The 127,089-nt window shown below is 42.3% G+C and overlaps 1 protein-coding gene across 2 annotated transcripts; it reads left to right on the forward strand.

Moving 5' to 3' along the window:
* The first annotated feature begins 41,540 nt into the window (after window positions 1-41,540).
* LOC134602514 (core histone macro-H2A.1) lies at window positions 41,541-121,680 on the forward strand. Of its 2 annotated transcripts, none has more exons than XM_063447459.1 (9): window positions 41,541-41,650; window positions 57,018-57,219; window positions 73,444-73,550; window positions 85,994-86,191; window positions 90,973-91,083; window positions 97,420-97,519; window positions 106,687-106,776; window positions 114,380-114,554; window positions 121,125-121,680. In XM_063447459.1, the coding sequence occupies exons 2-9, from the start codon at window positions 57,048-57,050 to the stop codon at window positions 121,288-121,290; spliced, it is 1,119 nt and encodes a 372-aa protein (XP_063303529.1). In that variant the 5' UTR covers window positions 41,541-41,650; window positions 57,018-57,047; the 3' UTR covers window positions 121,291-121,680. The 2 variants fall into 2 exon arrangements, with proteins under 2 accessions (XP_063303529.1, XP_063303530.1); XM_063447460.1 differs by lacking the exon at window positions 97,420-97,519 and adding an exon at window positions 101,269-101,359 and having other exon boundaries at window positions 41,567-41,650.
* The last annotated feature ends 5,409 nt before the right edge of the window (window positions 121,681-127,089 follow it).

Consider the following 127,089-nt stretch of genomic DNA (forward strand, 5'->3'; position numbering starts at 1 on the left):
CGTAATGACCACTCCTAGTATTGAATGCAGTTTTCCATTCATGGTCCTTTTTTATACGTATGAGATTGTATACACCTCTAAGATCCAGTTTAGTAAACACAGTAGCTTGTTTAAGCCTGTCAAATAATTCCGTGATTAAAGATATAGGGTAAGCATTTTTTGTGGTGATTTTATTTAAGCCCCTATAATCGATACAAGGTCTTATATCGCCCTCCTTTTTCGACACAAAGAAGAACCCAGCCCCTGCCGGAGAGGAGGATCTTCTTATAAACCCCTTTTGTAAAGATTCTCTAATATATTCTTCCATGACAATGGTTTTCTTGAAGAGACAAATGATACACCCTCCCTTTGGGAGGTATAGCGCCAGGTAACAAATCAATAGCACAATCGTAGGGTCAGTGAGGCGGTAATTTTTCAGCCTCCCTTTTATCGAAGACAGACTTAAGAGACATGTACTGAGGAGGTATAACAGTAGACAAAGGAGGAGTAGTAGGAACATTAATAGAATTTAAAGGGGTGATTTTAACGATACAAGACTCTTGACAGGCATCACTCCAAGATACTATTTGTCCTGACTCCCAGTCAAAAATGGGATTGTGAGAACCCTAACACGATGTGAGAGGAAGGAGAGGTGATGATCTGAAAACCCGAATGGTTTCTGAGTGTAACAACCCTGTATACATATGCAACGATTCAGTTTCATGTGTGATAACTGGGGAGCATAATGGTCTACCATCTATGGCCTCAACGGCCAAGGGTGTCTTCTTCTCTCTAATGGGTATGTTGTATTTTTTCACAAAGCCAGATCTATGAAGTTCTCGGCTGCACCAGAATCAACCAGGGCTAGTATGTTCCCTGCTGCTATTATTTTCAAGATGCAGAGAAACAGGGAGAAGTAATCGATTAAGAGGCAATTGTGGGGACTCAGATGTCACAAGGCCAGTCCCCTATGCGGTCTTAGGTGCGATAGTTTTCCGGAAGCACGGGACATTCTTGTCGCATATGGCCCTTCCTACCACAGTACAGGCAAAGTCCCTCCCTTCTCCTATACAATTTTTCAGCATCAGAGAGTTTAGCAACCCCTAATTGCATGGGTTCCTCCTCTGATACCTTGGAACTCTCAGGATTAGCAACTCTAGGAGTATTAAATGTATCAAGACATCTATGCTATTCTTGGTGTAGAGTCTGTTACGAATCTACACCAAGATTCGTGACAGACTCTATGTCAATGAGATAGTCAATGAGATCTTCTAATGGTATAGGAAGATCCCTGGCCGCTACCTCATCCAATATAGTTTCAGATAGACTCTCCATGAATGCAGTAGTCATTATTGGTCCAATCTACCTGTGAAGCAAGGGTACGAAACTGAATAGCATAATCGGCAACAGACCTAGATCCCTGTTTAATTCTCATTAATACCCTGGTGGCATTCTTCAACCTTTTAGTGGTGTCAAAGGTTCTACGAAAAGCCGTAAGAAAGCTATTGAAATCATGCACCATAGGTCCATTAGCTTCCCAAATAGGATTTGCCCACTCAAGTGCTTTATCTGTAATTGGTGCATAAGGAAACCAACTTTAGACCTATCAGTGGGAAATGAACGTGGATACATTTCAAAGTGGAATTCCACTTGATTAATGAATCCCCTGCATGCCTTAGCATCCCTTCCATACCTGGGTGGAGGGGTTAAATGTGCAGAAGCATAGGCATGGTAGATGTATCTGGAACAAGGGGTGCCTGAGCCATCTGATCTATACGATGATACTGCTCTACAAATCTAGCCTCATGAGAAGCCATTTGCTGACCTAAATCTGAAAAAGGGTAGCTGGATTTAAACATTGCACCTGAGAATGGTTATGTTAGACGGTAGCAGCAAGGAAATTTCATATTTCATTAGCCTGGCCGCAGAGAGGTGCTTGGTTGTCAGGCTGTGGTGGACTGCTTGTACACCACGAGCAACCATAAGAAAAAGCTGATTCCCAAGGACAATGTCAGTTGTTTTTTTCAACTAGCATTGCTGCTGCAGCTAACGATTTCACATGCAGCTTCAGCTGATATCACAGGATCCAGTTTGGCACTAAAGTACCACACTGGCTTCTGTTTCCCTCCATACTTCTGGGTGAGTACTACTGAATAGTGATGTCGCGAACATAAAATTTTCGCGAACGGGCGAACCCGGCGAACCGCAATAGACTTCAATAGGCAGGTAAATTTTAAAACCCACAGGGACTCTTTCTGGCCACAATAGTGATGGAAAAGTTGTTTCAAGGGGACTAACACCTGGACTGTGGCATGCCGGAGGGGGATCCATGGCAAAACTCCCATGGAAAATTACATAGTTGATGCAGAGTCTGGTTTTAATCCATAAAGGGCATAAATCACCTAACATTCCTAAATTGTTTGGAAAAACGTGCTTTAAAACATCAGGTATGATGTTGTATCGATCAGGTAGTGTAAGGGTTACACCCGCTTCACAGTGACAGACCAAACTCCCCGTTTAACACACCGCAAACAGTCCATTTGCACAACCGCAAACTCCCCATTTGCACAAGGTTGGATACCAAGCTAGCCATGTCCCGTTCTTTGTCCTCACTGATGTCATTGAAGGTCTCTTCCTCCACCCAGCCACGTACAACACCAAGGGTCCCCGAAAGGTAACAACAAGCCCCCTGTATTTTTTATTTTTTTTAAATGTACACTACTGTTACACCAGATATGAGTTGCACTGGTGTGACACTGTGCCCTGGCAGGCCCTGAAACGCACACGTGTGAAGGAAACTGACTGCTATTATTTCACAGTCAAATTTCCAGTTTTTTTTTTAATGTACACTACTGTTACACCAGATATGAGTTGCACTGGTGTGACACTGTGCCCTGGCAGGCCTTGAAACGCACACGTGTGAAGGAAACTGACTGCTATTATATTACAGTCAAAAAAGTTTTTTTTTGTTTTTTTTAAATGCAAGCTATTGTGACACCAGATATGAGTGGTGGCACTGGGCAAGTGGGCACATTATACGCTGTGAGCCTGACACACACGCTGGCAGGCAGGCAACTGCAATTATATTACACAAAAAAAAAAGCAGACTGATGTTCTAGCCCTAAAAAGGGCTTTTTGGGGTGCTGTCCTTACAGCAGAGATCAGATGAGTCCTTCAGGACTGTAGTGGACACTGAATACACTAGCCTAGCTATCGATTTCCCTATTAATTCAGCAGCAGCTACACTGTCCCTCCTCTCACTAAGAATGCAGCTTCCGGGTGGCGGGGCCTAGCTGTCATGGAGGAAAGACGCACTTCGTGTGAGCTCCCTCAATATCTCACTTTAAGCAGCTATCAACAAGCGAATTTCACCCCAAAAGGGGATGACCCAGCAATGTTGCTCCTACCTGACCGACCCGACATGCTTAATAGCGGTCAGCAACTCGACAGAGTCTTACATACCTCCGCGTGGCAAGTGTGGCCTGGTGCTCACCGGGCGGGAGAGGCGGACGATCTCCCAATCCTGGGATGCCCAGGAGCAGCTAATTCCCGGCAGGAGCTCCGTTACCCCCCCTCGGACTGGTGGGGGTTACCCGGTCCACCCCTGAGAGGCTGTCTGGAGCTAATGGACGCACAGAGCACAGCCGCCCAGGCTGACATACTCATCTGCGACTCTCCCAATATGGCGGCAGCCGCGTGTCCTCCTGGTACCAGCAAAGCATGGCAGGATATTGAGTCTAAGCTGGACAGACTCTTTAATCAATTTTGGAAGCAAATAACAAGCAGGAAGCCCCAACAAGCTCCACCACAGCCCCAACAAGCTCCACCACAGCTAAGCAAAGCAGTCCCCATTAAAATCCACCAACGCAAAAGGCGTCGAAGACGGGACCGGAGGCACAAACAGAAATGCAGAGCCTGCCCAACGTCAAGCACTCGCCTCCACCTTAAGCCACCACAATCCCGCACCGGACATGAAGCACCACCGGGACAGATCCGACCACCCGACAAAACAAGCTTCCACCACCTCAAGCCGCAAACCCGGCACTCAGCCAGAGACTTGCCTTTGTTGTTCCAGGTATCAGGGACTCCCAGGTTCTGCACCTGGCGCCCAGAAGGGATCGGATGAGCATGCTATTACCTGGACTTAGAATGGCCAGACTAAACGTCAGACAGAGATAAAGCGTAATCAGAAACGAGACAAGGTCATGGTAACAGAGAGACTACAAAAACGAGAACAAGCCAGAGTCAGGTAGATGGTAATCACACGGGCAAACAAGACAGGAAAGGGTTAAAGATAAATTCAGAGTCAAGAACAAAGCCATGGTCAATACCAAAATAAGCAAAATAGATCAAGGAACGCACTAAAGGGTACTGACACAGAAACCACGATAGGACAAAGTGGATAGGGCTAGGGAAGTTTAAATATCCTTTAACATTTGATTGGCCCACGTCATGCCTACGCCCCCAAAACGTTTGTGTGTGGGGGTGCTGGAATGACGTGGGCCAATGGGAGCCTGAATCGACTTTTGGCTCCCACTGCCCCTTTAAGAGCTAGCTCGTGACTCGAGCCGTGCTCCTAGTGCCAGGCGGGCCACGTGACCGATCACTGCGGTCAGTGCACGCGGCTATGTCAGAAGAGGAGATCAAGCCGCATGCGGCTCGTGTGGAGGCAGGAGTGATCCAGCCACGTGCGACTCAAGCTTAGGAGCGAGGTCGGTCCCAGGATAAGGTAAATACAGCCACAACCACTCAACCCAATCACCTTTCCTAACGTCCTATCCCATTAAAAGCATATTACCGCGTATTTAATAAAACAGATAAACCCCATACTTCATCCAGGTTACCGATCGATGGTTCGATATTCTGAGCCCTCTCTGATTTAGTGTACACGACTATTCGATATTCCCACAAATTTTGTATATCATTTTATGTTTGTTTGAGACCACCTTAAAAATATTGGATATCGCTAAAAATCATGATCACTATATACTTTCTCTACAAACCTCTAAAACGAACCAAACTACTCATCCATCTGCTATACCACTTTATCCCACCTAGAACTAGTGCCCAGTTAAAATACTTGACTCTTACTTACCCACACTCAGTCATGCCACACACATTTCACCACTACTCTCACTGCTTTCCTCTGACTACGGCTAAATTCATTTTCTACATCAGAACACTACTCCTAAGATTGGGTTGTATCTTTCATTTAGAATAGGGGCAGCTTCGGGCTCCTTCTACACTGACACTCCAGTGCATATTATTAAAAGATTGGGCAGTTGGAAATCCTCAGTCTACAACCGATATATTCCTCATCACGAGAAAGAAATGAGGAAAGCTTTTAAAAGTTTGGCTTTGTAAATTTTATGCAATAAGTGTGTTTTTCTTTAATACCTTTTCACCCTCTTTGCATGAACCCGATTTACATATATTACTAATATGTTTCTGAACATATATATTATATTATTCACTCACTCACTCACTCTCTGGGCCGGCCTACAACATCATGCTGCCTAGGTCCAACGATAAAGGACTATGGGGGATAATGTATAATAAACACAGGTTACTGGCTATGGGGGGGATAATGTATAATAAACACAGGTTACTGGCTATGGGGGGGATAATGTATAATAAACACAGGTTACTGGCTATGGGAGGATAATGTATAATAAACACAGGTTACTGGCTATGGGGAGGATAATGTATAATAAACACATGTTACTGGCTATGGGAGGATAATGTATAATAAACACAGGTTACTGGCTATGGGAGGATAATGTATAATAAACACAGGTTACTGGCTATGGGGGGATAATGTATAATAAACACAGGTTACTGGCTATGGGAGATAATGTATAATAAACACAGGTTACTGGCTATGGGGAGGATAATGTATAATAAACACAGGTTACTGGCTATGGGAGGATAATGTATAATAAACACAGGTTACTGGCTATGTGGGATAATGTATAATAAACACAGGTTACTGGCTAAGGGGGAATAATGTATAATAAACACAGGTTACTGGCTATGGGGGATAATGTATAATAAACACAGGTTACTGGCTATAGGAGGATACTGTATAATAAACACAGGTTACTGGCTATGGGAGGATAATGTATAATAAACACAGGTTACTGGCTATGGGGAGGATAATGTATAATAAACACAGGTTACTGGCTATGGGAGGATAATGTATAATAAACACAGGTTACTGGCTATGGGGGATAATGTATAATAAACACAGGTTACTGGCTATGGGGGGTAATGTATAATAAACACAGATTACTGGCTATGGAGGATAATGTATAATAAACACAAACACAAAAAAAAAATAATACAAAAAAAAAAGAATGCAGCTTCAGAATTAATCTAAATTGTATACTTTCTAGGAGGTGGTAGGGTCTGCTGCTGATTCGCTGGAATGTGTTTGCTGACTGTGAGGTACAGGGTCAAAGTTTACTCAATGAATAGGGGGCGGACCGAACATCGCATATGTTCGCCATCCATGGGAGTGCCAGTGATGGGGCGCTGAGTATAGCAGCCTTTAACTGGTCCACAGCCTGTTTTTCTTCCTCAGTCAGTTCTATGCATCTAGCCTGAGTGGTCAGAGCGTATAAGGGAGCAGCGAGTTGAGACATGTTTGGTATCCATTGTCTGCAGTACCCGACCAATCCCAAAAAGGCTCTGATCTGTTTGGCATTTTGTAGGTTTGGTGCCTTTTGTATCACAGAGACCCTATCCGCAGTGATGTGCTCAGAGTCCATACAGATGTTCAAACAGCTAGTAGATGCATACTTGCAAAAACAGAATATTCAAGGATATAATCTTTCAATGTAGGGTAATAACTGCTTGATCCAAGGATAAAACTGACTGCCATTTTGGGGTCAAGAAGGAATTTTTTCCCTAGCTTGTTGCAAACTTCAAACTGGGTTTTTTTGCCTTCTTTTGGATTAACAGCAAATAACAAATGTGAGGAAGGCTGAACTTGATGGACGCAAGTCTCTTTTCAGCTATGTAACTATGTAACTATGTGTTTAGAGCCCTATGATATTCAGTGGCCTAGGAAAATTACTTTTTCCTGGCAGAACTGTAGCTTACTGGGGGAAACCTTGAACCTCAGTGCTCAAGTGGGAAAGTAGTGAAACAGTTGCACGGGTGCACAGCTTCCTTGAGGTGGCTGCCAGCAGGATATCATCAACATACTGCACGACAGTCACCCCAATGGATGCATGCCACCTGTCTAGGACTTGCTTCATGATTTGACCAAATTCAGATGGTGAAGAAGTCCAGCATTTGAGCGGACGAAACGCGTTGGATTTACCCCTTGTGAACACTTTTTATTTATATGTGTTTATTTTACATTCTGCTGTTACTTATTGCTGCTCCCAACTCCTACTGTGGTTACTTTGAAGGAAACATCTACATTAACTTTACATTAGTTTACATTAACTTGGAGATACGCTGTTTTTATACTTCTTAAGTGTAAGTGCGACCAATAAATTTGTTATATATTATTTTGTACATACTTCACTATATTTGATTTTCTTATTTTGCATATCTGGTTGGAAGATATTACATCTCATATTCATCAAAATACCCCTGAGTGGGTGAAAGGCCTGATTACCTCATCTGTTTGTGAGTGCATTCATATCACATCTATTTCACATCTTTATATTATACTATTTTACGCTATGTTAGCTATTTGATTTATTTACACAGAGCATATGCCTGAAGAGTCTACTTAAATACAGGTCATTCTATTATATATTATATCTATACGTATTCTGGGTGATTTCCACTTCTTTGCATATATGTATATTTTCTTAGGTGGCTGTGAAGTACACCTGGGATCACTTTCAGCTATACGTTTTCTTCACTTCTAGTGTATATACTTCCTTTTTTGGTGAAGAGACCATTGCCTGCGGCAACCTTGTCCAAGCATACTGCTGTCCCTCAAAAGTAAAGGCAAACAGGTACTGAGAGTCAGGATGTACAGGCACACAAAATAAAGCGTCTACCAAATCTATCACACTGAACCAGGAGGCATTCAAAGGAATTTCTCCTAGAATAGTGTGGGGATTTGAAACAAGTGGGGAATCCTCTTGAATGATTTTATTTACTGCCCGCAAATCATGAACCAGGTGGAACTGTCCTAGTTTGCCAGGCTTAGCCACAGCATACAAGGGTGTATTTACAGGTGATTTTGTAGGAATCAGGATCTCCTGATTCACAATATTTTTTATTTGGTCTCTTACACCATTTAATTGTTTCATGCTGAGGGGATACTGAGGAATCCAGGGCAATTTAGCTCCAGGTCTGAGCTTAATGACCACTGGGTCTGCTGGTTCTATCAGGCCCACTGGACCACCTTTTATAGCCCAAACATCTGGGAGGACATCCTTCAGGTCAGGCAGAATATCCTGCTCTGGAAGGATGTGCACTGCCATTAGGGGGATCAGACTCTCTAATGTGTTGTGGTCTTCTGATCCCACTGATGTAGTGACAACTGGTCCATCCTCTGTATATTAGATGTTCGCTTTTAGTTTCATCAGTGCATCTCTTCCAAGCAAATTGCAGGGGACAGTGTCACTGAGGACAAAAGAGAGGGAGGTCTCAACTGGACCTATAGTCACAGGAGTCTCCTCAGTCTCCTTCAGCATGATGGTTTTACCTGCTTGTCCTATAGCATCAATTTGTCCAGAAATTTTTACATTTGGGGCTTCTGATATTTTGAGAACACTGCAGGCCGCTCCAGTGTCCACCAGGCACTCCACAGAATGGTATGGCACGTCAGAGAGGGTCAGACGAACAAAGGCATCACCTCCTCTGCTCTCAGAGATGACTGGTAGCACTGGAAACACTGCCCGTCAATCGCTCTCCTGTCTCCCCCGCTTTGGGGCTGTACAGTCCATAGCATTTGACCTTTCTGGGTTCCCCTCTGTTTGTTCCTCTGAACTGCTTCCATTGAGGTTTCCCAGGGGCACTGACTAGCATTACCCTCTGGGCTTTCTTTTCCTGCACTTCCTCAATGTTTCTTTGTATTGAGCTTGCTAGGCTCATTAGTGCTGGGACTGACTTGTCTTTCCAATCAGAATTGGCAGAAACCAATTTGTCATGGATATCTTTATTCAGTCCAGACACCAATGTGGCCGTGAGCATCTTGCCCATACCTTGGTCTTCAAGGTTACCTCCTGCCTCTTCCACAGTCTGCCTAAATCTATCAAAGTAGTCTCCCACTGGTTCTTTTGCCTTTTGTTGGATATTTGTCACTCTGACCCAAGACTGTGGAGGGAATACCTCCGTAATCTTATTCTTGAGTTGGTTGACATATTCCAATGCCCCACGTGGGGTATTCTCTACCTCTGATGGATTAAGTGGCAAGGTAAATTTAGTACAGATGGCAGCTGTGTCTATTTAACCAGCCACAACTCTTATTATCTGCAGCAGATGCCTCCACGTGGGGTTGTAGCTGACCGTGATATTGTTCAGCTCATTTACAAACCCATATGGATTGCTTCGCGGCTTAGGGACTGATGAGAGAAATCCCTTCATTTCTCCAGGTGTCCATGGGACATGCTGCGTAATGTGCCAGTCTGAGCGTAGAAGCCCTGAATGTAGGTGCTGCACACTATGCAGCACTGACACAGAAAGCACCTCTAGTGACCGTCTGAGTGACTGTCACTAGGAAGCAATGTAAACACTGCCATTTCTCTGAACAGTGTGTGTTTACATTGAAAAGCCTGCAGGGACAGGCTATAGACACTAGAACCACTACATTAAGCTGTGTGTGTGTGTGTGCGCCTGCTAGTGAGTGAGCTTGCTTGCATGTGTATGTGTGTGTGCCTGCTAGTGAGTGAGCTTGTGTTTTTATGTAAATGAGCTTATGTGTGTCAGTGAGATTGTCTGTGTCTGCATGTGAGTATGCTTACTGTATAATTAAAAGTTTTACTCTGAAAGGACCAATATTTTATATTAGAAGAATATGGCGCAATGACTTATGGGGCTGGCATAGATTTTTTACCAGGGCTGCTTTGTAGCCCCAGTCCGGCCCTGTTAGCTGATTGATATTGTAGATTGTTGCATAGTCTGTTGTCTATAAAAATTCCCAAGTCCTTTTCGTGTGTGGTTATCCCTAATTCGCTTCCATTAAGGGTAAACGTTGCTTGTGCATTCTTTACGTCAAAGTGTATAACTTTGCATTTTCAACATTACATTTCATCTGCCATTTGAGTGCCCAGTCCCCAGTCTAAATCTAAATCCATCTGCAGCAAAGTAATATCTTGCTCACATTGTATTACTTTGCAGAGTTTTGTGTCATCTGCAAACACTGAAACATGACTTTCAATGCTTTTTTCAACATCCTAGCAAAACCTCTGACCTGCTCACTGAGAACATTTGTTCCCTCTTGAGAAAGATGCAAACCATCATTTTTGTACAGTTCATTCCCACTCCAAATAGAGCTACCATAAGAAATGAAGCCATATCCTTGCTACCGACACCATTCACCAAGTCACTAATTAAAGTCCCTAATACGCATCTGCCTATCATTCAGTGTTATGCACAGGCAGAACTTCAGAGAATGACAGTGTGGAAGCAACTTGCCGTATATCATTGGCAAAAACACAAAACATTTCCTTTACCTCTGAAACCTCATTGTAAGCCAAGTCATTAGGCCCCAGGGAGAGTGCGCAGCTTAGAGGACAGGGGCACATGTATGAGTGTGGGATGAATGATGCATGATTGGCTATGTGCTACGTGTGGGAGTGTGAGATGTGAGGAAGTGGGTGGTGACAGATCAGACTGACCTCAGTGCCACTTAGGAGCCGGGCCAGCAACAAGTTTCTCTGCCTCCTCCTTTTGCTGGGCTTGTTGGGTTATCGGCCTGTGGGTGTCCAGGATCCTGGATGTCTGCCCTCAGGGCTGGTAATAGTGCTGCAGCAGACGGTGGCCTCCTCCTTCCGCAGCAGCCTGGCGGTGAGGTTCCCCTCCCCAGCGGTCTAGCTCCCCATGGGCACCCTCCCTGGGTCTCCCTCCCTGGGCAACCTCCCTGGACACCCTCCCTCGGGCTCTGTGCGCCCCAACTCTCCTCCTTGGGCCCGGTACAGGATCTGCAGCCCGGGCCCGAGTCTTCAACAGGGCCGTGCACCTGGACCACGTGGCGCGCGGCCTGCTCCGTGCCCGGTCCTCCCGCCGCCCCTGGTGTCTGGGTGGCGCCAGCTGATGTGGACCGTGCCCCCCCTAGAGGTAGTGGGGGGCGGAAGCTCGGCAATCGACCCGGGTGGCGTGTGGGATGCCACCTGGGGTCCTCCCCTCTCGGCCGGCAGCGGTAAGTGGGCCCCCTGCGGGGCACGCGGGGTGGCTCTCGGCCACTGCTGGTGAGTGGGGAGGGGTTCTGGATCCCCCTCAGGGGCTCCGGGGGGGGCCTACTTGTCCTGGCCCTCCCCTCCCTCTTTTGCCCTGGAGGGGTCCGCAGGTGGTGTGTGCTCTCTGCCCCTCGCTACCCCTCCCCTCTTGTACCCCCTTTTTTCATTGTTGTTCCCCCCCACCCCCCTTTTCAGTGTGGTGTCTCCCTCTTCTATTTTGCTTACTCCTCTTTTATTATGGTCCCCCCCTCTTTCTTTGTTGTGTTCTCGCCCCTTTTCTTTTGTTTCCCCCTCTTTCTTTATTGTCCCCCCTTCCTCCTTGCTGACCTTCTTTGCCGTTCCACCCCCCCCCCTCTCCTTCCCCCCACCCGCCCCTCTCTCCTTACCTATCTCGGCAGCCTCCTGTCCTGGACGGTTGGCTCTTCATCTCTCCACTGCTGCTTCAGGCTTTGGGTGCAGTTGCCGGATCCGTCCAGCAGGTGGCATCTGAAGCTCCAGTTGCCATGGGAACACCGCTGCAGGTGATGGACTCCCCTTTTCAGGCTGCTGTCTCTTCTATGGTACCGCCAGCAGTTCCTGGGGTGCCATCAGGTGAGTAATGTTTCCCTGCGCTGGCTGGGGCGCCTGCACTAGGCGGGTTCATGTTGGGTTTATTTAAAAAAAATGAATAATACATTTTCTAAAACCTAAACACAAAAAAAAAATCCCCCAAAGTAACGGTCAGCCGCGCTCAGTGTAGTACCCTCCTGGCGCGAAGGTGCGTCCACCAGTGGGTGGGGGGCAGTGCGCTCGGTCCTCAGCGCGGCAATTGGAGGGGAGTTGGGCCTCTTCCTCATTGGGGGCTGCGCCCCCCTCTCCCCTGCGCAGTCGCACAAGATATTCCCCTTTTGCCCTTGAGGGGGATGCTCTTCCTTTGGGGCACAAGGGAGGGTAGGACTCGGGCGGCGATGATGTAAGGTTCCGTTATGGGAAATTCCTAAGACGCTGGCGAATAGGGTTTGGGGATCGCTATATTCCAGCACAATCTTGTTACATGAGGTGGTTAGTCGATGGGAGGGGGAGCTTCTAGTAGCCATTTTGAATAAACATTGAATAATACTGATTATAGTTATGCAGAGTAAATAGGCATTTTACTAATTCTAATATTATGTCCATAACCATATACATCTGTATGTGTGTCAGTGTGTCTGTGCAACTGTATGTGTGTCAGTGTTTACATATGTGTCTGTGTATCTGCATGTGTATCTGTGTGTCTGTACATCTGTATGTGTCAGTATGTGTATCTGTAGCTGCATGCGTGACAGTGTGTGCATCAGTGTGCCTTTGCAACTGCATGTGTGTCTGTATATCTACATGTTTCATCATGTGATTCTATCTGCATGTGTGTCAGTGTGTGCATCTGAATGTGTGTCAGTATCTGTATGTGTGTATACATGTGAGTGTGGCATTGTTTGGATCTGTTTGTCTGTACATCTGTATATGTGTCAGTGTGTGTATCAGTGTCTGTGCAACTGTATGTGTGTCTGTGCTTTTGCATGTGTATCAGTGTTTGTATATGTGTGTCTGTGTACCTACATGTATGTCTGTATCTGCATGTGTGTCAGTGTGTGTGTATCTGTATCTGTGTGAGTCGTTTGTATCTGTGTGGCTGTGTATTGCATGTGTGGCAGTGTTTGTATCTGTGTGTCTATACATCTGTATATGTGGCAGTTGATGCATCTGTATGTGAGTCTGTGTGTGTATCTGCATTTGTGTTAACGTTTGTATCTGTATGTGTGGCAGTATTTGTATGTGTGTCTGTATATGTGGCAGTGTTTGTATTTGTATGTGTGGCAGGATATGTATCAGTGTGTCTGTGCAACTGTATGTGTGTCAGTGTTTGAATCTGTGTATCTGTACATGGCCGGCGCGTCCGTAAGGCGGCACAGGCAGGCGCCAGAGCAGGGGGGCGCAAAAATCTGAATCCCCTGCCTCTCTTTACAGCCAGCAGCTCGGCAGTGAAGTCGTCTGGCTCCTTCTGATGATGTCAGAGGGTGGGCGTGACGTCACTGCTCTTTTCCCCAGCGGAAGCTCCAGATCTTACACCATCGTGCAAGCTCCAGCTCTAGGCTGTTCCATCACCAGAGATAAGGCTCCTCCCCTGCCCAAGGGAAGCCTCATGGAGGTGGGAATACTTTGTAGTTTTTTTTTTGTTTTGTTTTTTATCAAAAAGTTTTTTTTTATCAGCTCCTGTGCACCCTTCCACTGCCCCTGTGCCCCCCTCTAGTTCCCCTGCTCCCCCTCTATAGCCCCTGACCCCCTCTATAGCCCCTGTGCCCCTTCTACTTCACCTGTACCCCCTTACTGCCTACTGCTCCTGTGCACCCCCTACTGCCCCTGTGCACCCCCTACTTGACCTGTACCCATTTAAAGCCCCTACTGCCCCTGTTCCCCCCTATAGCCCCTGTACATCTCTATAGCCCCTGTACCCCTCAATAGCCCCTTTTCCGCTCCTTTATAGCCCCTGGTCCTGCTCAAAGCCCCTGCCCCCTACAGCCTATGCCCCCACCCTACAGTCCATGTCACCCCCTCAATAGCCCCTGCCTCTCTATATAGCTCTTGTGCCCCACGCCACTGCCCCGGTGCCCCCCTCTAGTGTTCATGTGCTTCCCTCTAGTGTTCCTGTGCCCACTCTATTGTTCCTGTGCCCCACTCTATTGTCCTTGTGCCCCCCACTACTGCCCCTGTGCCCCCCACCACAGCCCCATTGCCTTCCACCACAGCCCCTTTGCTTACCAACACAGCCCCATTGCCCCCACCACAACCCGTGTGAACCCACCACAGCCCCTGTGTACCCCTCTACATTCCCTGATTTCCCTACTACACATACCTTCCACTACAGCCTCTATTCCCTCCCTACTACAGCACCTATCTCACTACTACAGCCCCTAACTCAATTACAACCCCTATCATCCTACCACAACCCATTATGCCCCTCCCGAGGTTAGGTTCTGGATCTACCCCTACTCTGTATGCCTGTGTCTGTATGTCTCTGAATGACTCTATGTTTGTCTATGACTGCATATGTATGTCTTTGCCTGTGTCTGTGTGTCTCTGTATGACTTTGTCTGTATGCCTTGTTCTGTATGTCACTGTATGCCTACGTCTTTCTGTCTCTATATGCCAGTGACTGCATGTCTCTGTGTGTGCCTGTATGACTTTGTCTGTTTGTATGACAGTGTACCTGTATGTGTAGATTGTATGACTGTGTGCTTGTATGTCTGTGCCTGTATGACTGTGTTTGTTTGAGTATGTGGCTACATATCTCTGTGACTGTGTGCCTGAATAAATATCTCTTTGTGCCTGTATGGTTGTGTGTGTTGCTATATATCTATGTCTATATGGCTTGGAAGGAAAAATACACACAAAGGTCCCTGGTGGACACACACACAAAACAGGCTGAAGGGATAAAGACACAGAAAAGGACTGTGGGAAAGAAAATCACACAAAGGGGCTAAGCGAAGTAAGAGTCACACAAAGAGACTGGGGGAAGTAAGAGACACACAAAGAGACTGGGGAAAGTAAGAGACACACAGAGGTGTGTAAGACACACTAAAATGGGGATAAAATACACTGAAGGGATAAGAAATTCAAAAGGGGGCTTTACGAGACACAGGTTAAGGCACATTTTTTGGGGGGAGGGAGCAGTGGGGAGGACGGCAAAATGCACTTTTGTCTGTGTAGCCAAAAATCCTTGCACCGGCCCTGTATCTGTATGTGTGTGTGTGTTTGCATCTGTATCTGCACGTATGTCAGTGTGAGTGTCATTGCTTGGATCTGCATGTCTGTACATCTGTATGAGTGTCAGTGTGTGTCTGTGTGATATAAAGAAATAGTGGAAGTGCACTCAACCCTTCATCCAGGAATCTAGGGTGCTCCAATGGACAAGTCTCAGTACCAAAATGGACCAAATGTAAAATTATTAATTGTAGAAAATAGTCCAGGCACTCCAACGAATTCCAAAATATAGGCAATTTTATTAGAACCAGGAACTACACAGCGTGTATCTGTGTGTCTGTGCAACTGTATGTGTGTCAGTGTTTCTATGTATCTGTCAATCAGTATCTTTGCTTTTTATCTGTGTCTTTGTGCAATTTTCTGTATATGTATTTGCATGTGTGTCAGTGTGTATCTGTATCTCTGTTAGTGGGTCATGTCTTGGATTTGTGTGTCTGTACATCTGTATGTGTGTCAGTGTGTGTATCAATGTCTTTGCGTGATTTTGTGTGACTGTATCTGTATCAGTGTTTGTATCTGTGTATCTGAATGTGTCTGTTAGTGATGTACCGAACTGTCCGCCGGCGAACAGTTCCCGGCGAACTTAGCGTGTTTGCATTCGCCGCCACGGGCGAACACATGGGCGGTTCGATCCGCCCCCTATTCGTCATCATTGGGCAAACTTTGACCCTGTGCCTCTCGGTCAGCAGACACATTCCAGCCAATCAGCAGCACTCCCTTCCACACCCTCCAACCTTCCTCCCAGCATCCATTTTCGATTCATTCTGAAGCTGCATGCTTAGTGAGAGGAGGGAAAGTTTAGCTGCTGCTGATTAGATAGGGAAATTGATAGCTAGGCTAGGGTATTCAGTGTCCACTACAATCCTGAAGGACTCATCTGATCTCTGCTGTAAGGACAGCATCCCCAAAAAGCCCTTTTTAGGGCTAGAACATCAGGCTGCTTTTTTTTTTTTTTCTGTGTAATGTAATTGCAGGTGCCTGCCTGCCAGCTTCTGTGTGAGGTTCACAGTGGATACTGTGCCCACTTGCCCAGTGCCACCACTCATATCTGTTTTTACAATAGCTTAAAGGGACACTCCAGGCACCCAGACCACTTCTGCTCATTGGAGTGGTCTGGGTGCCAACTCCCACTACCCTTAACCCTGCAAGTGTAATTATTGCAGTTTTTCATAAACTGCAATATTTACATTGCAGGGTTAACTCCACCTCTAGTGGCTGTCTATTAGACAGCCACTAGAGGTCACTTCCTGGGTTCTAGCACAGGTTTCCTGTGCTAGAGCGTCGCTGGACGTCCTCACGCTGTGTGAGGACCTCCAGCGTCGCTCAAAACCCCATAGGAAAGCATTGAATTGATTTTCAATGCTTTCCTATGGGGAGACGTAATGCGCATGCGCGGAATTTCCGCGCATGCGCATTAGGTCTCCTCGGCCGGTGAGCGAGATTAGTCTCGCCCACCGGCCGACGTAATCACTGGGAGGAGCGTCGCGGAGGCGGAGACAGCGGCGAGGGACATCGCCGCTGTCCCAGGTAAGTGACTGAAGGGGTTTTCACCCCTTCAGTAACCGGGGATTGGTGGGTGGGAGGGAGAGGGACCCTCCAGTGCCAGAAAAACGGATCGTTTTTCTGGCACTGGAGTTTCCCTTTAAGCTTTAGATTTAAAAAAAAAAAATTTTTTTTCACTGTAATAGAAGAGCAGTTGCCTGCCTGCCAGCTTCTGTGTGAGGTTCACAGTGGATACTGTGCCCACTTGCCCAGTGCCACCACTCATATCTGTTTTTACAATAGCTTAAGCTTTAGATTTAAAAAAAAATATTTTTTTTCACTGTAATAGAAGAGCAGTTGCCTGCCTGCCAGCTTCTGTGTGAGGTTTACAGTGGATACTGTGCCCACTTGCCCAGTGCCACCACTCATATCTGTTTTTACAATAGCTCAAGCTTTAGATTTAAAAAAAAAAATTCACTGTAATAGAAGAGCAGTTGCCTGCCTGCCAGCTTCTGTGTGAGGTTCACAGTGGATACTGTGCCCACTTGCACAGTGCCACCACTCATATCTGTTTTTACAATAGCTTAAGCTTTAGGTTTAAAAAAAATAATTTTTTTTCACTGTAATAGAAGAGCAGTTAGTTGTCTGCAAGCGTCTGGGTGTCAGGCCTCCTTCAGCGTGTGCTCTGCAGACCTGTGCCAGCGTACTTTGACAGTTGCCACTCATATCTGGTGTCTCTGTAGCGTGCTTTTACAAAGAAAAAAGGTTTCCATTGTAAGCTAATAGCAGCCAGTCAGTGTCCTTCAAGCGGCTCTGTCAGTCCTTCCTTCAGCGTGTGCTCTCCAGAACTGTTACAGTGCACATTGCCACTCATATCTGGTTTCACAGTAGCTTGCACGCATAGTACCACTAATCCCCCAAAAAATGACAGGCAGAGGCAGGCCACCCCGCAGGGGCCGTCGTGGTCGTGGTGCTGTGATTCCCTTTTGCCCTAAAATAATGCCCAGTTTTCAGAAGCCACGTACCCTGAACTTGAAAAGTTCTGAGGACATAGTTGACTGGCTAACACAGGACACCCAATCTTCTACAGCCTCCGCTCGGAACCTTGACGCACCATCCTCCTCCAGCTTAGCTTCAGGCACCTCTCAAGATACCACTCACCCGCCTGCTGCCACCACCAAAACTAGCACCACAGCCGCTTTACTTGGTATGTCAGAGGAGTTATTCACACATCCGTTTGAAGAAATGAGTGATGTGCAACCATTATTGCCAGAGGATGTAGATAACAGGGATATGTCTCAGGCAGGCAGCATTAAACACATGGAGGTACGGTGTGATGATGATGATGATGTTGTACCCGCTGCTGCTTCCTTTTCTGAGTTGTCAGATACAAGCGAAGCGGTTGATGATGACGATGCGTCCATGGATGTCACGTGGGTGCCCGCTCGGCAAGAAGAAGAACAGGGCGAAAGTTCAGATGGGGAGACAGAGAGGAGGAGGAGACGAGTTGGAAGCAGGGGGGGGGGGTCGTCGCAAGGAGCTAGTGGCACAGTCAGACAGCATGCACCGGCACCCGGGGTCAGCCCGAAAGCACGCCAATCAACGCATGCTGTGTCCACCACCAGAATGCCGTCATTGCAGAGCTCAGCAGTGTGGAATTTTTTTTGTGTGTCTGCCTCTGACAACAGCGATGCCATTTGCAACCTGTGCCAAAGGAAACTGAGTCGTGGGAGGTCCAACACCAACCTAGGTACAACTGCTTTGCGTCGGCACATGATCTCACATCAAAAACGCCTATGGGATCAACACATGAGTACAAGCAGCACGCCTACTCTAAGCCGCCATCCTCCTCCTGGTCCAGCATCTTCAGCCACGTCAACCACTGCTGTCCTCCTTGCCCCCTCTCAACCATCCGCCACTCCGTGTCCTGCCTTGAGCAGTTTCCGCTCATCTGCCCACAGTCATGTGTCTGTCAAGGACATGTTTGAGCGTAAGAAGCCAATGTCACCAAGTCACCCCCTTGCCCAGCGTCTGACAGCTGGCTTGTCCGAACTATTAGCCCGCCAGCTTTTACCATACAATCTGGTTGAGTCTGAGGCGTTCAAAAAATTTTTTGCTTTTGGGACACCGCAGTGGAAGGTACCCGGCCGGAATTTCTTTTCACAAAAGGCAATCCCCAACCTGTACTCGATTGTGTAAAAAGAAAGTCATGGCATGTCTGGCACACAGTGTTGGGGCAAGGGTCCATCTGACCACTGATACCTGGTCTGCAAAGCATGGTCAGGGCAGGTATATCACCTACACTGCGCATTGGGTAAACCTGCTGACGGCTGACAAGCATGGAATGCGTGGCATTGCAGAGGAGTTGGTGACACCGCCATGACTTGCAGGCAGTCCTGCTGCCACCTCCTCTACTCCTCCTACTCCATCCTCTTCCATAACCTCCTCGGCTGAGTCCTCTTGTGCTGCTGCGTCTTGCTCCACATCAACGGCACCCCCCCAGCTCCCCATGTACTATTCCACATCCCGGATACGGCAGTGTCACGCAGTCTTGGGTTTGACTTGCTTGAAAGCAGAGAGTCACACCGGACAAGCACTCCTGTCCGCCCTGAACGCACAGGTGGAAAAGTGGCTGACTCCGCAGCAACTGGATATCGGCAAAGTGGTGTGTGACAACGGAAAAAATTTGATAGCGGCATTGAAGTTGGGCAAGTTGACACGTGCCGTGCATGGCACATGTGTGTAATCTGATCGTACAACGCTTTGTGCATAAGTACACAGGCTTACAGGACGTCCTGAAGCAGGCCAGGAAGGTGTGTGGCCATTTCAGGCGTTCCTACACGGCCATGGCTCACTTTGCCGATATCCAGCGGCGAAACAACATGCCAGTGAGGCGCTTGATTTGCGACAGCCCTACACGTTGGAATTCAACACTCCTAATGTTCGTCCGCCTGCTCCAACAAGAAAAAGCTGTTAATGAATATTTGTATGACTGGGGTGCTAGGACAGCCTCTGGGGAGCTGGGCATTTTTTTGCCACGTTACTTTTGAGGAGTCCTTTTGAGGAGGTGACAAACCTAGTCAGTCGCACCGAAGGCACCATCAGCGACATCATACCATTTGTTTTCTTCCTGGAGCGTGCCCTGCAAAGAGTGCTGGATCAGGCCGTAGATGAGCGTGAAGAGGAAGAGGAAGAGTTGTGGTCACCATCACCACCAGAAACAGCCTTATCAGCATCGCTTGCTGGACCTGCGGCAATGCTGGAAGAGGATTGTGAGGAAGAGGAGTCAGAGGAGGAATGTGGCTTTGAGGAGGAGGAGCAAGACCAAACACAACAGGCATCCCAGGGTGCTCGTTGTCACCTATCTGGTACCCGTGGTGTTGTACGTGGCTGGGGGGAAGAACATACCTTCAATGACATCAGTGAGGAGGAGGAACGGGAAATGAGTAGCTCGGCATCCAACCTTGTGCAAATGGGGTCTTTCATGCTGTCCTGCCTGTTGAGGGACCCTCGTATAAAAAGGCTGAAGGAGAACAACCTGTGCTGGGTGTCCACGCTACTAGACCCCCGGTCTCTATTCTGCTCTGTGTCAGTGTGTATCATGGTCTCTGAGGACGGGGAACAGTCTCTATTCTGCTCTGTGTCAGTGTGTATCAGGGGTTTTGAGGACAGGTGTCAATCCATATCTGCCATGTGACCCTATGTAGGGGGAACAGTCTCTATTCTGCTCTGTGTCAGTGTGTATCATGGGCTTTGAGGTCAATCCATACCTGCCAAGTGACCCTATGTAGGGACCCTATCAGGGGTTTTGAGGACAGGTGTCAATCCATATCTGCCATGTGACACTATGTAGGGGGAACAGTCTCTATTCTGCTCTGTGTCAGTGTGTATCATGGGCTTTGAGGTCAATCCATACCTGCCAAGTGACCCTATGTAGGGGTGACAGTCTCTATTCTGCTCTGTGTCAGTGTGTATCATGGTCTCTGTGGACGGGGAACAGTCTCTATTCTGCTCTGTGTCAGTGTGTATCATGGGCTTTGAGGACAGGTGTCAATCCATACCTGCCAAGTGACCCTATGTAGGGGGAACAGTCTCTATTCTGCTCTGTGTGAGGAGGAGGAACGGGAAATGAGTAGCTCGGCATCCAACCTTGTGCAAATGGGGTCTTTCATGCTGTCGTGCCTGTTGAGGGACCCTCGTATAAAAAGGCTGAAGGAGAACAACCTGTGCTGGGTGTCCACGCTACTAGACCCCCGGTCTCTATTCTGCTCTGTGTCAGTGTGTATCAGGGGTTTTGAGGACAGGTGTCAATCCATATCTGCCAAGTGACCCTATGTAGGGGGAACAGTCTCTATTCTGCTCTGTGTCAGTGTGTATCATGGGCTTTGAGGACAGGTGTCAATCCATACGTGCCAAGTGACCCTATGTAGGGGGAACAGTCTCTATTCTGCTCTGTGTCAGTGTGTATCATGGGCTTTGAGGACAGGTGTCAAACCATACGTGCCAAGTGACCCTATGTAGGGGTAACAGTCTCTATTCTGCTCTGTGTCAGTGTGTATCATGGTCTCTGTGGACGGGGAACAGTCTCTATTCTGCTCTGTGTCAGTGTGTATCAGGGGTTTTGAGGACAGGTGTCAATCCATATCTGCCATGTGACCCTATGTAGGGGGAACAGTCTCTATTCTGCTCTGTGTCAGTGTGTATCATGGGCTTTGAGGTCAATCCATACCTGCCAAGTGACCCTATGTAGGGACCCTATCAGGGGTTTTGAGGACAGGTGTCAATCCATATCTGCCATGTGACACTATGTAGGGGGAACAGTTTCTATTCTGCTCTGTGTCAGTGTGTATCAGGGGCTTTGAGGTCAATCCATACCTGCCAAGTGACCCTATGTAGGGGTAACAGTCTCTATTCTGCTCTGTGTCAGTGTGTATCATGGTCTCTGTGGACGGGGAACAGTCTCTATTCTGCTCTGTGTCAGTGTGTATCATGGGCTTTGAGGACAGGTGTCAATCCATACCTGCCAAGTGACCCTATGTAGGGGGAACAGTCTCTATTCTGCTCTGTGTGAGGAGGAGGAACGGGAAATGAGTAGCTCGGCATCCAACCTTGTGCAAATGGGGTCTTTCATGCTGTCGTGCCTGTTGAGGGACCCTCGTATAAAAAGGCTGAAGGAGAACAACCTGTGCTGGGTGTCCACGCTACTAGACCCCCGGTCTCTATTCTGCTCTGTGTCAGTGTGTATCAGGGGTTTTGAGGACAGGTGTCAATCCATATCTGCCAAGTGACCCTATGTAGGGGGAACAGTCTCTATTCTGCTCTGTGTCAGTGTGTATCATGGGCTTTGAGGACAGGTGTCAATCCATACGTGCCAAGTGACCCTATGTAGGGGTAACAGTCTCTATTCTGCTCTGTGTCAGTGTGTATCATGGTCTCTGTGGACGGGGAACAGTCTCTATTCTGCTCTGTGTCAGTGTGTATCATGGGCTTTGAGGACAGGTGTCAATCCATACCTGCCAAGTGACCCTATGTAGGGGGAACAGTCTCTATTCTGCTCTTTGTCAGTGTGTATCATGGGCTTTGAGGACAGGTGTCAATCCATACCTGCCAAGTGACCCTATGTAGGGGTAACAGTCTCTATTCTGCTCTGTGTCAGTGTGTATCATGGTCTCTGTGGACAGGGAACAGTCTCTATTCTGCTCTGTGTCAGTGTGTATCATGGGCTTTGAGGACAGGTGTCAATCCATACCTGCCAAGTGACCCTATGTAGGGGTAACAGTCTCTATCCTGCTCTGTTTCAGTGTGTATCATGGTCTCTGTGGACGGGGAACAGTCTCTATTCTGCTCTGTGTCAGTGTGTATCAGGGATCATTAGGATAGGTGTCAATCCATATCTGCCAAGTGACCCTATGTAGGGGGAACAGTCCCTGTGCTGCTCTGTGTCAGTGTGTATCAGGGGTTTTGAGGACAGGTGTCAATCCATATCTGCCAAGTGACCCTATGTAGGAGGAACAGTCCCTATTCTGCTCTGTGTCAGTGTGTATCAGGGGTTTTGAGGACAGGTGTCAATCCATATCTGCCAAGTGACCCTATGTAGGAGGAACAGTCCCTATTCTGCTCTGTGTCAGTGTGTATCAGGGGTTTTGAGGACAGGTGTCAATCCATATCTGCCAAGTGACCCTATGTAGGAGGAACAGTCCCTATTCTGCTCTGTGTCAGTGTGTATCAGGGGTTTTGAGGACAGGTGTCAATCCATATCTGCCAAGTGACCCTATGTAGGGGGAACAGTCTCTATTCTGCTCTGTGTGAGGAGGAGGAACGGGAAATGAGTAGCTCGGCATCCAACCTTGTGCAAATGGGGTCTTTCATGCTGTTGTGCCTGTTGAGGGACCCTCGTATAAAAAGGCTGAAGGAGAATGACCTGTTCTGGGTGTCCACGCTACTTGACCCCCGGTATAAGCAGACAGTGGCGGAAATGTTACCGAATTACAAGTCGGAAAGGATGCAGCATTTGCAAAATACATTAAAAAGTATGGTTTACACAGCTTATAAGGGTGATGTCACAGCACAACGGGAATCTAACAGGGGAAGAGGTGAAAGTGATCCTCCTCCTCCTCCCACGACCACGCCATATCTGCCAAGTGACCCTATGTAGGGGGAACAGTCCCTATTCTGCTGTGTCCGTGTGCATCAGGGTCTCTGAGGACAGGTGTCAATCCATATGTCAAGGTGTCAATATGTCATATGTCAGGTGTCAATCCATATCCATTGGGATTTAGGAATGTTAGGTGATTTCTGCCCTTTATGGATTAAAACCAGACTCTGCATCAACTGTGTAATTTTCCATGGGAGTTTTGCCATGGATCCCCTTCCGGCATGCCACAGTCCAGGTGTTAGTCCCCTTGAAACAACTTTTCCATCACTTTTGTGGCCAGAAAGAGTCCCTGTTGGTTTTAAACTTCGCCTGCCCATTGAAGTCAATGGCGGTTCGCGCGGTTCGCCGGTTCGCAAACATTTGTCGGGTTCGCGACAGCACTAGTGTCTGTTTATCTGCATTTGTGTCAGTGTGTATCTGCACAGTGAGAAGCAGGGGGAGCCTGGAGAAGCAGGGAGAGCCTGTGGTGTATGCAGATCAGGGAGAGCCTGGGGCAGGGGAGAAGCAGAGGGAGCCTGGGACAGAAAAACAGGGAAGTCTAGGGCAGAGGAGAAGCAGGGAGAGTCTGGGGCAGAGAAGAAGCAGGGCGAGCCTGGGGCAGAGGGAAGCAGAGGGAGCATGGGGCAGAGGAGAAGCAGGGAAATGGGCTGCCAAGGTGTACTGAAGTGAAAAGAAGGTTGAGAACCACTGCTATAGATGACTCTTACCTGTAACAGTAAAAAGAGAAGTCTTAGAATAAAAAAGTCTTAATTGAAGAATCAGTAAAACTCTCCAGAATATCTCAAAGCACACACTTTGAAGCAGCACTTAGAAGCAGCAACCAGGCTATATGACCAGATGGTGTCATTGGAAGGTCCTCTGGTCCACAATGGTTACACATATTTTTTTTTTTAAAGTAATCATAATCATGACCAAGCAGTTTTAGGAGATTTTTACTGATAGTATAATATGTGGAATAACTGTACAATTGCAGCTAAATAATGAAAGCTACAAATTAGAAGGGGCATAAGTAAATACACAGGGATATTCATTTATACATTTTAGGAAACAAACAAAAAACATAAACATTCAAATGACTAAGGATATGTGCTGATGCTTGCAGTCACCCATACCAATGCTACCATTTTGTCTATTTTTTTGTTTTTTTGTTATGACTTTCTCTCTCTATATGTATTTGCCATTTGGTTTTAATTAAAACTACAGTTACATTTTTATTCACCCTATTGATGTGATCTTGGTGCTTTATTTTGAGAATGAAAAAAAAAACTACATCCATAATGCTTATTCCCCAGTATGTCAGCTGATGTATTTAGCTCTTATCACTGTCATCCAAGTGTGGGCAAAAATATCTTGTTAAATGTTAATGCAAAAGTGGAACTTTCTGGACCATCTGCATTACTAATAGCCTTGGCCACTAGGGCCTCATAGACTGCATGAAAAAGACAGTGCCTATATAGACTAATAGCATATTAGCCTATATAGACTAATAGCACTATAACTACAACCAAACAAGTCCTGTGTTCAAACTCCCATTACTCCTGGGTGGCAGCAACGACCATAGCACACATCAGCCCATATACATATAGTAAAAACCAAAGAAAAAAAGTCACCTGCGCTCTTTCCACATCCCTATGTATCTTTTAAACAAATGGAGGTTTTTAGTCACCTCCAATGGCCATGAGAGGGTATGCCCACCTGCCACATCAAGGCAGACCTCTTAGGTGGGTCCTAACTATAACCATTCACCTTTCTTACTTGAGCTTCTAGCTAATGAGACAGAAAGGGGTACTTTTTATATACATCCATACATGCTTATTAACTCTTAATAGGGAACACATGGGATGGGCAGCAAAATTGTAACCTAGCTGTGTAATACAAAAGTGAATACAAATACAAAGAAACAAGTCCTGCGTTCAAACTCCCATTACTCCTGGGCGGCAGCAACAACCCACCTAAGAGGTCTGCCTTGACGTGGCAGGTGGGCATACCCTCTCATGGTCATTGGAAGTAACTAAAAACCTCTATTTGTTTAAAAATACATAGGGATGTGGAAAGAGCGCAGGTAACTTTTTTCCTTTGGTTTTTACTGTAAATATATTTCTCAAGTATGGTACCACTAATTTGTTTATTTGTTTTATGTTTTGCGTTTTTTAGCTCACACTTCAAAATATGTAATATACTTTGTCACTTGACATCACTTGTGTTTTTTTTTTTTACTGTAGTGATTATGGTGCTTGGAGTATTCATATAAGTATTTTTGAAACCTGCATTTATGGAAACTGATGTTGAACCTTTTAATTTAATTTCAAATATTCATGACATTATCAAACCAAAAATCGATTCTTGGACTTTACCCATTTTGGATTAAAATGTGAACTAATGTAGTCCAACATTGCATTAACGTATTACCATTTGGCTCTGTAATCACTAACAATGAACTTGGGTTGGAATTTCTCCTGGAAACATTTTATGAACGTTACCAGACGCTTTGGTTTGGTTTCAATCCATCGTCAGGTTTAATGCCCCTGATAGTTTCCTAGTGAGTCATGCGCAGACTAATAATCAATGTTAACTAATTCAGTGTTAAAAAAAAAGACATTACTAAAAGACATTTATTACTTATCTTTGTTTCCAAGGTTCATGGTGCCGTAAAACAGCATAGTCTAGTTTCAATGTTGTCTGTAGTTCTGCACCTGCTTTTAAAGTTTTGATATAATGACGTATATTAGAGTACATATATTGCTTGAGGTATTCATGTTTGTCCAATTAAAAAAAATTAGAAATATTGAGTTTCGCTGTACATAGGAGCTTTTTGTTAGACTAATATTACAAATACAATACTTCATATATACAGGGGAATTTAAAGGGTTGTCTCAACTCTTAAATGGACACTCCCCTGCCCAAATATAATAAAACCACTATTTAGTAGTTATACCCCAATAAACTGCATTAATTATGCATTTGTCTTTTTTTTTTTAATTGGGGGTATATCAAAAACAACTTGCAAATGTTGCAGATCTCTTGTCTGAAGCTGTTGCAAGTTCTCCTCTTCTTCCCCAGCCCAGTCCAATGCAGTTTAATGAGAGATCTTTGCAAAGCAGCTGCTCTGGGTAAATGCTGCCTGTAAGGATTGACCCTTGATAACAGGCATATAATAAATATCAGTTATTGAATGGTATGTTTTAAGAATATGTAGCAGCAATGTAAATCTACATTTAAAGAGATACACATAGCAGTAATTCAAATCTATATTTGGAGGGATACTCCTACAGTGCCTTGCAAAAGTATTCACCCCCTTGACTTTTTACCTATTTTGTTACATTACAGCCTTAAGTTCAATGTTTTATTAATCTGAATTTTATGTGATGGATCAGAACACCAAGTAAGGGACAACGTTGTTGAGAAGTACAAGTCAGGGTCCGGTTATAAAAAAATATCCAAATCTTTGATGATCTCCAGGAGCACCATCAAATCTATCATAACCAAATGGAAAGAACATGGCACAACAGCAAACCTGCCAAGAGACGGCCGCCCCCAAAACTCACGGCAAGGAGGACATTAATCAGACATGCAGCACAGAGACCTAAGGTAACCCTGGAGGAGCTGCAGAGGTCCACAGCAGAGAGTCGAGTATCTGTACATAGGACGACAATAAGCTGTATGCTCCATAGAGTTGGTGTCAGAATGTAACTATCAGCCTTGCCGATATCCAACACTTCCGGGTTCACGGACCAATGACACACTCCCTTCTCTGACGCGGCTTCCTCACACTACTTAGAGGAACCGCGCCAGATTCAAAGTGCTTGATTATTTTGAAGCTTCCTGTCTTCTGCCTGGCTACAAACTATCACACTAATCTACTAACTATGTGTACCGAACCTGGACTGTTAAACCGCTGACCTTCATTCTCCTTACCTTGACTCGGATTTCCTTTGGAATACTCTTCTTGTTTAAACCGCCAACTTACGGCAAGTAAATATTGGACTATTCCTTTCTACTGGCACCTCAATGTCTTTCCGTACCGTCTGAGTACTATTAATGGAAAAGCTATCTCTGTTAGTCATACATGAACTTATCATCGCAGATTACTCCTCTGTATCCTCACTGTATTATAATACACTACAATAAGACACTAATTCCACTGGGTTCCTTAAAGCTACAGGAACTCGTCTCAACGAACTACCATCTTATTGCATTCCTTAAAGCTACAGGAACTTGTCTCAATTAACTACTTTCTTATTGCATTCCTTAAAGCTACAGGAACTCGTCTCAACGAACTACCTTCTTATTGTATTCCTAAAGCTACAGGAACTCTTCTCAACAAACTATATTCTTATTGCATTCCTAATGCTACAGGAACTCGTCTCAATGAACTACCTTCTTATTGAATTCCTTAAAGCTACAGGAACTCGTCTCAACAAACTACCTTCTTATTGCATTCCTTAAAGCTACAGGAACCCATCTCAACGAACTACCTTCTTTTTGTATTCCTAAAGCTACCGGAACTCATCTCAACGAACTACCTTCTTTTTGCATTCCTTAAAGCTGCAGGAACTCGTCTCAACTAACTACCTTATTATTGCATTCCTTAAAGCTACATGAACTCGTCTCAATGAACTACCTTCTTATTGCATTCCTTAAAGCTACAGGAACTTGTCTCAATGAACTACCTTCTTATTGTATTTCTTAAAGCTACACAAACTCGTCTCATCAAGCTATCTTCATATTGAAATCCTTAAAGCTACAGGAACTCTCCTCATCACCCTTTTCTGCATGTTGTGTTCCTTAAAGCTACATGAACTCTTCTCATCAAACTTTCTACTTCTCGTGTTCCTTACGTCTACAGGAACCTCCTCAGCTACCTATACATCACTTCCTCAAACACAATTCTGCAGTTGAGTTCCACTCCAAATCCATAGGAAGCATAACAGTTGGGCTTTATGGCAGAGGGGCCAGAAGAAAGCCATTACTTTCAGCAAAAAACAAAATGGTATGTTTTGAGTTTGCAAAAAGGCATGTGGGAGACTCCCAAAATGTATGGAGGAAGGTGCTCTGGTCTGATGAGACTAAAATTGAACTTTTCGGCCATCAAAGAAAACGCAAAGAAAAAATGTCTGGCTCAAACCCAACTCATCACAGCTTGGCAGCTGTTTCTAAGTGCTGCTACAAAGTGTGTGATTGGAGATATTCTGGAGAGGCTTACAGAATCTTTAACTGTCTAATATTTTGCTAAGAGTTTTCTTTTTTACTGTTACAGGTAAGATTAATCTGTAGGAAAAGGTTACTGATTGCACAAGTTTGATTTCCTGCTGGTAATTGGTAAGGCATTTAATTTGATTAGCTAGGTTCTTGCTATTGATTGTTGGTTAATTAGCTATTATTTGCAAATAAGCAAAGGCCTACCCAGGTGTTAAACATTCCTAGTGGGTGGTGCCTTTAGGAGTGTATATAAGGGTTGTAGATATTAGCTTGGCTAATAGAGTTTGACAGCTGCTTCTAAGTGCTGCTACAAAGTGTGTGATTGGAGATATTCTGGAGATATTCTGGAGATAAACTAGAGGTAATCTGAGGTATTCAAGAGGATAAATAAAAAAAACTGTAAGTTTTGTTTGCTTTAAATTATTCACCTCATTAAAATGGCAGACTTAGTTCAGTGTAATAGTTGTTATGCATTTGTTTCACGTTCCACTTTTTGGGGATTTGGATGCTATCTAATCTGTAGACAGTTCTCTATATTGCGGCAGGAGATTGTATTTTTGAAGTCTGAGATTTGTAAATTATCTGGTAAACAAACTCGACGTACTAGGAATGGCAGATGGATTACTGTAGGGTCTGGTAGACTTAGAGTTGTGGATAAAATGCATATTGCACAGTCTGTTGCTCTACATAATTCATAAATCTGTAATGAGAAGGGGTGTGGTCTAATGACATCAACACCCTATATCAGGTGTGCATAATTATTAGGCAACTTCCTTTCCTTTGGCAAAATGGGTCAAAAGAAGGGCTTGACAGGCTCAGAAAAGTCAAAAATAGTGAGATATCTTGCAGAGGGATGCAGCACTCTTAAAATTGCAAAGCTTCTGAAGCGTGATCATCGAACAATCAAGCGTTTCATTCAAAATAGTCAACAGGGTCGCAAGAAGCGTGTGGAGAAACCAAGGCGCAAAATAACTGCCCATGAACTGAGAAAAGTCAAGCGTGCAGCTGCCAAGATGCCACTTGCCACCAGTTTGGCCATATTTCAGAGCTGCAACATCACTGGAGTCCAAGGTAAGAAAGGCTGAAAGACGACCACCACTGAACAAGACACACAAGCTGAAACGTCAAGACTGGGCCAAGAAATATCTCAAGACTGATTTTTCTAAGGTTTTATGGACTGATGAAATGAGAGTGAGTCTTGATGGGTCAGATGGATGGGCCCGTGGCTGGATTGGTAAAGGGCAGAGAGCTCCAGTCCGACTCAGACGCCCGCAAGGTGGAGGTGGAGTACTGGTTTGGGCTGGTATCATCAAAGATGAGCTTGTGGTTCCTTTTCGGGTTGAGGATGGAGTCAAGCTCAACTTCCAGTCCTACTGCCAGTTTCTTCAAGCAGTGGACACCTTCTTCAAGCAGTGGTACAGGAAGAAGTCTGCATCCTTCAAGAAAAACATGATTTTCATGCAGGACAATGCTCCATCACACGCGTCCAAGTACTCCACAGCGTGGCTGGCAAGAAAGGGTATAAAAGAAGAAAATCTAATGACATGGCCTCCTTGTTCACCTGATCTGAACCCCATTGAGAACCTGTGGTCCATCATCAAATGTGAGATTTACAAGGAGGGAAAACAGTACACCTCTCTGAACAGTGTCTGGGAGGCTGTGGTTGCTGCTGCACGCAATGTTGATGGTGAACAGATCAAAACACTGACAGAATCCATGGATGGCAGGCTTTTGAGTGTCCTTGCAAAGAAAGGTGGCTATATTGGTCACTGATTTGTTTTTGTTATGTTTTTGAATGTCAGAAATGTATATTTGTGAATGTTGAGATGTTATATTGGTTTCACTGGTAAAAATAAATAATTGAAATGGGTATATATTTTTTTTGTTGTTAAGTTGCCTAATAATTATGCACAGTAATAGTCACCTGCACACACAGATATCCCCCTAAAAACAAACTAAAAACTACTTCCAAAAATATTCAGCTTTGATATTAATGAGTTTTTTGGGTTCATTGAGAACATGGTTGTTGTTCAATAATAAAATTAATCCTCAAAAATACAACTTGCCTAATAATTCTGCACTCCCTGTATCGTGGAGGTTTCTCACCCAACATTATTACACCATTTTAGTTTCATCTCCCTAGGTTCCTATCTATGTTGTAACCCTTGGAGTCCTGGAGGATTTAGAAGGGGCCACTTTATTTCAGTGTGCACTGTAAGATCTTAGAATTATTAAAAGAATACTGGTATACACACCGGGACAATATTTTAACTTGCATGAACTTTCTGCTGAATTACATTTCTTACAAATAAGTTCTATTTATATTTTGCTCTCCAAATGTTAGAGTTAAATTTCCAATTTTGTGCGCTAACTCACTGTTGTAAATAAAGAAAAACACTGCTTTATGTATGTTACCCTTGGTCTAAGATTCATGTATGTACTCCTTCATGATTTTACTTTCCAAGTGAGACAGGGTATATACTCTTCCTTTAGGAGGTATAGTACCCAGCAATAGATCTGTAGAACAATTGTAGATTATGCTAGCGCAGTGTACCTATAATCTTAATTTTATTAAGGACAGGAGGCGAGTATTTTGCATAATCTTTCTTTACTAAAACTCCAGCAGCACAGGTTTAACAATAAAGTTTAGTGAAAAAAAACATTGCCATAGGGTATAAAAGGCCCTTCCTCTTGCATCATTTCCTCTTTCTTTGGTGCGAGATAATCATAAACATATCCTGCTATTACAATAAATAATGATAACGACGAAGAATCAGACTGTAAATTATCCAAATCCCGACTGGAAGATTGTCGTAGAGTGCGAAGACGATCCCATGTATTGATCCATGAAGAAGAATCAAACTGAAAAGAAACAAAAGACGTGAAAGGGATTTGGAAATGAACTGTTTGTCCTCATTATTATTATTATTATTATTAGCATAATCAATATTACTGTTTATAAAACGCCAGTTTATTCCATAGTACTTTACGTAAAAGGAATTTATCAGATGAGACAAGAATATTTTAACCGAAATAGGTAGCTATGATAGAGACATTAATATAGTCAAATTGTATGTATTAGGAAATCATAACAGATAGCAGTCGTAATTTCAAGATGTGATATGAAATAAATCACGTAATAAAGAGATAACCACACCCCCTGAATTAAAATCTTTTATTGAAGTACAACCCAAGGAATGATAATTAGGGAGGGAAAAAGCAGGGTGGGAAAATACTCGCCTCCTGTCCTTAATAAAATTAAGATTATAGGTACACTGCGCTAGCATAATCTACAATTTTATAACAGGACAGGAGGCTTCATATTTTGCATTTTTACCGCTATGGAACAACACAGGATGTGTGAAGAGTCCGAGGAAGTAGAACACCCTGAAATTCTCTTCTCGTGACCCGGCCAATGAACATCGGCTAAGGAAGATGCGTCGTGGATGTCTAAGACGCATCCATGACCCGAATGACTGATAACCAATCGATCACCGCAACCATATGAGCAATGGTCAACGTGCCCACTCGGTAAGGTGGTGGCCATAACTGGTGTGAAAGGTATAGTATACAAAGGGAGAGAGAGAGGCTGTCTCGATTGTGAGATTCCTCGAGGGTTAGTTGGAGTGAGTATCCAAATCCATAGGACAAACCCGTAGGAATAGAGAGAACCACGACTAAGACCCATAACCGAGTGTATTCCGATACTGGTTCTGGAGCGTATGACGCCTCGCAGCATACGAAAAGTCCTGTCGTGGAACATGAGCCGCCAAAGTCTCCGATGGTATCTTGTGGGTTGTCCGTAAAATGGGAGACAGTGGAAGGGCAGTGGATAGCCCAGAATGGAGTCAATAGGATCGGGCATCCCTTCGATTCTGCTGTAGTGGCGAGGTGCGTGTCACCCAGATCTCCGTCATGCGATGGTGACCAAGGAGTCCCGTTGTCAGGAAACAGGTAATCTTCTGAGGGAACCCTAGTCGTAGGGTAACCTTGCGTGTAATTTAGAAATGGTAAATGTCCTCCGATATTATTAGAGTCCGATACCAGACTCCGTCCAGGTGTTTTGTGTAGTCGGTTGCCGCGATATTGTCCAAATGGAGAATACAACTATCGGATCTGCCCCAGGCTAGCTGTAGGTTGTCGGTAATCTCGACGCCGGCCGTCTCTTCTCCAGATCATGGTTCTCTGGTAGGGGTATGTGCAGCGAGCCTTCCAGCCCTAGAGACTGATTGTCGATTATGTGTGTAGTAAGTAACGTCTTGTAGTCTAGATAGGCGAGGTAGTGGATTCCCTTGTGGCAAAGGGCGCCATGACTGGTTATAAAGGTTTCTTGGCTACCATGGGTCGTACCTTAATGATAGACATGTGAATTGATTTGTTTGGTCCCGTCGATGAAAAAACAAAATGGACAAATGGGTCCCTGGTGTGACTATCCTGGACGGGTATGTGTCCGTCCAATCCTAATGATTGAACCCACCTAGGTGTGGGGAAGCTGTAGGATGGTGCCAGAATGGTAGTCTCCCGACTACTGTGAGCATAAAATTATCCCCGAGTTAATCAGTGACGTCTGGAGCGAATGCCCAGCGCTTCTTGGAAATAAGTAAGTTTCCTCATATGTGAGATTTGTGGTCCTCCAGTACCCGTAGAGGGGTGGTACTGGAAGATGTGGACTTCGACCCCCAATGGTCGACCAGGTATCCAGATTAAGCATTAGTTCATTGAGCTAAGTTACCCTACTGGGTCGTTCAGCCCAGGAGTATAGAGGAATCCTATGTCCTATCCGTCAGCCATCCGGAGTATTCTAGCCTCCCTACTCGAGTAGAGGTAGCTTCCTTATTTCATAATAAGGTAGACCGCTGCCCATGGTTACACCATGAGAGCGTTGAAACCAGAGAAATGTAAGAGTATAGCTGTTTCTCAGTAATGTTCTGTTGTTGGGGTGAAGTGAGTGAGGGCGTGCGACCCGGAGTCGAACACACAGTCTCCTTGTCCTAGGTTTTGTGGCTACAATTGTATGGATCGTGGATGAAGGCCTGGCAACCCCCATTTCGTCGATCTCTGTGTGTTGTCTGACCGTGCAGCGGTCAAATCCGTGGAGTCTCCGGAGATTTCCTTAATATGTTGTTTGGATAACTTTCCGGCACATCGAGGTTCTGTTCCCAGGCTTGATGTAATTATTTGGAGAGTCCGTGATGGAATACTTGCACTTGTCCTTTGTATATGGGTGCTTGGCCCCGGGCCTAGTAGCTCATGAATTCATAGGCAGATAGGGTACCATGGTTCACAGTCTCTGCAAGACCTTGACCCAGCCTATTGGGGATTGTGGTCTGCATTGAGGTTGCCACTGCAATTAACCTAGGCTGAAAGTCTTGAGTGAGAGGTCGTCTGTCGACCTTTCCGTCTGTTGAGTATATATATCTATATATATATATATATGGACTAGGTACATGTGTAAATGTGTTAGGACACCTAGAGCACCTACGGCCATAGTTCCATGTGGAATGCGCATCTGCGAGTGGGGGAATAACCCCAGTAGTAAAGGGGTTCATCCCAATAATAAAGTGCACAGAAGTCCGCAGACGAGTGTTGGAGACTGATTACTGCAAAATGTTTCCCCTTCCTCAGTGAGGAGTATGTGGATCACCCTAGTAGTATTGTGGGTACCATGCATAGAGTCATATATACATATGATATAGCAGGGGATGAGCCTGCTTGCACTGTGACTCTTAATGATATAGCAGGGAATGAGCCTGATTGCACTGTGACTCTTAATGATATAGCAGGGGGTGAGCCTGCTTGTACTGTGACTCTTAATTGTATAGCAGGGGATGAGCCTGCTTGCACTGTGACTCTTAATTGTATAGCAGGGGATGAGCCTGCTTGCACTGTGACTCTTAATGATGTAGCAGGGGATGAGCCTGCTTGCACTGTGACTCTTAATGATATAGCAGGGGATGAGCCTGCTTGTACTGTGACTCTTAATTGTATAGCAGGGGATGAGCCTGCTTGCATTGTGACACTTGAGCCTGTGGGGGTTGCCTCCTATAAAGGGGTCACCCCAATAAAAAAGTGCACAGTAATCCATTGGTGAATGCACATCTTTGAGTGTGGGGGTCACCCCAGTAGTAAGGGGGGTCGCCCCAATAATAAAGTGCACAGAAAATAATGTTTGGATAGTTTTATTCTGGGGACTTCTCTAAGGAAGTCAGTGTCTTCCGTTTCAGTGGCCGTTGCGGTGTCGGTGTCTGTTTTCGGGATCTGCACCAGTGGCAATAGCCTTCTCCACTGAGGCAGCCACCGCCGAATTTATCATTGACTGGAAGTCAGATGGTGGTGATTGTGGTGAGTCACTCAACATGAAGTAGTGGAGTATTCCTCTCTGTGAAAGACAGGAGAATGTCAGGTACTGAAGTACATGAGTAGTAGTACAGTCGGCTTCCACTAATGACTGGGGGTCACCCAGTGTTATCTGACCCGAGACCCTCAGGTCGCATGGGGTCGAGTGGCCTGAAGAGGGGGTCACCCTCTGTGCGACCGGGATGAGCGGTCGTATAAGTGGGCCGCACCCGTCATGGGTGGAGGGCCTGTTTGGTTTGGGGTTCACCCAACAATATATGAATTGTGGAGCCTGTACATTTGCAATTTCCTCACTCCTTGGTAAGGAGGTGCGTGGATCACCCCAGTCGTAGTGTGGGTGTCCGATATTCACTGCATAGAGTCATCTTGTTAGTGTATGGCAGGATGTTGAACCTGCGTGCACTGTGTCTCTTTGAGCCTGTGGGGGGGGTCACCCCATCTGAAAGGGGGGTCACCCCTGAATAAATCCTGCACCGAGTGCTGTATGGCTCCGCTTAGGGGTCACCCAGCATAGGGGATCACTCCAGTTATGGTATTGGCAGGAGCGTGAGTGGGGTTCACCCCCAACTGAGAGGGGTCACCTCTGTATAGACACTCTGCAGCAGTGTAATGGCTAATGTACAGTGCAGTTTGTTAGCAATGTTCCACAGTAAATTATTGTTTAATGGAAATACTTAACTATACATATCCAACGTGTGAGTCATAACCGCTAGGGGCGCAAATGGCAGTCATGGGTCTCGCAGGTGCGAGATCTAAGATGGCCGCCGTTCGCGCCAAAACGACAGCGCGGCTAGCAGTTGCGGCCCGCCAGCGTGGGTACGAAAAATAAACAGAAATTAATAGATCACAAGATATAAAATCGTGAACACATTCTCTGGTTACCCAAATAGGTGATTCCTATTTTATCTACTTCAGTGGGGATAGAACCTGTGAACCATAAGATATGGACAGTGTACTGCTAGTGTATTAGCCCATTGAGCTAACCTAATGCATGGAAAACATTGTGAAACGTCTATATATACACATACATACACAAATATATATATATATACACACACACACACACATATATATATATATATATATATACACATATATACATACATATATATATATATATATATATATATACACACACACACACACACACATATACACATGGTGCTATGTATATCACAGCTCCTGACAGGCATTGAAAAACCCTGTAGGAGAAATGAGAGCATTCCAGACCGTGTGAATCACGGTCTGGGAAGGTGGCTGGCCGCCCTGGATCTCGTGGTCTGCGATACCCAAAATGGCCGTTTGTGTACAAATCTTAATGCCGGTAACGCGGATTCCCACACTCCCCCTCCCGCTGACCCTAACCAATGCCCCAGTCCCTGGTTTGATAAGCGCGATCGTGGTAACTTGCTGCGATCGCGAAATGAATGACAGGGAGATAGTGAGAGGGAAGCAAAGGTAGTATAGGTGGGGATATAGTGGAGAAAGGGAAAAATTTAAGAAAATAAATAGTGATAATCAAATATAGAGACAATCCATCAAACACAGTGTGAATGTAAAACCATAGTAAGAATGGGCAGAGAATACAAGATTCTGACAGAGTAAATGTAAATTCCATAGTAAGAATGAGCAGAGAAAGGAAACTCTGACAGAGTAAATGTAAATTCAACAGTAAGTATGAGCAGAGTAAGGAAGCTCTGACAGTGTAAATGTAAATTCAGTAGTAAGTATGAGCAGAGAGAGGCAGCTCTGACAGAGTAAATGTAGATTCCATAGTAAGAATGAGCAGAGAAAGGAAACTCTGACAGAGTAAATGTAAATTCAACAGTAAGTATGAGCAGAGTAAGGAAGCTCTGACAGTGTAAATGTAAATTCAGTAGTAAGTATGAGCAGAGAAAGGCAGCTCTGACAGAGTAAATGTAGATTCCATAGTAAGAATGAGCAGAGAAAGGACACTCTGACAGTGTAAATGTAAATTCAGTAGTAAGAATGAGCAGAGAAAGGAAACTCTGACAGTGTAAAGGTAAATTCAATAGCAGAGAATAAAATACTCTGACCTGTCTGACTGGAGCAGCAAAGAAAGAGGAAATGATGCAAGAGGAAGGGCCTTTTATACCCTATGGCAATGTTTTTTTCACTAAACTTTATTGTTAAACCTGTGCTGCTGGAGTTTTAGTAAAGAAAGATTATGCAAAATATGAAGCCTCCTGTCCTGTTATAAAATTATATGATCTATGCAGAGGTACAGCATTCTGGGGTCAAAGGACAATTTCGGCCAATCAGATTTGTAAAGCGCTTATTTAAACTCATTTTTACTTCTCCTCTTTGCCCTGTCGTGGCTTCCCTAGTGGTTGTCCGAGAGTGTTTCTTAGTATTTATTTTCTGGTTATTGACTTTGGCTTAGTTTGACTTCCCTGCATTCTGATATCCCTGACTTTTGGCTTACCCATTGTTGTGTCTCATTCTGTGTCCCCGACCTCGGCAAGTATTCTGACTATTCTCTGGTACGTTTAGTCCAGCCATTCTAAGGCCCGGTAAGACGTTACCTTTTAGGCCAGAGCCCAGCTGGCCTCTACCCAACCTGTCCTTTTGTTCTGGGGCCTGATAACCAACCCCGCTGAACCGCTGGCTATGGAGCAGAGCGCCGCTAACCTCTGCCCACCAAACGCAGATGGCTTCATAAGTGAGGTCCAGGGAGAGGGGGGATATGTGACAAACTCCCTTTCCCACGTGAGTTTGCCACGAGCTCCTGAAGGAGCCTGCTTGCCAGCCTCTTGCCCACAGACTATCGGCCCTGCAGGGAAACCTGTAAAAGACTTTTAACTGGCTTGGTAGAACTATGGATTCCGTTCGGTAGTTGTTCGTTTTTAAACTAATGAACTTGACTGACCATGTGCACAGTCAGTCAAAATTATGACTTCCATGAAAATCCTGAACCCCTGAACTGATCTGGGTGATTTTTGGATATGTTGGTCACCCAGATCTGGTTTTGTGGGGTTGTTATGTATTTTGGGTTTTTTGTTATATTGCCTGTTTCTGTACTGAGAGATAATTCAATTATATGTTTGTGTGCTCAGGTAATTATCTCTTAGGCACAGAGGAGGAGTATTTTAGATGTTTGCTTATAACTAGTCTCCTCTCAGGTCCAGGTGGAGGGATTATCCTGTTTTGTGTGGGGGTGACTTAGTGTCATCCAGTGCCTGGGGGTGGATAGAGTGAGTTCCCCATTTGGTTCCAGGACCCCACTCAAGCCACGGTGACTGTGGGCAGAAGTGTTGCGGTTTGTCCCCTGTTCCAGCTAGGAATTGGTCCTTGGCGGAAGCTCTGTTACATTGTCATTCTGTTTGTCTGTGTATTAGAATGTGTGTCCATGCATGTATCTGTATGTGTTATACAAATTGAGGGCGGTAGGGGGGAGATGCATGGTGGGGCCCCAAGGCACTTTTCGCACCAGGGCACTGTGGTTTCTAGTTGCGCCTCTGATAAGCTGTGTTTTCTAATTATGAAGCAATAAAGGTACAGATTTTTTTTTAAATAAAATTTTGCCTTCTTTGGTTTTTTTTCTCCCACTAATTTTTGGCAGAATTACATGTGTTTTCTCTTTCTACTTGTTCAGAACTTGTCAGAGCCCTTGTGCAATCATTTCCATCTGAGATATGCAGATAACTTCAATAACTTTTATACCTTTGCTCTCACCTCTCTGTTGTAGGGGTTGTGGATGATTCGGAACATACCTCCATATGTGGTGGACTTGTGAAGAAGTTGTGCTGTTCTAGAACAAACTGTTCGAACTATTAAGCCAACTCTTTGCTTAACTATGAAACCAGACCCAAGGGTGGTCCTACCGAGTGGCTCCCCACTGACCAACATGCACTCTTGACTAGACCACAACTTAAATTATACTATAAAATTTGTACTGCTTCCCAAGAAGGCTTGGGGAAGGGTTATAAAAATAGTATACTTGATTTTGACATGGCGACAAGAAAAAAAAATACCGTATATACTCGAGTATAAGCCGACCCGAATATAAGCCGAGGCCCCTAATTTTACCCCAAAAAACTGGGAAAACTTATTGACTCGAGTATAAGACTAGGGTGGGAAATGCAGCAGCTGCTGGTAAATTTCTAAATAAAATTAGATCCTTAAAAAATTACCGTATATACTCGAGTATAAGCCGACCCGAATATAAGCCGAGGCCCCTAATTTTATCCCAAAAAACTGGGAAAACTTATTGACTCGAGTATAAGACTAGGGTGGGAAATGCAGCAGCTACTGGTAAATTTCTAAATAAAATTAGATCCTAAAAAAAGTATATTAATTGAATATTTATTTACAGTGTGTGTATAATGAATGCAGTGTGTGCGTATGTGTGTGTGTATGAGTGCAGCGTGTGTGTATGAGTGCAGCGTGTGTGTATGAGTGCAGTGTGTGTGTGCATGAATGCAGTGTGTGTGTATGAATGCAGTGCCGGTGCAAGGATATTTTCCGCCGTAGGATTTGACCCTCAAATCGCAGCCTCAACTCGTTTTGTGGGAACCAGGGTATCCTAGCTATACTAGAGCTAGTGGGATTGTTAGATATTCATGGGATTCTTATGGTATGCTGAACGGAACAGCGCTTCCCTCTCTCCACACTCGGGAACCAGGACATCCAAGCGGTCCAGCCTTCAACTAGCTTGGAGGTAACCGTAACAGGCTGCTAAAAAATAGTATTGAATAATTCATTTTGAACAACAATATAATTAGCAAGAATTAAAATGTTTCTATGAAAGGCAGGTCATACCAAACTTCCTATGGTAAAGCATTGTGATTGGCTCAGATCAACACTTCTGATAATGTCGGCCAAGCAGACAGATCGGGGCAGAACCAGCAGCAGCAGACTGGAATAAAGGTAAGATTTTACTATATGTAAGGTGGGGCTAGGGTGCATGGTGATGGTGGATTTAACACTATAGGGTCAGGAATACGTGTTTGTGTACCCTATTGTGTTCCTTTAAGCACTAGGTAACTTTTATTAACCCTTTGTTATACCTCCTTACGGCCCGCGCTGCTCCGGTCCCACCATCCATCCTGTTCTGCCAGGCTGTGCTGACCTCTGGCCGACGTGGCGCACGAGCCCTGGTGCGCTGGCATGCATGCGCTATTGCTGACTCTTAAAGCAATAGTACCCTTTTTTCTTCCTGTGAACTGGTACTCTTTTTATATGCTGCCTTATTCTATTCCCTAGCCTATCAGCTCTCACCTAGCCCTATTTACACATCACTTCCTTGCCATGTCGTGGTTTCTTGTAGCCCGAGAGTGCGTTCTGTTAGCTTGTCTTTCTTTGGTATCTGACTTCAGCTTGTTTTCTGGTTATCCGTACGTCTGGCATCCTTGACCCTTGGCTCGTCTGACATTTCTATTCTTATTCCTTTATCTTTTCATGTTAAGTCCGGCCAATTTAAAGGATCGGTAATACGTCTAGCTGTTTGCCTTTCTTGTCCCTTAGTTTGCGTGTTGGGGAGCTTCACCTGGCCACCCCCCCAAATGTCAATGGATGTCTGGCATCAACATGCCGTTCATGCGCGCATCAGATGCAAGTTTAGCTCTGAAATATCATTACCTCGTCCAGAACTCCAGAATTCAAATTATGGTGCTTGTAGTAATCATTTAAACCACACAGCAATAAAGTCAGTATTTTGAATCAATAATTAGTATGCTTGAAACAGAAGTCGGTAATTAGTATGCTCGAAACAGAAGTAAAACAATATGTGGTGCAACGCTTTAGTGGTCATGGTGCAATAAATGAACCTTGAACTCAAATTCATATTCACCAAAAAAATGTTTCATTAGCCTTTGCTGTTAGCAGTTCTGTATTAAATCCCTTTTCATGAGGTATTATTATTTCGCACATCTATGTACAACCACATTTTTTTTAGGTAAAGTTGTCATCTTAACATACATTTTACTTGCAAATATTAGTAAGGTGTAATAAGTAAGTGCTGAAGCTCTACCCAGGCATTTATTATTTTTGGAAATTATATTTTAGTACTAACAGTGCATGATATTAAACTTTTAAAATACCAACACATTAAGGGATCAAAAAAAGATTATTTAACACTAAATAGAAAAATAAAATCATCACACCTAAATCTAGCTATCACAGCTAATGTTGTACCATAAAAAAAAAGAAAAAAATCAGCTTAGAAACATTATCTTTATCTAGCTATCAATCACACTAAAAATCTGAAACATTCTTTTACTTAGTAATTGCTAATGCATAATGACTGCATTCCCCACAGACAATATTGAAACATGCCCAGGCAAGTTTAACAAGTCTGAGAAAAAAAAATCAATGTGAATATCAGACACTAAAAAATGGCAGTGGTTTACAAATGTGCTAAAATTACTCAGCCTTCTAAAACTAAAGGTAGGTGTGGCTGTTTATATAGAATTCCCCTCTTTCTGGAGATTGCTTTATTCTGTTTGTACTGTAAAACAATCAAGCCCACATTCTGCCAGGCAATAAAGGTAAGCAAGATAGCAACCTATCTCTATCCAATAGAAATAGAATGTTGAGAGTCTGCCACTGTAAAAAAAAAAAAAAAATAGACGAACGTCCAATAGGCGTGTGCCTTACATTTACTATAGCGCAGCACCAAGGTACAGCCGAACTCCTGTAATGAAACATTTCTATTGCTCTATCTCAGCTGACATTCTAAGTGTACAGTATGAGATGGGACGTGACGCTTCTCCCCGCGTTGGATTGTGGGATTTCACTGACACAGCCTAGTCTTTCCAGTTCACACAGGGATTGAGGAAGAGACAGTAGACATATTGCTGCGAGCTGTAATGTAAGTAACTAGCAAGCATTCTCTATTCCTGGAATCATTGTTAGGAAGTTGCTTTTGCACTGAACCTTTTAAAAATAAAACCAAATATATAGGGCAGCATATTACAATATATTCCACTTCTGTTTGTCTAAGATATATATATATATATATATATATATATATATATATATATATATATATATATATATATATATACACACACACACACACACACACACACACACACAAAATAAACAGATATAATGTACAGTATTGTTCTTCATATGTTGTGAGTGTATTCAAATTTGTGTCTATATATATATATATATATATATATATATATATATATATATATATATATATATATATATATATATTCATAAGGGGGTCCCGTATGCCATATTGAAAACCTATGTACATTTCACAAAATTTACTTTTTTTGTGTAATTATGTTATATATTTTCTTTTACTGCAGCATTTTACCTTTTACATTTTATTTATGTATATACATATATTGTATTTGATATATATATATATGTATATATATATATATATATATACGTATATATATATATATATATATATATATATATATATATATATATATATATATATATATATATATATATAAAAAAATTTTAGTATTGAATAACAAGTTTGTCATCACATTTCCAGACTGACATAATAAGCTGTTTTGAAGCACTCAATGGTTTTAAGGCTGCAATGCACACTTTTAGGTTTGTATTTGTGTGGCTTAGCAACTGGGGTTTGTGCTTGCCTCTCATTTTATAGCAACAGGTGCACAAAGCGTAACCTAGTTTTTATCTTGAACACTTGAGATCTATCTAGGATTTGACTAGAATTACTAAATTCGAATTTTACTTTATATAGTATATTTCACATTTTACAAGTGAGGATTTAAAGAGTCAGTCAAACTACTATTAGTGTTGCAGGATTGCAAAGGTTACAGTGCTGAGAGTTCTCTGCACCTGTCTTACTTTCTACGATGACTTCTACAACTGCACTGTGTGTGCGTACACATGCCATATCAAATTCTGTACAGTTTTTGGGAGGAATTTCCGACCTTTCTTTTGTCACAGAGTGGAGATTAAAGGGACATGTATCACTTTGAGACAACTGTCTCATTCAGCTTTGAATAAGACAATTGACCGACTCTGCAGGCAACATCGGCTCCAGTGGGCATACTGATATAACTAATTCAGTCTCCAGTCCCTAGGAATGCTAGGAAAGTGCGTTGGGCATGCCTGACAGATTTACATATGTACAGTTAGAAAATCGCTTCACTTTGCAACATACTGACATGGGGGAAGAGAGGGAATCTGATTAGTGTGATAATGCAGAGCAGGCTCAGTTGCAGGTATTTCAATGTAAAAATGCATTGTTTACATTGCTGCCTAAGGACACCTCCAGTAGCATTCACTCAGACCTACACTAGAGGTGCTTTCTGGGTTGTGCAGCACTGACATTCAGCGACTTTATGCTCTGCATTAGGGCGATGAACTTTCCCCATAGAAATGCATTTATTCAGTGCATCTCTATGAGGAGATGCTGATTGTCCATTGCAGCGTTTTGCTCTGCCTCCTTAGCTGAGATCATCAGAATTGTCAAGCTCAGCCTATCTTGACTGAGATTGACAATTCTTATTATGCCAGCAAGGAGGCAGATCCGGGGCTGGGCCTTGCACTACGCTGGCTTAAAGGTGAGTTGTATTAGCTTTTAAGGGGGGCAAGGGGAAAGCCATGTAAATGGTGATTTTAACATTATCAAGGATACACATTTGTATTCTTGACCTTATAGTGTTTTTTAAGTAAGGGGGTGGGGGTTGAAGAACCACCCTTACCTGAGAGGCATGCTCCATAACACAGGCTGACTAGGTTTATAGTATGTTTATAAAGGTTTATTACATTCTTTCATTCTTTCAGTTTGTATACTTGTTTAAAAGTGTTTGTTTCCCGGTTTAAAATAATTATTGACAAGTGATGCATGTCCCTTTAAGTATAGTGCAAAAGGGGGAGGCATGGCCAACTACCGAGGTGGACGGCCGCATGGAGTAGGAGCTCAGGCGCAAAAGACCCTAAAAAGCCTGAAATATCGAAGCGAAACACCGTCTAAACGCTTCCGAGCACAGTACCTGCCTTACTGCGCAAGATGGCACCGGCGAAACAGACAAAACTCACGGACCCGGTCCGCACTGCTAAAAAGGATAAACCGCGGCCTACCCAAGAGGGCGAGGACGGACCTCAGACCTCGCAAGGTACCGAGCAGCAGGAGGAAAAAGAATGTGACACAGGCCACTACACTGATGCACAAATACAAATTCAGACCACCCAGGTGCAGTGAAAAGATTAATAAATAAAAAGGATAGTTACTTCCTTTTCTAGTCAGGTAAGACAAGAGGATTCCTCTTAATCCTCACAATTATAGAAACAGGGTAGAATATACCTAGACATATAAAAATAAAAGAAAAAATACGCTCATAGGGGAATAACGTAAAAACACAGGTACCCCTTATGTTTATACACACTCACAAGATATATGTGGTTTTCAGGCACATCAATTAGATGAATTTTCTTGAATCCCTCAGGGTCCGAATAGTAGTTTGGACATGTAAAAAATAAAAATTGACATAGTATAGCGTTGTTATGAAATAAAATAACAGCTTTAATGGTTGCACTTACAGTGTAACAATTGTAAAAAGGCCCATCAGAACAGATCTGTTTCTCCCATCGAAATGGAGCCAAACGTCCTTGTTGAAATTTCAGGCAGGCATAACAAATACACAATGATAAAATAATAAAAATAGCAAATAGCAATCACTGTCAGTCTCTACGCGTTTCGTCCGGATCACCAGACTTCCTCAGGAGTAGTGGAGTGCTTCAATCCTTCTGGGGATTCCCTTTTAAATCTTCCCGCCGGCATCAAATTTCTCGATTTCAAACAGCTGATTCTTAATGCGTTCATACACTCCATATATGGAGTTCCGGCTCACGTTCGTGGAACGCACGTGCGTTCCACGGACCCGGAAATACCCGCGTCGCCTTGGGCTGAGCGGATGTGTGTCACTGGAACGCACATGCGTTCCACTTCGTCCCCTCGTAACCCTCATCCATTTTTCTTTTTGGCAAGTGAGTGTCATATCTTATAGGTTTGGCTTGCTTGCTTTTATTATAATTAAAGTGAAAATTTTGAACACTGCGTCTGTCTTTTTTGTTTTTTATGGAAAAAAGTTGGATTTCTTTATCTTTTTTGTCCCTTCTATATTTATTGTTTTTAGTCTCCGCAATTTTCTCATCCATTTTTTGGACTCTATCAAATAATTTTTTTTATTTTTCTATGAATTCTGGACTTTTTTTATCAAAGGGATTGTTTTTTTCCAAATTACCCAATTCCTCTATAACATTATTTAAATTTTCCTTTTCATAATCCACTATGATTTCCATCAAAACTACTGCAATCTGATAGTGGACATCACCCTATATGGCTCTCAGGGGTCCCTAAAAGCCAATTCACGAGGCTGAGGAGGAACTGTACTGATGAGAAGTTATACACAGAACAAGCAGATCTTTTGATTAAGAAATTCGTAGAGAAAGGTTACAAAAAAGACCAACTACAGATGGAGGCAAAGAAAATTAGGAACACTAACAGGGGGGACCTTTTGGTAAATAGAGCTAAACCATCAACTAATATGAGAAATCCTTTCGAGTTTTCATTCAATACACAGTTTAACTCAAAAGCTTTTCATATCAACAAGATCTTTAAAAAGCATTGGTCAATTCTCCAACTCGATGAATTTCTGGGACGTAAATTGCCAGACATTCCTAAAGTTATATACAGAAAAGGGAGAAACCTCTCAACACACCTTACACCGAGTTTCTTTAAACCTATAAATACAATTGGAGGTAAAAGCTGTAGAACAGGCTTTTATACATGTGGGCAATGTAAAGCCTGCAAATATAGACCAGGCCTTACCCATACCTTTAAAAGCACAATTACGGGAGAAGAATTTAAAGTTAAGGGAAATGTAACATGCCTATCCACTAATGTAGTGTATGTGTGGCTGTGGGGCACAGTATGTGGGAAGAACAGGGCGGAAAGCGAAAGTACGCTTTCTAGAGCATTTGAACAACATAAGGAAGGGGGTCCAGAACCACTCAGTTCCCACACACTGTAATAAGTGCCCAAGCTTCAGAATTTCTAACTTGTCTTGGATTGTTATTGAACAGGTGAATTTGGATGCAAGGGGAGGGGATATCATCACCAAACTCAGACAGAGGGAGGGATTCTGGATCCATAGGCTTAAAACTTTACATCCACTAGGACTCAATGTGGATTTTGATTTAATTTGTTTCTTATAAATGTATTTATAATTTGTATTTTTTATTTTATTTTATTTTTTACCATTTTTATTTTTATTTTATTTTTGGCCGGATGGCTCCAGAATCCTCCCCTTTATTATCCACACATCCCTCCTTTCCGGCTCACCCTCTGTCTTCTATGAAATTTCATTCATATACATATAGATAAAGCTGTACTGTATAATATTAGTAATGTGGTATTACTTCTGGTACACAGATAAACATGTTTGTACTTGTGTCTTTATAATACATAGTAGTGTGTTGCTAGAAAGATAGGAAGGTCCTGTTAGACCTATAAGTTCGATGGTGATTAATAACTCTGACTCTATCTTTATTTTATTTTTGCTTTCATACTTTATATCTTATTGCATATTAGATATTTTATATGTTTGTATAAATGAATTTAATACGATCTTATTTTATTTCATTTTATTTTATCCTGCTCCTTCGTATGGGTTTTTTCCAATGCTGCCGACGACTGGACGAAGTGGAACGCATGTGCGTTCCAGTGACACACATCCGCTCAGCCCAAGGCGACGCGGGTATTTCCGGGTCCGTGGAACGCACGTGCGTTCCACGAACGTGAGCCGGAACTCCATATATGGAGTGTATGAACGCATTAAGAATCAGCTGTTTGAAATCGAGAAATTTGATGCCGGCGGGAAGATTTAAAAGGGAATCCCCAGAAGGATTGAAGCACTCCACTACTCCTGAGGAAGTCTGGTGATCCGGACGAAACGCGTAGAGACTGACAGTGATTGCTATTTGCTATTTTTATTATTTTATCATTGTGTATTTGTTATGCCTGCCTGAAATTTCAACAAGGACGTTTGGCTCCATTTCGATGGGAGAAACAGATCTGTTCTGATGGGCCTTTTTACAATTGTTACACTGTAAGTGCAACCATTAAAGCTGTTATTTTATTTCATAACAACGCTATACTATGTCAATTTTTATTTTTTACATGTCCAAACTACTATTCGGACCCTGAGGGATTCAAGAAAATTCATCTAATTGATGTGCCTGAAAACCACATATATCTTGTGAGTGTGACATAAACATAAGGGGTACCTGTGTTTTTACGTTAATCCCCTATGAGCGTATTTTTTCTTTTATTTTTATATGTCTAGGTATATTCTACCCTGTTTCACTACACTGATGCACCTGTGACTGAAAGGAGGCTGTATGCTATGCTTCAGGAATTTAGAGTATCGCTCCAATATGACTTCAAAAAGGTCACCAGCGAGTTGAGAAAATATATAAATGACATCGGTGAGCGCGCTAACCGTCTTGAGGCACGCACTGATGAAATATGCTCAGAGCAAAACGGCTTGGCAGAGACTGTACACCAACTAACGATGGAACACCAGCAGCTTAAGCGGAAGATGGCTGACATAGAGGACAGATCCAGGAGGAACAATGTCCGCTTCAGGGGGATCCCAGAGTCGGTCTCGAGGGACGCACTAGTGACATACCTGTTTGACATCTGCAAAACACTCTCACCAAACGTTGCAGACTCGGAATGGATCATGGACAGAGCACACCGACTTCCGCGACCACCGAGACTCGCCCAAGACACCCCGAGAGACACGATGGTGCAGTTCCACTACTTTAGCACGAAAAAAACGCAGCTGTCCGCGGCTCGAAAACTGTCGAAATTGCCGGTCCCTTATGAAGCAATCCAACTATATGCGGACTTATCTGCTACCACCATGGCCCGCCAGAGGGATACCCCACAAAGATTATCGTGTGGAAAGATGGTAAAAACTACACAGTGGAAGAACCTGAGGTGGGCATGCGACTCCTTGCAGAATGGGGCCTCTTCCCGTACAAGGAACCTGCAGAGCGGGCCGACAAGCAACCGAGAAGGCTGCAAGAGGACTGGCAGATGGTGGGCTCACCAAATAAAACCAGGAAGAACTGATGGTCCGAGCCTCGGACTGATGGGCTTCGTGTACCACATATATCCTTTACAAAATTGAAATGCTATAGTGAACAGGCGAGGGCCCTGCTGGGTTCTTTCCTGAATCCAAAATATCAGTGTGACAATGATATGTTTAATTGGAAGTTTCAAGTTCCCAATCACTATAATTGTTGATGTGTTTATGATGTTTGTACAGCGCTAGATGTTATATGGTGATAGCATAGGTCTACCAAGTTAACCCCCCCCCCCCCCCCCGAGTTTGGGGATGGTACGCACGCGAGTTAAGACTGACGTGCAATCACTACTGGTTGAAATGATAAATGTCTGGGGAACTGACACTGTCCTTGATGTAATGTCCCTTGATTGCCCCTGCTCGCCGATAGCAAGCTTACGCACAAATTGACCAGTCACTAATACCCTTTATACAACTATGGGCACATTTGAGCGCCTCCCCCTCCCCCTTGATTAGCCAATACGGCACCGCCGCCATTCCTTAATGGTCGAGCAAGGTATCCTATCCCCTACAGAGCAGACGAATGCCCTCAATGAAGGGACAGTTGCAGAGAGGGACTGGGGAGGAGGGCGGGTAGGCAAAGCTTGAGGCTGGGTTGGTAAGCAGGGGACAGGGGCACAGACGGAACAGGCATGGTGGCTACCTTGACAGGACTAAGGTGACGAGAAATGTCCCCAGGGTTAGGGAATGGAGCATGAGCGAGGTAAATGTCGACGCTAGGCAGGTAAGATTCTGCCGACAAGGAGGCAACCCCATGACAAGTGGCAACGTAGGTGCTGACCACAAAGATGGTGCACATGAGAGAGGAGAGGGTCTTTCCACCGCTCCGATGCCGGCCTAATCTCTCCCAAGACGGATGGCGAAGGGCGACCGGGATAGCCGACCCTCGCATCAGTCGCGTAGAATGCCTAGTGAGGCGTTAAATTTTTATTTATTTTTTTAAATTCTTTATTTTCGTTGTGCATAGCTTAGCAACATACAAGCTTGTCATGTTACGACAACTGTGACAAACATTATTGAGTATACATCTAGATACGGTGTCATAGCATGTGAGAATATTGTACATTTTTGTGTGATTAATACACAGGTGAAAACTAAGCACTTTTTGTTTTTAAAATTTAGACAGGTTAGGTAACACGCCCAGGGTTGTGCTATTTCTGACAGGTGTGGTGGGTTATGTGTTGGTTCCCTGGGATACTCCAGGTTTGGGTGTCTGTGAATGCTCGTTGGTGCAAAGTGTAGCGTTAGTTGGTAGACTAAGAGCAAATATATGTTTGTTACAGGTTTGGGTTAGGCTTGTGGCGACAGATGTCAGTGGGTACCTGTCCATGGGCCCCCGTTTTGGTTTGTGTTTCCTCAGGTGTGGGTGAGGCTCCATGTTGCAGGGTACTACCTGCGGCATCTTATCTGTTTCCCCTTACCGTGGGGATGGCGGGGGGACGGAGGGATGTGTCTAAGGTGGGCGCCATCAATTTGTCTATTGCGTAGGTCTGTTTGTTATCGTTGGGTGCATGGGTGCCTCATGTGTTTAGTGGTAGAGTTTACGAGCAGGATTAGACATGTAGCAACAGGGAAATAAAAAGTATCAATATGAGCATGCACATCACATGTGGAGGAAGGGGTGCCTGCGGGATGATATGCCCGTAAGGCATGTAAGGGGATCACAGCTGAGTATCGTTACTAAATGCATGAAATAACAACAACAAAGTAGTTAAATAATAAAATAAGTAACATAAGGCTATAGGCCTTCTATGGTTGTGTAAGAGTTCAGGTTGCCAGCCTGGCTGTTATGAGCAGGAGTGTCGTGGTTGCGACAAGGCCGGTTCATCAGGCTCAGGTGTTCCGAGGTCGTTGGTTTTTCGTCGCTTGGTCGGTTGAGGTGCTGGCTGGTGTTTCCCATGTGGTGATTTGGGCATCTTCTGCAGTGTGTGGTTGTTCCAGGTGAAGTCCCAGTGCTGACAAGAATGCCGGTGCCCCCATCGGAGAGGTGAGATTGTGGGTGGTCGCTGCGTGATGGACAAGTAAGGAGCCGGTGTTACCCCATCTGTACGGTATGTTGGCTTTGCGCAGGGCGGCAGTCACTGGACCAAAAGATGTGCGTCTGATTAGAGTGGCCCTAGTTAAGTCTTGGAAAAACAAGAGTTGGGTGTTCTCAAATTCTAGTGGCGTTTTGCCTTTCACGGCAGTCATTATTAGGATTTTATCATGTGTAGTGGCGCATCTCAAGATAACGTCTCTGGAGGTGTTAGGTGAGATGCGGGCTGAGCTGGTTACACGGTATATACCATCAAGTGTAATTCTTTTTGCCACTGTGTGCGTCAGGATCGCTGACAGGAGGCGCCGCATGTAGTTCGGCAATTCTTCAGTGGTGATGGTGTTAGGTATGCCGCGGATTTTAATGTGCGTGCGCCGCTGTTTGTCTTCCAGGGACATTAATTGTGCTGCTAGGACATGTTGTTCTGTTTGCAGCTGCTGGACTGAGTCTTGCAATGTGGTTATGGTGCTGTGGACTTGTGTCACGTCCAATTCAGTATTAGTGACTCTGTCTGTGATCTGTTGCATGTCCCTTTTAATCAGGGCAACGTCAGCGGCCAAAAGTTTTTGGATGTCCGCCAAAAGCACCTTTAAGTCCCCTTTAGTGGTGGGGGAGTGGTGGGGAGTCCTCTAGTGAGGTAGGGGCTATGGCTGGATCTTCCTGAGGGTTCTGTGTGTTAGGGGTCCCCCTTCCCTCTGTTTCTGGGGCGGGGGCCATATTAGGAGGGGGGTCTGGTTGTTGTACTGGGGCCAGCCCCGGTTTGGTCAGCATTTCCCCAATATCCCTACCTTGGGTGGTTGTAGGCTTTGGTGTGCGGCGGCCCATGCTTAGTGGATCCGGCGGAGGGTATGCCTGGTGGTCACGGCTATCCCCTTGTCTGCCGAATAGGGCCTCTAGATTGAGGATTGGTGCCGCGTGGTAGGCCGCGGTTTTGCGCCGCTGCCGAGGATGCTTCGGGGCATGAAAGAAGGGCATCGGCCTGTTCGTCCCTTCACTGTGGGTCCGGGTGTGCGGTTTGTTGGGGCAGATGGTCCCCCTGTCGGGAGATATTCGCCAGATTGCGGGCGGCGGACCGGGAGCTGAGGAAGATGGCGTCCGTGCAGGTTAGTTGGAAAGCTCCGCCCCTAGTGAGGCGTTAAATTTATGTATATACTTTCTTTCCCCTTTATGTCCTCGTACTAACCCCCAAACCCCATGGTTCACAAATGACGACACACATACTGTAATTATGAGTCACCGTGCCCCCCTATTCCGCGTTTACCCAATAACAGATAATGGCTGATTCTCTCACGATTCTCTCGATGAACGTCAAAGGTCTTAATAGTCCCCACAAACGCATGATGACAGCGAGCGACATTTTAAAGTCAAAAGCTGCGATAGTATGCTTACAGGAGACTCACTTTTGCAACCGTAGCCCACCCAAATTCCTAATAAAACACTACACCCAAGATTATCATGGAATGGCCAATACAAAATCTAAAGGGGTATCCATATACTTTCACAGGGACTGGGGCTTCTCCCTTACCAAACAACACACGGGCAAGGATGGGAGGTTATTAATATTAGTGGGATCGCTCAATGGACTCCAAATAACGGTGGCATCTCTGTATGCCCCCAACGACACCCACAAATCCTTTTTAACCACGGCCCTCCGGAAAATTGACCGGCATAAACAGGGACACACAATAATATGTGATGATTTTAACTGCACGCCAGACCCATACATGGACATATGCAGAACGAACTACAAACAGCCAGAAAGCAGGTCGGTTTCCCTGGGGAACCACCTATCACAATTACTACACTCTCATGACTATTATGACGTATGGCTCAACCTGAATCCACGGTCTAGCGAGTCCACCTGACATACTCCAGGATAGACCTATGCCTATTTGACAAACGCACTATATCGCATGCACTCACAGGGCGCGTCGGCTCCATCACCTGGTCGGACCACGCACCTATCATGATCACAATGCAAACACTTCAACCTGCTAGAGGAAGAGGCACGCGGAGATTGAATGAGATGCCCCGCAACACCTCAAGGCCGTAGAATCCCATTTAAAACACTATTTCTCAGACCACGCACACTGCTCGATTCCACTGACGACTCAATGGGAAGCGCACAAGGCGGTAATGCGAGGTCACCTAGTACAAATTGGCTCCATGGCAATAAGAACCCATAATCAGGAACAGATGGACCTAGAGCGGGATATCTCCACGCTCGAAGCCCAACATAAAACGAACCCTACAATACCGGTCCACAAACGTCTAGTAACTTTAAAAGCAAAACTAGACGCAGTACAACTGCATACGACTGAGAGGCACATGCGCTATCTCAAACAAGCCTACTACATAACAGGGAACAGAGCGGGCAAAAGATTAGCTAATAAACTAAAACAGAAACACATACAATCCAAAATACCCTTCCCCACTACCACGGTAGGGGCCAAACTTTATCATCCCCAAGACATTGTCAACAAGCTCGCAACATACTATGAAACACTTTACCAACTAGGCAACGATCAGCAGACCCATCAACCTACTATGGAGGAAATAGAGCAGTTCTTGATGCAAACGAATCTACCCCGACTGTCGCCAGACCAAGCGGACTCGCTCACACAACCATTTACTGAAGAGGTCGCATCAGCGATCCGATCGCTCCCTAAACATAAAGCACCCGGCCCGGATGGCCTGTCCAACTACTACTATTTAAAGTTAGCAACACAACTCACCCCCCACCTCACTACACTCTTTAACTATATTAAAAACTCAGGTGACATCCCACGGGACATGCTAGGTGCATATATTGTCACTCTGCCCAAACCCAACAAACCCCCCACACTATGCGCCAACCTCCGTCCCATCTCCCTCCTCAATGCGGACGTAAAGCTATATGCCAAATTAGTGGCGACGAGGCTCAAGCCTCTCCTAACCACGCTGATATCCGCGGAGCAAGCAGGTTTTGTGCCTGGTAAGCAGGTGGGGGACAACACCAGACATTTCCTGAACCTCATTGATTGGGCCAACCGTTCCTCCCAAAAGGGGCTGATTTGGACGCCGAAAAGGCGTTTGATCGCCTACACTGGGGTTATATGGAAAGGACCCTAGTGGCAATGAATTCCCCCCCCGAATTAATTCGTAGTATCTTAGCACTCTATAAACAGCCCTCGGCCAAAGTCTTCAGCACCGGCTTTCTTTCAAATTCATTCGACATCCTCAACGGCACACGGCAAGGGTGCCAGTTATCCCCGATCATCTTCATTATATGTCTAGAACCGCTTAGAAGACAAATCAATCAACATACGCAAATCATGGGATTACACACACCAGGGGGCATCAAGAAACTAGCACTCTTTGCGGACGACATCCTGCTTTTCGTCACAAAACCAGTCGCTTCTATCCCAGAGTTGCTGAAACTTCTGGAGCAATATGGCCAAATCTCGTACTATAAAAACAACACAGCCAAAACCCAAGCATTACCTATTAACCTCCCACGAACCAAGGTGGCCGAGTTGAAGGGGCGTTTTAGCTTTGATTGGCGACGTGACTCGTTGGCCTACTTAGGGATAAACTTGACAAAGTCCCTTCAGACCATTCAGAAAGAGAACCACCACCCGACACTGCATAAAATAAAAAAGACGCTAGAGAAATGGACGGACCTGGAAGTGTCCTGGCTGGGGCGCATAAACACCTTGAAGATGATGGTGTTGCCCCTAATTCTCTACCTATTCCGTACACTCCCCATAGCCCTGCCGAACAAACTCGTATCCCTGTTTCAATCCACGATAAACGCACATGTTTGGAAACGTAAACCACCTAGGGTGGCACAACGCAACATGGGTCTCCCATATGACAAGGGAGGACTGGGTCTCCCGGACGTGAGAGGTTATTACAGGGCAATAACACTAGCCCAAAGTATACGGTTATTACAGCCAACAAGCACCTGCTCCCAGCCACTGTGGCTGGCATTAGAGAACGCTTGTTTACGCCCATACGACTTGACTCACTCCCTGTGGACAAACGTAAATCCCCCGGCTACAGCCATTCCCAAACTACAATGCACGCAATTCCAACTGAGATATTGGGTATCCTGGGGCAAGTGTACAATAGGGACCGTACCACTACTCATGTCAGCGCCAGTGGAAGCACTGGGGGCCCTGTCGGCCGATCTGTCTCTAAAGCAGTGGGTCGATAAAGGCATAATCAAGGTGGGCGACTTATGTATAGGACCAGAAATCAAACCGTTCCCCACTCTCCAACAGCAATACTCACTGCAGATGAGAGGCATATTCTTATACCTGAGGGTAAAATGCGCCCTTTTAACGAAACTGAACGAGGAGCAGAACTTAGATCCCCTGGGGGTAACACTGCCACAACAACTTTTGTCATCTAAGTGTACAAAACCACTAGCCCTCTGCTATGGAACTATCTGCTAGGCCCGGCAACTCATAAATTATCTTACATGTCTCAGTGGGAGGAGGAATTAGGAGTAACGATCCCATTAGCTCAGTGGCATGAGGCAATGCGCAACACTAAACGCGCATCGAGGAGCCTGTCGCTCTGGGAGGCTTATTGCAAAATAATGATGCGATGGTACTTGGTGCCCCACAGGCTGTCGCGCATCTATGCGGATGCTTCTGAGAAGTGTTGGAGATGTGAGGAAGGCAAGGGCACGATGTTACATGTATTCTGGGACTGCCCAATCCTGGGAGAGTATTGGGAAAAAATAGGGGCACTGATAGCTGACGTAACGCAATGCAAAGTCCCTTGGGGCGCCAAGTAGTACCTGCTACACATCGTCCCAGAGATAATGCATCACGGCAACCGTACAGTGGTGCTCAATATTCTTACAGTGGCGAAAATTACTATAGCGCTTCACTGGAAGAGTAAAACAGTACCAACAGTGGAGAGCATATGTCAAAGGCTGGACACGATTAGCTCCTATGAACGAATAGCAAGCAGAGTACAGGGCAATGAACAAAAATATGTACGAGAGTGGGACTGCTGGCCAAACAGATAGGGGGGCCCCTAGCACATAGAAACCTAGTGGGACTACCGCTCATGACGTTCTGGACGTTCACTAATAATTTTAAACGATTCTTAACTGTAGTGGGAAGCGAGAGTTGAGACGGCCTACCTCACAAAACATGTACAATTACATACTTATACAATTACCGAACGACCAAGAATGCACTGGACTACAGCCCAAGGGCTGCAAACCCTACAAATGAAAGACGAAGGGGCGATATGATGAACCAAATATGACCCCCACTTCCCCCTCCTTCCTCCCCCCCCTCTTTATTTTTCTCCCTTTATGTTCTCCCTGTTTACCCCACCCCAGGTGACGACCTGTTAGTGACGGAGTCCACGCATGGGGATCATACCGGCAGATCACGACCGACTGTGGCAGATGACAGGCGAGGGGGTGAGGTTAACCTCTTAACCATGACAACAACAAGACATACCCGCAACCTCCCGATACATGCTTAACCACAGCGACAACCAAATATTATATACCAATAGGGAAGACGTAAATAACTGTGGCTTACTAGTGTTTCAGGCCTATATTAGAGTGGAGCAAAGACATCACGTAGGGTACAATAGCAGATGTGATCAACACTATATTGAGACAACGACTGTGACTGAAAAAGGTTAAGCCAATATTAACGCATGAGAGCTATGGTACACGGTGATCCTTGCTTGTAGCTGCTCACTATCTCATTCATGCAATGGTATGTGACTTCCATTTTGTGGATATAACAATTTTTGTATATGCTCCCCCCTCCCCCTCCCCCCCAACACCTGCGTGTGGAAATTAATCCCTCTCATTAATCTCCCTTTTTCCTTTCTGTACCCTATTGTCGTAATTTACTCTTCGGCCGAAGAGAAAAAAACAATAAAAACAGATATTGAAAAAAAAAAAGCATAGTGCAAAAGGGATTTATGCAGATAGCTAGAGCTCTAATCAGTTTGATGAATGGAAACTGAGACAGGTGGTTATTCACTAAAGCAGGGCTTGACAAATCCCAGGTCACCGTGGCCACTAGAAATTTTGTCCTGGCACCTGGGTGTTTGTCAGCCGATTCAGCACTTGCCACCTTCGGGCTCCCCTCTGAGGCAGGTGGCTGTCTGTTTGCCAGTGAGTGTGTGTCTTCTGTTGTCCTTCTGCCTTGCGCGCCCTGCAGTGATGTTGGGAGCTGGTATATGACGTCATTCCGGCCTCGGCATTACTAAACACACTGTGGGGAGCGAAGCAAGAAGAGCTCTCTCCCCGGAATAAGATCCACTCCAGCTCTACCAAAAGTAGTGAGCCTGGGTGGACCTACATTGAAATAAAAAATACATAAATAATAGTTTGTGAGTGTGTGAGAAAATGTGTGTGAGTGTCAGTATCAGTGTGTGTCAGTGAATATATGTGTGTGCCTGAGACTGTCTGTAAGGGAGTGTGTGTATCTGACAGTGTGTCTGTCAGTGAGTATGCATTTGTCAAATCAGTGAGTGTGTGCATCTGTTCATCAGTCTGTGAGTGTTTGTGTGTCATTCAGTTAGTGTCTGTTAAGGTGACCAGCCGCCCTCCGATCACATTGAAAAGGTGTTTACCTTTTTACCCACACCACGCCGTTCTCACCGTGGCTGTCCCTGCCTCAATGGCTGAGATTATCAATCTTGATGATCTCAGCTAAGTCAATGCTAATCAGCATCTCCTCATAGAGATGCATTGAATCAGTGCATCTCTATGGGGAACATTCATCGCCTCCATGCAGTGCAGCAATAGACTAGGAATCACCTATAGTGGCTGTCTGAGTGACTGTCCTGCAGGGACAGGACATAAACACCAGAACCACTACCTTAAATTTACATTACGTTAACCTTTAAGAATTCTATTTTTGTCATCGAAAATTAAGCTTTGTTAAAAAAACATAAACTGGCTCCTAGATTTCAAGCAAATTTGTCTAACCCTGTGTTAATGTATTATATCTTCATATTTTATTTTTTGCTAGAGATTGTAACATCATGTGTTATTTTTATTTTCATAGTTTTAGATTTACTGGTCAAAACTAAGCAGGATGTCAAGCAGAGGAGGTAAAAAGAAGACAACAAAGACCTCACGGTCTGCGAAGGCTGGAGTAATCTTTCCAGTTGGCAGAATGCTACGTTATATTAAAAAAGGACATCCCAAATACAGAATTGGAGTTGGAGCACCAGTATATATGGCTGCTGTACTGGAATATCTAACAGGTAAAGAAAGTTCGCGCAAATTAACTTTTGTTAGTTTGGGTCTTTTTCACTAAACCGGGAATTGTGGAGAATTGTCAGGCAATTGCAAGACTTATTTTTTTTTAATTTTCAACATTTTAACGAGCGATAGATAATAATATAATCCAGCTACGGACGGGCAATTTTGCTAATTTTTTTTCAAATTTGTATTTTATTCAGTTTCAAATACAATAAGGGATACAGAAAGAAAAAGGGGGGGCGACAACAATCGTTTATCACTATTAACAAACAGAAAACAAAAGAAGGGGGGGGGGGTAAGGTCACGAGATTATACAGCATTGACAAGTTAATATGATAGTATACTATTTTCACATCGTACTAGATACATATGTCCCAGTTATACAAACTAAAAACAGTAGTAGTATTTTGCAGCAAACCCTACAATTACATACATTGCGTCAATAGTCTTGCAAGAGATATACAACTAAAGAGGAGCGAGATTATGATATTTACAGTAATATTGTGCAGGTAGTGCATTAGTGCATCCTGTTAAACGGTTGTAGTGTGGGGGGCTGTGTGTTGAAGCACTAAATCACCTCTTCACCCTGTGTTTTCCATATTTAAGGAAGACCATCGTGTCCAACTATATTGCGAGGTTTCTTGCTGTTTGGGAGTAATGGCAGAGAGCATTTCATATTTTAGATATGCTCGAATTATTTGGTGAAGCAGTGGTAAGGGTGGGCATATTGTCTGCTTCCAGTGTGTGGCAATTAGGTTGCGAACCGCCAGTATCATTACCGTGAGTATTTGTCTGTCTGGGACAGCTAAATCGTCAGGTAGCCTAAGAAAGATGCCTACGGGCATTGTTAGTTTAAGAGTTTGTGAATAAATCTTGGTCCATAAATTCTTAATTTCGCCCCATAGGGGAGCAATAATGTTACATTCCCACCAAATGTGGGACATGGTTCCCTTTTCTCGACTACATCTCCAGCATCTATCCGGAGAATTTGGATAAATTTTATGAAGTCTGTCGGGTGTTAGGTACCATCGGAAAATTAGTTTCTTATGGGCCTCTAAATGGGAATAGCAAGATGTTATCCCTTTTAATGCTAGTATCGATTTGATCCATTGCTCATTAGTAAAGTTCAATTGAACTTCCCTTTCCCATTGTGTTTTAAACTTAAATTCTGTGGTAGGGATCAGGTTCTGTAGTACTGAGTAGCTTAGAGATAAAGTTTTGTTTTTAATCGGGTTTTTATGGCATCTGTCATATAGAGCGATCCTGTCTCCCACCTTGTCCTGTGTCTCTCCCAAAGATGTTATTACTTTGTTCCCTATTATGCTTTTTAATTGCAAGTAGGGGAAGATATATGAGTGAGGTAGGTTATATGTGGCTTGCAATTCTGGGAACGGTTTGATTTCGCCTTGTCTACAAAGATCAATAATGCGGGAGATTCCCAGATCTTTCCATCTATTTAGAGATAACCAAGGCGATATTGTGTTTAGAGTAGTCAGTGGGGCCCACGGCAAGAATTTATTTTCAGTAGTGAGATTGCGGTGTATGCTATCCCATGCTTTTATTGAGAACCTCGACAGTGGTAGCAAGGTACATGTAGGATCTCGAAGGCTTTTGGGGGTCCACATGTATTCCGGAATTGAGCTTTTCGGATTGTACTCGTTTTCAAGGTCCACCCATTGTATGGTGTTCTTAGGGGCGTGGAGTTTAACCGCTGTTTCCAACACAGCCGCTCTTTGATAATTTAAGATATTGGGGACACCCAATCCACCCCCATTAGTTGGGGTCTGGAGTAAGGACAATGGTAACCTCGGCTTTTTCCTTTCCCATATATACGTAGTAATTATGCGTTGAATGTGTTTGCTCAGCGTAGGTGAGATTGGAATTGTAATCATTCGGAAGATATATAATAGTATGGGGAGTATCACCATTTTAATGGCATTGATCCTTCCCATCCAGGACAGCTTAACATCTTTCCATTTATGGAGTAATCGTGTGCACAGTAGTGGTAAAGGAGACAAGTTATGAGTGGTGATGCCTCTAAGAGTAGGTGTTATTTTAATCCCTAAGTAGGTAATATGTGTGTGTCTCCAATCAAAGGAGAATGTGTTCTTTAATTTTTGTACTGCAGTTGTAGGAAGTCTGATTGGTAGGGCTTGAGTTTTTGCTTTATTCAGTTTATAGTATGATATTGCACTATATTCGTCTAAAATTTGCATGAGGTGGGGTAAGGCTTGCATTGGTGTAGACAGAGATATTAAAACATCATCAGCAAACATGGACAGTTTATACTCCTTAGCAGATACCTGAACCCCTGTGATTTCTTTACATTCTCGTATTTTATAAGCTAAAGGTTCCAAGGACAGCACAAACAATAGGGGTGATAAAGGGCAACCTTGGCGGGTACCATTGGTAATTGGGAAGGGCTGCGACAAAAAGCCAGCATTAGAAACATTAGCCGTAGGGTTAGAATATAGGGTAAAGATCCCAGTGATAAATATTGTAGGAAACCCAAATTTTAGGAGGACTTGCTCCATATAGCACCAATTTAGCCTATCAAAGGCCTTCTCCGCGTCCAGCGCTAAGAGAAGACCTTCCATATTCTGTGATTCCATATGGGACAATATATTCAAAATTTTTCTCGTATTGTCTGAACCTTGCCTGTGTTTAACAAAGCCAGATTGGTCGTTGTGAATTATCCTTGTCATTATGTGTTTCATTCTCTCAGCCAAGATTTTAGCATACAATTTTGCGTCACAATTCAGCAATGAAATAGGCCGGAAATTTTGACATAGAGTGGCTGGTTTGCCTGGTTTCGGCAGAGTGGAGACGTGGGCTCTTAACATCTCCTGTGGCATATTGCCGTTTAGGAAACAGTGGTTTAGGAGCATTGTAAGAGGGGAAATGAGAGTCCCAGAAAACGTCTGGTAGTAGATGTTAGGGAGGCCATCTGGTCCTGGTGATTTTTGTGCGGGTAAAGTCTTAATCACCTGTAACACTTCAGTGTCGGTAATCGGGCATGTGAGGAGATCCATGTCTGATTTGTGTAGCTTGGGAATGTTAACTGATTCTAAGAAATCCTGAACTTGGGCTAGCGATGGCGTGTGTGTGTCTGCGTCTTCCCGAAGGTTGTATAGTTTCTTATAGTATTGTGCAAATTCGTCTACGATTTTCTGGGGGTTGGTAATTTTGCTATTGTCGGAGGATTGGAGCCAAGCCACCCGTGAGTTGGCCATTCGTGCTTTCAGTTTGGATGCTAACACCGCACCAGATTTGTTCCCATGTGCAAAGAATTTAAATTTACATCTTTGTAGCATATAGTTTGTTTTTTCTAGTTCAAATTCCTGTAGTGTAGTTTGGAGTTTCCTCAGTTCACTAGATTGCGCTGGGGTTGGACTATTTTTATTAGTGTGCGTAAGAGCCGTTATGTCTGCTAAAAGTTTGCGATATTTTTCCTCTCTTATGCGTTTGGCTCGGCTAGCATGTTTAATGAACAGACCTCTTACTACTGCCTTATGGGCCAGCCATATTGTGTCTATGGTGGAGTCTTGGGTGGTATTAAGTTCAAAATAAGAGGTCAAATCCTCTTTAATTTGGGCAACGATCAGAGGGTCTTTTAATAAAGTGTCATTGAGACGCCAAGTTCCCCTTCCTATGGTGGAAAATTTTTCTTTTATCGATATGGTAATAGGGGCATGGTCAGACCACGTAATGACCCCGATATGTGCTGCCATTACTGTCGGTGTAATGGATGCATGAGTCAGGAATCTATCAATTCGTGAATACGAATTATGTGCCTGAGAGTGGAACGTGTAATCCTTTTCTGAGGGATGTAACACCCTCCATATGTCTAATAGTCCCGCATCATGTATTGCTGTTCTAATGTGTGTTGCCACATGAGATCTTTTTTGAGCGGTTGCATGTGTTACTGATGTGTCTGATGAGGTATCTAGGCCACTGTCTAGAATAAAATTTGTGTCCCCTCCTATAATTAGCGTCCCAACAGAGTGCATGTGAGCTAGAGAAACCATTTTATTCGCAAAATCTATTTGATTCTCATGTGGACCGTACACGTTCAGTAGTGTGTATAGTTCATTATTTATGCTGCATTGAATGAGGATGAATCTACCCTCCTTGTCCTTCACAACTTTTTGGAGTGCAAAAACCACATCTTTGTGCACCAATATCGACACCCCTCTTTTCTTTTTGGTATAACCAGTGTGAAAATTAATTGGGAAGGATTTGGAATAAAATTTAGGCATATGGCCCTTCAAAAAATGGGTTTCTTGATAGAATGCTATATTTGCTCCTAGCTTTTTTGCTTCAGCCAATGCCAGTCTCCTCTTGTGAGGGGAGTTCAGGCCTTTGGCGTTAAGGGACATTATAGTTAAGGCCATAGATAGTGGAAGTATGTGCATCCAGCGACATCATTGCAAGTGCCTTTTGATAGGAGCCTAGATTAATACCTATACCGTCACTTAAAATTTTTATGTCAATTGCCCATTTGGCCCTTGTGCCGTGCTTATTATGTGCGCCTGTGTGGTGCATTACCACAAACAATGTTGAGCGGTACCGGTATGGTTGAACATGAAAAGTTTTGAGGTCTAGGGCATCACAGTATTTCCTATCCTTATAGCCTGAATGAACCTGTCCGCCAAGCCTCTTTGGCACCTTACTGTTCATGCATATCCAATTAAGTACAACACAGCCCTTAGTGAATCTGAACCTGCTGGTATATGGTGCTATATCTCGTGACACCGGGGGGAGGGATACAAGGTGTACATAACAAACATAATGCCCTAGGGCAACTATATACATAAGGACAAACCAGGACATAGAGTCCACTGTCCAAATAAAAGTAAAAAGTTTCGGCCCTTCGGAGCCATAATGGGGGAGGGTAAATGTTGATTATGTGTGCCTGACCTCGCAGTTCTTAGTGCCCATTCTGCATGGTGACCTCCGGTCGCCAACGGTCAGTAAGACCTGCACTTTCAGGGGAGATAATTTCAAGGCCACGGCAACGGCCAGTAACGCCCTAAATCCAGAGTATTTAAAAGATTGGTGGAGCTATTAGCCTGTTGGATATCTTGACCTTCAGATACCGCCTGGCATAGAGATATACATACTTAACAATAAAAAAAACGATAATAGCAATAACAGAAACAATAATAATGTTAACGGTATAGTTTTCTCACGTGTCCTCACGGATCACCGTCATGAAAGATCAAGGCTGCATTTGGCAGCTACGAAGGGTAAAGTCTCATTTGTTTCGCGCCACTTGAGTCCAGTCTTTAGTGATCTTCGTAGGTGATTTGTGCGTGATTTTAGTAGAATTGCCATCTTCTGGATATTCAATAGAGATGTCCCACTCCTTCAATAGCTTTACTCCTTCCGCCAGGGATCTGATCTGATGTTCCAAACCATTTTTCTTGATTATAATACGTGTGGGGTAGCCCCATTTGTAAGATATCTCAGAGTCTCGTAATGCTTTGGTGACAGGCATAAATTCCTTACGTTTCATTAAGGTGGCTGCAGATAAATCCACGAATAATTTAATCCCGTCATATTGAGCTGGCGTGTTGCTGGTAATTCGCGCCGCGCGCATTATGGCTTCTTTGGAGACAAAGTGGTGCACTCGGGTGATAACATCTCTGGGCACAGAGGGAGCTAGAAATTTGGGCTTTGGCAGCCTGTGCACTCGGTCCAAACATAGGTCCCGGTCTGAGAGTTCCGGACAGAGTGTTTTGAAGAAGTTGACAGTATATTCTCTCAGTTCCGCGGGGCCTATTTCCTCAGAAATCCCCCTAATACGTATATTGTTACGTCGGTCTCGATCTTCTTGATCGGCTACCTTTGCTGTGAGATAGGTGAGTTTTTCTTCCATGGCGTCATAAGCACCTGCTAGGGAGTTGTGGGCAGCAATAATCTCTTCCGATTTATCTTCTAGTAGAGATGTGCGTTCCCCAATAGCCTGTATATCTGCCCTCACATCACGGGCTAGTTTGGAGAAGTCTGCCTGGAGCGATTGTTGTAAATCTTGTAGCAGTCTTTGAAGGGTCGATTCCGACGTTGGTATAGCAGTCCCTATTGAAATTGAGGTGCTGTCACTTCTATCTGAGCGTGCCGCGGGAGATGTTGGGCCGCCGGCGCCATTTTGAGAGGTCCGTCGCGGAGGTGTAAGTGCCGCGATTTTCATAGTTGCAGGGCGAATTTTGTTTTTTTTGGTTGTTCTTTGTGCCATGGCTATCTCGGGCGTCGTGTGGTGGTGTATAAGTGCTGGGTCAGGTCAGGAATTCTCTTCTAATCGCTGTTTAGTACGTACCCTCGCTGGAGCTAACAGCTCACACGACCATCTCCTCGAGCTGCCAGGCCACGCCTCAATTTTGCTAATTTTGAGGATGTTTTACATTTTGCTGCTTTGATCTAAAACTGTCAATTTCCTCCAAGTTCTTCTTAATTCTTAGTTGAATGTGAAATCCCAGAATGCACATTAATTATAGCTAGTTAATTAAAGGGACATTATAGTCACCAGAACAGCTACAGCTTAATGTAGTTGTTCTGGTGTCTGTAGCTTGTTACTGCAGTCATTTTAATGAAAATACTGCCTTTACAGAAAAAAGGCAGTGTTTAACATTGCTGCCTAGGGACCTATCCAGTGGCAGTCACTCAGCCATCCTACAGAGGTGTTTCCTGGGCTGACGTTCAGCATCTCCACGCTCTGCATGGGGACGCCAAGCTTTCCCCATAGAGATGCATTGAGTCAATACATCTCTATGAGGAGATGCATTTTGCCATGCATGCGCGATAGCCTCCCACTGCTTTTCTGATGATCTCGGCCAACAGGGCGAAATATGGCTGGCCAGCCGCGACCACACCACTGCGGCACTGGAGAAAGTTGAGTAAAATCACCTTTTTAACTGGAGGTGAGAGGGGAATTATACAGATATTTAGAGCTATAGTGTCAGGAATACACATTTATATTCCTGACATTATATTGTTCCTTTAATCTTATTAAAGTGATATTGATGCATAAACCCTTTTTGCCTGGTTATGTAAAACATTGCCACTGGAAAAGAATTAACTGTGAGAGCAAATTTAGAGAAATAAGAACAAAATGCCGTATCCAAATAGGTTTCTTATGAGGTTGAAACATACGCTTGAGTTTGATTGATAAAACGTTTAATCAAAATTCTATTAACAACGTATACAAAAATATATAATCAAAAAAGGAATAATAAGAAAAGAAGGAAAAGAAAGAAGGGAGAAGGGAGAAACTAAGGATATTTACTCCAACTCCAAAACACACTCCAATTCATAGGTATTTGGAACTAGATAATAGGATATGTGTATGTAGTTTGGCCAGTTTTACATAAGCATACTGCTACAATTGGGTATCCTTTCAACCTTTTGTTATGTACCCAATAATAAATTGAGATCTGGTTAATTTTTATTTTCATAGTTTAGCTTTTTTAATACATTTTTTTATTGGTTCAGCCATTCGTGCCTGGTATGCAATTTTGACGTGAAAGCAACATGGGACTTGCAGGTCCCCAACAAAACACGAAGATCAGAATGAGGTGCGAATACGGTAAATGTTGGTGTGGGCTCGCAGGCTCTGAGCAGTTGAGGACTCGCAGGTCCCGTATTTTTGCGTTGCCTCAAATTGATGGTAGCAACTCCGGTAGTACGCGTAGGTACTCATGACATAACATATATACAACTAAGCTGTTGGATCCGCAGGTCTGCAGGGAAGTAGTGTGGAGCATATAGGTATCTGGAATACTGCTTGAGCACTAGGTTCTGTGGCTCGCTCGGTGGCGGATCTTGGTATGTGGGTAGTGTGGGCATTACTATAGGATTGCCCCTACTGCTGTCGGGGGGTTACTGAAGGATTTGCAGCCGCAGCCAGCTAGGGTTTTCTTTCTCCCCTCCCCGTCTTGTTGGTGGTTGGCTGGTGGAGTGTCCCTGCTCTAATGACTCCCCATCGATATTACTTTCCTTCCCAGGGCAGGTGCTACGAACTCTAGGCAAGCATAGCCAAGGCGTGTGGCTCTGCAGGGGCAGGGAGGGGGAGAAGGGAGGGAGCGGCCATGCGGGTGAAGGACGAGGGTGGGATGGGAGTCGAGGAAGGTTGATTCGGTAGTGTCACGTGACTTCAATCTTTAGCAGCTGATTGGCCAATATAGTGTCTCTTCGTATTGTGGTGTCCCCCCTCTGCCTCCGCCCCCCCTTCCTGTAGGGTGAGGGGGCCGTCCAGTTTGAGGAGTGTGTGTCCCTCCGTTTGGTCTCGTTGTCAATGTTCCCTGATGTCTGTCGTGGTAGTAGTCACTCGGTTAGTGGATAAGGGCTTGAAAGTTGGGTCTTTCAGTGGAGAGGATCCAGTGTGTCCAGATTGTCATATACATCTGGGATCTCAACTCCGCCTGTAGGGAGAGCTCCTCCAGAACCCTGAACTCTTCCATGGGCTGGTACCATAGGGTCAGGGGAGGCACTGTCTGTTTTTTCTAGTAAAGAGGAATCAAGCTTTTGGCGACGTTAAAGATCCTTATCTGCAAGGATTTTTTTGTATGCCGAGTTGCGCATTGCGGGTTGGTGTATGAGAAATGCTGCAGGGATCAGTGGTGGCAGGTCATCTGAAAACCGTTCTATGAGTGTGTGGATAGTCGCCCAGTAAGGTCTAATCTGAGGGCATACCCACCATTAGTGGATGAAGGTGCCTAGTTCCCTGCCACACCTCCAGCAAGTATCGGCGGAGGGTTATAGGTATGGGTGTGTTGTGGGGAGCAATACCACAGGGCTAGCAGTTTCTAGGTCGTTTCCTGTACCCCACTAGATGGTGCACAGTGTAGCGTGAGAGTGCATATTTTGGCCTATTGTTCAGGAGAAAAAGTGGTCCCCAAGGCTACCTCCCACCTCCCCATGAAGCTCGGCGGTGGCAATCTCCTGAACTTCATGAACATGCCGCAGAGTGTGGACAGGCCCCTTGCCAGTGGATCTGGGCCCATGCATAGCACCACAATGTCTGTGAGTGGTCTCGAGGTGGAGTTGACTGGGGTGATAGTGCGAATTCAGTTAGCTGTTTATAACGGGAGTTCATCATAAATGATGGCCTTTTGTTTGGTGCCATTAACTCCAGGGGCCTGACCCTTCCATTGTCAAGGGCATGGCAGGGGTATCTCTTGTCCTAGTAGGCATTTTAGGGTTCTATCTTACATTTCCGGGGGGAAGGACATATTGTGGGCCTGGGGGAGTAATGGAGATGGTGCAGTAGTGAGTGTGAGGTGGTGTAGAGCGGCCGCTTTGATGAGGGGGTGTGGAGCGGCCAGCTGTCTGCCTTGATGGTGGTCTAGCCAAGGGAGGACGGGAACCGGTCTGGCTATGTGTGTCGACTCTACGTTCTTCCAGAGTTTAGATACTCCCTGCTTGGTCCCATTCCATTATACATTAATGCGTGTGGCTCCGTAGTACATCCTAAAGTCCGGCAAGGCTAAGCCCCGTCTTACCTTCGGTAAGGTGAGGACATCATGGTGGATCTGTGCTTTGAGTTTAGACAAGCAAAATCTAAGGGACATGGAGTGAACAAAGTAAAAAAAAAAAGCCTCTGGGAAAGTGTTTGGTACAGTTTGGAACAGGTAAAGCACCCTGGGTTAATTTTGAGCTCCCCAACTCTGCCAAACCATGAAAGGCAGAGCTTCGCCCATTCCTCAAGATCTTTGTGGAGTGTAGTCAGAAGTGGTTGGAAGTAAGACTGGTATAGCTGGGGAAGGTCTTTCGTGATCACAATGCCTATGTATTTCAGGGAAGTGTCAGACCACTGGAAAATTAGTCTTTGTTTAAGAGTTGATGCTCTTGAGTGGTGAATGGAATAGTGGATTTAGTGAAATAAATTTTAAAGTTTGATAGCGCCCTATATGCTGTGAACTCCTCCATATTGGTAGGCATAGAGGACTCTGGGTCGGTGACGAAAAATAGCAAATCATCTGCGTATGCCGCCACCAAATGTTGGGGTTGTTCCGAATCGAATTCAGAAAGGGTTAGAGGGCAAGGACGAAGAGCAAGTGCGAGAAGGGGCACCCCTGTCAGGTTCCATTCCATATCCATATCGGGTGGTAATTTGCACATTGCTCTGCGTCCTTGCCCTCTTTGAGTATCAAAGAGATGTTTGCCACAAAGGCCTGTGGGGGAAATTGGGTTTCCTCTCAGAGCGAATTGAGTGCGGCAAGCAGGAGGGGGGAGAGGACCTCTCCGTATTGTTTGTAATACTGTGTTGGCAGGCCATCTGACCCCAGACACTTCCCGAGCTTGGTGGTTTTAAGGGCCCACGACAGTTCTTCTGCCGTGATCATTTCCTCTAGGTCTGTCACTGCTTTCGGTGTGAGGCGTTTACTTAGGCGAGATTCCAGGTATTGCTTTATGCACACAGTCCTGTTGCCTGCGGGCGTCTCTCCTGTGTGTGGTGTGAGCGAATAGAGGTCTGGGTAATATTCACTAATGGTTTCTGCTATTTCTGATGATGTGTATTTCAGTTGCCCGTCCCCTAGCCCTAATTTTGAGGATTGTAGGTCGACATCCTCTTTTTGGCTATAATGCCAGCCATTAGGGCCCCACACTTATTGGCATTCGTATAAAAGAAAGATTTAGAGTGCAAATATGCCCTTTTGTAGTTTGTGTTTAGGATAGGTCCCAAAGCAGCACAGTCAGCTGGGTCCAGTCGGTGGGGAGCTGTGTCTGTTTGTGTCGCGTTTCTAACGACTGTATGTCTGAGAGTAGGGTCGAGAAGCAAGTGGCTCTGTCCTTTTTCAGCGCTGTTCCCTTCGCTATGAAATGGCCTCGTATGATGCATTTGTGAGCCTCCCACAGGCAGAGGGGAGTGACATCTGGTGTATCTCTCTCAGTAAAATATAGTTTGAGTTGATCTGGGTGGTTTAAAAGGTGTGAGGAGGGGATGGCAGAGGGGGGAACCAGAGGGACCGTGTCCAGTGAGGGGGAGGGGCGTATGGGTATGAGATCATCTTCGGAGGAGGGTAGTGTTGCTAAGCCGTTGCTAACCCCCGCGAACGCCACGACCCAAGTCAGCAACCAACAGCAACAAAAAACAATAACAAAAATAAACAGTGTAAACATACAACTTAGGACAAAGGTGCAGGCGGGGTTAGAGTCGGAACGGCCACACCAGTCAGCCCAGTCGAGTCCCCCCAACGCAATCAGTACACCCCAGTATATTGGGAGCATGGCCCGGCCACTCTTGACCGTGAAAGAGCGGTCCAAGGCCCCGGTACAATGCACAGCGGCCGGCGGGCCGTGAGGCCACTCCCAGCGAGAGGGTGGAATAAAACTCTCACTTAGAAGAGACCCCTCGATGTCCCCTGACCCCTCCTGCTCCGAAGTTGAATTGCCATAGATTGTGGTTTCATAAAGCAAAATTTATAGGCCCTCGTCAGACACATTATCCCTTGCTGTATCCCACCCGCTGAGGCACTCTCCCCCACCCCTAGTCCCCAGCAGCACAAACTCCACCACAACAGCCCCCCCACAACCCTGAATCTATGGGGAAATGGCGGTAGCGTCCTCCACCTCCAAGCACCCGCTGGTGAGCAGTCCCCCCCCCTTGTATAGTGGTAGATATCTTCCCTATGGGGAGTCCCATAGTTTGGAGTGGGTGATTTCGGGCTGTATCTGTGTGGCCTCCAGTACCCGTATATCCCCACCCGTGTGCAAACCCTTAGCTTTGCACACGGCCTTGATTGTGGAGGGTACCTGTTCGTATTGGTCAGTGCTGCATGTGTGGTTCATAGTCCCAGTGTGCCCCGGGTGATGGTTACACATTCCCAGGCCGCCGTTACTGTAAAGGTGCTTGCAGGGTGTCCTTTAGCATGTGGCCCCTGACGGTCTTGTGGTCTCCATTCTAGTCCAGTTCCATCTCTGCACTTGGGTCAGTCCCATCGGTGGTGGTGTAGGACCGTTCTAGAAGTCTAGGGGTCCGGCCAATTCAGGTGGAGGGTTGGTGATTTTAATTCCTGTAAGAACTCCTGCAAGTCTTGTTGAGTGCGGATCTGTCTGGGACCCCAGACTGGGACTTTCTGTGCAACCAGTGCGGGGGTAAGGGGTTTCAGTGCTCTGCGGTAGTCCAACGTGGCCAGGCATAGGTCCGGAAATAGTTGAATGGGTTGACCCTCATGGTCAATGTTGTTGCGTGCTGTTTTTAAAATGTCCTCCTTGAGAGAGTATAGGGCCAGATAGCATATAACGTCCCACGGAGGGGAATCAGGTGGGCCCCTGGGTCTCAGGGCCCTGTGAGCCAGGACAAAATTTGATAGGAATGTCCCTGGTGCGGTTCAGGGGGCCATTAAAGATTGTAGTAAGTAGGCCTTTGTGTTGATCGGGGGTTTCTTCGGGTAGGCCTCTGATTCTCAGGTTTTGCCTGCGGACCCTATTGTCAAGGTCCTCTATATGACATGCCATAGATTGCAGCTGTTCTGTTTGGTGTTTTAGTGTAGTATAGCAGTTTGGGCCGCCAGGATGCTGTCGTGATCCGCCTCCACTTGGGCCATGCAGACCACATCAGCTGAAGATCTGCTCTGATGGACGCGTGGAGTGCTGAGGTCGCCTGATTAAGATCTACCCGGGTGGGGAATGTGCTTTGCAGAGCCAGCTGGTCTGTTGGTGGTGTCACTGTTTCGACAAGCAGGCTCCTGAAATGTTGAAAAATTACCCAATAGTAGGAGTATGTTTATGTAAAACTGGCCAAATTACATACACATATCCTGTTATCTGGTTCCAAATACCTATGAATTGGAGTGTATTTTGTAAATATCCTTAGTTTCTCCCTTCTTTCTTTTCCTATTATTTTTTCCTTTTTTGTTTACGTTTTTAATAGAATTTTGATTGAATGTTATATTTAATCAATCAAATTAAAGGGTATGTTTAAGAAACCTATTTGGATAGGGCATTTTTTCTCATGTCTCTAAATTTATTAAACTAATGCCCTTCCTACAGATAAAAAAGCTCTTCCCTATGTTGTTGTTCTAACTGTGAGAGCAATGTTTTAATGAGAGCAATGACAGACACAGTCACTTGAGCCACCTCCTAGTTGAAGGGTTTCAATTTTTGAAGGTCTTCATATTCAGCATCATCATGCAGCACATGATATAATGCTGTGCATATGCTTCTCAATGAGAAGCATTAGATTAAACTGAGATAAACACTTTTGATGCTCTCAGAAGAGGAGGACCGGCTGCCTGGTGAAGTACATCCCAGCGCTGGTTTCCTGGCGAATAAAGTGTTTTGTGTTGCTGTTTTCAGGTGGTGGTGATATAAAGAGAATAAATAACCCACTAATGTTATAAATAAATACATTTATTTTTATCCTTAGAGTCCATAAATACATTTATTGTTATCCTTAGAGTCCTTAGAGTGTTTCTTTAAAAGGAATGCCTAGGTTACAAAATGCAAATCTTTAATGCAGCTAAGAAATTTGCCTTCACTAGTGTTCCATATGTTAGTTGCAAAGCAAGTTTAATTACAGAACAAGTCTGGCTTGTTTACTTTGCAGAATACTAAACATGATAAATACCTTTGGTATGTAGTGCTTTGTAAATATTGTTTAACACATACACATCTTCTACACAATAATATGTGCTAATAAAGCATCATAGAGTAATTTAGGATGAGACTAGTACCCGAATAAAATATGTTCATGAAACCATCAGTTCTTATTTGGGACTGTAACTTATTTGGGACTATAACAGGACTGAGCTAAGCTTTGGAGCGATCTATGTAAAACAACCTACATTAGCATACATTTACAGGCCACACTTTGCTATCTGACTCAATTGTCTTACTAGAAATGTACATCTGTCTTAAAAAGACACTCCAGGTTGCAAGTGGCCCCCATTTTGTATTGCAAAATATAGATAGTGCTTTATTAAAATGAACATGAATAAAAAAAAAATATATATATATATATATATATTTTAAAGGAACACTCAAAGAAACCATAACGTGTACAGCACTTTAGTGTTGCGGGAAGTGATATGGCGTCCCATAAAGTAAGTAGTCAAACCACTATTAGATTCCAGGTAAGAAGTCAAACTGTTAGTAAATGTTTGACTACTTATATTTGGGGTGTTCAGGTCACCCCAGACATACTGTAATTGTGGCGCTTGTGTTACTTTAAAAGAAAACTGTCATCATTTTAAAAAAAATTACACAATTACATGAATATAGCATCACTTAATACCACTTAAGCTAATTAGAGGCACCCCTGACTGGCATCACTTCGCACTTCCTGAATGTCAATTTTAGAAGCCGGATGCCACTGCCATTGACTAGAACAATTGTGTTAAGAATACACATTTGTATTCCTAATGCTATAGTGTTCTAGTGTGCCTGTAAAGATTATACTCCCTTCCTTGCCACTTGCTGTTATTGATATTTATTATCTTTTCTTCCATGTGCCGTATCTCAATAACTGTGCACAGCCATTTGTATCTTCTCTACCTATGCCCTATGATGTCTCTATTTGCCCATTAGTAGCATTGATTTTACTGATGGGTTGTGGATAAATCTGGTTGGCAACTAAAACAGATCCATTGACAATTTTTGCCAACTCGACTGCTATAAGGAAACATTGTCCCTTCTTTTCCTTATGTGTTTTACGAAACACATCAAGTTTATTTATGGTAACAGATATGCTTTAACTTGGAAAATCATTTGCACAGAAACCCTCCCCACAGCCACCCACAAAAAACAAACAAAAAAAGAAGGAAACATATAGCTATAGTAGCTTTTATATTGTGTAGATGGAGGTGGATGCACTCCTCTATCTCTGTCTGTGTTGAGGTACACTTTTCCAACCCAGTATAGGGAGCCCTGCTGCAGCCTCTCTGTATGTTGAGATGTTCCTAGCAGGTAAAGGGAGGTTTGAGGGCCTTATTGGAGGATGCACGATATTAATGATAGTGATGTGAGCTTCATTGCACCGCATTTATGCAGCACATAGACCCATATAACTTCTTTGTATTCTAGGCACTGCTTGCTCAGTCTGTTTGCTTTCAATTCAGGGCTACTAGGCATATAATGTTTCCTAAATGGCGTTTAGGAAGAAGAGCAGTTTTCATATGGTATTGAAATGGTTAATTTTGGTTGATCTATGTGGGCACAGCAACGTGTAAACTGATACCACATACCTACCTAGCTTTCTGGGTTTGATGAAACCGCCCCAAATTTTGTATTTTATACTGTCCTCCTGGGTTAGGAAGTAAAACAGCAGTAGTACCGCATCAGTAGATGCAAGCTCAGGACACTAATACCATGGGCTTCCAAATTATGTCAGAACTATATATAATGAAGAAACCGTTATAAACTCACTTCTGAACCTTTCACCCAGAGTGGTAACATATAAGGTTAAAGGAACACTAGTGTCAGGAAAACAAATGTGTCCTGACACTATAATCCTGATGGGGCATTATAGATGACCAGCTCCGCTCTGATCGCGGGTTAAAATCGTCTTGATGATCTCAGCCAATCTAATACTTTCCCATATGAAAGTATTGGAAGGCTATCGCATATGCGTGTCAAAATCCCATCTCGTCATAGTGATGCATTGAATCAATGCATCTCTATGGGGAACTTTCAGTGTCTCTGTGCAGTGTGTGGATGCTGAATGCCAGTGCTGCACACTGTAAAGGCAGCATTTACATTGAAAAGCCTGCAGGGACAGGCTACACACACCATAACCACTACAATAAGCTGTAGAGGATCTGGTGCCTACAGTGTTCCTTTAAGTGTACGTTATAATACATGTTGCCATTTAATATGTTTCCACTCTCCTTTATGTACAGTAGCGGTAAAAAGATTTTTTTATTATTTTACCAGGTACTAGACCTCATTGTGGCACATTGATTATAAAAGTAATCTAATAGATTTCTACTGTGTAACTTTTGTGAATGTCAGATAGTTTTAAAGGGACACTCCAAGAATCAATACAGTTTTAGCATAATAATATGGTTATGGTGTATAGTCTCACTGCTCAATTCTCTGCCATTTAAGAATTAAATCACTTTGTTTATGCAGACCTAGTCCACCTCTATTGTAATGCGTAAATCGAGTTCCTTGCACTTCATTATTTTATATTAGGTTGGGGTTATTTTGAATTTGTGATATCCAGTGTTTGCATAACTCTATTCTAACCAAAAGGTAATAACTGAAATGTTGCTTTTTCCTTTTAGCGGAAATTCTGGAATTAGCTGGAAATGCAGCAAGAGATAATAAAAAGGGTCGTGTTACACCAAGGCACATACTTCTTGCTGTGGCAAATGATGAAGAATTGAACCAGGTAGGAGTTTATTATAGAATTTAGAAACATTTAACAAGTTGCCCTTTATTGTGAGTTTTATAAAATACCTGTTTATATAAGACATTGGAGAATGGATGATCCTTGGTAGGTTTTTGAAATGTAACATAACTTTATATTTTTTTGCTTTCTACTCCAACATTCCTGATTTGAAGCAAAACACAGATTGGGCCAACAGTGGCTTGTCCATAAGGTTATTAAGGCCAGCACTCCATCAAATATTTCAGTCATAATAAAAATTGCCATGGTAAAACAGTTAACGTTTACATATCCACTAGCAGTGGCAACACCACACAGTACTGCAGTGCTATAATTTTCCTACCCCTTTTTTTTACACCACCACACAGATTCTAACTCAATTATAGTGCATGATGGCTGTCTGGATAAGGTGTTGAAAGAGAGTTGTGAGAAATGCCCAGACTGAGTGTACCTCAGAAATACCCACTTTAAAATGTACATATCCTGTTTTAATTTTCTTGGACAATCTACATTAATGGGTTTCTGTGGGGTGAACGTGCATTGACTAGGTTTACTTACTTAAGTGTTGATCTGTGTTAAATATATATTCACTGCATGTGGCATCTCAAACAATGTTTGTTTTTGTCCAATTTAACAAAAGTCACAACAAATAAAATAAATAAAGTGTTCAAGGAATTAAACCCCGTACTGATGTAAAACAAAACAATAACCTGCTTGTCTCTAAGGGCACACATGTAGCTAAAAAGCTCAGCACCAATACCAGCACTTTATGTCTACTAAAAATTATTATTTTGACAGTGATTATGATAGTTCATAAGAGTCCAATAGATCAGGAGGTGGCAAGATGGGGTTTCAAGAGAGACAGGGTGGAGTCAACTTCCATGTGTTGAATTACATGTCTTACCATTTTAAAATTTATTCAACCACATTAGAGTTTGTAAGCTGTAAGTTGGCCTGTACGCTGTATAGTGGCTTTGTCGCTTCTGAGTATTTCATAGATTTCTTTATGTAATATCCATACTGACTTAATTGAAATTCGAACAAATTCCATATAGATCATAAGACATATATAGGGGCTTCTTTTTTACATTCCTGAGGTTGAATAAAGCTTTTCTTTCAGATTTTGTCAAATCACAGTAATCCTTGTTAGAGAATCAAGCATCATTTTGTTCATTGCAGAACTTGATCTATGGAGGCTCCTGTGGACTCACAGGATCCTCCATAGACCCCAGTGTTATACCCTTTCACATAGACAAAAGAACAGCAGTGACACGGCTCTTTAGCAAATGAAACATTGTGAGTTGAAGAAAGTGCCAGGAAGAAGACGGAGGTAGAAATAAAGGACAGCTCCAGGTAAGTATATTTACTTTCCACTGTACCCCTAAGTGGAGATGTCACTTTCAGGGATCTTTGTAAAATATGCAAAGACCACGAAAGTGACATCCGCTTCACTTTTAGAGTATGTAAAACCCAATCCGTAATGGTGATCATTCTGAAGAATAGAATATTAGAATTTAGTTGTTTGCTAACACCCATGGAAAAACTGTGACACTTCAAGCACCATAACCCTATAGTTAGCTGTACTGTTAAGACTACCAGGAGTGCCCCACATTGTAAGTATTCAGAAAGTTTTGAACAATTTGATTTCTTGATCTGGGTTATGTCAGGTTCCGCACCCTGCCTCCAGATAGAGATGCTAAACACATGAGATGCATTAAATAGTTGCACATGTGTAATAGAGGAAGCATTGGATTGGTGAGATCATCAAGATTAAAGGATCACTACAGTGTCAGGAAAACAAAGCGGTTTTCCTGACACTACACCCTGTTCCAAATTATTATGCAAATGATATTTTTCTCATTTACCTAAATAATTGGTGTAAATAACAGTCAGCATAATTCTCATGTTATCAACTATTAAGAGAGCAATTAAAATTTTATTGAACAAACCTCCTAATGATAACAGTATTTTTTTTAAACATAAAAAACTTACAATGCACTGTTCCAAATTATTACGCACAGTAAGTTTTAAAACACTTTATAGGTTTTAAAGAACTGAAAATTGCCATTTGTTGTGTTTGCAGCATATTTACTGAATTTAAAAACTATTTCAATCAAACTTATAACAACATTTTAACTTTTTAAATATTTTAACAGGTTACATTACATTTTAACATAGGACCCCTTATTTGATAGCAGCTTCACAAGTCTTGCATCCATTGAACTTGTGAGTTTTTGGACAGTTTCTGCTTGAATTTGTTTGCAAGATGTCAGAACAGCCTCCCAGAGCTGCTGTTTGGATGTAAACTGCCTCCCACCCTCATAGACCTTTTGCTTGAGGATGCTCCTAAGGTTCTCAATAGGATTGAAGTCAGGGGAGGATGGAGGCCACACCTTGACTTTCTCTCCTTTTATCCCTATAGCAGCCATTGATGCAGAGGTATTCTTTGCAGCATGAGATGGTGTATTGTCATGCATGAAGATGATTTTATTACAGAAAGCATAGTACTTCCTTCTGTACCAGGGAAGAAAGTGGTCAGTCAGAAACTCCACATACTTTGCAGATGTCATCTTTACACTTTCGGGGACCCTAAAGGGTCGACCAGCTCTCTTCCCATGATTCTGGCCCAAACATGACTCCACCACCGCCTTGCTGATGTCGCAGCTTTGCTGGAACAGGGTGGCCGTCCACCAACCATCCACAAATCCATCCATCTGGACCATCCAGGGTTGCACGACACTCATCAGTGAACAGGAAATGTTTTGAAATGTTTGAAAATTAGTCTTCATGTATTTTTCTGCTCAATGCAGTCGTTTCTGCTTGTGAGCATTGGTTAGTGGTAGCCGAATAGAAGGTTTATGCACAGTTGCAAGACTCTGGAGGACTGTACACCTTGATGTCCGTGGGACTCCAGAGGCACCAGCAGCTTCAAATATCTGTTTTCTGCTATGTAATTGTATTTTATCACCTGCTCTCTTGATCCGATGCATGGCAGAAATCTTCCTAAATGTTCCTTTATCTGCACGAACCCGTCTGTGCTCTAAATCAGCCACAAATCTCTTAATAGTGCGATGATCACGCTTAAGTTTTCGTGAAATATCTAATGTTTTCATACCTCGTCCAAGGCATTGAACTATTTCACTCTTTTCGGCAGCAGAGAGATCCTTTTTCTTCCCCATATTGCATGAAAATGGTGCTCTGCTTAATAATGTGGAACACCCTCCTTTAGTAGTTTTTCCTTAAATTGGGCTCACCTGGCAATCTAATTATCACAGGTGTCCGAGATTGTTTTCAGTGATCAAAAGAGCCCTGAGACACAATGCCATCCATGAGTTAAACTGAAAAACAAAATATTTAATCTTTGTGACACTTAAATAGAATTTGCATAATAATTTGGAACAAGGTGTATAGTGCCCTGAGGGTGCACCCACCCTCAGGGACCCCATTCCGTGGCGCTGAAGGGGTTAAAACCTAGAGGTGCATCTGCGATGCTGTAGGCACATTTCGCATCCATCGAGCAGAGCGTCCATAAGAAATCAACTGAAAAATGCTTTCCTATGGACACTTTGAATGTGCGCGCATGCGCTTTCGGCTCCGCTTCCCCCGTCCGACGTCAGCGGAGCCGAAAGCGCATGCGCGCACATTCAAAGTGTCCATAGGAAAGCATTTTTCAGTTGATTTCTTATGGACGCTCTGCTCGATGGATGCGAAATGTGCCTACAGCATCGCAGATGCACCTCTAGTGGCTGTCCTGAAGACAGCCACTAGAGGCTGGATTAACCCCAAATGTACACATAGCAGTTTCTCTGAAACTGCTATGTTTGCATCTGAAGGGTTAAAACCTGATGGACCTAGGACCCAGACCACTTGAGCTGAAGTGGTCTGGGTGACTGTGTCCCTTTACTGATCTTAGCAAAATAGGTGTAGTTGCCACAGAGAGAGAAGGAGAGAGATAGAGGTAACAAAGATAAGTAAAACTTACCATTTGATTTTATTCTAGGGTTGGGCCGTGGACCTAAAAAGCTAACAGGTCACTGTAGCATCAGGACAATATGTTTGTATTCCTAACACTATAGTGTGCCTTTGAATCCTGTTTTGTTTTTTTTACATATCCCTGACTCTATATACACGATACATTAACTCAGAATCACACGTTTATTGTATTAGGTCTGTTGCATATTTCGATTCTTACTTATTATGGCAGTTACTTTTTGAAAAACAATAATACACACCATTGCTTTTAAAATTTGGAACACTAGAGTGCGCTGTGGTACTTTAATATTTAATATTATATATAATATTTTTGGGGTATAATCCATAGTCTGATCATTGCAAACAAATATTGATCAGTGCATTTCTTGTAATGGGCTTTTTATTCACATATTAATAATTGTTGCACAGATAAGTAGCGAAGGCTAATTTTTGAAATGATTATTTTATTGGGAAATGTTTTGTACAGTAAATGCTTTTACTATTACACTTTTTGTTTACGTGTCTGTGCAATTTGCACTTTGCACATTTTTGTGTAACTGTTTTGGTGTGTGGTCTGGATAGATGGTTACTGACTAACAGATGTGTAAATGTGTTATGCATCCTGCAGTTTAAATAACCAAAGGCATTTTATGACTCATCAGAGAAAGCTTATCAAGGTTACTTACTACCATATCAACTGAAACTATAGTTTACATGTAAGTAAATTAAAAACCCAAAGCTTAATATCGCAAATAAATATTATTTTAAAGGGGCACCCAAGACAATGGGGTCCTGATAGCCCTGCTATATGTATACTTATACTTTAACACCAAACTAGTTATGAACAACAACAAAAATGGGGGTGGGGAAAGAAAGGAAGATAGCTCAAAATTTATTCACGTGTCCCTGTCCTCTTTACCCTGCTATGTAAGCAGTGCAGTGTCTCATACTGACCGCAACTAGAGGTGCTTCCGCAGAACAGACCAAATAAAACTTGGTCACGTGATGTGCAAACCACATAGGAAAGCATTACTCAATGGAATTTTGAATGTGGACAAGGTCTTTGCCGTGCACTGCGTATTAGGTCCCCAATGCTCCTCTTGGCTGGGGAGGAGCGATCATCAATCATCAATGTAAAGTGCTGGAATTAGGTAAATAAAATGTACTTTTTAAAACAGATTTGTTTTGCCCGGAGGGAACCTATTTAGTACTAGGGAGTGTGTCACTACAGAGTTATGAATGCAGGTTTTGAATTTATATGTTATTCCTTTAACCCTAGAATTACACCCCAGCTCTAGACACTCTAGTTAATAATAAGAGGGAAATGTGGCTGAACTTTGGTAACAATTCACTCTCAATTTGCCTGAGCTGTGAGCAGTGAGTTCCATTTGAAAACAGAGAACCACGGTAGCTCAATTAATGTTCAGTTCGGTTGATAAAGAAAATCTTGGAGGAATTTTACCAGCTAAATTAAACACCATTTAACTGAATGAATGGGAAATTTTTTCTCACGACAAATGCAATGTTTAGTGAATAAATGCTTAACACCTTGTGGGTATGTAGTGAGATTTTACTAATTACATGACGTAAAGTCATGATTTTATAAAGGACACGGAGGCGAGTATTAGGCTTATCTCTTTCTTTTATTCCTCAGCAGCAAAGAAAGCTAAGGTGTTTATTTGTAGAAAAAAACATGCATAAATACCCTCACAGGGTTAACATTACATCATTATCTCTTAACCAATAGGAACAGTCCACATCTGATATCCTCTCATGTAACCTCCTCCTCTTCCTCTTTCCTGATGATGCCGAAGCTAACAAATCACCAGTAGCAATTAACAAAAAACTCGCTATACACCAAAACACAAAAAGGCTGGTAACTGAATTCTTGACGTTGAATCCTTCCATAAGCAACGAGGGATCTTCCGGAATTGATCCTCTTAAACTGTGGGATTAATCACCGTCATCATTGGGTATCTTTAGATTTTCAGGCTGGAAAGGACAAAGAAAACAAATGGTAAAACGTGTCCTTGCCAACTATTTTCATTTTATTATTTTATTGAAAATTGAGCTGTTTATTTAATCAGTTATATGTTAAACATGCAATCGTTCCTTGTTTGATAGATTTACCAACATAAACTATATATCAATGATAACTCATTTTACTAAAGTACCTATAACGTACCTGGGCTCAGATACAATTTTTGTTGTATCTGATCTGGGTGGGCTAATACTCGCCTCCGTGTCCTTTATAAAATCATGACTTAACGTCATGTAATTAGTAAAATCTGGTAATTTTATTAAAGGACATGGATGCTCCTTTTAGGCTAGTTTAAAGCTGTGAAATAACTCTACTTGACACATGTTTTGTAGGTCAACGGTAATATTCCTTAAATGTCGATGCCCTAGACCAATCTGCTGTTCTCAGGATGTCTTCTAATTTACAACCTAAATTAAAAATCTTTGAAGCCATGGCTCCTCTGGTAGAGTGTGCACCATATACAGTTGTATCTATGTGGGCTAAGGTCATTATCCATTTCACCCATCGGGCGAGAGTTACTGTGGATACGGGATGGTGAGTTTGTTTGATAGCCAAAAACAATTCTGGGTGCATCGGCTTCCTGAATTCCAGGGTCCGTTTCTCGTATTCCTTTAAGCAGATCACTGGGCAGAGTTTACTGTTATGCGGGAATGCTGGATATGAAACTGAGGTAATTGATGACATCGTACGTCTGGAGATGTTGAATGAAACTCCCGTGGGGGTAAAGGAGCATGCATCAACGTCCAGCGCTCTTACGTCTGACACTCTCTTAAAAGAGATCAGGCAGAGGAGCATGGACAGTTTCGCTGACAGTTGTTTAAGTGTGAGTGTCTCATTGTGTGGCCAAGTTTCCAACAGTTGCAAAACTGAATTGACGTCCCACAGAGACGTGTATCAGGGTTGCGGTGGACGAGCAAACCAAATTCCTCGAAGGAGACGGCATACCAACAGTTGCTGACCTGCCGGGGTCCCATCTATTCCCCGGTGTCCTGCTAAGATCGCAGACCTGCAAAGGTTGATGGTGCGGTAGGCCAAACCCTGGTTGTACAGGTTGGTAAGGAAGCACAACAGGTAATTTATAGGAGCACATATGGGATCCACCTGTTGTTCCATGCACCAACTACTCCATCCATTCCAGGCATAGAGGTAGGAGTGTCTCGTTCCAGGTGCCCAAGCTCTTGCCAGTAATTTGATAGTTTCTTGTGGAACCTCTGGCATGCTCCAGGGTCCCCTGAAAGCAGCCATGCTAAGAGTTTGAAGTGCCCCTGTACCAGCAGGGGGTGTGGTTTGCCCCCTGAGTCCAATAAAAGGTGTGAGACGTCTGGTAATAATCTCGGAAGGTCTATGGACATCTCCATGAGTGTTGAATACCACGGCTGAGCTGTCCAAAACGGGGTTATGAGGACCAATGACATTTGAGCCCACCTGAGGTGCACCAGTGTTCGAGCTATGAGGGAGAACGGAGGAAATGCATACAATCGGCTGTGCGGCCATTGTTGGAGAAAAGCGTCCGCTGCTAGGGTGTCTGGATCCCGTCTCCATCTGAAGAATGTTGGCAATTGGGAGTTCAAACGAGACGCAAATAGATCGATTTACATCGGGCCCCAGAGTGTCTGAAGTCATAAGAACACACTGCGGTCTAGTCGCCAGTCGCTGGCGTCTCGCAGATGTCTGGAGTACCAATCCGCCACTATGTTGGACATGCCCGGCATGTACTCCGCTTGTACCAAAATATTGTGGGCCAGGCAATGTTGCCAGAAATCTTTGGCCAAGTCCGCCAGGATCCTCGATTTTGTGCCACCGAGGTGGTTGATGTAGCCGACTGAAGATTTGTTGTCCATTCGTAGGACAATCGAGCAGTTGGTGGAGGCTCCGAGGAGGCTCCTCAGGGCGAATGACCCCGCCATGAGTTCCAAATCGTTGATGTGTAACTCTTTCTCTGAGTGTGACCAGATGCCTCCGGTGGAGGTAGGCCCGCAGAGCGCTCCCCAACCGTGTGTGCTCGCATCGGACTCTATGATGAAGTCCGGGGCAGTTCCAAAGATTGCTCTGCCGTTCCATGCTTCCATATGATGCAGCCACCAGGTGAGTTCCTGTTTGGCTGCGTGGTTGAGTGGCACGGAGTCAGAGTATGAGTGCCCCGAGCGTAGTCGTTGCAGAGCCCTGTAATGTAGAGGCCCCGTAATGTAGAGGCCCTGGGAATATTGCGTGGTTGAGTGGCACGGAGTCGGAGTATGAGTGCCCCGAGCGTAGTCGTTGCAGAGCCCTGTAATGTAGAGGCCCCGGGAATATTGCCTGGATGGAGGCTGATAGGAGTCCGATTACTCTGGCTAGTTGTCGCAGAGTTAACACTGGTCTTGTCAGTGTCCTGCGGATCTCCTTTTTTATACTCTTGACTTTCTCTGTTGGCAGACTGAGTGTCCTGGTTGTTGCGTCTATGTGGAATCCTAGGAATTCCATGTGTTGGAACGGGGTAAGTACCGATTTTTCCCAATTGATGAGGAATCCCAAATTTTGTAGCGGGGTCAGTGCCCAGGATAGATGCTGTTGGAGTTGGCAGGCATTGTGTGCAATGAGCAACATATCGTCCAGATATATGATCATTCGTATGCCTCTGCTGCGCAATAAAGCGACCACGGGCTTTAGTAACTTGGTGAAGCACCAAGGGGCCGATGAGAGTCTGAAGGGGAGGCATCGGAATCTCCATGTCACTCCTTCCCATTGAAATTAGAGCAGGTGGCGACATTCTTCCGCTATAGGGATCAGGAGGTAGGCGTCTTGCAGGTCTAGTTTGACCATCCATTCCCCCAATCTGAGCAGGTCTCGTAGACAGTGGATGCCTTCCATTTTGAAATGGCGGTACCGGACAAATGCGTTTAGGGGTCGCAAGTTGATGACTGGGCGGACTCCGCCTCCCTTCTTGGGTACCAGAAATAGATTGCTCATGAACCCCGGGAAGGGTGAGGGAACCTGAAATATTGCGCCTTTTTCTTGAAGTTAGAGAATCTCTTTGGTCACCAGGTTCTTGTCCTGTGCAGAGAATGCTATTCGGTGTGGCCAGGCTGTTTGGACAGGGGGCTGTACAAACTCTATGCGGTACCCTAAGACAGTATTTAGGACCCAAAGGTCTGCTGTCAATTGTTGCCAGATCTCTATAAAGTGTAATAGTCTGCCCCCCACGATATGAATACCCGGGGAGGGGAAAGGTATTGCACTCACCATAAGGCCGTCGGCTGTATGAGGTGACTCTGGTTTTGCGCCGCTCGGTGGCTAGCGCAGCATTAGCGTTGCCGATCTCTGCCGATCTTGGATCTCTGGGCCCAGCCTCTAATGGCTAACAAATCTAACGGTGTCCCCTCAGTTAAGGCCGCTTCGACCAGCTCAGAGATTTGGCACTAGGGCCTAGTGTATCCAGTACTTTATCCTGTCAATGGCGTAGGGAATAATTAAGTCCCTTCTTTGCTTTCCAGACAGTTTTTCCCAGGAATTGTGCTACCTTGGGATCAATGTCTGGTGTGGCGCAGGCCATATCGGGGACTGTTGGGCGTGGGCATTCTGCCCGCAGTTTATTCCTGGTGGCCTTATCCAAAGGCTTACGGATTCTGGCTGCTATGTAGCGTGCCACATGCTCAGTTGGGAACCATTCCGCTGACTTAGGATTCTGAAATGTATCGGGGTCGAACAGAGGTTCGCCCTGTGGATCTAAAATGGCGGTTGAATCCGCGATATCATACTTTGGGTTATTTGGATCTCGTGGCGGACTATGGTCCTGGGAGGAGACCTCCCATTTGTTGGAGTCGACCTCGTCGGACTCGTTCAAAACCTCCTCTACATCTACATTTGCCCTCTTCCATGTCCGCGCCGCTTTTGCCCGGCGGGTGGCTCTCATTCGTGGGGGCCCCACGACCTCAGTGGTGACAGGACGTACCCTGTCCGTCAATTCCTTTTTGGAGGTAGGAGTTTGCACATTATGAGTTCCGGCCTTTCCTGCATACCGACCCATCTGCCGCGGCTCTAGCGCGGGGCATATTGGTGGTGGATGCCTTGATGGCATTGGTGATGGAGTAAGAGAGGTTGTCGGACATAGCCCCCATTGCGGAATAAATAGCTTGGGTGACTGACCGTGACATGGTGGCGTCTAGGAGCGAGTGGAACTCCTCTGAGTCCAGCTGCTCCAGAGGGGCCACCGAATCCCCTTGTAGGGTTACGGGTTCAGACATCTTGGCGTCCTCATAATCACTGGGGCCAGAGGCAGGGTGGTCACTAGGGGCCTGCATAGTTAGGTACTCAGTGGCAGTATAACTGTACTCACAGAGTCTGTCAGTAAAGATTTCTGACAATTACACACTGCAGTAGCAGGGCAGGGGTTAATCAGCAGGAGACAAGGCAAAGACAGAACAAAAAGGCTGCACTGTTAGCTTACCGAGTGTTCCCTCAGGAATGCCCTCTGGGAGCACTAGCAAGCTGACAGGCAGACCTTTGAACCAATCAGCTCGCGCCCTCTTGCTGGGCTGAGCGAGCTGAGGGGAAAAATAGCTGCAAAATTCTTTCTGCCGCCCCTTTAAGATGGCTGCCGCGGGTCGCGGCTGGGCATGCGCACGCGGCACTCTCTCGCGGGCGATGGCGGCGGGGAAAAACCCTCTCAGGGAACCGTTTGGGCCGTTCCCAGGGGTTTCCTCGCGCCTACTGAGCGGACGGGAGAACGGGTAATAATTTACACGATGGGGAGACCAACAGCCGGTATACCCGCCCTGGGGGTCGGGGAACCGGCGGGGAAGCGTGGGAGTGGCTTCCCCACGGAGGGAGCCCACAGGAGGGCTGAGTAGTGGGAAATATTAAAACAGTCAGGAGTTATCCTGCAGTGACAGTACACATAATGTAATCAACATAATCACAGAAGCAAAATAGCAATGCAGATCAATAGATTAAAGTGTTTACTTAGCTGAGGCAGCAGCAAAGAAAGAGGAAGAGGAGGAGGTTACATGACAGGATATCAGATGTGGACTGTTCCTATTGGTTAAGAGATAATGATGTAATGTTAACCCTGTGAGGGTATTTATGCATGTTTTTTTCTACAAATAAACACCTTAGCTTTCTTTGCTGCTGAGGAATAAAAGAAAGAGATAAGCCTAATAGGAGCCTCCGTGTCCTTTAATAAAATCTAATACCATAGATCTTTCACAGATTTGGAAGTGATTATGAGAACTGTGACTATGGTCATGTTTCCCCCTTCCCAGATAATTTTACGTTTAGGGTGCTGTTCTATCACAAAAACAGCAAAAAAAATATATATTTTACTGCAGGTGCCATGCACCAATACCATGGTACAATGTATTCTTAGTTCAGTTGTTTTAAACAGAAAACATCTGAAAAATATGTAAAAGGTACCTCACAATTTTTGTCCTAAAGAAAATGAGCTTAAATAAATAATGACTAGGTGTCAATTTCTTTGTACTATAAGTAGAACTTTATCTTTAATCCTCTCCCTCCTAACGAGTAACTTTTGTGTGCATTGCAAGCATTTGCATTGCAGAGTAGGCAATACATGTTATATAAAGCTGCAATGTCTAGTTTAATAAGTGGTTTACGCCCACATGCAGACATTATTTACATTATTATGAGATTTATAGAAAGCTGTGTTCTCAGCTTTTTCTTAGGTTCTATACAAATACAAATAAGCAGTTATGTGTCCACAATTTTTTATTCATCTTTTTTGTAACATGTACTGTATGTGCCAAAAATGTGGTTTCTTCTTATGTACTAATATTTCAGACCTTGTACTATATAATTTCTAAAACCATTGATCCCTCCCACCAATATTTCTGTAAGGAATGTACAGTTAAATAAAAAAAATTAAAATGTATAAATTAAAATGATTGAATCCTGCATTTATGTGCTAGCTGTGAATCCCGTGTTGCAAATAAATGTTGTTAAACAAAACCTTTGTTGTAGAAGGGTTAAAGTAATAGATTATTTTTTTTTATTGCAAGCCCTAGTCTGCATCTTCAAACTCAATAAAGGAACGTCAAAACTATAGGTTAACTTATTTGCTAACTTACCTGGGGTCCGGCGAGCGCCTCCTCCAGTGGTATCTGAATCTTCCGTTAATTGCACTGAGGTTAGCTTGGCAGTGCAGAACTGGTTCATTGGCTGAATGCCCGCTGAACACTGACTGCATAAACAGAAATAAAAGTGATTTAACTCCTAAATGGCATTGAGAATTGAGCAATGAGACTTTAGGGGCTTGATCTATATACCAAAACTGCTTCATTAAGCTTATGTTGATGCCTATAGTATCCCTTTAATATGTGTATATGGAGGGATGTGTCATGATTGTGGATAAGTTTTCTGGTTTCCAAATGTTGGCACCAGCTGGTAAATTATAGGGACATTTTCCAAGCTCTGGCCTAAATGTATTTCTTTTGTCTTTCAGCTTTTAAAAGGAGTAACCATAGCAAGTGGTGGTGTTTTACCAAATATACATCCAGAGTTATTAGCAAAGAAGCGGGGATCCAAAGGAAAATTGGAGGCTATCATTACTCCTCCACCAGTTAAAAAAGCAAAAACACCGTTGCCGAAAAAAATAACTTCAAAGAAACCTGGAGCCAAGAAAGGAGTGAGAAAAGCAAAGGTATTTTTGAACATAGAAACATAGAAACATAGAATGTGACGGCAGATAAGAACCATTCGGCCCATCTAGTCTGCCCAGTTTTCTAAATACTTTCATTAGTCCCTGGCCTTATCTTATAGTTAGGATAGCCTTATGCCTATCCCACGCATGCTTAAACTCCTTTACTGTGTTAACCTCTACCACTTCAGCTGGAAGGCTATTCCATGCATCCACTACCCTCTCAGTAAAGTAATACTTCCTGATATTATTTTTAAACCTTTGTCCCTCTAATTTAAGACTATGTCCTCTTGTTGTGGTAGTTTTTCTTCTTTTAAATATAGTCTCCTCCTTTACTGTGTTGATTCCCTTTATGTATTTAAATGTTTCTATCATATCCCCCCTGTCTCGTCTTTCCTCCAAGCTATACATGTTAAGATCCTTTAACCTTTCCTGGTAAGTTTTATCCTGCAATCCATGAACCAGTTTAGTAGCCCTTCTTTGAACTCTCTCTAAGGTATCAATATCCTTCTGAAGATAGGGTCTCCAGTACTGTGTACAGTACTCCAAGTGAGGTCTCACCAGTGTTCTGTACAATGGCATGAGCACTTCCCTCTTTCTACTGCTAATACCTCTCCCTATACAACCAAGCATTCTGCTAGCATTTCCTGCTGCTCTATTACATTGTCTGCCTACCTTTAAGTCATCAGAAATAATCACCCCTAAATCCCTTTCCTCAGATGTTGAGGTTAGGACTCTATCAAATATTTTGTACTCTACCCTTGGGTTTTTACGTCCAAGATGCATTATCTTGCACTTATCCACATTAAATGTCAGTTGCCACAACTCTGACCATTTTTCTAGTTTACCTAAATCATTTTCCATTTGGCTTATCCCTCCTGTAACATAAACCCTGTTACATATCTTAGTATCATCCGCAAAAAGACACACCTTACCATCAAGACCTTCTGCAATATCACTAATAAAAATATTAAAGAGAATGGGTCCAAGTACAGATCCCTGAGGTACCCCACTGGTGACAAGCCCAAGCTTCAAATATACTCCATTGACTACAACCCTCTGTTGCCTGTCACTCAGCCACTGCCTTACCCATTCAACAATATTGGAATCCAAACTCAAAGATTGTAGTTTATTGATAAGCCTTCTATGTGCAACAGTGTCAAAAGCCTTACTGAAATCTAGGTAAGCAATGTCTACTGCACCACCCTGATCTATAATTTTAGTTACCCAATCAAAAAAATCAATAAGATTAGTTTGGCATGATCTCCCTGAAGTAAACCCATGTTGTCTCTGGTCTTGAAATCCATGTGTTTTTAGATGTTCAACAATCCTATCCTTTAACATGGTTTCCATCACTTTCCCCACTACTGAAGTAAGGCTTACTGGCCTATAGTTGCCCGACTCCTCCCTATTACCTTTCTTGTGAATGGGCACAACATTCGCTAACTTCCAATCTTCTGGGACTACTCCTGTTATCAATGATTGGTTAAATAAATCTGTTAATGGTTTTGCTAGTACACCACTAAGCTCTTTTAATGAACAAAACTCATGTTTTCTAAAGTGCCATTTTGGTTTTTTTCTCTAACAGTAAAATATACCATGTTTTTCAGAAGATGCATTGGAATATAAGACATATCCATATACCGTATATACTCGAGTATAAGATGAGTTTTTCTGCACATTTTTTGCCTTATACTCGAGTGAGTGTCTGTATTATGGCAACTTACATTGCCATAATACAGACCAGGACCGCCGGGCTCATTACAAGCCCGGCGGTCCTGTTGGGGGCTGGCAGGGAGCGTTTACTTACCTTTCCTGCAGCTCCTGTCAGCTCCCTTCTCTCTCCTCCGGTCCGGTCAGCTCCCCTGTCAGCTCCCACTGTAAATTCTTTCGAGAGCCGCAGGGTCAGAGCGTTGCCACGGGTTACCATAAACCGGAGGAGAGAGAAGGGAGCTGACATTAGCTGCAGGAAAGGTAAGTAAACGCTTCCTGCCAGCCCCCTCCTACACAGCCCATCCACTGGACCACCAGGGAATGAGAGCCCCCTCCCTGGCCAGGTATTAAGCAGGGAGGGGGGGACGAAAAAAAATAACATAACAATTTAAATAATATAAAAATAAATAAATATTAAAATAATAATAATAATAATATAAAAAAATAATACAAATTCCCACCCCCCACCAAGGCTCTGCATCACATACACATACACACACACTGCACTCATACACACACACACTGCATTCATACACACACACTGCACTCATACACACACACACTGCATTCATACACACACACACTGCATTCATACACACACTGCATTCATACACACACACTGCATTCATACACACACACACACACATTCATTATATACACATTCATTATATACACACACTGTAAATAAATATTCAATTAATATAATTTTTTTGGGATCTAATTTTATTTAGAAATTTACCAGTAGCTGCTGCATTTCCTACCCTAGTCTTTATACTCGAGTCAATAGGTTTTCCCAGTTTTTTGGGGTAAAATTATGGGTCTCGACTTATATTCGGGTCGACTTATACTTGAGTATATACGGTATTTACAAAGTGATCAAGGATTTTTTTTTTTATAAATGAACCTGTACCATAATTACAGTACATTTCTGATTAAAGGCACATTATAGTCACCAAAACAACCTTTGCTGAATTAAGCAGTTTTGGTGTATACTGTGTTTCCCTGGAAATGACACATCCTCTGAAAATAAGCCCTAGTCACTTGTTTGCATAGATTCGCAGGATTCCATTCGCGAGTAAGCATATCTATGTTCGGGAAAGATTCCCCGAACATAGATTTGTGGGATTCCATACACTATTGAACTTGTTATGTTTGGGGGAATTCCCCCGAACGTAGACCTGCTTTCTATCACATGCTTGCTACTGTGTTTTCCTGAAATAAGACATCCCCCAAACATAAGGCCTAGTGCGTTTTTCAGAGGAAAATTAATACAAGACCCAGTCTTATTTTTGGGGAAACATGGAGTATCATGCCCCTGCAGTTTCACTGCTCAATTCCATGCCACATTCCACTTTTTTTTTACACAGCCCTGGGCTTACCTCTCTGCATGTGACTTACGCAGTCTTCCTAAACACTTCCTGTAAAGAGTCATCTAATGTTTACACTTCCTTTATTGCAAATTCTGTTAATTTAGCATCTCTTATCTTCTGCTTTGTTGATAGCTTCCTAGACCCTGCAGGAGCCTTCTATATGTAATTAAATCTCAATTTACAGAGCAGGAGATATAAACATTTAAAGTAAGTTACATTTGACTGAAAATAAAACCATTTTGTTTCCATGCAGGCTGTGCCAGTCACAGCCAGGGGATATGCTACTAGGACTACATAAAAAGAAACAGCAGTGGTTCATCTCCTAAATGGCAGTGAATTGAGGAGTGAAATGTTAGAGGCATGATTTGTACACAAAAACTACTTCCTTAAGCTAAAGTTGTTTTGTTGAGTTTAGTGTCACTTTAAATGTTTTGAGGATGCAGCATGTTCAGGTATAGGAAAATGTAGCAAGTGTGTGTTTTTTGGATGCAGTGTGTGTTTAAAGGGACACTATAGTTATGGGAACAACTACAAGCTTAATATAGTTCTTCTGGTGTGTATAGTATGTCACTGAAGACTTTTTAATGTAAACACTGCCTATCACTCAGACAGTCACTGAACATTCAGCATCTCCATGCTCATGGAGGCGCGGAAAGTTCCTTATAGAAATGCATTGATTTTTCCTTGGGAAAGCAACTGAATTGGCTGAGATTGTCAATTTTGATGATCTCAAACAAGGAGTAAAGTCACCTTTTACCTTTCTAACAGTAGGGCTGATCATTTAAACTGCACTTTTCTAACTATAGTGTCAGGAATCCATGTTTGTAAATATGTATTTTGACTACTGCAATCTGCTTCTCACTGGTCTTACGTGCTTCCAACTTGCCCCATTGCAGTCTATAATGAATGCGGCAGCGAGGCTCATCTTCCTGTCCGCTCAAGCCTCACCACTCTGTCAGTCCCTGCAATCTGGTTCTTGTTTTCAAATCTCTACATAAAGCTACTTCCACGTATCTATCCTCCCTAATACAAAAGTATGTCCCTACGCTCTGCCGAAAACCTGCGTCTATCCTGTGTTCGTACTCCCACCTCTGATGCTCGTATCCAAGACTTCTCTAGGGCTCCTCCGTTCCTGTGGATCTCCCTTCCCTTTTCCGTTAGATGCTCACACAGTCTCCACTCCTTCAAAAAATCATTAAAAACTCACTTTTTCACAAAAACATATCCCCTCTGTTTCTGTGTGTCTAACTTGTCTGGTTACAACTACATGTTTGTTAGTCCACCCATTGTATAGGGCTACAGAATTTGTTGGCTATATATAAAAAAAAAAAAAAAATAATAATAATATATATATATATATTTATCACTGTATACCATATTGAAGAAGAAAAATTGTGACGCCTCAGTGACCCTTCAAAGTGGACACTTCAGCACCTCACACAGTTCTTCCAGTGTCTTCTCCACTGTTCAAAACACTCTGCATCCTGTGTTGAAATCGCCATCAGCTTCTAGATCAGTCACCGATCTTTGTTGCTGTAATCCTGAGTGAGATTTGAGACATTGCAAGTTATTAGGGTAACCTGTAAAAAAAAAGGATTGCATTTCACTTGTTTCAGTGTAGTGTTTTAGTTGTATTTGCCCTTCTAAAAATGTTTTTTTTATTTGCTTTTATTTTTATGGGAATATTTTATGTGCTTTCAGAAGAAGCAGGGAGAAGTCAGCAAAGCAGCAAGTGCAGATAGTACGACTGAAGGAACACCTGCAGATGGATTTACTGTTCTTTCTACAAAAAGCCTTTTCCTTGGACAAAAGGTATGCATTTTGCTCATAGCAAAAAGGACATCTCTCTATGTATATATTACAATTTGTCACCAAAAAGATCATATTTTTTTATTTGCATGCATGTTTTGGCTATACCAAGACGCTACATTATGTATTAATTTTTTTATTGCATCATCTGCGGGAATACACACGCACACACAAACAACCAACTCCCCCCCCTCCCCCCCCTCGCCCCCCCCCCCCCCCCCCCCCAATTGTTCAAGCTGATAAAATTGATGATACACTGAGTATTTAGAATTTTTGGCGACATATAAAATATTTATTTGTAAAATTTCATGGCCGTGTTTGCATCTGTATGTCTGTACATCTGTATGTGTGTCAGTGTATATGCGTGTGTGTATGTGACAGTGTGTGTATCTGTATGTGAGCTAACATGCATCTGTATGTGTATCTGCATGTATGTGTACCCATGTGTTTCATTGTGAGTATATGTATATCTGTATGTGTGCCAGTGTTTGTATCTGTATGTGTGTCACTGTTTCTATCTGTGAATCTGCATGTGTGTCAGTGTTTGTATTTGTATCAGTCTCTCTTTGAGTGATTTTGTGTGTGTGATTCTGTATCTGTATGTTTGTATCTGTGTGTCTATGTATCTGCATGTGTGTCAGTGTGTGTATCTGCCCTGTATGTAAATGAGCCTGGGGCAGAGAAAAGGGAAAGATAGGGCAGAGGATAACATCTCCCTCTGTGTGTGTGTACAGGTGATACTCGAAAAATTAGAATATCGTGCAAAAGTTCATTTATTTCAGTAATGCGTAAAAGGGGAAACTAATATATGAGATAGACGCATTACATGCAAAGCAAGATAGTTCAAGCCGTGATTTGTCATAAGTGCGATGATTATGGCTTACAGCTCAAAAAAACTAAACAAATCCACAATCTCAGTAAATTACAATATTGTGAAAAGGTGCAATATTCTAGGCTCACAGTGTCCCACTCTAATCAGCTAAGTAAGCCATAACACCTGCAAAGGGTTTCTGAGCCTTTTCATTGTCTCTCAGTCTGTTTCAGTAGGAATCACAATTATGGGGAAGACTGCTGACCTAACAGTTGTGCAGAAAACCATAATTGACACCCTCCATAAGGAGGGAAAGCCTCAAAAGGTATTTGCAAAGGAAGTTGGATGTTCCCAAAGTGCTGTATCAAAGCACATTAATAGAAAGTTATGTGGAAGGGAAAAGTGTGGAAGAAAAAGGTGCACAAGCAGCAGAGATGACCGCAGCCTGGAGAGGATTGTCAGGAAAAGGCCATTCAAAAGTGTTGGGGACTTTCACATGGAGTGGACTGAGGCTGGAGTCAGTGCATCAAGAGCCACCACACACAGACGGATCCTGGACATGGGCTTCAGATGTTTTATTCCTCTTGTCAAGCCGCTCCTGATCAACAAACATTGTCAGAAGCGTCTTACCTGGGCTAAAGAAAAACAGACCTGGTCTGTTGCTCATTGGTCCAAAGTCCTCTTTTCTGATGAGAGCAACTTTTGGATCTCATTTGGAAACCAAGGACCCAGAGTCTGGAGGAAGCATGGAGAGGCACACACTGCAAGATGCTTGAAGTCCAGTGTGAAGTTTCCACAGTCTGTGTTGACTTGGGAGCCATGTCATCTGCTGGTGTTGGTCCACTGTGCTTCATTAAGCCCAGGGTCAACGAAGCCGTCTACCAGGAGATTTTGGAGCACTTCATGCTTATTTATTATTTATTTATTACTGCTATTTATAAAGCGCCAACAGATTACGCAGCGCTGTACAATTAGTGGAGAAACATACAATATACACAGACAAATACAAGAGGTAGAGAGAGCCCTGCCCGTAAGCTGATATCTAGCCATTGGAGTTTTTTTATGCAAAGTGCTTGGCTAGATGGCCCGTGAGCTTACAATCTAAAGGATACCATGGGGATTTGAGACAAGAGGTAGCAGGGGAAGTTTGGAGGTGATGGCTGAAAGAGTTAACAGAGAAGCAGCTATTGGTAAGATGTTAGGGGAATGAAGAGGTAATTGGGTGAGAATCTCAAACATGTAACCTTCCGCAGACGAGCTTTATGGGGATGCTGACTTCATTTTCCAGCAGGACTTGGCACCTGCCCACACTGCCAAAAGCACCAAAGCCTGGTTCAATGACCGTGGGATCACTGTGCTTGATTAGCCAGAAAACTCGCCTGACCTGAACCCCATAGAGAATCTATGGGGCATTGCCAAGAGAAAGATGAGAGTCATGAGACCGAACAATGCAGAAGAGCTGAAGGCCGCTATTGAAGCATCCTGGTCTTCCATAACACCTCAGCAGTGCCACAGGCTGATAGCTTCCATGCCACGCCGCATTGAGGCAGTAATTGCTGCAAAAGGGGCCCAAACCAAGTACTGAGTCCATATGCATGCTTATACTTTTCAGAGGTCCAAAATTGTTCTATGTACTCTCCTTGTTTTATTGATTGCATGTAATATTCTAATTTACTGAGATTGTGGATTTGGGGTTTTCATGAGCTGTAAGCCATAATCATCGCACTTATGACAAATCACAGCTTGAACTATCTTGCTTTGCATGCAATGCGTCTATCTCATATATTAGTTTCCCCGTTTACGTTGCATTACTGAAATAAATTAACTTTTGCACGATATTCTAATTTTTCGAGTATCATCTGTATGTGTGTCTGTGTGTATATATATATATATATATATATATATATATTTGTGTGTGTATGTATATATATATATATATATATATATATATGCGTGCCTGGGACAGATGAAGGAGCATACATATGAACGTGGATCAAGCACTTACTCTCGCGGTCTTGTCCTTGCCTGGGTGCAAATCCCTTATGTCAATATATACGTATCAAGGAAGCTGCACTCACAGGACTTTGTAAAAAATCTTGAAATTTTATTATACATCAGAAAATGTGTCGACATTTCAGTCCTCTATAAGACTTTTCTCAGGACAAGTTTCAATGCCAAAAACAGTTTATTTCACCTATTTAAACTCTGTTTTTGGCATTGAAACTTGTCTTGAGAAAAGTCTTATAGAGGACTGAAACATCAACAAATTTTTTGGTGTATAATAGCACAATACAACTTCAAGATTTATTTACAAAGTTCTGTGAGTGCACCTTCCTTGATTCCTTGATACACATATGTATATATATATATATATATATATATATATATATATATATATCCTGCGATGGATATATAAAGAAAAATCATAAATGTGCACAACTGGATTTAGAAATTTATACTTAATTTATTGTGCAAAAACATTTTTCAAAGGTTCGACGTTCTCAAGATCAGAACATTGCAGTTTATAAACAGTGCAAATATACACATAATTCAAATAAACACTTACAAATAGATGTAAAGTGACTCTACACCGCCCAGTGAAGTGATGGAAGACCACGTGTGACGTCATTACGCTACGTCCCCAACGTGGATACTATGGTAGCTAAGAAAGTGATGGGCAACCAAAAATCCGCTAGTGATGGGCAACCAACAATCTGTGAATAATACTAAGAGCCAAAGACAGCTCTTCCGAGATAGAGGATTACAGGGGGACCAGGGAAGCTATATTGTATAAGTACAAACCAAAGTGAAAGTGTGAAAAAAATCAAAACCATGCCTAAGCCGTGCATAAATCGTGATAAATAGCCTCCTCAGTACCCCAAAAAACAATGTATATAAATAGTTATAGTGCAGGTAGCAATGAACATAAACAAAGACATATGGATTTTAAGAATAAGATACTGACAGACATCTATAGTCCATCCCGACATATGGAGGACTCTGCAGAAAAGCCACTTTAGTGATATCATGTAGTTAATAGTCATTTTTCAGCATCTGGCCACAAAAGAATAAATCAAATCAAAATACACTTCATGGTGAATAAACAATTATAGAAACATAGAGAACACTATGTTCTCATTTAATCCATTTGTGGATACAGTATTCAAATGGTGTATCCAATATGACTCACGTTGCAATGTCTTAGATCTGTCTCCGCTACGGGGTAAAGGGTGGACATGATCAATGGCAATGAATCGGAGAGATGGGAGACGGTGCCACATGGTCAGAAAATGCTTAGCGACTGGTTTATCAGTCTTTAATCCCTGTATGCAGTATTGATAGTTGAGCAATGTCCTCGAATGCGGTCTCTGAGCGTTAGGTCGGTCTTGCCAATGTATGCCACAGGTTTTTTTTTTGAGGAGGCTATTTATCACAGTTTATGCACGGTTTCGATTTTTTTCACACTTTCACTTTGGTTTGTACTTATACAATATAGCTTCCCTGGTACAATATAGCTTCCCTGGTACCCCTGTTTTGGTTGCCCATCACTAGTGTTGCTTAGCTACCATAGTATCCACGTTGGGGACGTAGCATATTGACGTCACGTGGTGTTCCCTCACTTCCAGGTTAACGATCAGGCGGTGAAGAGTAACTTCACATCTATTGGTAAGTTTTTATTTGAATTATGTATATATTTGCACTGTTTATAAACTGCAATGTTCTGATCTTGAGAAAGACCTTATATAGGTCGAAACATCGATACTTTGAAAGAAAAATTTTGCACAATAAATTAAGTTTACATTTCTAAATCCAGGTGTGCACCTTTATGATTTTTCAATATATATATATATATATATATATATATATATATATCTATCTGGGACAGAAAAGGGAGATGTTTACCTCTGCCCCATCTCCCCTTTTTCTCTGCCCCAGGCAGATACAGACACATAGATACAAACACTGACATACATTCAGATACAGACACACACACAGATATATATGCCTCTGGCAAAAGAGGAGCAGGGGAGCCTGGGTCAAAGGAGAAGCAGGGGGAGAGCCTAGGGCAGAGAAGAAGGGGAGATGGGGCAGAGGAAAACATACACATTTGAAATAACTGCAACTACATTAACTACAAACATTTCACTAATATGAAGGTTACAATTCCAGCATGGGTTGCACAAGTGAAACAAGGTTGGGGACCACTGCCGTAGTGGTTATGGTGCTTGCATTGTTCCTTTAAGTGCCTATTGGTTCACTGGCCACTGCTAATTTTAGTGAGTCTCACCCGACCACATTACTGCCATTGGGTCCCAAATTGAGAAACATATCTAAAGCTTTAATGCAGTTTACACGACTGCAAATTAATTAACATGTTTTTGTACTCCTTTAATACAACTTGTGAATAATGCAATACTTGGGGTTTCTAAAATGCTCAAGTTATTCCTTACTGAATACCAACCAAAGCATAAGTCAGTGTGCTTTAACTACATTAACCATAAGATTTTTGACTGGCAGGGTGTCGTGGTTGCTAAAGTAAATACCCACAGAACTGTATACAGATGTGGTAAAAGTTATCAATAAACTTGTTGCATAAAGATTTATCCAAAAAGAATACTACTGGGATGTCCATTTAATTCCTCAAAGGACGATTGGTATTTCAGTGTTTTTTTTAGCGATACACATTATAATTAACCAATTAGTTTTGCTTTGCCTAGCATGAAGGTGAATACTTTAGTAGGTATTGCCATGAAAACAGGCTGAACAAGGACTCTTGAGGATTTGAGTAAAATAGCTCTGTTACGGTGGCAGATAATCCTTCAATATTGTATTGATATTTTGTGGAGCTTAGAACTTTAAAGAAAATGTAATCCTGTGTTTTTAAAAGCAAATGAAACATTGGATGAATAAATCCAACACTAATCTCTAGTGCATTATTTCCACAAACAAATCTAATATGTGCAGAACTCCAGCTGCTCATTTGGAACTAGAATTCAGATACATTGTATTATTTCCTCTCCAGTAATTTTGCACCTTGGGATTTAAGATTCTGTGTAAATCACACATTCAATGATAAATGTATGTAAACATAGTATAAATACTCACATGTAATGCCTGCATATACTAACTGGAACAGCACAACCACTGTTGCAAATATACAATTTTTTAAATTATTGTACTTAATAAAAAAATAAAAACAACATATACACAATAAATAATGCCAAAATAAAATTTATAACATTAAGATCTGCAAATCTCTGTAAATTAATGCAAAGAACAACAAATAAATTAAATCTAGTCAGTAATAAACCTCATAATTAGTGCACACCTATGTCTTAACATAAACTGTTTATTTTTCTTAAGAAAGTAGCATTAATATTATTTCATGTTTTGTTTTGAAATTTTACTTTGATACTTTTTTGATTTGCTGTGTTTTTGCTTCTGGCTATGTTGCTTGCTGTATTTCTGTTATTTTCTGAACTTTTCCTGTCGCCCTATTACTTCCCGCCTCGTGCTTTTCTTTTCAGCTGAATCTAATTCACAGTGAAATCAGTAATTTAGCTGCATTTGAGGTGGAGGCTGTTATCAACCCTACCAATGCTGACATTGACCTTAAAGACGATATAGGTAAATGGGGCTTGGGGTTGATATAGCTAATGGCCAAGTGATAATTATAGATTTAAAAAAATATGTTCCATTTCTCAAAAGAAGTATATAACTTTAGATATTGCTGTTCGTCAAGATAAAATATGCATAATATAAACAATTAAGTGTAATCTTGCTTAATAATTTTGGCTGCCTCACATTTTTTAAGCTTTATTACCATTTTTTATGTCTATAATTATCTTATGCTGTTAGCTGCTTCTTAACTTGAGTTTTGTGCTTGCGTCTAGTTTCACAAAAGGTAGTTTCTCCATTTTACCTAGGCAAAATGTATTTTTAAGTAGAAAGGACTACTAGAATGATATGATACTCCAATTGAAACATAAATAAATGGCAACAATCTGAGCAGTTATTTGAGGTTGGCAATGTAATATGCATTGGAAAAAGTGAAAACCATGTGAATTTTTACTAAATGTAAGTAAAATAGTGGAAATTTACATTCTGAAGAAGATTTGAACCATACAACTAAGGAATGGTTTAATTGATTCTATAGCAAAATAAGCATAACTGTTGTTCCATTTAATACAATTCATGCTAACGTCATAGTTCCTTGCAAAATTATTGTATGTAGAAATTAAGATTAGAGCAGATATATATCCATAGCAATAAAGTAGAGATTGTAGCTGTATTAGTCCAGTTATGTAGATGTAGAAAACAGATACAATTTGTATATTGTAATACTTTTTTTTATTGGGCTAACAGAATGTTGTAATGTAATGCTTTCGGGAGAACCTCCCTTTCTCAATTCTAAAGCATTTCTGAAATCCTTTGCGGTAGTAACATCACTGCAAATTTGTGATTTCTGTGGGAAAAGCAAGTCTATGGCTTGACTGGTGTGCAGATTTTTGTTTAACATTGTATTAACTATCCACAGGCTTTAGGTGGAAGGGGTTTTCAATCACAAATTTTTCTTACCATAACCTTTTTGGTTTTTGCTTCCCAAGCACTACCAAGCCTCACTAGCAAACCAGTAACCAACCTCATGCTGATGATTTGCATTAACAATGAAACAGCTGTCCATGAGTAGTTCACTGGCTTTGCATCTTTTCCGAAGTTGTGTGTCAAAGCTGTTGTATACAGCAAACACAGACTCAAAGGAATCCATGTTTAAAATGGAATGAGGCAAAAATGTGATTATTTGTTAAACTAATTTGCATATGCCCACCCAGAATTCTTTGCAGTAGTAACATCACTGCAAATTTGTGATTTCTGTTGGAAAAGCAAGTCTTACGGCTTGACTGGTGTTCAGATTTTTGTTTAACATTGTATTAACTATCCACAGACTTCAGGTGGAAGGGGTTTTCAATCAAAATGTTTTCCCGCCATAAACTTTTTGGTTTTAGCTTCCGAAGCATTTCTGAGCAAAGACGACACAGAATTCAAAGTTAAGTTGTGATACAGGGGTTAAAGCGACATGAGTGCAGATAAGACACAGGTTTGATAGAAAGTACTTACCATTCTCGCAGAGGGTCGTAAATATCTTGTGTGAGGATCACAGAGTGAGGGAGAGAGAGAAAAGAAACCAGCAAAGAGTGTAGAAAATGGTTCTAGAAGGAGAGAGTAAAACATTTTTGAATTACTTTGATTAGAGATGCATGAATTCCCATCCATGAGTTACAGAATATGCATGAAGGCCTATATACAACATACACACACTCACACACATGTAAATATACACAAGTAGTGTATATGTACAAGTATACACAAGTACATACACAATATACACAAGTACATAGAATGATATACAGCATTATGGATGCATAATAATATAGGTAAGGTTTTAATTCCAAACCACAAGTAATATAGGCATGACTGCTCTACCATTGTGATCCATTCTTTCAGCATGGCTGAATAGGACTTTTAGTCTCTTCACATGGAAATAACAAATCAGACTGACTTGATGCCCACGTGCACCTGCTCGCCGGCTCGTGCTCAGTCGCTCACATTATTGCAGGATCCTCCTAGACTGTTTGATTGACAGTCAGGGGAGAGTACCCTAGTTAATTTATAAAAGTGCTGATGTCTTATAAAATATATAATTTTGCTACCCTAACTGATGTAGGACGTCCTCACGCTTTGCATGAGCGTCACCAAAAACCCCATTATACAATGTTTTCCTATGGGGGAAGTCCTAATACTACTTTTTGATATGTTTTGGCCTCATTAATATGCTATATTTTTTTTTATCAAATCTCTATTTTTGTATAAAATAAATAAATGTTTTGCAGAATGCTGCACCATAAGTCTGCCTGTTTAACCACAACCCCTCTATACAGAAAAATGTACACCGTTCAACCACTGACAGTACTGTGTGATCTGAAATGCAAAACAACCTGCATTAGAAGGAAAGGGCATCTAAGGAGGCATATATAAGGGAAATCAATACATGTTTGTACATTATATCACTGTCTGCAGGCAGGTTGTAAATTAAAAGCTGCTCACACAGTGCTGGTGGAGTGGAGACTCCTTTGAAGTCTTTGTTGCACGAGAAGCATGGCTAAAGAGGGAGACTTGTGGTACAGAATTCTGCAACACAATTTTTTGTGCACAAAAAAAAGATTTGAACATACAAACAAAATACAGTATATTAATGAGACCAAAATCTACGTGCATTAAACTTGTATTGTGTCCCTTTAATAGTTTTGGTCCACATTATCATGTAATTTTAACCCCTTAAGGACGGGGGGGCGTTCTATGCCGTCCTTTTTGGGGTGGCTCTAAATGCCGGAGGGCGGCATAGAACGTCCCCGCCGTCCTTCATACTCACTCGGTCACCGCTGATCCCACGCCGGCGTTCGTGATCCTGGGGTACATAGTACTATAGTGGTTACGGTGCTTGGCATTTTCCATTTAGTCCTCTTTTTGTTGAACTCAGAATCACTGAGTTCTAGAAGTTTCACTTTAAGTTTCAATTTAAGCTTTCTTGGTTTGACAAAGCTTCACCTAATTACTGCTCAGATGCCCTCAAAACGTCAAATTTCATGTATAATCTTTATTTGTTAAAACAGCTAATACAAGGTAGCATTACTTATACAACTAAATCTCAGAAATGTTGTTATGTAGGCATATTACTACAGAAATCATGAGAAAAAATCCAAATGGCAAATTGTATGTCCTGCACAACATACTAAGTGTTAATTAACAAACAGTAGTGTCTCAAATTGAGAATGGAGAAACTGTCTTATGTATGCGTCTTATATATGTGTTATGTGGATATTTAATACCTATTTTTTTCACAGTCTGCACTTTTAAATAATCAAAATTAATACAGTTTTAGGTTTTACCAAAAGTTCTTCATGAAAAAGATCAAGTAATATCCACATGATATTTAAAAAAAAGGATCTGGTCTGTTTCTAAACTGTTGCTTTCATTTACCAGAATTCTCAGGCACCTATAATGTTTCAACACTTGCAATCTTATTCTCTATTTGGAAGATATGTGGAAAATTAAAATCGGCATTCAATTTTAAAAACATCAATACATTGGATATTTCCTAGTTTTGAATATTATGAAATGTATTGTTCACTAGTGCAGATCAATAGCATAAATCTGTTTTCTGAACTGTTCTGTACAATTTTACAATTCACATGTGTTGGACCATGATTTCCTTGGATCTTCAAAGGTAGGAAAATAAGGCTTAAGATAAAAGTCATCAAATGTAGAATATGTTCTTTATCCCACATGGTTGACATACATTTGTTTGCCTATTATAGTTGCAAGTTGTAAAGGCTGACATTGCCAACCTTGACAGTGATGCTGTCGTTCACCCGACAAACTCTGACCTCTACACCGGTGGTGAAGTAGGTAATGAAAAGTTTAGTGATGCAGAGTTTTATATATGTGTGCATGGTTAATTAGCAGCAAGAGCTTGCTTTATTTCCAAGCTGCTCAAATCTGCATTTTGCTGATTACTTTATAACCTGATTAATTCACCTAAAATATAATTTTCTTCCAAACAATCGAAACATGCAGTTCCTTGTATAGAACCAAGTGTCTGTTATTAGAGATGAAATATCTGGATTTACTGCTTTATATGTTTGATAGCAGCCAAGTGTAGCTCATGTATTTACTTTGTTTGCTTATCTAAATAAATAAATATATATATATATATACATATATATATATATATATATATATATATATGAGAATTGGCAAGGCAATCGACAATTATATGTCATAGTTACCAAAATGAAAACCTTTTCAATTCATCTACTTCTCCAAATTACCTATTTTGACATATAATTGTTGGTTATCCGTTGAGTGAATAAATAAAATATTTGGGCATATTCAAACATGGATGTTGGATGGCTTCTTCAGCCTATATGGTAATACAAATATGTGATCTTATTCTCTCCAGTTTCATCCAAAAAGAAGGGATTCTCATGCTAAGTCAGGCATAGGCAACCTTCGGCACTCCAGATGTTTTGGACTGCACCTCCCATGATGCTTTGCCAGCACTATGGGTGTCAGAGGATTATGGGGGATGTAGCCCAAAACATCTGGAGTGCCGAAGGTTGCCTATCCCTGTGCTAAGTCATCTGTTTAGTAGACAGTGAGGTTTTGGGATGGGAAGGGGTTATTTGCTTAGAAAAAATATATTATTTCAGCCACAGAGTGGCTGATCCCCTGATGAGTTTGAAAATTTTCCCACTGACAAAGAAATGATCAGACTATAATTTTAATGGTAGGTGTATTTTAACAGTGAGAGACAGAAAAAAAAATCCAGAAAAGCGCATGTCAAAAAAATTATGAATTGATTTGCATGTTAATGAGTGAAATAAATATTTGACCCCTCACTTAGTACTTGGTGGCAAAGTCTTGTTGGCAATTACAAAGGTCAGACGTTTCTTGTAGTTGGCCACCAGGTTTGCACACATCTCAGGAGGGATTTTGTCCCACTCCTCTTTGCAGATCCTTTTCAAGTCATTAAGCTTTCAAGGTTGACGTTTGGCTCCCTTCACAGATTTTCTATGGGATTAAGGTCTGGAGACTGGCTAGGCCACTCCAGAACCTTAATGTGCTTCTTCTTGAGCCACCCCTTTGTTGCCTTGGCTGTGTGTCTTGGGTCACTGTCATGCTGGAATAACCATCCACGACCCATTTACAATGGGTGAGGGAAGGAGGTTCTCACCCAAGATTTGACTCTACATCGTCCCTTTGATGCTGTGCAGAAAAACACCGCCAAAGCATAATGTTTGACGGTGGGGATGGTGTTCTTGCGGTCATAGGCAGCATTCCTCCTCCTCCAACCACGGCGAGTTGAGTTTATGCCAAAGAGCTCGATTTTGGTCTCATGTGACCCCAACTCTTTCACCCAGTTCTCCTCTGAATCATTCAGATGTTCATTGGAAAACTTCAGACAGGGCTGTACATGTACTTTCTTGAGCAGGGGGACCTTGCGGGCACTGCAGGATTTTAGTCCTTCGCAGCGTAGTGTGTTACCAATTGTTTTCTTGGTGACTATGGTCCCAGCTTCCTTGAGCTCTTGTGTAGTTATGGGCTGATTCCTCACCGTTCTCATGGTCATTGAAACTCCACAAGGTGAGATCTTGCATGGAGCACCAGACCGAGGGAGACAGTTATTTTGTGTTTCTTCCATTTTGTTGTCACCTTCTCACCGAGCTGCTTGGCGATGGTATTGTAACGCATTCCAGCCTTGTGTAGGTCTACAATCTTGTCCATGACATCTTTGGACAGCTCTTTGGTCTTGGCCATGGTGGAGAGTTTGATTGATTGCTATGTGGACAGGTAATGCACTGAGATTAGGAGCACTCCCCTTAAGAGAGTGCTCCTAATCTCAGCTTGTTACCTGTATAAAAGACACCTGGGAGCCAGAAATCTTGCTGAGTTGTAGGGGATCAAATACTTCACAAATATTTCACTAATTGACATGCAAATCAATTAATAACTTTTTTGACGTGTTTTTCTGGATTTTATTTTTGTTATTCTGTCTCTCACTGTTAAAATACACCTACCATTAAAATTATAGATTGATCATTTCTTTGTCAATGGACAAACGTTCAAAATCAGCAGGGGATCAAATACTTGTTTCCCTCACTGTAAGTGAATAGATTTTTAATGCGAGATGGATTTTAATAACATTTGAATACACAGAAGACCTATAAACTGATTTCAGATGAAAATTGTCTAGATGATAAATTAAAAAGCATGTAAAACAAACCAGTACAAAATAATAAAATATTTAAGTCAGTCACAAGTGAAGTTTCCTAGGTTCCTACACTAATGTTTACAAAAGTTAACACTGAATAAAGACAGAATGATTTAACACTTTTGTATGAGATTTTTCAAATAGATGACTTTGTCCTTTAATAACATGCACAGCAGGGCTTTATGGAATGAGCTGTAATTTCTAGAAGTAGTTTGGGCCAGGAGTACTCCAGATGTTGTGGACCACATCTCCCATAATGCTATTACAACCATTAAACTGGCAAAGTATCAGGGGAGATGTAGTCCACAACATCTGGGGTGCCAAAGGTTGTCTACTCCCATTCTAGTTATTCACTGTATTACTAATGAAAGCTGTTTTCTGAACTACAATGCACACGATTCTTAGGTATGCCTACTGCTGACATGAAAATATGTTATTGGAGAGGCACTGCAGGACAGAAATTGTTCTGTAATCAACAAGAAGGAATTATATTAAGAATGTGGGCCCAATGAGACAGATTTAACATCCATAATGTGCATAATGATTTACACTGTTAATGTAGTTATTTTCTGCACAAAATACACAAAAATTCAGATAGTTGTATAGGCCAAGGTTGTAAAATGTATAATAGCTGAGTTAGTACTTGGTGTGTCTCTTTAAGAGATTGATAGTCTAAAGTAGATACCTGTTATGTTGCCATTACATTATTGTGGCTATATATTATATGATGTGTTGGCTATATTGGTAGGTGCACATCAAGAGTTAAATCAAGAGGTGTAGTGCATGGTTGTTTTTTTGGTTCAACTGTGTCAGTTTTTTCAACTGCTAATTGTGATAACATATATTTTATTGACAGATTATATTTTGAAAAAAAATCAAACCACTATACTTACTCGAGTACAGATCCTCTGTTGCCGGTAACCAGTGTCAATAAGCTGGACCAGCAGTGCAGAGCTTAGCTCATTGCCTGAGAGCGCCATCAGGACTCAGCCCAGTGGAGTTTGCTTCAAGTGGATATGTCACCAAAAATAAACTTAAATTAATCTTCTTCTATATGACAAACCAAAAAAAGTGTAGCGCTCAGATTATTATTAATTTGGGTTCTTCTATATAACTCCCTATGTCTGAATCTCTTTTCATTTATTTTTTACTGAGTACTCTAATTTTCATAAAATTCATAAGTAGAGACTATTTTTCCTTAATTATAGCAGTCATGTTTACAAAGCTGGCTGTATTGGTTATGATGCTTGGAGTGTTTCTTTTACTGAATAGCCATAGTGAATGTATCTCTCTCTAATGGTAAAGGTCACTCTTCCTCTAATCCGTTAATGTACTGTAACTCAAGGCACTTAGCACTGGCATTATTTTGTTCATCACCACATAATGCAACAGAGAAAAGAATGATGGCACAAAAAAGGAGAATGAGAATTTTGCTCCCAAATTGTAGAATGTGTCCTCCACCTCTTGGTTATGTTGGTGAGCTATGTGAACTTTATTTCTGCAGCTGCTTGTTTCATCATTACAATCTGGAAACATTACATATTTGCTAACAATGTGGGGCACAACCTGCCTATACTGACACATATCTGGCAGATCTAGTGACGACGGCAGATTACATTTTCACTTAAACTGATGTCATCTAAGTAAACCTACAGAAAGTGAAATCGTCAAAATTGGCAGCTAATGCTTGAGTATTTAATGAACAGAACTCTGTGAGAACTGTGTGACATTTTGTTCCATTACCAAAGTGTTTTTTAATACATTTGGTAATTCAGACAAGGATTCAAGCTGATGATTTTTACAGAGTGAAATAAATGTGCAACTAATTGATTTTAATGGCTTGTTTTGAGATGTTATTTAAGAAATATAATTTGGCCATGAGGAAAAATCCAATTCTACATTATACCTCCATTACTGTCATAAAATACCTTATTTTACATTAATTCAGGTAAACCTTAGACATGTTCTGTAGCAGGAAATAAATATCTTCCTTGTGTTTATGTAAAGAAAAAAGTATGTAAGTCTAGACAGGCGGTGGTCCAGTATAATTACTTTTGTTTTCAAAATGTGTAGTAATTTTGTCATGCATGATTTGCACATTTACATAAAGTGCCTGAATTTCAATTCCTCTAGTTATATATTTTGTGATTTTGTATTCCAAAAATATCTGTAAAATATGCCTGTTTAATAAGTATATCTATGCTTTAAATTGCCTAATAAATTTCCATTGACTTCATTCTGGGATTTCTCAAAATACTAGTCGGTGTAAGTCAAAAGAACGATATTACAATTTAATAGATTTAATTCTAGAGATTGAGTTAAAAAAAAAGCCAACTTACTCTTACTTGGTTCTCCAGGTTTCTTATTCAATGTTGGCACAATGCCCAAGCTTTAAAGCATTATTCATTTCCTAAATTGGTTTAGCCTTTTTCTTATTTTTTTTTTTTTATCCATTGCAAACTAATGTTAATCTGTAAAGCTTCTTATTTGATCCATGTCAATTCTGATTTTTCACTGTTGATTAACTAGAGAAATCCTAGAATGTTGTAAAATTCATGGTTTACTGCAAGCTGATTATTAACAAGAAAGATGATATAGAATATCTAATCTATTTGAGCTACAAAATACAATACAAATATCTAGATTTCCTGTATCCATGCCATTATTCATTTTTGACCTTCCATAGATTTGTCCATGTAAAGTATTTGCATCAGTGTCCTCAATTCGAACATGTTTCTTAATGTTTTGCCAAATGAAATATGTTCCACATAAGAACATTTTTTGCTGATTTGGCGATTTTAACAAAAACAAAATGGATACAGTTTTTCTAGTTTTGATTTTATATTGTAGTTTACCACACAGCTAAAGAAGGAAGGGTGAATGAATGAAATAACACCTTTTGAGGTGCGATATAATGATAAACATCTTCTTATTCTCTTATTTTGTTCTTTTGTGTTTTTAGGCAATGCCTTAGAGAAAAAAGGTGGAAAAGAGTACGTGGATGCCGTTAGTGAAATGAAGAAAAAGAATGGGCCTTTAGATATAGCAGGAGGTGAGACTTTGGTCATTCATCAGTACTTGTTTTGTCTTTAGAAGTATGAAATCACTAAACATTTAGTTTCAGCTCATTGCGACTGACACATCGCAGTACAGGGCCCCAAAACTCACTAAAACAACACGATATTGTAATTTTCCTGTGCACAAAGCATGGCATGTGTAATTTCCACTATCCTCCCGCAGGCTAGGATATATATGTCAATCACAATGTGAATTATGTTTTTTAATGCACAGTGTAACATCACCCAGCATGTAGTGCAGTGTTTGAAAACATCACCTGCCTCTTGCAGAGGCGTAACTAGAAACCACAGGGTTCTTGTGCGAAAATTGCCCTGGGCCACCCAGCCCCACCATATGTCATATTCACGGGTGAGTGTGGCATGGCTTGTTGGGATGAGTATAACAGAATTGGTGGGTTGAGTGTGGCAGGGTGAATAGGGGAAGAGATAAGAACCATTCTAGTCTGCCCAATTTTCTAAAATTATCTTATAGTTAGGATAGCTTATGCCTATCCCATGCATGCTTAAACTCCTTTACTGTGTTAAACTCTACCACTTCAGCTGGAAGGCTATTCCATGCATTCACTACCCTGTATCTGTTGCCTGTCACTCAGCCACTGCCTTACCCATTCAACAATATTGGAATCCAAACTTAAGATTGCAGTTTATTGATAAGCTTTTTATGTGCAACAATGTCAAAAGCCTTACTGAAATCTAGGTAAGCAATGTCTACTGCTCCACCCTGATCTATTATTTTAGTTATCCAATCAAAAAAATCAATAAGATTAGTTTGGCAAGATCTCCCTGAAGTAAACCCATGTTGTCTCTGATCTTGCAATCCATGTGATTTTAGATGTTCAACAATCCTATCCTTTAACATGGTTTCCATTACTTTCCCCACTACTGAAGTAAGGCTTACTGGCCTTACCCGACTCCTCCCTACTACCTTTCTTGTGAATGGGCACAACATTCGCTAACTTCCAATCTTCTGGGACTACTCCTGTTAACAATGATTGGTTAAATAAATCTGTTAATGGTTTTGCTAGTACACCACTAAGCTTCTTTTCTCATTGACTTATTTGTCTTTACTTTTGACAGTTGAAATGGAACCACCTCTTCTGTAAATTCACATGTAACAAATGACTCATTTGTCATTTTTCCTAACTGAGGTCCCTTTCCTTCATTTTCATCTGTAAATACTGAACAAAAATATTAATTGAGGCAGTCAGCTTGACCTTTATCCTCTTCTACATACCTTCCTTCTTTTGTTTTTAATGTAACTAATCCTTGTTTTACTTTCCTTTTCTTATTTATATATCTAAAAAAATGTTTTGTCCCCCCTTTTTTTTATTGACTGTGCTATTTTCTCTTCTGTGTGTGATTTGGAAGCCCTTATAACTTGCTTAGCCTCTTTCTGCTTACTATTATAGATCATTCTGTCTTCCTCACTCTGGGTTTTTTTATAATTCCTACATGCTAACTTTTTGTTTTTTACTATTTTGGCCACATCTACGGAGTACCACAGTGCTTTCTTGAATTGTGTGCTTTTACTGACAAGCCTAATGCAATTTTAATTGTTTTAAATAATCCCATTTCTCTTGGACTCCATTTAAATTGCTCCAGTCTGATAATGACTCCTTTACACATATTCTATTTTTAGAAAAGTCTGTTTTTCTCAAGTATAAAACTTTAGTTTTTGTGGGGTGTGACTCAGTCACTGTTCTTATATAAAAACACACTGACTGATGATCACTGGATCCTAAACTTTCATCTACAGTAATATCTGAGAGATTGAGGAGGGACAAAGCAGCCAGTTTAAACTGGTCTGGCAGTGTCCCTGGGACAACGCCCTGCTGGAGAAACAATAGGACAGGAAAAGGGGGAGGGGAAGAGGCACATTTTCCCATGGAAGTCACTTTTTAGCCTGTCTTTTTGCAGGGCCCATTGTCTTGGGGCAAGAGGCTGGCAAGCAGGCCTCTCCAAAAATCCCAGTGACAAAGGTGCTTTTGTCACAGCATCTGCCTGTCGTTCTGAGTGTTATCCACAGGCATAACTTCAGAGAATGACAGTGTGGAAGCAACCTGCCGTATATCGTTGGCAAAAACACTAAAAACTTAATTTACCTCTGAAACCTCATTGCAAGCCAAGTCATTTGTCCCTAGATGGACAAGTACATCCACTTCCCCTGCTTTGCTCGCTTAACAATATTACAAATACGTCTCCTTTCTCTGTGAGCAGTAGCTCCGGGAAGACATCTCACAAGACCACTATTGTCCAGCTCCACACCTCTTATGATAGAATCCCCCAACAACAACTGCTTTCTATTAGGCCTCACCACAGTTTACAAGCCTGTCTCCATAATACCACTACACTTTGTGCCTGAGAATGTCTCCACAACACCACTACACTTATGGTTGAACCTTTACTTGAATACACAGAAAGTCCCCATTCTTGGACCACTTTTGCTGAAGTTAGTAAACAGCACATCATTAAAAGATTGTAAATGTAAGTGCCTTATAAACCCAGACTTGTGTTGTTGTCAGGGCACAACCCTGTCCCAGATTCATTAATCCCTTTTTATTGCAAAAGCAGTTAGAGACCATTTTAACTACAATAATTTTTTCTGTCCTAAATCTTCACCCTGCGTTCCTCTCTGGCTTTTTTTTTTTTTTAATTGACTTGCTATTGCCAGGATATGAACTCACACTGCATAGTCTTCTGTTTACAAAACTCATCCACTTCATGTGTCAGCTGTCACAGGCAAAAATAACTGGGGCTTCAGCCCAAGGAGAGTCCATCTTTATTTGTTTACTGTTCAAAATTATTTACTTTTATGTTACATTATTACATACCGTAAGTGCAAAATCTGCAATTGAAGGTGATATTTATTGTAATGCTGAGAGAGGATAAACACCTCCAGCTGAACATTTTCTGGGGACTCAAGGCTAATAAGGAATCGGTACTAAAATTGGACCTGGGGCTTTTGCATGAGTGTAGTCTAAAGTCATTATGAAGTATTTACAGTCAATTTATCAAAAACGTAGGAACGGCAGAGTGATAACAGCACTCTTTGCCTATCACGTCCATCCAGTTTTTTGTTTAGGTTTTCCAAAAACAAAGCAAATTTAGGAATTCAAAAGTTAGAGCTACTAATTTAGGCTCAAATCTCTAAACGTTGTAGTGGAAGTGTGTGTTTAATCTTGTAAAACATTATGACACACTTCAATTAGTAATCACTGTATAAAGCTACTACTAGCTTAATAAACATTTATTTGTTTAGCATCAAGTATAACAAAGCCACTACGCAGTATAGTCTTTTATTTCCTAAATGAGAACTAACATGCCCATCTTCTGCCCCAGAAGAATCGATTTGCTGCTTCTATAGGAAGAATGGTTAGTGACCAGGTTCAGACCACTACAGCTCAATGGTGGAAGTGGTGGATCTGACGGCTCACCAGTCAGCTCTTCTGCTGAAATTAAAATCTCTGCTATATCTGTCTGATGCCAACAAATGACTTCATGTGTCTTTGCTTCAGACATCTACCCTCCCACTACCATTTAAAAAAAAACGAATTAACTGAAAATACAAGTAGTGCACTGTTGTATGTGAAATGTACACATATGGATAAGAACAAGTGTGCCAGCACACTGATCTAGCTGAGCACAGAATAAATTGGATTCATCCTAATGCCATTCTCTATTAAGAATTATATATATGCTTTTTATTTTAGTTTTTTTTACCTGCTGATTACATTAATAGCTGAAGCTGACATGCCAACTTTGTTTATTTTCCAATATGCTTAAAGTAAAGCTTTTCTGGTGTTCAGAAATCCTATTTTCTGCCTTTTCCTATATTATGTGCAGGTGTTTCATAATCTCACTGAGACTCTGCACACTCTCAAAGCCCTATTTCTTATAAATGTGATAATGGCATGAGTGTAAATCACAGACCTCTTCAACTTAACCTGCAAAGTTCAACAAAGCAGTGCACCTCTTTCAGGGACAGCATAACTTCACAGGCACACACCACAGTAAGATTAGAACAGAGAGTAAAGAGTCCCAGTGTTAAGGTGAAGCACTTAAGCTGCCATATTGGCCACATTTTGCATATAATTCCCCATCTGATTACCCAAGTGTCAGGTTGTTTTATTAGATTTCTTGAAAATTTATGACACATTCTCCATGTGCCAAATTAAACAGTGGGACATAAATTAGAGCAAATTGGAAATGTCTAGTTCCCAACCTCTTCAATATGCTGGGGAGCAACGCCCGAATACATAATTATTCTTGGTACTCTCAATACCCTGTGAAATTTATTGGTGACCCTGGTTTTCCTGCAAGCACTTTCATTTTGTCCCCTCACGATGGCCCTTTTATGTCTATTAAAAGACTCTGAAATGAAAAAAAGGTAATTGCACAGATGGAAAGAGTGTATTGAGGAAATAAATGCAGGTTTTGGTCACTTCAGTGCTTCCAAATGTAATGTTTTCTAGCAGATATTACACTATTAATGCACAATGATGTTCTGGCATGTTTACACTTAATATGTCATATTTGCACTACATAAAATGGTTCGCAATCATACAGAAAAGTATCTACAGTGCCTTGCAAAAGTATTCACTCCCCTTGGCATTTTTCATGTTTTGTTGCCTCAAGACCTGGAATTAACTTGGATTGTTTGAGGATTTGCATCATTTAATTTACAGAACATGGCCACAACTTTGAATATGTTTTTTTATTTTTTTATTTTATTGTGAAGCAAACAACATATAGGACAAAATAACAGAAAAAGTCAATGTGCATAACTTTTCACCCCCCTAAAGTCAATACTTTGTAGAGCCACCTTTTGCGGCAATCACAGCTCCAAGTCGCTTTGGTTAAGTCTCTATGAGCTTGCCACATCTTACCACTGGTATTTTTGCCCATTCCTCCTTGCAAAACTGCTCCAGCTCCTTCAAGTTGGATGGTTTGCGCTTGTGAACAGCAATCTTTAAGTCTCGTCACAGATTTTCTATTGGATTGAGGTCTGGGCTTTGACTAGGCCATTCCAACACATTTACATGTTTCCCCTTAAACCACTCAAGTGTTGCTTTAGCAGTGTGTTTGGGGTCATTGTCCTGCTGGAAAGTGAACCTCTGTCCTAGCCTCAAATCACACACAGAGGTGTACAGGTTTTGCTCAAGAATATTCCTGTATTTAGCACCATCCAACTTTCCCCCAACTCTGACCAGTTTCCCAGTCCCGGCTGCTGAAAACATCCCCACAGCATGATGCTGCCACCACAATGTTGGTGTTCTTTGGGTGATGTGATGTGTTGGGTTTGCACCAGACATAGCGTTTTCTTTGATGGCCAAAAAGATCAATTTTAGTCTCATCAGACCAGAGCACCTTCCTCCATACATTTTGGGAGTCTCCCACATGCCTTTTTGAAAAAACTCAAAACGTGCCATTTTGTTTTTTGCTGAAAGTAATGGCTTTCTTCTGGTCACTATGCCATAAAGCCCAACTCTATGGAGCGTACGGCTTATTGTCGTCCTATGTACAGATACTCCAGTCTCTGCTGTGGAACTCTAGGTCTATGTGCTGCCTCTCTGATTAATGCCCTCCTTGCCCGGCCCGTGAGTTTTGGTGGGCGGCCATCTCTTGGCAGGTTTGCTGTTGTGCCATGTTCTTTCCATTTGGTTATCATAGATTTGATGGTGCTCCTGGGGATCATCAAAGATTTGGATATTTTTATATACCCTAACCCTGACTTGTACTTCTCAACAACATTGTCCCTTACTTGTTTGGAGAGTTCCTAGGTCTTCATGGCAGTGTTTGGTTAGGGGTGCCTCTTGCTTAGGTGTTGCAGCCTCTGGGGCCTTTCAAAAAAGTTGTGTATATGTAATGACAGATCATGTGACACTTAGATTGCACACAGGTGGACATCATTTCACTAATTCTGTGACTTCTGAAGGTAATTGGTTGCAGCAGAGCTTTTTATGGGCTTCATAACAAAGGGTGTGAATACATACGCACATGCCAATTTTCTCTTTTCTATTTCTAAAAATTAGTTTTATGTATATATTTTTCTCATTTCACTTCACCAACTTAGACTATTGTGTTCTGATCCATTGCATAAAATTCTGATTAATAAAACATTGAACATAAGGCTGTAATGTAACAAAGTAGGTAAAAAGTCAAGGGGGTGAATACTTTTGCAAGGCACTGTATATGATGAAAATGTAGTTCTAGTTCTGAATATAGCAGTTTAGATATTAGTCAAGTATAAAATTATAAATTCATGGAGAACAGTGAGGTAATGCTGAAATACTTTCAACATGCATACAACACAATCAACCTTTATCACTACTAAGTAGTTAAACAGAGATTTAATATTTTACTTATCTGCCATAGATATGTATTGCTACTAAATAACAATTGAGCTGTGTGTTTAGAGTGAAACATCAATAAATGTTTACATTGTTAATACATTATTATTTCACTTTCATTCGCTGTAAATATAATTGAAGACAACATGTATACACTAATTTCTGATCGTTTCTTTACTGCAAAAGAAAAATGATGACATACAGCAGCATCTGTAATGCAGTAAATCATTATATATATTATCATTAACTGCATTTATTGTGAAATTCAATTTAAGTCAGTTTTTCCCGGTTTATACTTTTGTTATTTGGAACAAAAGGATTAATGGTAGTTAGGGGAGAATGAATCTTCATACGCCGCAGGGCTTACGTCGTATTGCTTGCACCATACAGATATTTTGGAATGAGAAAGTGAACCTTCTAAATGTGATGGCTCCTGTGGAGATAATGTACATAGGGTAGGGCACTTTATAACGGTTGATACCATAAAAACGTAAACCACTTCATTAAACCTTGCCCCTCAGATGTTGATCCAAGCATCTCACATAATTTTTTGAATGCAGCAGATGACCAGGTAATCATGAGAGTTGCAATTCAACATTCGTGGGCTAAAGTTTTAAATGCCTGTCTGCATGTGACTTAAACATGTTGCTCATACTTGAGCATTACAATTTAAAGGGACACTTTACTACTCAAACCCCCAAAATAGAAACACTGTTTAGTAGATATACAATCAAAATATGCATGCATTTAATTATTATTTTTTTCTTCGGGATTATACCTAGAAGTTTCTTGCAAAAGCTGCAGATCTCTTGTCTAAAGCTTTTGCAAACCTTACCCTTTTAACTCAGCACTGTTTTTCTGTGGCTGTCCAATTACAGACTTCTCACTTCTCAATGCAGCTCAATGAAAAGTCTTTGCAGGGCAGATGCTCTGGGCCACTTAAGTTGAGGTGTCTGAAGTGTCCCTTTAAATGTAATGTCAGAAGAAATTATTTACAGTAATTATTATTATGAAGCAACATTGCCAAAAGAAGGTGTATATGAGGCTTTGCTCAAACTGTTAAACAACAATAAATGTATCTTTCAGTTAAACCATATACGTACCAGCTGCCACATCATTACTATAGCATGACACAGTATGTATTTATTTTTTCCCTTTACAATTATACTGCTACCTTGAAAGACTATTAATATCATGGCTTTATAACATATATTCTGCTTCTTACTAGCTTCTGTGAGTAATGGTCATGGATTGCCTGCAAAGTTTGTTATCCACTGTAATAGCCCCACTTGGGGATCTGACAAGTGTGAAGAATTGCTGGAAAAGACTGTGAAGAATTGCCTAGCTTTGGCAGATGAGAAGAAAATTAAGTCAATTGCTTTTCCTTCAATTGGCAGTGGGAGGTAAGAGTGCACAAATAATGTTTTACAAAACTAGCATGGTGTCTGCATATATACAAAAAAATACATTTTATATATATATATATATATATATATATATATATATATATATATATACAATACTAAACAATTTTGCACTCCAGCTATCCCTTGAAGTATTGCCTGGTGCTCGACTGCACAATGTATAGATGGATGAAAAAAGCCAGCACGCTGGGTCTTGTAAAAAAAACTTCTCAGGTTTATTCCAACAGTCAACGTTTTAGTTCCAATAGAACTTTCTTCAGGACATAAATAAATGATTTATTTATGTCCTGAAGAAAGTTCTATTGGAACTGAAACGTTGACTGTTGGAATAAACCTGAGAAGTTTTTTTACAAAACCCAGAGTGCTGGCTTTTTTCATCCATCTCTCTCCCTCTCTCTCTCTCTCTCTCTCTCTCTCTCTCTCTATATATATATATATATATATATATATATATATATATATATATATATATATATTGTCATACATGCACATACCTATATACTGACTTATTTAGCAATATAGATATGTACACATGAGGTTTTGGTAACGGGGCAAGAAACCAAAATATACATTCAGTGTAAATATATAGTGCTGCTTAATTTTTTTTTGTATTATTTTTTCATGTATTTTTTTTTTTTTAAATATATTCCCTGAATATTTAGATTTTTAGGGTTCCTGATTAAACCAATGTTCAGTGTAATATTGTCCAATGTAGACAGGATAAAAGGGAGCTGACAAGTGCTGCAAATCGCAACACTGGCCCTGCCCAAAGTAAGCGGTTCTGCAAAGAAAATGGGCAAGTCTGTCCGAAGAGTTGACAGGTCAGCATTGCGTGAATGCATGCCAGGCTGCCTGCCAATCAAGCAGACCAGTCCAGCAAGGGCGAGCAATGTTTCAGTGCCCTCTGGCATGGTTCTAGTGCCCTGAGTGCGGCTTGAGCATGCCTAATGATGCACTTGCGTTACTCTTTTGGGGATAGTTCCCCAGAACAAAATTGGGACAAGACCCTGAAATCAGGACTATTGGGAGGCCTGCTAACAGCAGTTTCTATTTGATTAAATAATACAATACACAACTGTGTCCTTTTTTGCAAATGATATAGGCCCTATAGTATTATCTTGTAGGAATGATGATGTGGTAAAACCAGGATAACATATACGTGTTTGCATAGCCCTGAAAAAGTAAGTCAATACATTTCTCAGCCCAATGTATTAATTAAATATATGCCAACTCAACGATGATCGTGTCATCCATATATTTGTTTGAATGTCAGGTTCACTTTAAATACACTACATGGTGTTACTTACTACACTCTACAATCTAATTGAAATAGTAAGTGATTAATTAAAATGTAGACCACTGCTTTGTGGTAAATCATGATTTTGGCAGTTGGTAAATCTGATAAGTTGCTTTTCTCTGTTACACATGGATATTCTGAATGTCTGCCTTCATTTTGGGAGATGTTATCACTGGTTGCTACTTGTCATATGACGGGAAGTGACTGCCTAATTTACATAGGGGAGTTGGGTCAGGTTGCTGTTCTCATATGATTTGAGAGTCTTCTGATAAAATAGTGCATTTATTGTCTATTGCTTATGAACTTATCCTCATGGACCTCCAGCGTCAAAAAAGATCCCTATAGGAAAGCATTGAGTAATGCTTTCCTATGGACGGGTTTGAATGTGCGCGCGCCACTGGCCACGCAAGCTCATTCGGCTGCATTCGGGAGCTGACGTTGATGGAGGAGGAGAGGTCACCAGTGCCAAGGGAAGGATTAAGGTAAGCAAATAAATAGTTTGTATTCCGAACGCTATAGAGTTTTTTAAATCTTTATTTTTTTCAGGAACTGTTACCTTTGTGTTTAAAATTAATATTAAGTTTTTAGCACATGACATCCTAGTCCAGTTTGGACAAGACAAAATCAGGGTAAACATGGCAGATGAGGAGGTGACATAGAAATTTTTTTAATTTCTCTCATTCTCTGCGCCAGGTGCTCAGGAATGAGCTTACAACAATGATTGACTGGGAGCCTAGATAGAGGATTACAGTTGTAGGTTAAGTATGTGTGGATTTACATATTTAATTGTACATTTCACACCTTACAAATACATATTTGTTAAATAAATTAATAAATAAATGTAATATAAAAAAATAAAATAAAAAACTTGGAATATGACAGTTTCTCTTTAACTGCAAAAGTCTTAGAGATGAAAACTTAGAAAGTGATTAAAAGTTTCTTGGGGAACCACATCCAAATGCATCAAAATAGCAGAGTGGTACTGCTTGCTGTTGAACTAAAAACATGTGTCAGGCAGACGTTCCTTCTGAAAACCACAGTAACAACTTAATTTCCCTTTATAGCTAAAGAATAGGATTACGTGTGGTACTCGAAGATCAAATAAATCATGTTTTACTTCAAGGAGGGAAATAAGAATTATGTTTGAAAGTTCAAATACAAAATAAAAAAATTCCCAACAGCATTTTCTCTGTTATGTCTGCTACAAATCCCACTTGTTTATGGTTTACATGTTAGTAATATATTTTTTCTCATTATATTTTTATTTAATATGTTTTAAGAAATTGTTTAGTAAACAACTAAATTTTTTTGTTTTGTTCATTTTAGTGTTTTTTTTTTTTATAAACAGTTCCCAGTTTAAAAAAAATGAACTAAACATGTATGTTTACATACTTTAGATTATAACCATGATACATGTATAAAACAAAGTTGTCAGACTCCACCTCCCTAGACATTGCTCGACTACAATTCCGATAATTATGTGTCCGTCTGTTACATTCAAAGAATTTTGGATACCATCAGTATTGGTGGGACTGAAGTTGGATAACCCTGGTTTAAAGCTTTCTTCTTTGACAATCTTTGACAATGTTTTTGTAAAAACATAACTTTTCAATGAAACCATTTTGTAGAGGCAAGACATATAACACTCAATGCCCACATTATAAGGTACAATTATCTATTACCCAGTATTGCTCTTTTATGCTTACAGCAGATACTGTTCTATATGGGCTCAGCAAGATGCTGGAGACATTCCTTATGTACATGGGTTCATGCTGACTTGATAGTATAACAAATGTTCCTGTTGACCTTTCAGCCACACTTTTATTCTAGAAATATTCCATTCCACCTTACTCCAAAGTGCTTTACTAGGTAGAGATCTAGGCCTATGCTAGTTACCTGACCTGAATATATGCATGTAAATTAGTAGACAGTGGCCAGAGCCGCACGCGCATTCAGCCAGTCTCATAGGATAGCATTCTCAATGCTTTCCTATGGACGCTGGCGTCTTCTCACTGTGAAAATCACAGTGAGAAGCGCGGAAGCGCCTCTAGCGGCTGTCAATGAGACAACCACTAGAGGCTGGATTAACCCATAGGTAAACATAGCAGTTTCACTGAAACTGCTATGTTTACAGCAGAAAGGGTTAATCCTAGATGGACCAGGCACCCAGACCACTTCATAAAGCTGAAGTGGTCTGGGTGCCTATAGTGGTCCTTTAACCCCTTAAGGACACAAGACATGTGTGACATGTCATGATTCCCTTTTATTCCAGAAGTTTGGTCCTTAAGGGGTTAACATGCTTCCGCTCTCTTCTCGGAGGTGCAAGGATGGATTCATGGATGGGAGCTTGATAGGACACTGGGATGTGTGTCCTCATAGTTCATTTCTCAGTTGACTTTTAGAGCACCAACTCTCCTTTAAGTGACTTTGGATTGCCCCTCCCACCCCCCACCTATATGTCCTGACTATTCCAATTATTTAATTTTAAGCCCCCACCTGTACCAGGTTTCTCAGTTAATAGTTTTTAATTACGGTGAGCAACCGCTGTAGATAGTAGACCTACACCCATCCAAAGTTACTCCCCTTACTTGGAGGGATGTGTGTAACAATAAGTGCTTAACGTGAATAAAAACAGTTAAAAGCAGCTCTATACACTTATGTGGAAATATCCTCTTTTCCACAAAACAATAACATGGAATATAGTGCGGTATAAGTGACAAAGACCTACACCTATAAGTGGAACGCTAAAACCAATGTAAAGCTTACCAAGTGTGACGAACCGTTTCAACACACAAGGGGTTAAAATCTGTTTAGGAGATATTGCCCTTTTAAATACATGAACAGCTACTGCAAGCACCAATCTCCCGAATTGCAAACACATGAATACTCAAACTCCCAAACAGGAAACACAGGAATTCACCAACTCCAGAACAGGAAACACACAAATTCACCAACTCCTGAACACACGAATTCTGTTAAACAGCCGAACAGGAAAAACCATACGAACAGCTTACACTCCTGGCAGTCGCACTGTAACAGCATACAATCCAATTCCCCCCAAGAACGAGACGACACTTTGTTTGAGGATCAAGCAGAACTGATTTACTGGGGCTACCTGCCCGGCTTTTATGCAGGTCCCCACACTCCCCTATGGGACCAGATGGAAGACTGGGAAACATATTGGACATTGACCAATCACAAGCTTACAATCCCACAATGCATCACAATCCCTCCTCTCTGTCCTGGAGATAATTGGGAAGTAATCCAATTATCTCAAATGACAGAGGCAAAACTCCATTAACCACATGGCAGACAAAGGACAATAAAATACATAAAATTACATACTGTTACATTTATCACATAGAACATACACATTCTACATATCCCCAGATAGCTTAGATCTGAGCGCACATTACTACCGGATGGCGCTCAGATCACATACATACAGTTCAATCGCCATGGAGCCAAAGTCTTTCATACAGTCTTTCGGTATACGGCTGGGCTCCATGGCATAGCTGTCCGGGGTAGCATGGTTTAAACAGTAAAGTACCGAATGGACCGGTGTTCGGATAATTGACTGAAGCTAGGAGAAGGGAGGACGGCGGCTCAGCGGTGTTCGTGACTTTAACAGTCCGCAGAAAGGCACGAACCAGCCTTTCTGCAGGGAAAAAGAACAGTGTTAAATATGGGACCATAGTCTAAAAGGAGCAGGCGAGCAACCAGGCTCCTCCAGTGGCCAGTGGCGAGGTTGGTTCCGCCACACCAAGCGTAGCTTGATTCAGTAGTATGATGTAAAGCACATGCCAAAGAATATAAAAACAAAAAGTACAATATAGTGCAGATGTTTTTTTTTCAAAATGTAATCCGGTGAATAATATAGCAAACAGAACACTCACATTTTAAGGACCCTGTGTGTAAATACTGGCTCCGTACTTAAGCCTGGGTGCTTATTTAGGTAACACCACCCTTCCGCTTCGGTTCGGAGTAGTTCTCATAAACAAAACATAAAAGGAGAGCAAACCAATGTGCATACTGTAGCAATAAAGATGATGAGTATAAAATAGTAAATGTGGTGCTCACCTGGTCCTGAGCCTATAGGTCCTGGCTCTGACTGTAGTGCCAATTTAAATAAGGATGACACTGCCCATATGGGGATTCCTGGAGACTCCAAGGAAGGACTTGAGCAGGATATCTTGAGTAAAAATACAAAATGTATTAATGTACAATGACAGGTAGAGATTAAAAATAAATAATAATAATAATAAAACGTCCTTTAAAATGGCCAAAATGCGTTTCACTCTCAATAGAGCTTCCTCAGTCAGCTATCTGTTTGCTATATTATTCACCGGATTACATTTTGAAAAAACCATCTGCACTATATTGTACTTTTTGTTTTTATAATCTTTGGCATGTACTTTACATCCTACTACTGAATCAATATACGCTTGGAAAGCTTTATATTTGTTTTAGCGCTCCACTTTTAGGTGTAGATCTTTGTCACTTATACCGCACTATATTCCAGTAGACCTACACCCACCCGCAACATGGTGAGCGTGGGCATAAGGGAGGTATTATAACCCATTTACTTATACCCAACGTAGGCTTTATTTTATTAAAAAAAAAAATACTACTGAATAACTAGGGTTATTCATTAAAGACCCATAAACATGCTTTCTAGGCACAGCATCAGCAATTTTACTTTGGTCTGCCCATTTAACGAGTCTAGTTGACTGTATCAGTTGGCATTAAATCCAGCAAACTATGACTTTGTCTCTCCCAAGTGCCGCCATCCTCTTTCGTCTGGTCTTTTGCAGCTCCTGGAGCTTCAGCTGCCATGAGCTAATGTCAGCGCTGAACTTTGCCTCATTTAGAACTTTGCCTCACAAGTTGCACCAAGTTTCCATTAGCTATACATGTATACATCTACCTGTACTTTTTCTGAACAAGAAATACATTCAAAACGTTAGCTTGTGCTACAAAAGAAATTGGGTGCCCAGTTGGGCCAAGTGAAAGTTAACTATTGCCTGTATCTCACTATCTTTTCTCAGCCTAAACAGTTTGTTATGCTATAAAATCACATTTCATACACTGTCAAGGCAAGTGACTAGAAACAAATTCTACTACTTCAGTTCCGGCCTCATAATTTTTGATTGATAAATTTAAAGTGAAAGTTTTTGACAATGTATGTATCTGTTTGTTTTGTACAAATAAAATCTTATATTTAATATCAAATCCTTGTTTTTATATTGCAGAAATGGATTCCCAAAGCAAACAGCTGCACAGCTCATTCTGAAAGCAATTTCAACTTATTTTGTGTCCACCATGTCATCTTCAATCAAGACTGTGTACTTTGTGCTTTTTGACAGTGAAAGCATAGGCATATATGTGCAGGAAATGGCAAAACTAGATACCAACTAACCTTTTAGTCTAAAAACCCTTCAACTGTTCCCATAACAAAAATACTACCCCTCACTCTTTTGTGAGACTGCACCATAATTTGAAAAACACGCTCATTTGGAATATGAAGAGTTCCAATTGACCTTTCTAAAATATATTGCGTGGGCACTGATAGCTGGCATTACTTCTGTTAATGCACTATATTTGGACGAATTGTCCAAATTTAGTATGATGTAGAAGATTTTATAGTTTTATTTTACTGAGGTATGGATTTCTGAAGATTGTAGTTGGGAGTATAATGTCTTTTATATGTGACTGAAATGGAAGAAATATTTTGTAAATGTGTTGTGGTGCTTTATTGTACATTATGTGATGTTATTTTCTCCATTAAAAAAATCCAGATTTGTGTTACCTGTTGTAGTAATTAAAATATATTGTTATATTTAATTACATTTGCAAATTACTACTGATGTGCTTTGATTTATTAGAATGGATACGGAAGAGTGACTGAGTCACAGAAGTTTAACTTCTATTATTATGAGTGGTTCATCACTAAATCTGTCCTTACTAGATGGGAAAGCCTATTTGAGCACAAACACAAATATTATAGAGAATTAGAGGGCAGTTAATCATTGAACATTGTTAGTCATAACACTGCCCCACATTTTTTGCTTATCTCCCGTCATGAAGTCCTCGCATCCTACGGTCTGTGGTGCTTCTCGGTATTACTCAGGTTGCATTATATGCTAAACAAGTGAATCCCAAACGGGACCCATCAAGAGCACCAGAGGCAGGATTAGCAAGGTTAAAACAAATGAGTAAAAGATGACAATTAAAGGGTTATTGGCTGTTAAAGGGAAAATCCATATCTCTGATGGACAATACTGGTAATATAAGAACGGTCTTATGGGGACAACACAGTGAACTTAAACACCAATGCAAATAAAACGTGTTTAAAAAAGCATTAATAAAGGTGTTGTACAAAATTTCTATTATATATACATTTATATATAAGCTTACTATAAATTAATCCACAAATAAGTCAAAGAAACAGCTCCAAGGTTATATAAAGGGGGAGTAAGAAAAACCTTCATTAAGTCCTTGTGGTGATAGAGTTTTTAGTCTGTAGATTCAAAACGCCTCTCTTTGACGAAGTTTGGTATCCCACCCACCTTTGCGTGGTCGTTGGGGTACATGTTCAAGGCCCGTAAACCGTATGCCAGCTGAAGAGTGGTCATGGTATTGGTGTAAATGTCTGGAAATTGGTGTTTCCAGGTGTCTCCTTACCGAATTAACATGTTCACGAATCACTACATTTAAAGGGATGGAATGTCTTATCCACATACATCAGTCTGCAAGAACAGGTAAGTAGATACACTACTCCAACAGAGTGACAGTTAAAAAATGAGTGTGATCTAAAAGTTTCTGTATTGGTGCTATTTGAGTAGGACTTAGAATGTCTATTGATACGGACAGGCACTGCAGTGGCCACATTGATAGGTACCCACTGGTAGATAGTGTTTGGAGTGACCAGAAGTGGCAATGGCGAGAGATGACTGAGTACCAAAAGGTCCCTCAGGTTTCTCCCTGTGCATGCTGTGATGCATATTCTGCAACCCGAGTAATACTGAGGAGCACCACTGACCGTAGGATGCGAGGACTTGACAGTAGATAAGCAAAAAATGTGGGGCAGTGGTTGGGATCACTTATTATTACCCCATGTAACAGTACATATTTGGTAATGACATTGGGTATAAAAGACTTTTGATTACTTACCTGTATACATCAGGATGGTATCTAATAGTGACCTTGCCCCCGGCGATATCTGCATGATGACCATTAGTTACAACTGCGTCTTCACTGCAGGATCATGTACTACATTTATTTATATTAATATCTAATGTCACCTTTCCACGGTTTTAGCCTATAGTGATGCAAGTGCGCTTGGCTGGATTAATGGAGTCGTTTAATTTTACTTACCTGTCTACATCAGGATAGTATCCACGAGCAACCGTGTCCCCAGGGATACCTGCATGATTACTATAAGCCATAGGTTTACTTTTATTGCAGAACGATATATTAATGAAACCAAAGCTGATTTATCTATTGTCACATCTCCACTGTCTTAGCAACAGTGATGTAGAGCATGCTTGGCTGGTATCGATGCTATGGAATTAGCAAGTATCATCTTTTGTTGTGGTTAGCCTCAGGGGGGCGCAACATCAGGCTGACCGGAAGGAGGGAAGCGCACTTTGCTCCCCTCCAGCCGATTAATACTTGTAGTGTGGCCGAGCGCAGCCCAGAGCTTTCTGCCCGCGGAGCCCAGCTTTCTACCGCCTGCTCAGCCTCCTACGCCTCCTACCCTGGTGTCTGCCGCAGGCTGTGTAGAGGGGGCAGGGATATTAATATACATCATATTCCTGCTCCCTGTGTACCACACAGCGCGACTGGCGCCCAGTGAATGGGCTGGGCTGCAGAACGGGACTCCACAGAGCTGGACAGCATGCACTCCAGGGACAAGATTTAACAGATGTAAGTATGTAATTGTGAATGTCTTTGTATGTATGTCTCTGTATTCATGTATGTATGTATGTATCTGTATCTATGTTTTTATGTATGTAACTGAATGTATGTTTGTCTCTGAATGTCTGTATATATGTCTCTGTTTGTATGTATGTAACTGTATGCCTTTATGTCTCTGTATGCCTGTATGTCTTTGTATGCATGTTTCTGTAGGTATGTCTCTGTATGCATGTATGTATGTGTCTGCATGCCTGTATGTCTCTGTATGTATGTTTCTGTTTGCCTGTATGTCTTTGTATGTATGTTTCTGTATGCCTGTATGTATGTGTCTGTATGACGGTATGCCTCTGTATGCATGTATGTCTTTATATGCCTGCATGTCTCTTTATGCATGTATGTCTATGCATGTATGTGTGTATGTCTCTGTATGATTATTTCTGTGTTTGTATGACAGTGTACCTGTATGACTTTGACTGTGTGACTGAAAAATGATGATTGTGGGTGTGGCTTGGGAGGAAAGACACATAGGTGAAGATGCATGTTTTTTTTAATTTTTTTTTTAAGGAGGGTGGGGGGTGCCAAAATGCATCTTCACCTGTTTAACTAAAAATCCTAGCACCGGCCCTGGTTAGCCTAGTTTTAGTGTTTATTTTTACTTTTTGGGTCAGAGGCGGACGGAGTTTACAATGGGGAAATCCTCCCCCTCCCCCCGTGAACTATTGTACATGCCCATATTCTTACCTCCCACCAATGGCGGTCCTACACCCCACGTGGCGTCGGACAAATTACAGAAAAGGAGAATGATGCCATCATTGTAGGCGTGTAATTCCAGACTTTTGACTGCCTTACTGGCTTCCGACGGATTGGGTGATGCAGGGGCGGATCCAGAGCCCAATCTCGGGAGGGGCACTCTGCCAGGTTTGGTTAATTAACATGAGATATTCGAAAAAGATGTTGATGTTAAAGAACTGCCAGATTACAATTAAAGACCGTTGGTTTAATTTAAAGAACAGATGAGAACAATAAACCTCATAAAAATGCTCTTTGTAAATTAAGACTCACATAAAATTCATACCCAGCAGGTTTAGCAGCCCACATATTTTAAAAGAACACAATAGCTGTGGGAAGACAAACCCGTATTCCTAACAGTATAGTGCTCCTGTTCCTGGATAAACATACGCTCCCCCCCTCCCCTTTTCCACTAAATTTCTTACCTTCCAGCTCTAACACTCCATCTACCTTGCATCTTAAATCCGGTTGAGAGTAGTGTCACCTTAAAATAGACATAAACACCAGAAATACTTAGAGCACCTTTCTTTCACATATATTTCACTGTGCACCTTGGATATAGAAAAATCTGCACCCAGAAGTTTTTTGTCTCTCTTTTATTTTTTCTGGAGATCTATATTGGTCGAGAGGAAAAGGGAGGAAAAAACCATACAAACACGGTACTGCTGCCTACCTTAAAGGCACAGATGCAAATGTGTTTAGAGACTATATCCATATAAAAGGCTCTAAAAAATGTGAGTTTATCTCTACACAGTGAATTTAAAAGCAACTTCTGGTTATACACTATTACTCTATGTGCATTTTTTTCTTGCATATATACCCCCTGTTTCACCCTGAGGGGTAAGTGTATATTTATATACCTGAACACTTGGGAATCACATTTATAGCGCTACACTCTTACCAAGGAGTGGGAACGTTTTTTTTACCAACCCACTCTTGGTTATTTGTCTTTTTGCTATCAGGAAATGTATTTTTCGTGGGGTTCTGCGGTATGGTTGAGGTACCTTAGGGGTACAGGCTATTTTGTTGGGTTTTCTGTACCTGAGAGATAATTAAATTAGATGAGTTTTCTCAGGCAATTATCTCTCAGGCACAGAGGATCTTGAGATTGAAGACCCTGCTTTCTTGTATGTGAAACCCCTTGCATGGGAGTGGGCATAAATGAAAATAAAGTTCAGTTATACCCCCAGTTGCTGGGGAGGAGTTCAGTTATACCCCCAGTTGCTGGGGAGGAGCTGGGAGATCCTTGGATTATTTTACTTGTTCCTGACTATATTTTAGTGTAACCAGTGGAGGAGAGTCCATGATAGGACTAGGGCTCTGCTACATTGGTTGGCAGCGTCAGGATCCAGAGCTCACAGAGGAACAAGAGCCAGTGATTGTTTTGCAGCTGCAGATGGATGGAGATTGACTACACCATTCTAAACCGGTCCATGCTAAAGGATCTTCTGGAAGCAGTGGCGTACTAAGGCGGGGCGGAGGGGGCAATCCGCCCCGGATGCCACCAGGGTGGGGGGTGCCATGACCGTGGTCTGGAGGCTGTGTGAGCTGTATGGCTGCACAGTGCCCCATGGTAGTTAGGGTGCCGTGCGGCCAGAACAGCTCACATACACAAAGAGCTGCTGAACTGGCTGCATGGAGGAAAAGTGGGGGCAGAGCTAAGAAAAATCGGGGCGGAGCCAAACCACCAGCGGGGGCAGGGCTTAATATGGCCCTTACCCGCTGCTGTTAGGAGGTGCAGCAAGATGGAATCTCTGCTTCTCCACAGGCTTCAGAGAAAGAACTTCAAGGAATCCAGTCCTCCTCTAACCCACTGTCTGTAAGTAAGAGTGTCTGTGTGTGTGACTGTGTGACTGTGTGTGTGTGTGTGTGAGACTGTCTGTGTGTAACTGTCTGCCTGTAAATGTGTGTGTGTGTAACTGTCTGCCTGTAACTGTGTGTGTGTGTGTGTGTGTGTAACTGTATGCCTGTAACTGTGTGTATGTGTGTGTGAGACTGTCTGCCTGTAACTGTGTGTGTACCTGTCTGCCTGTATCTTTGTGTGTGTGTGTGTGTGTGTGTGTGTGTGACGGTCTGCCTGTAACTGTGTGTGTGTGTGTGTCTGCCTGTAAGTGTGTGTGTGTGTGTGTGTGTGTAACTCTCTGTGAGTGACTGTATATGTGACTATATGTCTGTAACTGTGTGCGTGACTGTCTGGCTATGACTGTGTGTGACTACCTGTAACTGACTGTGTGTGTAACTGTCTGCCTATAACTGTGTGTGTGTGACTGCATGTGACTATGTATGTGTGACTGTCGGCCTGTGACTGTTTGATGTTGCCTGTAACCGTGTGTGACTGTCTGTGACTGTGTGCATGTGACTGTCTGCTGCTGTTGTGTGTGTGTGTGTCAATGTATATGTGAATGTCTGCCTGTAACTGTGTGCATGACTGTCTGTGACTGCATGTGTTACTGTGTGCATGTGACTGTCTGCCTGTAACTGTGTGTGACTATATGCCTGTAACTGAGT

This window comes from Pelobates fuscus, chromosome 3 (assembly GCF_036172605.1).
Source record: "Pelobates fuscus isolate aPelFus1 chromosome 3, aPelFus1.pri, whole genome shotgun sequence".
Taxonomy (NCBI): Eukaryota; Metazoa; Chordata; class Amphibia; order Anura; family Pelobatidae; genus Pelobates; species Pelobates fuscus.

What these genes read in the sequence shown, in the direction of transcription:
- LOC134602514 (XM_063447459.1), top strand. Translation starts at nt 57,048, where the DNA reads ATGTCAAGCAGAGGAGGTAAAAAGAAGACAACAAAGACCTCACGGTCT. An exon ending in GCCTTTTCCTTGGACAAAAG is followed by an intron (nt 91,084 to 97,419) that starts GTATGCATTTTG and finishes TTTTCTTTTCAG; the next exon opens with CTGAATCTAATTCACAGTGA. An exon ending in GCCTTTAGATATAGCAGGAG is followed by an intron (nt 106,777 to 114,379) that starts GTGAGACTTTGG and finishes GCTTCTTACTAG; the next exon opens with CTTCTGTGAGTAATGGTCAT.